Here is a 144,179-nt window from a genome sequence, read left to right as displayed (position 1 = left end):
CAGACACCACAAACAACACAAGATATGAACCTGCAGCCTGCAAAAAGAAGATCTGAAACACAGTAAGATAAGCAAAATGAGAAGACAGAAAAACACACAGCAGATGAAGGAGCAAGATAAAACCCACCAGACCTAACAAATGAAGAGGAAATAGGCAGTCTACCTGAAAAAGAATTCAGAGTAATGATAGTAAAGATATCCAAAATCTTGGAGATAGAATGGAGAAAATACAAGAAACGTTTAACAAGGACCTAGAAGAACTGAAGAGCTAACAAATAATGATGAACAACACAACAAATGAAATTTTAAATTCTCTAGAAGGAATCAATAGCAGAATAACAGAGGCAGAAGAATGGATAAGTGACCTGGAAGATAAAATAGTGGAAATAACTACTGCAGAGCAGAATGAAGAAAAAAGAATGAAAAGAATTGAGGACAGTCTCAGAGACCGCTGGGACAACATTAAATGCACCAACATTCAAATTATAGGGGTCTCAGAAGAAGAAGAGAAAAAGAAAGGGACTGAGAAAATATTTGAAGAGATTATAGTTGAAAAGTTCTCTAATATGAGGAAGGAAATAGTCAATCAAGTCCAGGAAATGCAGAGAGTCCCATACAGGACAAATCCAAGGAGAAACACAAGACACCTATTAATCAAACCATCAAAAATTAAACACAAAGAAAAAATATTAAAAGCAGCAAGGGAAAAACAACAAATAACATACAAGGGAATCCCCATAAGGCTAATAGCAGATCTTTCAGCAAAAACTCTGCAGGCCAGAAGCGTATGGCAGGACATATTTAAAGTGATGAAAGGGAAAAACCTACAACCAAGATTACTCTACCCAGCAAGGATCTCATTCAGATTCCACGGAGAACTTAAAACCTTTACAGACAAGCAAAAGCTAAAAGAATTCAACAGCACCAAACCACCTTTACAACAAATGCTAAAGGAACTATTCTAGGCAGGAAACACAACACAAGGAAAAGACCTACAATAACAAACCCAGAACAATTAAGAAAATGGTATAGGAAGATACATGTCGATAATTACCTTAAATGTAAATGGATTAAATGCTCCAACCAAAAGACATAGACCGGCTGAATGGATACAAAAACAAGACCTGTATATAGGCTGTCTACAAGAGACCCACTTCAGACATAGGGACACATACAGACTGAAAGTGAGGGAATGGAAAAAGATATTCCATGAAAATGGAAATCAAAAGAAAGCTGGAGTAGCAATTCTCATATCAGATAAAATAGACTTTAAAATAAAGACTATTACAAGAGGCAAAGAAGGACACTACATAATGATCAAGAGATCGATCCAAGAAGAAGATATAACAATTGTAAATATTTGTGCACCCAACATAGGAGCACCTCAATACATAAGGGAAATGCTAACAACCATAAAAGGGGAAATTGACAGTAACACAATCATAGTAGGGGACTTTAACACCCCACCCTCACCAATGGACAGATCATCCAAAATGAAAATAAATAAGGAAACACAAGCTTTATATGATACATGAAACAAGATAGACTTAATTGATATTTATAGGACATTCCATCCAAAAACAACAGAATACACTTTCTTCTCAAGTGGTCATGGAACATTCTCCAGGATAGATCATATCTTGGGTCACAAATCAAGCCTTGGTAAATTTAACAAAATTGAAATCATATAAGTATCTTTTCCGACGACAACGCTGTAAGACTAGATATTAATTACAGGAAAAAAACTGTAAAAAAGACAAACACATGGAGGGTAAACAATATGCTACTAAGTAACCAAGAGATCACTGAAGAAATCAAAGAGGAAATCAAAAAATACCTAGAAACAAATGACAATGAAAACATGATGACCCAAAACCTATGGGATGCAGCAAAAGCAGTTCTAAGAGGGAAGTTTATAGCAATACAATCCTACCTCAAGAAACAAGAAACATCTCAAATAAACAACCTAACCTGACACCTAAAGCAATTAGAGAAGAAGAACAAAAAAAAAACCCAAAGTTAGCAGAAGGAAAGAAATCATAACATTCAGATCAGAAATGAAAAAGAAATGAAGGAAATGATAGCAAATATCAATAAAATTAAAAGCTGGTTCTTTGATAAATAAACAAAATTGATAAACCATTGCCAGCCTCATCACAAAAAAAACGGGAAAAGACTCAAATCAATAGAATTAGAAATGGAAAAGGATAACTGACACTGCAGAAATACAAAGGCTCATGAGGGATTAGTACAAGCAACTATATGCCAATAAAATGGACAACCTGGAAGAAATGGACAAATTCTTAGAAAAGCACAACGTTTTGAGAACTGAACCAGGAAGGGATAGAAAATATATATAAACCAATTACAAGCACTGAAATTGAAACTGTGATTAAAAATCTTCCAACAAACAAAAGCCCAGGACCAGGTGGCTTCACAGGCGAATTCTATCAAACTCTTAGAGAAGAGCTAACACCTATCCTTCTCAAACTCTTCCAAAATATAGCAAAGGGAGGAACGCTCCCAAACTCATTCTACGAGGCCACCATCACCCTGATATCAAAACCAGACAAAAATGTCACAAAGAAAGAAAACTACGGGAAAGTATCACTGATGAACATAGATGCAAAAATCCTCAACAAAATACTAGCAAACAGAATCCAACAGCACATTAAAAGGATCATACACCATGATCAAGTGGGGTCTATCCCAGGAATGCAAGGATTCTTCAGTATACGCAAATCAATCAATGTGATACACCATATTAACAAATTGAAGAAGAAAAACCATATGATCATCTCAATAGATGCAGAAAAAGCTTTCAACAAAATTCAACACCAATTTATGATAAAAAACCTCCAGAAAGTAGGCATAGAGGGAACTTACCTCAACATAATAAAGGTCATATATGACAAACCCACAGCCAACATCATTCTCAATGGTGAAAAACTAAAACCATTTCCACTAAGATCAGGAAGAAGACAAGGTTGCACACTCTCACCACTATTATTCAACATAGTTTTGGAAGTTTTAGCCACAGAAATCAGAGAAGAAAAAGAAATAAAAGGAATCCAAATTGGAAAAGAAGAAGTAAAGCTGTCACTGTTTGCAGATGACATGACACTCTATATAGAGAATCCTAAAGATGCTACCAGAAAACTACTAGAGCTAACCAATGAATTTGGTAAAGTAGCAGGATACAAAATTAATGCACAGAAATCTCTGGCATTCCTATACACTAATGATGAAAAATCTGAAAGAGAAATTAAGGAAACACTCCCATTTACCATTGCAACAAAAAGAATAAAATACCTAGGAATAAACCTACCTAGGGAGACAAAAGACCTGTATGCAGGAAACCAAAGACACTGATGAAAGAAATTAAAGATGATACAAACAGATGGAGAGATATTCCATGCTCTTGGACTGGAAGAATGAACATTGTGAAAATGACCATACTACCCAAAGCAATCTACAGATTCAATGCAATCCCTATGAAACTACCAATGGCATTTTTCACAGAACTAGAACAAAAAATTTCACAATTTGTATGGAAACACAAAAGACCCCAAATAGCCAGAGCAATCTTGAGAAAGAAAAATGGAGCTGGAGGAATCAGGCTCCCTGACTTCAGACTATACTACAAAGCTACAGTAATCAAGACAGTATGGTACTGGCACAAAAACAGAAATATAGATCAATGGAACAGGAGAGAAAGCCCAGAGATAAACCCACACACATATGGTCACTTTATTTTTGATAAAGGAGGCAAGAATATACAATGGAGAAAAGACAGACTCTTCAATAAGTGGTGCTGGGAAAACTGGACAGCTACATGTAAAGGAATGAAATTAGAACACTCCCTAACACCATACACAAAAATAAACTCAAAATGGCTTAAAGATCTACATGTAAGGCCAGACACTATCAAATTCTCAGAGGAAAACATAGGTAGAACACACTATGACATAAATCACAGTAAGGTCCTTTTTGACCCACCTCCTAGAGAAAGGAAAATAAAAACAAAAATAAACAAATGGGACCTAATGAAATTTAAAAGCTTTTGCACAGCAAAGGAAACCATAAACAAGACGAAAAGACAACCCTCAGAATGGGAGAAAAGATTTGCAAATGAAGCAACTGACAAAGGATTAATCTCCAAAATATACAAGCAGCTCATGCAGCTCAATATCAAAAAAACAAACAACCCAATTCAAAAATGGGCAAAAGACCTAAATAGACATTTCTCCAAAGAAGATATACAGATTGTCAACAAGCATACGAAAGGATGCTCAACATGACTAATCATTTGAGAAATGCAAATCAAAACTACAATGAGGTATCACCTCACACCGGTCAGAATGGCCATCTACAAAAAGTCTACAAACAGTAAATGCTGGAGAGGGTGTGGAGAAAAGGGAACCCTCTTGCACTGTTGGTGGGAATGTAAATTGATGCAGCCACTATGGAGAACAGTATGGAGATGCCTTAAGAAACTAAAAATAGAATTGCTATATGACCCATCAATCCCGCTACTGGGCATATACCCTGAGAAAACCATAATTCAAAAAGAGTCATGCACCACAATGTTCATTGCAGCACTTTTACAATAGCCAGGATATGGAAGCAACCTAAGTGTCCATCGACAGATGAATGGATAAAGAAGATGTGGCACATATATACAATGGAATATTACTCAGCCATAAAAAGAAATGAAATTGAGTTATTTGTAGTGAGGTGGATGGACCTAGAGTTTGTCATACAGGGCGAAGTAAGTCAGAAAGAGAAAAATAAATACCGTATGTTAACACATATATATGGAGTCTAAAAAAATAAAAATAAAAAGGTTCTGAAGAACGATGGGGCAGGACAGGAATAAAGACGCAGACATAGAGAATGGACTTGAGGACACGGGGAAGGGGAACAGTAAGATGGGACGAAGCGAGAGAGTGGCATGGACATATACACACTAGCAAATGTAAAATAGATAGTTAGTGGGAAGCACCCGCAGAGCACAGGGAGATCAGCTCAGTGCTTTGTGACCACCTAGAGTGGTGAGAGGGGGAGGTGGAAGGGAGACGCAAGAGGGAGGGGATATGGGCATATATGTATATCTGATTCACTTTGTGATACAGCAGAAACTAACACACCATTGTAAAGCAATTATACTCCAATAAAGATGTTAAAAAAAAAAAACTACATGGAGGGAACTTCCCCAGTGGTCCAGTGGGTGGATCCCGCATACTGCATCTAAGATTTCCTATGCCTCAACTAAGACCGGGTGCAGCCAAAATAAATAAATAAATGTTAAAAAAAAAAAAACTACACGGAAATATGACATCACATCCACTAAGATTACTATTGTTGTTATGCTGTCTAACCAAACAATTATAAAACAATTCTTAAACCACTATTTTAGCAAAGAATACAAAATTAGAACTGGTATTTCACTAGGCCAGTAAGCTCTTTTCTGGTTAATAAGACCAACCAGTTTAATAAAGATGTCAGCTCTTTCATTATTAAACATTAAATATCTGAAATATTATAAATATTATATGACAAGTTTGGGATAAGAAAGAAGAAAAGTAAATAAACTATTGAAACATGGTTTCTTCAGTACCTGTTGTGAAATTCCAGTTCTAGATCCAGAAAAAATTGGAAAAAATACCCCTAGCACAGGAATTATATTACACATTATAGAAGAACATGACACAGTATTAAAGAATTACTGGGAGACTACTACTATAACAATAGCAAGGTCCAAAAACTTTCAAAAACTCTGTGACAAAGCTTACTTAAATAACATCAGATTCATCTGAGATTAGCAATGTCCAGGGTGTTTCAATTTTTACGAGGCAAAACACCAAAAACAATCATAATTGCATAATTAAGCCATGTGACTTTTTTAAAAACAGGTTCTCTAGTGCATGAAAGGACTAGAAATGTATATAAAAGAATCATTATTACTAACTGACATTGACATAAATATTACCAGATTTGGTAGTCACCAATATTTTAGGTTTTCCTTTTTCCATATGGATAGTATTTCCCACCCCATTGAAGTTAAACATAACCTTATGACGTTTTTGATAAATAATATTTGAACGTAAGTGGAATATACATAATTTTAAGGTTCCTTTCCTTATGCCAAGGTAACCAGCAACATCCTAGCTGGTGAAACCTCTCAAAGACTGTACCCCTCAGTAAAGACAGCAAGAAAGAGAGATCCCAATCGATCTGTGACTGAGATGGACTAGGTTTATCCATACAAACTTGAAGTATCTCTAGTTCAAAAAAGATAAAATACTGGTAATTTCATGTAATTTAACCTAACAACATGAACACAAAATAAACTCATTATTTTAGGCCACTGAGATTTGGGGGTTGTTTTCACTGTACCATATCTAGCCTATCCTAATTGATTTCCCCAAAGGGCAAGGAAGTCCTTTCTAAAGTATTTGGTTCTGGGCTTCCCTGGTGGCGCAGTGGTTGGGAGTCCGCCACTGAGAAGCCACCACAATGAGAAGCCCGAGCACTGCAACGGAGAGTAGCCCGCGCTCTCCGCAACTAGAGAAAGCCTGCAGGCAGCAACAAAGACCCAACGCAGACAAAAATAAATAAAAGTAAAATAAATTTAAAAAAAATAGGCCTGGAAAGCCCAGAATATGCCAGGACTAGAGATTATAAAATTTGAAGAAAAAAAAAACCAGCAAACCCTCAGCAGCATATTAAAAGGATCATATACCATGATCAAGTGAGACTCACCCTTAGATATAAAGATGATTCAACATACGCTAATCAATAAATGTGATATATTAATAGAATGAAAGATAAAAATCATATGATCATCTCAAGAGATGAAGAAAAAGCATTTGACAAACTTCAACATCCTTGGGGCTTCCCTGATGGCGCAGTGGTTGAGAATCTGCCTGCTAATGCAGGGGACATGGGTTCGAGCCCTGGTCTAGGAGGATCCCACTTGCCACAGAGCAACTAGGCCTGTGAGCCACAACTACTGAGCCTGCGCGTCTGGAGCCTGTGCTCCACATCAAGAGAGGCCGCGATAGTGAGAGGCCCGCGCACCGCGATGAAGAGTGGCCCCCACTTGCCACAACTAGAGAAAGCCCTCGCACAGAAACGAAGACCCAACACAGCAAAAATAAATAAATAAAATTGAGTTGTTCATTTAAAAAAAAAAATTCAACATCCTTTCATGATTAAAAAAAAAAACTCTCAACAAATTTGGCATAGAAGAAATGTAGTACTTCAACATATTGGGCTGGCCAAAAAGTTCATTCAGGGTTTTCTGTAAGACGTTATGGGAAAACCCGAACGAACTTTTTGGCCAAGTCAATAATAAGTCCATATATGACAAGTCCACAGCTAGCATCATACTTAATGGTGAAAACCTGAAAGCTTTTCCTTTAAGATCAGGATTAAGACAAGGATGCCTACTTTCACCAATTTTATTCAACATTAAGACTGGAAGTCATATATATATATATATATATATATATATATATATATATATATATGAACTGTTTGAAAGCATTCTATTTATTGTGCTAGATTTATAACTCTGGAAAACAAGTAAACATTTGAAGAATAAATGGATCAAATTACCTGTACAGTTTCAGCAGAGTTCTCTCTTAAAGAATATGTGGGTTGAACAAAGAGACTGAAAGTTAGGACTTACCGCTCTGACACCAACATAAATCTGTTCTTTTGATTGTAAATTATGACTCATAGCCTAGGACATTATCTTCCTGTCAGAGGTTTTTAAAGGGTGATCCAACAGTGAGAAAAATGCATACAGCAATATAGAAACAACAGTTCTGCTGCTATTCAAGCTTCATCCCCTTGAGGAGCTGCTGAATGCAGAACTCCCGTTTACTTAAGGCTTTAATATTCAGCCCTGCAGAAATCCGAGCTACATCTTGTTTCCATAAATAATTTTGCTAAAGCACTAAAAGTGTCAGAAGATTGCCACTTTAAATAGTCTTCTAGTTTTTACATGTAATCTCTAGGGAAGTCAAATAACAGAGCTAAATAATTTCCCATTAGATCACTTGGGAAAAATTGCGTTCTCTTTTATTTAGCCTTAAATATAATCTCATCCTTATACAATACTTATTAATTATGTAGTGAAAAACAGTTATTTACAGCAGACACAACTTGCAGACACCACCTTAATAATGCTTAGAGTTAGCATCACCGGTAATGCTTCTTGGTTGATGCACTGAGAAGGACACAATAACACTCTGTGGTATCCTCGGCAAAATGTATAACCTGAATCTAATCATGAGGAAATATTAGACAAGTCAAATCGAGGAATAGACTTGCTGTGAATGAACTGGTCTGAATGATTCAAAATGTCAAGATCATGAAAGACAAAAAAAAAAAAAAAAGAACCAAGAAAATACTTCATATTAAAAGAGAGAGAAATGAGACATGACAACTAAAAGCAATGTTTGATCCTCGACTGGATCCTGGAACAGAAATGTTTTTTCTTTTGCTATAATGGAACAACTGGCAAAAATGGTATGAAATGCATACATTATACAATAATATTATATCAATACTAATTTCCTGGTTTTGATAATTACACTGTGGTGATATAAGATAATGTCTTTTGTTTTGTTTTTGTTTTGAAGTGTTTAAGCCTTAGGTCTGCAAGTTACTCTCAGTTTTTTTAAATCTAGCTATTGAAACATATTAACTTAGGAAATCTAGATGAGAATATTAACAATTCTTTGTTCTGTTTTTGTAACTTTTATATAAGTTTAAAATATACATATAACCTCAAACAAAAAAGAATTTAGAAGACAAGTATCATAAAGTACTCCTTCTAGTACGACCACCCTAACTTATGTTGCTCAAAATTATAAAAAACTGGCAAAGAGTCTTTTATGTTATGTGTTTAGAATTTCTCTAAATTGAAAAAGAAAAAATTATGCTGTGCTTTTTGCTGGTAGCTATCTTCCGGGCATGTTTTATGACTGCACAATAACGTTTTCTGCTGGCAAGTTAAGAGGAACAACAAAACATTTGGTACTGGACATGTTACATTCATTTTACGAACATTGATTTAAAACCTGCTATATGCCAGTGACTGTGCTAGGTGCAGGGATAAAGAAAAAAATATACACGGCATGTGACCTAAAGGATCTTACGGATCAGCAGGGGAGACAGAAATATAAGTGAATGATTGCAGTGAAGTAGTATAAGTGGTGTGTGTGTGTGTGTGTGTGTGTGTGTGTGTGTGTGTGTGTGTGTAATCCACCATGGTACACTGGGATTGGCCAATTCCCAGGGAGCCAAGAAAAGAAGAGGGTTAGAACAATCTTCACAAGAGAGGTTGTATTAAAATTGGGTCTTAAAAGATGGATAGTGGTTTAGATGGACAAATAGAGGGAAGAGTATTTGGGACATGAGCAAAGGACATGAAGCTATAATACAGCCTAGAGTATTAGTGAGACAGCAAATAATTCAGAACAGCTGAATCCAAGGTGGGGCGTGGCCACAGTGAGAAAAGATGCTAGAGAGAGGCAGGGGCCAGTTCCTTGAGGGCAGCATGAGCCATTGTGCCAGGAAACTGCACAGTCCTATGGAAGTGGGGTTGTGAGTTCTTGGCATTTGTCTGCATCTGTGAATATCTAACTTGTTGAACTATCACATACAAAGCAAGGTACATTGAAGTAGGTCATTCCATTCCCGTAAGATGATTTGTGTCAATTATAACAAGGGAGTGGAACTGAGAATGGGATGTTCTGCTATCTTTATATCTTACACTATGACATGAGAAAAATTTGCATTCCTTCTCCCTTGCAATATCAATCTCTGTAAGAGATTGGTGGGGATTCACTTTCAATATGCCAAATGAGAAAGTTTAAGTTGTAATTGAAGGTCATCACTGCATCAATTATCTTGACAGAAATAGTGGCTCAGTCAAGATGACAGCGCTTGACCTTGGGTACACCTCTTTTCTGTTTGCTTCTCATAAATCAGGGTGACAAGTGGTCAAAAATCTCTGCTCACATCTTTGATAGAGTTTAACAATGAAGGAGAGAAACTCTGCAATCAGAAAATTAGGGAATGAGTACAGGAAATAGATGTTGGATACTGAAGATTATTTTGAATAAAAATTAAAGGTCTTCAAAGAAAAAATATTTCTAATTTATATCTGTCTCAGGATTTTGAACTTTTATTTACTCCCATATAAAAAAATACATATGAAAAGAATGAGAAGATGAGCCACAGACTGGGAGGAACTATTTACAAAAGACATATCTGATAGGAGACTGTTATCTATTATAAAATGTTAAAAGGACTCTTAGAGCTCAACAAGAAAATGAACAACCCAATTTAAAAACTGAGCAAAAGATCTGAATCGATACCTCACCAAAGGTGATATACAGATGGCAAAAAGGCATATGAAAAGATGCTCAATTTCATTCATCACTAGGGAGCTGCAAATTAAAATAATGAGATACCACTACACACCTATAAGAATGGCAAAAATCAAAACCATCAACAACGCCAGATGTTGACAAGGATGTAAAATAATGGGGACACTCATTCATTGCTGGTGGGAATGCAAAGTGGTGCAGCCACTTTGGAAGACAGTGTGGCTGTTTCTTACAAAACTAAATATACTCTTACCATATGATCCAGCCATCACATTCCTTGGTATTTACCCAAATGAGTTAAAAACTTATGTCCACATAGAAAACTTGCACAAGAATGTTTATAGCAGCTTTATTCATAACTGCCAAAACTTGGAAGCAACCAAGATGATCTTCAATAGGTGACTGAATAAACAAACCGTGGTACATCCAGACAATGAAGTATGACTCAACAGGAAAAAGAAATGAGTTATCAGCTCATGAAAACGGAACCTTAAGTGCATATTGCCAAGTGAAAGAAGCCGATCTGAAAAGGCTACATACAGTATGATTCCAGCTATATGACATTCAGGAAAAGACAAACTGTGGAGACGTTAAAATAAAAATCAGTGGTTGCCAGGGGTTTGGGGCAGGGATAAGCAAGTGAAACACAGGTGATCTTCAGGGCAGTGAAAATACTTTGTATGATACTATATATAATGGTAGACACTTCTCATTATACATTTGTCCAAACCTATAAAATGTACCACACAAACAGTGAATCCTAATACAAACTATGGATTTGGGGTGAAAATTATGTGTCAGTGTAGGTTCACTGATTCCAACAATTGTACTACTCTGGGGGTGGATATTGATGGCGGAGGAGTTTGAGTGTGTTTGTGGAGGAGGGGATATACAGGAACTCTGTCCTTACCACTCGGGTTGGCTGTGAACCTGAAATTGCTCTAAAAATTAATCTATTAATTTAATATACATATGTTAATTAGGTAATGACTATATAGATTATATACATAAAAATTCAGAGACCACCAGGAGGATTAAGGCCGAAAATTCCCCTAAAGCGGTCGCATTCAGGAATTTGGAAATTATAATTTAAGCAAAGGCTTTTACTTGTTAAGTTTTGTGACTTTTTTTTTTTTTTTTTTTTTTTTTGCGGCTCGCGGGCCTGTCACTGTTGTGGCCTCTCCCGTTGCGGAGCACACGCTCCGGACGCGCAGGCCCAGCAGCCATGGCTCACGGGCCCAGTCGCTCCGCGGCACGTGGGATCTTCCCAGACCGGGGCACGAACCCGCGTCCCCTGCATCGGCAGGCGGACTCTCAACCACTGCGCCACCAGGGAAGCCCGGGCTAGTAGACTTTTGAAAGAAAAAATTCTTCCTGATATTATGTAAGAAACCCTTTCAGTCACAGGATCTGGCTAAGAAGAGGGAACCTACCAGGTCTCACTGGGAGCAACCTGGAAAGCTTTATCCCACCAACCCCCCAAAATTCAAAAACACCTGTTAGAGTCATAGAAGATACACATCGGGTACTTACACATTTTGAGATCGTTCTAGAGCAGGGTTCTCAGCCTTGGCACTGTTGCCCTCTGGGGCAAGATGGTTCTTTGTTCTGAGGGCTGTCCTGTGCACAGCAAGATGTTTAGCAGCATCCCTGGCCTCCACCCAGTAGCACAACCCCAGCTGTAACAGTCAAAGATGTCTCCACAACATTGCCAAGTGTCCCCTGGAGGCCAAAATCATCTGTCTGAGAATCACTGCTCTAGAGTCTTGCTACTCAAAGTGTGGTCTGAAACTCAGCAGCATCACCTGGAAGCTTCTAAGAAATGGATTACAAGCTGCCTATTCAGTATGATCTCAGTCATACTGAATTAGAATTTGCATTTTAACAAGATTCCCATTCCCATGTGACTCATACGCACATTCAAGTTTGAAAAGCACTGTCAGATTATACGGATCACATTTATCCAGCAGCAGGAAGGAAGTGAGGAAGAAAGAAGTGTGGGGAGGGGGAGGGAGGCGGGAGGATGTAGAAAGAGAGAGAAAAGGAGTAAAGAAAGAAAAGAGATAAAAGCTAAGAAACTTAGTTAAAACTGAAAACACATAGAACTTTAAAATCAAACATAAAAGTAGGTGGAGCATAGAGGAACTTTAGGGCAGTAAAAATACTCCATATGATACCGTAATGGTGGTTACATGCCATTATACCTTTGTCCAAATCCATAGACTGTACACCACCAAGAGTGAACCCTAAGGTAAGCTATGGACTTTGGGTGGCTATGATGTGTTAATAAGCCTTTTGAAAAATAATAAATATAAATCAAACATAAATCATTTTTCTTTTTGTGAAATTTTTGGCAAAGTCGCCAATGAGAAAGAAAAGGAGAAACTTTCCAAATTGGAATTTTAAATGAGAAAAACTTAAAAAACAAGGAATTTAGGACTATATTCAGTTAACCACAGTTTTAAATTTACTGAGGCCTATATTAGAACGGTGACTATGAAGATCAAAGTGGGTGAATGCCAGAGTATTTACGAAGAAACAAACTGTAAGAACTCACAACCGGCTGGGTGTGAAAGAGGTAACATAGACGTTTATTACGCTGCTTCTCACGTGGTCACTTTCCAAGCTGGGCTGCACGATCCAGAGGAAACCCTTGGGAAATGGCAGGGGTCGTACTGTGAACGCTACCAAATTACTTGCTGAGGCCTCAGGTGACATCGCTTTTATCCCTCCAATTTTACTGATAAAGTCAGAGTTTTGCACATATAAGTATCTTCCCCCACGCCTCAATGCTCTACTTTGAACCCTTGCAGAAAGAAAACTTCCCAAACTATTTTCCCCAAAAATGACAACTCTGTGTCAAGGGGATGACTGTTTTCATGAATGCCCTCCAGTCCTTGTACTACTCATTCTTTTTGATAGCTCAGATCAGAGGTAAGCAAATCTTTTCTGTAAAGGGTCAGATAGTAAATAGTGTAGGCTTTGTGGTCTATTCAGTTTCTGTTGCAACTGTGACCTTGGAGAATAACAGCAGCCACAGACAGCATGTAAACAAATGATCGCGGCTGTGTTCCAATAAAACTTTATTTATGAAAACAGGTGGTGGGCTCGATTTGGCCTTTGAACCATAGTTTTCAACCTCGGGTCTAGATTGTTATTTTCAGCCTGAACTCATCTCCCTAATAAAAATTTAAATAACTAGCACGTATTGAGTACAAACTGTCAGGTACTATTCTAAGTGATTTACATATATTTTTATATTTTATTCTCATCAACGCTCTAGGATAATTTATCACTCAGGGTTCAGGATAGGAAAAATAAATTATTTTAGGTATTTCCAGTATAAAGGAATTTTATATAGGGAAGCACATGCTTATAAATTCATTGGAAGAGTTGGAACAGCAGAAATGGGGGCCTTGCTCTGGAGTTTTGGTGTGAAGGTCATACCCTCATAGCTGTGATCCACTGGGCAGGAAGCTACTGCTGCCGCCACAGCTGCCTCATATTCGAGAAGATGTGTCCAGAGGGCAACGCAGATCCAACCCATGCAAATCTTGTGTCTGTCAGAGCCTGCTTCTCAGCTCTCCCTGCTGCAGGAAGCTTGTTTCTGTCTCCCTTTCAAATCTCATGTGTGTGCAGAACTTACTGCATATCTACAACCCTAGCTGCAAGAGAGTCTGGAAAATGTACTTTCAGCTTTCCAACTTCTCCACACATATAGGCGGGTGAAATGGCGGTTGAGAGGGCCAAAGTAGCCAGCACAGATGGGTACTACTACCATTCCTATTTAAAGCCAAGTTGGAAAGAACTTCCTGCCATTTCTCCTTGATTTCCTTTATTCTACATAGACAAGTTAATATTATGGGGAGTTGCTTATCTGGACACTTCCTTTCTGATACACATAGTTTTAATGATTTCTTATTTTTGAAATATGTATAAATAGAACATTTTAAAGAACAAAACAGCGGTGATGAGTCTCTTCAAGAAACACTGTTCCTTGGATAAAGATGTAGTACATATATACAATGGAATATTACTCAGCCATAAAAAGGAATGAAATTGGATCATTTGTAGAAACTTGGATGGACCTAGAGACTATCATACAGAGTGAAGTCAGAAAGAGAAAAACAAATATCGTATATTAACACATATATGTGGAATCTAGAAAAATGGTATAGATGGTCTTATTTGCAAAGCAGAAATAGAGACACAGACACGGAGAACAAACATATGGATACCGAGGGGGAAGGGGGGGTGGGATGAATTGGGAGATTGGGAGTGACATATATACACTATTGATACTATGTATAAAATAGATAACTAATGATAACATACTGTATAGCACAGGGAACTCTACTCAGTGCTCTGTGGTGACCTAAATGGGAAGGAAATCCAAAAAAGATGGCATATATGTATATGTATAGCTGATTCACTTTGCTGTACAGCAGAAATGAACACAACATTATAAAGCAACTATATACTCCAATAAAAATTAATTTAAAAAAAAGAAATACTATTCTTCATTTCGTATGTTCACATCCTAATTATGCTGAATTTTTAAGCTGAAGATCAAACCTGGACTTTTTTTTCGGCCTCACCTAATGGCTTGCAGGATCCTAGTTCCCTGACCAGGGATCGAACCCGTGCCCCCTGCACTGGAAGCACAGAGTCCTAACCAATGGACCACCAGGGAATTTTCCAAACCTGGCCATTTTTTGTAATCAGATTTGAAAGATGGCTCATCATCTCTGCCAGCAACCTTCTATATCCTCATTGCAAAATTTAAATTTGTTTTCATGGATTAAAAGAGCTTATAAAAGGGGATTAAACGAGTGTCTCCTGAGACCTAAGTAAATAATTTGACAGTGCTACATGACCCATACTTACTGATACTCCCCCAACCCTTCCATCAGGCACAGGTATCACTCCCTCCTTTGTGTACCCGATGTACAATATAAATTCAACAAATGTTGAATAAATACACAAAAAATGCATCATATATAAACCAGGATTTTTAGTTAACGTTATCCTAGGCTGTTTACTCCATTTAAGATTATGAACTTTCGGGCTTCCCTGGTGGCGCAGTGATTGAGAGTCCGCCTGCCAATGCAGGGGACACGGGTTCGTGCCCCGGTCCAGGAAGATCCCACATGCCGCGGAGCGGCTGGGCCCGTGAGCCATGGCCGCTGAGCCTGCGCGTCCGGAGCCTGTGCTCCGCAACGGGAGAGGCCACAGCGGTGAGAGGCCCGCATACCGAAAAAAAAAAAAAAAAGATTATGAACTTCTTGAAAATCAGGATCATATCTTTTACACTTTTATACCTTTCTTTTTACCTCCTATTGAGGACATAGAAAGTGCTCAATAAATATACTGAATCAATAGTTTTGAAATAAAATACACATCTATCGATGATTAACCTCAAATATTAACCAGTAATATTTATATTTTAAAACTATTTTATTAAAGAAAAACTTTAAAAGAGAGAAACAATTAAAGAACAAGTCAGTAATATTCCAACCACCTAAAGACAACCAATACTTGGTTTCTTTTTTTGAGAGGCCACGTTTACATAACTTTTATTACAGTACATTGCAAAAATTATTCTATTTTATTATTATTGTTATTAATCTCTTACTGTGCCTTAATTTGTACATTAAACTTTATCATAGGTATGATGTATAGGAAAAAGCATAGTGTATATAGGATTCGGTACTATGCAGTGGCTCAGGCCTCCACTGCATTCTTGGAACGGATCTCCCGAGCCTAAGGGGATGACTGCTATATTGACTTTAGACCAGGGAACAGTCTGAGCAGATTTGATTTTCAGAAAAATCACACTGGAAAACAATAGGGGGGAATGAATGGAAGGGATGAGTCTGGAGGCAGGAAGGTCAGGCTGGAGGCTACTGGGATACCACAGGGGAGATGTGCTGGTGCCCTAGACCAAGCAGAGTTGATGAGAAGGAAAGAGAGCTCCACAGCTCACACTGTACAGCAGGGCTAGCCACTGACATTGATGCCTGGGGCAGTATGACAAAGCAGCATCCCTTCAAACTAATACTTTTTAAATGGACACATCTATTTAGCGGACATGGAAAGAAACAAAGTATCCATTATTAAAAACTGCATGTCCATTTCTTTACTTTTATTATGTGTATCAAAGATAACATTTCAGGGACTTCCCTGGTGGTGCAGTGGTTAAGAATCTGCCTGCCAACACAGGGGACATGGGTTCAAGCCCTGGTCCAGGAAGATCCCACATGCCGAGGAGCAACTAAGCCTGTGCAACACAACTACTGAGCCCGTGTGCTGCAACTACTAAAGCCCGCGTGCCTAGAGCGCATGATCCGCAAGAAGAGAGGCCACCACAATGAGAAACCCATGCACCGCAACGAAGAGTAGTCCCCGCTTGCCACAACTAGAGAAAGCCCTCACGCAGCAACGAAGACCCAATGCAGCCAAAAATAAATAAATTTATTTTTTAAAAAAAAGATAACTTTTCAGATCCTCTGGAATCAGAACCTCTCACATGGTGACTCACTTTGTTACCCAGCTGTAAGTGATGGAGAAATTGTGCAATACTTGGTTTTTATGCTTTTTTTTTTCCTATTCCTAAGTTTTGGTTTTAAAAATAATTGTACTCATGCATAAAATTTGTGTCCTGCTTTTTTTCACTTATTATATGTGATAACAATTTTGGTATTGTTGTGATGAGTTTTTATTTTTAACACTGTATAATGGTGTGTCCAGAGGATAGCTCCAGCCGCTAGGATACTGTGATGTTAACTTTTTGTGTCAACTAGACTGGGCCAAGGGGTGCCCAGATTAAACATTATTTCTGGGTATGTCTGTGAGGGACAAATGAGATTAGCATGTGAATCAGTGGACTCAGTAAAACAACTCACCGCAATGTGGATAGGCATCATCCAATCCACTGAAAGTCTAAATAGAACAAAGAAGTGGAGGAAGGAGAAATTCGTGCCTTTTGCCTCCTACCTGACTGCTTGAGCTGGGACATCTGTCTTCTCCTGCCCTTGGACAGGGATTTACACCATGCACTCTGGTCCTCAGGCCTTTGGGGATTCAGATTGGACTTCACCACTGGCTTTCCTGGGTCTCCAGCCTTCAGACAGTAGATCTTAGGACTTCTCAGCTTCCATAATCACGTGAGCCAATTCCTCATAATAAACCCTATATATAGGTATATATACATATACACATACAATTAATTGTTTCGCTGGAGAACTCTGACTAATCTAGACAGTTCCTGCCACATAGTGGGCATTCAATAAATTAATAAATGAATGGCAAATATTAAGAATTACACTTCTAAAATATTTACAATTTTTATAGGTGAGAAATGGAAACTTCTCTGATGTTTGACATTTGCATTACTTTACTATGAAGGATGAATATTTTTATGTGTTTATTGATCAACTGTATTTTCTCTTTTGTGATTTTTTTCATACTTTTTGTGCATTTATCCTTTGGACACTTCATTTTAAGGAACTCATCACAACTTTAATTTATTAATAAAAGTTTTGTGACTTTTGTTCCTAAAATAGATGTCATCAAATTAAGGAAACAACTGGCAAAATAAAAGCAAATCTTTGTAATCACAGAAAGAAAAGTACAAGCAGGAATAAATGTTAGTTCAAATATTTGATGACGTCATCTAGTGGAAAAGTGATTTTAATTTCTCTCTCTGAATCAGAGATTCCCAAATTCCAATGCCCCGAATTTGGTATTCATGGGACTTTATTAAAATATATATTCTAGCCTCCCCTCTACCTGGAGATTTCTAACTCACTTAATGTGTATAATAACCCAAGAGTTGTGTTTCAATATTATCCACATTGGAAACTCTAAAAATTCCATGTCACTTAAAATTAAGGTTTCCAGTGGTACATTGTGCTTTCCTTTTTCATCAGAATTTTCTACAGCTTCACCACAATAAGGAATTTTGCTGCTCTGATAACATTCTTTAAATGTGTACTCTGTGCCAGCCCCTAGGCTAACTGCTTTACTTGTATTATTTGATTTAATCCCTTCAACAACTCTAACAAGGTAGGTACTATTATTATACCATTTTACCGATGAGAAGATTGAGGCAGAGAGTTTCCCAAGGTCAGAGCTAATACGGTGTGAGCCCAGAGCTGTGATGGGAAAGATCACAGCCCTGCCAACAGTCAAGAAAGGACTAACGGTTTTACAATTCTACCCTGTCACCTACATTCAGCTTCGTATACTACATGCAGAAATGAGTTAGATTTCTAAATTAGCGAGGGCTGTGTAGGGACATTTTGCAACTTCATGCTTATATGGTTTGGACTAATACTTCACACACTCACATGTTCCTTAAAACTTGGATGTTGATTGGGGTGTTATAAATTTGAAGATATTTTCCATATTTTGCTGTTAGTCTCCATTCTTCCCCAATACTAATATAAATTAAACTGATCTGCTTCAAACCTTCTATGTGGATGCAAACTGAAACTAATTTATTTATAACTTGTTAGAAAACCCAGTTGATACCCATCTATCAGCCAGGTGAGGTGAGATGAAGCTAATGAAGCTTGTCTTAAGCATGGGTGTCTGGCCCTACCCACAGGGGTCCAAGGTTCTGGCCTGCGCAGCCTGGCCTGGGCCCACTCAGTGGCAGCAGAAGTTCAGCTCTGTGTCCCCATCCCCCGCTGAAACTTACCTTTCCTACAGTTCACTCCTTCCCTAGGTATCAACTAACTACACCTGAAAAATTAATTCCTACTACTGCCCTAGTAGGAAATAACGTGAAAGTAACGTAGGAACTTTACAACAGGCCCTCTTGAGGCTACATTCCTGACAACTGCCTATGCTGAAATCTTTTCAGCATTAGTAAACAAAAAGCATCAAATAACGTAGTGGATTTTTTTTTAATAGAGTGAACAAACAAAATAAAAGTTTCTCTACTTTTACACTGCTGAGTGCAAGAGAAATTTGAATATATAACCTTGTATTTGTACCTCTATATTCCTCACTCCCATCCCTATCTCCGAGGAACACAAAGTGTGTAATGATAAAGACCAACGACGCGAGAAAAGGTTCAATATTTAGCGGAACAAAGGGAAAAGAATGATGACTAGCAAAGAATCTCCTAGTATACTGAACTAGGAAGAACAGAGAAAATAAAAGTAGATAACATTAACTGAGCATTAATTTGTCCCAGGCACTTTTCTAAATGCTCTTTGCATGCATTAGCACATTTTAATCCCCAGGAGGGAATTTCATGAGGTAGGTACAATTATTAATCTTATTACACAGATAAGGAAACTGAGTAGTTAGGTCATTTGCTGGAGTTATGGAACTAGTAAACTACGCACCCCAGAGCCCTAGCACTTATTTACTACACTATAATAAAGAGATAAAACGTGCATCATTTTCTTGGAGAGTCAGAGGCAAACCGGGGGCGAAAAACCCATTGAATGGATCACTCATTTAACTAATAGACGCAGTTATTGAGAGTCCTTGCTGTTTCCAAGCTCATTTATAAAAGCAAATTAGGTGTGCTATTATTATTACGCCATCGAGTTCACGATGAGTCCCACAGGGTAAGAATCTACACATCTTAGAGGTAAAGAGAACTAAGTCATTCTTTTCAGGTCCTTAAATGTTTTTAAATGAAAGGAGAAGAAAAAAAAAGAAAAAGTCCAAACGATGCTACAGGAACTGTGGTATAGTAAAGATTTACATAAAACAAAGTAATGTTTTTAACATACCCAACAGGACAGTGTGTTTGAAACCTCATTTTGGTGATAACCACGTAGGTCCAAGTGTAACACTGTGACTCTGAAGTAGGCCACTGGCTTCCTGGCAACCCTGCGATAGGCTCTGGTGAAAACTCAAGACACCCTGCCCCCCTCCCCGCCTTAAGCACCGGTTTTGTTTGAAACGCAAACGCGCAGGAGAAGCTGCACGCCGCGCTCTCAACTACCGAGCGGTGTCGCAGCAAAAGCAGTCGGGTCCGGAGGATCCTCGGAACCAAAGCGCTGGCCTCCACCTGTCGGGGGCAGCGTTTCCGGAGCACCGGGGAGGCGGGGCCTGGCCGCTGGGGCTGGACTCCCGGGCAGCGCCTGCAGCGGCGCGGGTGGTCACGGGCGCGCAGTGGCCCGGTCGCGGGCTGCCAGGCCATGCCGCGCGGAGTTTGCGGCCGGCTCGCCTCAGCGCTGCGGGGGACACGCGCACAGCCGCCCGCGGTCGCCCAGAGGTGTGTGCACGCGTCGGTGTCGCGGCCGTCCCCAGACCAGAGCGAGCGGACGCGGAAACCGCCCCGCGCCTTCGACCCAGCGCTGCTGGAGTTCCTGGTGTGCCCGCTTTCCAAGAAGCCGCTCCGGTGAGGTTCGCCCGCGGCGGGTTTTCCGTCGCGGCCTCCCGTTGCGGGGGCGGGGGGGGGCGGGTGGACCGCCGCCGAGCAGCCCTGGCAGGTCACTCCGGGCATGTTCTTGGCTGCCATTCCTTGGCCCCGGGGTCTCCCGCGGCGTGGGGAGGGGAGGCGGGAGGCCGGCGGCGCGCCGAGCCCCAGGCCTCCCAATCCGAACCGCCGACTCGCCGGCGCGGGCCAGAGCGCGTGTCGGTTCTCCCCTGGCCGCGCCTTAGAATCGCCAGGGCACCTTTTAAAAATGCAGATTTCCAGGCACCCCAGGGCGGGTCGAATCGTTCGGAAGGCCCGCGGGCGGGGCTTGAGCAATGGCGCATTTTCTTAAAAGGACGCGAAGGGTTTGTCACGGAGAGCCGGGTTTATGAGCTCGTAGGACTCAAGACTAGTCCACGGCGTTCCGATTTTTAAGCCAAGGCGATGAAAAATGCAGTGGCCTCCAGAGTCTTGTGAAAACGCCGTGTACGGCCTTAAGCATGTAAGCGAGGGGTGCCGCCTTCTTTTGGCTTTCAGTCCTTGAGTAGATGGCTTTTGTAAAGGCCTTCTTGACCTTTAACGTAGAGTCGTTAGGGTGAACACTCTACCGTGCCAGGCTGCTGACTCGGAACCCTGACACCAGGAAACACCGAAATGGCATCAGCCGTAGTCTTGGGGTGGCAGATTGCTAGTAATCTTTATCTTCATCTTTTAAAATTTCTCTTTCTGGGTTTTTCTCATAACGAACATATGACTCACGAGTTTCCTTAAACCTTGAAATTACCATTTGATCTCCCTTTTAGCTAACTGTGTAAACAGCTCACTTGCAGATAACGCTGCGTTCCGGAGTTTCCTCATTTCTGCACTCTGATCTCTCTCACACTTCTGTGTGTTTCAAGTTTTCAGTGGTTTCCTTTTAATGGATCAATAAGGCTGCTCTATTAAGCATGTACTATAAAATGAAGCTGAAATTTCCTCTAGGGTCTGTTCCAGTAGTAAATGAAGGGGGATTGTTTGGGGGTTGAAAAAGTAATGAAGGAAGATTGGATGGAAAGGGCAAATCTTTTCTGACTGGTATTTTTAAAAACTGAGGCATGGCTTGGGAATAAAGTGAAAATGAGAGAAACTGACTAAAATGGGAACAATTAAGAGATTCATTTTCTAAGAGAAATGGTTCGATGATCTATTACTGCTTTTAGAATGAAAAGCAGTCTAATTCTGCTTTTCTGGGATTAACTCTTATGTTAAGAACTGGATAAACGTTACTGTTTATTGAACATCAAGCTCTTCCAAGCATTTTGTTCTCCACGATTCATTTTGTTTTTCTTTCTCCCCCTCAGATATGAAGCATCGACAAATGAATTGATAAACGAAGAGTTAGGAATAGCCTATCCAATTATTGATGGGATTCCTAATATGATACCACAGGCAGCTAGGATGACACGTCAAAATAAGAAGCAAGAAGAAATGGAGCAGCAGTAGATCATACTTAAAAACGACCACACACACAACTAACTTTTCTAAATACCACCCACCTTCTAAGAAGTCAGAGTGGCGGGTAATAAGTGGAGGAGAAGAATGTTTCTGTCTCTTCCTACGTTGACTGTCCTTATTCCACTGGTCTCGCTAGCAGGGCTGTTATACTCGGCCTCTGTGGAAGACAACTTCCCACAGGGCTGCACTAGCACAGCCAGCCTGTGCTTCTACAGTCTGCTCTTGCCGATCACCATACCCGTTTATGTGTTCTTCCACCTATGGACTTGGATGGGTATTAAACTCTTCAGGCATAATTAATACAACCAGAGCCAAGATGGTGTATCCTCGTGATATGCTTGAGTGTCTGCCTCTGAAAGCCCAGCTACATGGAAATACTGAACACCCACTGAATTTGCACGAAAGATGCTTTGCCTGGCTTCTGTCAGAGGTTTAGGACTGGGGAGGCTTAAGCTGCAGAGGCTTCTTTATTGTACTTTGGTTCTGCCCTTGTTCTTTGAAGGTTCTTATTTATACCTGGAGTATCAGGAGAAACATTTCAGCAAAGTGTCTCGTTGGAAATTAATAGCCCCAGCCGTCATCTGATGACTTTATTTCTTATCCCATTCATAATTAGAAGTTACTAATTTGAAATCTTATACGTTTATTTTACATTCAGAGTCTGGTAAAGTCACATGTTAAGGATGACTGAAATAATTCCAGAGGCGCTCTGTTGGGGCAGCTGTAGAGAAATGCATTTGAACTAATGTGGTATAAAACTGTCATAAAATGGAAACCATGTATTTGCCAAAATTCGGAGTTTGTAAAATGACCTTCATTTCTTTGGCATCACATGCTTACATTAATAATAATATATTGGCATTTCCCATAAAACAATTTGTAGTTTTGTGGGGGTTTTATCCCCTTTGGTCACTAGAGTGTGAGTCTAAGGAAGAGAAAATGTAAAATATTCTAAATTTTAAACTTAGAATTTTAGAGAGACACATAATAGCCAAAATAGAATAATTTCCCAGGAAAGTATGTGCCCCTGGAGGTAGAGGTGGGGTTGAAAGATGTGCAAATAGCTGATTATGTCCTATTGAGTTGAGGGCTACGTTTTGAGGCACATTTCAGTTTATTTTCCTGCCACAGGAGACCTATTTAAATAGCACTACTGAGGGCATGAGTATTTTACACATTAATAGTTCCTGATTTTCCAGAACTTTCAACAAGATTGATTAGTACAATAACTCTTTCAGAAGTGTAACAAATATTTCAGTAGTTACCCTTAAGAAACCTAAGAACTGAATATAACCTTAACTGATTCTTAATAGAACCTTAAAGTAGTTTAACAGAACCTTTAGATAGTGATTCTTCCCCTTCAAAAGACAATTAAAACAAGAGGTTGGATGTGTTTTCTGTTGCATTAATTCAATGTATATACTGTAGTACAAGTCATGTTTTAAAAACTATGGCAAGGACTTCCCTGGTGGCACAGTGGTTAAGAATCTGCCGGCCAATGCAGGGGACACGGGTTCGAGCCCTGGTCCGGGAAGATCCCACATGCCGCGGGGCAACTAAGCCTGTGCACCACAACTACTGAAGCCCACCCACTCTAGGGCCTGTGTGCCACAACTACTGAGCCCATGTGCTGCAACTACTGAAGCCTGCATGCCTAGAGCCCATGCTCCACAAGAGAAGCCACCGCAATGAGAAGCCTACACACCGCAACGAAGTGTAGCCCCCGCTCGCTGCAACTAGAGAAGGCCAGTGTGCAGCAATAAAGACCCAATGCAGCCAAAAAAAAAAAAAAAAAACTCTATGGCAATATACAAATAACACAGAAGACAATAGAGATATCCATCATTTCCTGAAATGGCATTATTTTTCTTTTTAATTTGCCCTAAATCTCACTATGGTCAGTGTAAATGAAAGAATTTTGCTGATAAAACAAGCACTGTATTCTGAAATCGACTGTGGCAATGATTGCACGATTCTGTGACTATACTAAATCCATTGAGTTGTACAATGTACATGGCTGAATTATATGTTATGAGACTTGTATATCAATAAAGCTGTTACCAAAAAAAACCCCAGAGAAACAGTATCTGTATGTTCGGCATAAGGTTCAGTGGTTCCAAGTCACTTGCTGGAGTCAAGTGTTAGTCAGCGACACGGACAATAATGGAATATAGGTCTGCTGAATTTTGTCTACCACATGATGCTGCTTCTAGTGGCCCCCTGAGATATGACACACTTTCTTGGGAATTCTCCAGCAGTTTTCTCACGTTCCTTTCCTAAGTTCCTCACAAGCACATCATCCTCGCTTTCTGTCCGTTATGGGGATTCCTGCACCAGCTTCCCGTTACAGAATGCCACGCACATCACGACACTGACCTCACCACCTACAGCTGTCGCAGTGTAAACCCACCGTGAGAAATACGGCCTGATTCTTTCACTAACTGGGACTTCTCCCCACTCTTCCTCACCAATAATTAGCTGACTCCACAGTGGCAGGGACCTCCTGCCTCCCCAGAGCCTCTCAGCAAGACTACCTTGCCTACTGTCCTCACCGCATCACTGTCGGGGGCCATCTTTAGCCACCTTGTGAATAAACTCCTTCCCACCAGCTTTCTAAGAGCGGTTTTCCACCCTGAGGGAGCAAGAAAGGACTGGTCACGACCTACTTTCCCTCTTCATTTTCTTCCATTCCTGCAGAGTGGGCTTTTAAGGAAGGCTCTTTGAACTTCAGACTCTGCATCTGTGACATGGAAGTTGTCACAGACCTGGTGGGAGTTTTACGTGAGGCAGGAAATAAGAAATTACATGGTACAGCCAAGAGCCACAGTAGAGTCTCACTGTGTGTGGAAAGGGGACGGGCGTTTTGTGCCACTTACTGGAATGCTCCATTTGGAAGTGACTGCTATCTTCTGCACCAGCCACTAGGTGGCAATTCCAGCTAACTCCTGGGACCACGGGCAGCTAAGCTCTGGGAAGGAAACTGAAAGAAGACTGTAGTTGGGGAATTCTGAGCTAGGTAGCCATATTCCACAAACTTATTAATTCACTCTCATGGCATCTACTAGACAGGCCTGACAGCTGCAGCGAATCCTGAGAAACGACTGGGAATAACCCAGACAGAGGAGGAGGTGGAACTGAAGACAGGAGGTGAGGAAGCAGGAGGGGTGCAGGTGGGGTGAGCAGAGGGTTCCAGGCAGAAGAAAAACCATGTGTGAAAACACAGGAAGGAGACTGCAGCCTGTTCAGGAAACTGAGCTGGTTACAAACGACAAGAATGGGGTACACTGTGTATGCAGGGCCGTGGTGGGAGACCAGGAGGCACGTCGGGATGGATTTGGGAACTAGAATAACAGTGTTAATGAGATTGGACGTTATTGCTTGATTTGAAAATTGTTTTGATATATGCAGCTGATATGGCTCTTCTTCCCAGAAAAAGGAAAAAAAAAGAGCACATGCAAACTTGCAGAGGTTTCGTGTGTCATGGACCCCCGGGGTGACACGTGCTCAAATCTGCACCAATACAGTAGCCACCAGTCACACGTAGATACTCAGCACTTGAATCTTCAATCTCATTTTAGCTAAATAGCCATACATTGGACAGCACAGTTCTACACTTTTTCTGCCACTACTACCAACGAAAGTTTTCTCTCTTCAAAATTCTTCAACAGCTAAACCTTAACTACAGCAGGGGTCCATCTTATTCAACGGCGCAGATCTAGATTTCTAGCCTCACGGAAAGTTCTACTGGACAGTGTTGGTCTAGATACAAGGAGACCAGTTGAGAGACAACCGCAGCGATGGGAGAGATGGTGAGAGCCTGAACTAAAGCACTGGCAGTGGGCTTAGAGGGAGATGAGAATTAGAATTGTCAAAACCTGACTGATACTTTTAACGTAGGGAGGGAGGGAGAGGGTGGAAAGGAAGATGGCGGTAGGAGGGATCGGTGGTACCATTCCAAGCTGAGTACAGGAAGATGGCCATCTTCTTCTTGAACATGCTGCGATGAAGGAGCTGAGAGGCATGCAGGTAGACACAGGCCACGCAGAACGATGGCTGCAGTGCTGGACTCTTATCAGTTCCTGTCAGGCAAAGAGAGAGAGAGATCTGGGTACCATCAGCATGGAAGTCATAACTGACTCCATGGCGACGACGAGTACGTGCAGACTGGGAAGAGACGCCCACGCTAGCACTTTAGGTCGAGGGAGTGTAAGAGAAACATGCAAAGGAAATGAGGAAGCAGCGAAGAAAAAAGAAAGCCTAGCAGTTCATGAGAGTTTTGAGGAGAAAGCAGTCAACAGTTTCAAATGCAATAAATACCTTTAAGATGGAAATGGGCAAGTTTCCATTGAAATTTGCAACAAGAAAGTCATTTGTGACTTTTACTAGAGCAGTGTGAGAGGGAGAGCCACCACGTCAGCCCCTGGACGCACCACCCAGACGTTTATGAGGTAAAAAAATCCCTTCCGTCTCACTTGATGCACTGGGTTTCAGGGTCACCTTGTTTTAACAGCCTAATCTGTATCACTACTAATACATCTTACATGCAAAAACAGCCATTCTAAAAAAGCAGGTAAACACACTGAACAGTCAGCAAGACTTTTATGTTCATTTCTGAGTTAACTTTATTTTTGAAAATATCTCCCGAAAGGGGGAAAGAGTGAGAGGTACAGTCAGCCGAACCCTCTGTTGCTGTTGATGGCTACTTGCAGCGCTTCTTCTACTCTTTCCATTGTAGAATATTTAGGGAGGTAGAGGACACTGAAACACGTCTGTGCCCTTATGGGATCTTTCTCATTCAAATCTTCAGGACAGCGAAATGTTATTTTCATGTTCTTTAAGCCTATTAATTGAATTCTGTCCGTTCCTGTAAGAAACGCTACAAAAGAAGAATCAAAATGAGTCATCTGCTTCACAGAGACCAAAATTTACAGAGGGAAAAATGTGTTTGTTCAGAGACACTAATTGAGGGCCCCTGTGCAGAGTCCTACATTGGACTGCATTGGGGACCACTGTTAGCACAAAGTCTGACACAGTCACCGCCCTCAAGGAGCTTACAGTCTGGCTGGGAATATCAGATTCTTGAGCAGGAAAAGACAAACGGCAAGAGAAAAATAAAAGGGTGTAAGACAGCAAACAAGGTGGCATGGAGTTAAGTACCTGCTGAGTGTAAATGCTGTGGTTCAGAGCAGGGAGAGAGAATCAGGCTGGGATGACCGGGAAGGCTTCCGAGAGTTCGGAATGAAGTTGAACCTTTAAAGGAGGGAAAGGTTTAGAGAGGCCACAAGGAGGCAGGTGAAGGTTCAAGGAACGGAAGGAGAAAGCTGGAGGTGGGAGGTGCAGAGTAGGCTCTAGAATGTACAGACAAGGGGACTGTTCGGCTGGAACAAAGATTTCCCATAAGCGTTAAGACTGGAGAGTTAGGTTGGGCTTCTGGAGAAGTCTGAATACTTTCCAACACCCATGTTATCCACAGAAGAAAGAATGAGCAGATAAACGTTTCTCAAAAATAAGCTAAGGAAGTTGAGTAAGAAAATGAGAGAGGAAGTCTTTAGACAGGTCTCAGGAAAAGCACCGAGTAGGCATAAAACTGAGCTCAAAGTCTGAAGCTGAGGTAAAGGAGTGGACACAAATGACGGTACACAGCCTGGCTCATCCCACAGGGCCTGGGTAACTGAACGGAGACTCAACTACAGGAGAAGCCTCCATATTTAGCTCAAAGAAAAGAAGAAAAATTTAGAAGCAAGGCAGAATTGAAAATGACAGGAGAAAGACCTATATTAACATTTGTTTTTCGATGTTGGGACAACCTGGCATAAAGGACCTTCCAGTGGGCTAGGAGTGGCTCTGACAGCATGATTTGTTGCAAATGGTACCCATGACACACAAGATTTCCTTACTTCACAGAAAAGACACGAGATTATAGACCTCCTCCTGATGCAATACTCACCAAGGAATTTTTTCTTTTCCTCCGAAGTCAATTTGTGTAAAGCCTTCCAAAACATCACTATGGTGGGATGTGAACTGTCATATCCTTGTTCGTAACGTGCATTCTAGAGAAAATGCAAAAAAAAAAAAAATTCAGGAAACAAACAAACAAAATTGTAATTCAAACCACTTGGCCTTTATGATGTACCTTTTCAAATGTTTCCCAGTCGTAATCTGTATTTCCAATAATCACATCCTTGAGTTCTTCCGGATGGAAAAATTCAATAATCTCCTTGTCGCACACTTTGTAAAATCCTCTTTGAAACTCTTCATAAACCGCCTTTACAGAGACGTTGAAGATGTAACTGACATACTTAGAAACATAGTCTCTCCTTTAATGCAACAAAAGATGATTTCAGGTTACTGCACTATCCTGAACAAACCTGGGGGAGGGGGTGAAAAGGATGATAGAAATAAAGGAAAAGACAGTGGCCCTGGGGTCCTCCTGGCAGCTGCTGCAAAACCTTCCCCAAACAAGGGGAAGGCGGCCACCTGCGCCATCTTTGCACAGTTGCCGGTGTGCAGCCCCCTGATTCTCGAAGGAGGGTCTGCAGTGCCACGAGGGGGCTTGAGACATCCACCGGCGTGTCAGTCTTGAATAAAGCACGAGAGCTTTGACAGTCCAGCTGGGGCGGTGCCCCTTCACAGAGATTCAGGGCTAGCCTGGTGACTGAAGGCCTAAGGTCTGGAATTCTCCTCTTGGAGAAGCGCTGTTGGGATGGCTGGTGTGCCCGGATAATGGTTCCTGCCACTACAACAACAGGCTGCGACAAGAAGTGGAGAGCAGCGTGCCTTCTACCTGGGTACTCTGAATTTTGCTGACACAAAGGATGTCCTCCATCTGGTGCTGGACAGATCCTAGGAACTTTACATCTTTCCTGCATGAACCCATGTGAGCAGCTGTCAACCTCTGGGGGATGGGGGGAGGGGACTGCCTAGAAATGTGGGGGCCAAGATGAATTAGGCGGCCTTTACTTGGTCTTATCAAAAGGATACCAATAAAATATTCTAAAGCAGAAAAAAAAAAGTAAGAGCTAGAACATCTAATAATGGGGTGCTTACCATGTGCCATGAACTGTTAGAGCTGTTTTTTTCATGTATTGTCTAATTTAATCTTCGTAAAACTCTGCAAGGCAGGTTCTTATGGCATTTTGGTAAAGAGGAAAAGAAACTGAGACACAGTGAAGGTACGAGATTGCTCAAAGTCACACAGTTAAGAGAACTGACAGATAAGAAGAGAAAAATTTTGGAAGAATAAAACCGTCCCTGTTATCTCTGGAGAATGGGCTTGGGAGACAGGGGAAACTTCCTATTTTATACTCTTTTGTATTGTCTGAATTTGTCAGAGTGAGTAATTATTTGTGCTTAAACACAAAGAGGGGATTTATACATCTAGCTATGATGGAGTAGCTTGTAGCAAATGTTCCCAGCGATAAGAACTAGAAAAAACCCAGGTAATATACAAAAGCACATCTAGCTCCAGGTTTCCAAATCTAAGTCAAGATTCAAGAGGGCCTTTGGACTAAGAGACAAGGGAAGCTCCCCGAGGCGAGCCCAGCACTTAGCTTGCAGTTTCTGCCTTTGGGCACATTTGCCAATTCTTTCAGGGAAAGGGGCCAGGCATTCAATAATACTATGGACAAACTGGGGTATCGTCATAAAATACACCACAGAGCTAGAAATGTTCCATTTCTTGATCTGAATGCTTCTAATTTTGAACCTGTCTGTATGTTATAATACCAAGTTTTTTAAAATAAAGAAAGCTCACTAGATATTTCTTTGCCACTCTGGCCAACTATCAGGGGAGCGTTCTATAATCGCAAACTCTATGGCTCTAAATGGCATCCCATAAAGTATTGGGAAGTCAAGATACCACAGTAACATCTAATAATATTAACAAAACTAAGCGCCTGCTGTGGACCAGACACCACTGTGGACAACTCCAGGCACTGGATAAACAACGGTGAGCAAGACAGACCAAGACCCTGCCATCACACAGCTCCTCAGAGCTACGGAAACACTGATAAGGAAACAAGCAAAAATCCTAAAGGTAGGTAACGTGTGACGTGAAAAGGTAAGGGGAATAAAGAGAGAGAGCTCAGTGGTATAATCCTAGACAGGAAGATGAGGGAAGGCCTCTCCAAGAAAGCCATTTCCTTCCCAGCCAGCATACAAACCCTAGGAGACACACACATACATACAACATGAACTGACTCTCTGCCTTTTCGGAAAATGATTGAGAAAGGAAGATAATAATTACAAGGAATTTTTAGAGCCCAGCGAAATAAATGCAGTGTATAAACAAAACAAATACTTCACGTCTTTGTACCTACTTGTTAGCGTGGTCGACAGTTATGTGACTTCCGTTAGGAATTAAGTCTACGTCATGTTTGTCCCAATGCACCTGTAACCACAAACGAACTCAGTATCTCCGAGACAATCCCGAACAATATACTATCAACAAAAACACTCTGGAGCATACCTCTTTTCCTCAAACCAGCAAGGTGGTAAAAAATTACCACCTTTACCATGCAGAACGAAAACTAAGTTTCTAAAAGAACTTGAATGATCTATTTTAACTGATCATATTGAATAAATTAATCGGACAGTTGCCATAGCTCAGCATTCACTTTACACACTACAGACCTAGTATGGTAGATTTGCAAAACGTGGCCAGATTCCTCCCATCCTGCTATTTACGCAACGTGATTCTGCAACACCTCCCATCAAGAGGGCGAGTCTATTTCTTCGGCTCCCGAGTCCGAGCGTGGCCACGTGAAGTACTTTAGCCCACGGGACCTGACAGGAGCAAAAGCTTGAAGAGCAGCTGGTGTGCCGGGGCTCGCCATCTCCTACTCGCCATGACCCTGCGACCACTCGTGAAGAAGCCTCAGCTAGCCTACTGGAGGACAAAAGGCCACTAGAACAGAGACAGCTGTTCCAGCTGACACCCCCTCAGCCATCCGGCCTGCTGGCCACCAGGTGTGTAAGCAAGGCCACTGTGGGCCAGGCAGCCCGCCAGGTCAGCCCAGTCCAGACACCCACAGAATCGTGTCTGCTGCTTTAACCCACTAAGCTTAGGCGTTGTCTATTCCTTGGTAAGATCTAACTGATACACCCAGCTCATGAAAAATGAGGAAGAACACCTTCTGTACTAGCTTAATTCCGTGTGGTTTTTTATTAAAGGTAAGTATAAAAAAGGTTCATCCGATGAAATAGGAGCTGTAATTTGATTTTTACTGTTACTCACATTAAAATGGATGTGGAATACTTCTCCAAGGTCATCGCCTTCATCATCCAGAAGGGTCTGCAAACTCCTGAAGAACAAATGATTTTATTCTTCAGATGTCAATAATCATGATGGCTAGAAACATTAACTAAAACAAATGTCAAGGGCACGCTTATTCCCAAGGTGGGAGGTCAGGTTCAGTTCACCGAACCTGCTTCTGTGTACTGAGACTCTAACTCGGGCCTGACCTCAGCCGAAAGTGTGACATTTGGAGGTTTATTTGCAATTCTGCAGGCTCCTCACACAATTCCCAGCTCTCTTCCCTCCACCCTATCCGGCTCACCCAGTGACAGCAGGTTCCTAATTCAGAGAAGGATCACTAACATGCTTATTGATTCTGAAACTCATTCACACTGGTGTTACCTTTCTTTAAGCTTTTAATAAACATTACTTACAGAATAATAGATTTCCTTTTAATTATCAGGTATCACTTGAAATTTTTAGGAGTGGGTGGGTCAAAGGGCCTTCTCTATACCTCCTGTCCCAATATCTTCAAGCTTAAGACAGACCTGAAATTTGACCACCTTAACTGTGTCAAGGCATCTGTGAGAACAGAGGTTACATCAGAATGGAGAGCAGCCTGTCTTTATATTTCCACCTTTATAAATACTTTTATTTTTCTTAATTTTTTATTTTTTGGCCAGGCCACGCAGCATGCGGGATCTTAGTTTCCCCGACCAGGGATCGAACCTGCGTGCCCTGCACTGGAAGCACGGAGTCTTAGCCACTGGACTGCCAGAGAAGTCCCTATAAATACTTTTAAAGTAATACAAGGCATACTATATTATGTGCTCCCTCACTCATTTATTCATTCAACAAACATTTATTAAGTATCTGGTATGGCAGGGATAAGGGACGTAAAGCTGAGAGTAAGACATTATTATTGATTAAATCCTGAGACTTACAGGTAAGATATGCTGATAAAAATCTTACTACAGTGCTGTCAGCTATGTGCAGCTAGGAACGATGTAAATGGTATAGGTACAACTTGGGAGAGCTTGGTTAACTCCTTCTGAAGGGATGCGTGTCATCGGGGAAGACCTCTGGGAGAAGGTGGAATCCAAGTTGATTCCTTTTCCCTGCTGGATTTTTTATTACCATATTGTGCCAAAATGTTGGATCCTTTTTTCTTTTTTTTTTTGGCCATGCCACGTGCCACATGGCTTGTGAGATCTCAGTTCCCCGACCACGGACTGAACGCAGGCCACGGCGGTGCAAGTGCCAAGTCCTAACCACTGGACCGCCAAGGAATTCTCTAAAATGCTGGATCTTTTATTATGGTATCACGATAAAAACAGACCATGTTTAACTGTGCTTTGGGGGGATTGAGGGAAAGTAATGGGAACCCAGCTGACAAAACTGGATTCATCATAAACTTGGTTCAAGATACTTTGTCTTTATATGTCCCTGTACAGCTCGTTTGCTTATTTATGGGTATGTTTATGAAGAACACCTGTGAACCTGACTCCCCAAACAAGAACTAAAACATTGCCAGGATCTTATACCTACCTACAGGGGGTACCTCCCTTATCCCATTTTTCTACCACCCCCAAAATGTTATACATGTATCTACAGTTTGAAGAGTATCTTTTCTCTTTGCTAAGGTATCTCTTGATGAACAGAGAACTTCTTTCATCTTATTGCACTTAAATTTATCAATCTTTCCTTTAACGTTGGTATTTTTATGTCTTGCTTGAGAAATCCCAGTGGTGAGAAAGATAACTGTCCATATTTTCATCATCGTTGCATTCAGTATTCAAGTCCCTTATCCACACAGAGTTGATTCTATTATGTGATGTACGGTATCTGTTCTCCTTTTTTTCCCAGGTGCATTAATTGAACAGTACTTCTGTTCCCACTGATCTAATATACTACCTCTAACAAACTTCCATGTGTATAGGGTTCTATGCTCTCCTGTACCATTGGAAAGCTTGCACCAATATCATACTGCCCTAATTAATACAGCTTTCTAATGACTCTTGATATCTGCTAGGCCAAGCTCCCCATCCTTATTCACCTTGCAAATTATTTTTGGCTATTCCTGGCCCCTTGTTCATCCATATACATTTTAAATCAGCCTTTTTTTTTTTTTTAAGCCTGCTGGGATTAAAATAGGAGTTTTGTTGAATATAGAGATCAGGGATTCTCAAAGCATAACCAAGACCAACAATTTCTGGGAATCCCTGAGGTCTTTACAGGGGGGTCCACAAGGTCAAAACTAATTTCATAATACTACTAAGACGTTACTTGCCTCCTTCACATTCTGTCATGAGTACAGAACAGAGTTTTCCAGAGGCTATGTGACAGCTAACAGAATGAGCATGTATTCCTGTATTTAAAACATTTATCACTTTTAATTTCTAATATTATAAATACTGACAAATGTAACCGATATAAGTAAAAGCTCTTTGGGGTCCTCTCTTAATTTTTAAGAGAGTCTTAAGACCTAAAAGTTTGAGAAATGCTAATATGGATTTAGTGGTCTTTATTCAGTTTATGTATATTAAGTTATTTAGTTTATTAAATCTTCTTAGGCATAAGCATTATTTATGTCATTTTCAATGTTTTCAGCAAAAAATGACAAACTTATCTACTCCTTTCCAAATTTGGTGCTTTCAATATTTTTGTCCTTATCTTACTAGTATAATAAGTATAACGACTAATAGTTGGATTCCGGAGCCAGTGTCTGTGTTCCAACCATAGTTCTGTCACTATGGGATCTGGGGCAAGTTACCTAACTTTCTTCCCTTTCAGTTTCCTCATCTGTAAAATAGGGATAATAATAATAACAGAATCATACTACTGTTCTCATTCTTTTAGAAATCCCCACAGTATTCCATTGCAAAAATATACCAAAAACATTAATTCCCTCACTGAAGAGCATTTAGGTAGTCTACATATTATAAACTATCTAATACAATGTGCGTTAGGAGACATATCTGCACGATTGCCTATTTCTAAATGTGAAATGTCTAGAGGTAGAATTTTTGGGTCAAAGCAGCAAACATGTTTTTTTTTATTCTAAGCACAGTAGTCCCCTCTTAGCCATGGTTTTGCTCTCCAAAGTTTCAGTTATCTGTGGTCTACTGCAATTTGAAAACATTAAATGGAAAACTGCAGAATAATTCATCAGTTTTAAATTGCAGGCCGTACTGAGTAGTATGATGCAATCTCTCACCATCCCTCTTTGTGCGGTAAATCATCCCTCTGTCCAGCGTATCCCACCTGTTGGGCATTCAGTAGCTGCCTCGTGACCACTGTGGCACCACAGTGCTTGCATCCACGCAACCCTTATTTTACTTAATGACGGCCCCAAAGAGCAAGAGTAGTGATGGTGGCAATTCGGATGGGCCTAAGAGAAGCCGTAAACTGTATGTTTTAAGTGAAAAGGTGAAAGTTCTCAACTTAATAAGGAAAGAAAAAATCAGACGCTGAGGTGGCTAGGACCTACAGTATGAAAGAATCTTCTATCTGGGAAACTGTAAAGAAGAAAAAAGAAATTCATGCTGGTTTGCTCTTGCACCTCCAACTGCAAAAGTTATGGCCACAGTGCATGATAAGTGCTCAGTTAGGATGGAAAAGGCATTAGATTTCCTCAGTAAGACATTTTGAGAGAGGGAAACCACATTCACATAACTTTTATTACAGTATATTATTATAATTGTCCTATTTTATTATTAGTTATTGTTAATCTCATAGTGTGCCAAATTTATAAATAAAGTTTTATCTTAAGTATGTACGTATAGGAGAAGACATGGTATATATAGCATTCGGTACTATCTACGGTTTCAGGCATCCACTGGAGGGCTTGGAACGCATCTCCTGCAGATAAGGGGGAATACTGTACTGCCATACTGCTCTCTGACAAGGAGTTACCAATTTACAATTAATTCCACTCACAATTCTTGATATCAGAGTGAACCTTCTCCCAAATCCTTGCTGACACTACGCAGCATCAGTATTTCCAACCACTGTCAATTTGAAGTCCATATTAGCCTCTCACTTTAATATGCATTCCATGATCACTTAATTTATGATTATCCGTGATCATCTTAATTTACGAACCATTTCTATTGCTTCTTTTGTAGGTTACTTTCTTGTATACTCTGTCAATTTTTCTTATGGATGTGCAGGAACGCTTTATTCAGCAGGGGTATTAACCCTTTCTATTATTTGTTACCAATATGTTTTGTGAGGTGGTGGCTTGTCTTTTAACTTAGAAATAAGTTTTCATTTTAAAGAGGATGACATAAAACAACTTTTAAAATAAACATCAGGACCTCCCTGGTGGCACAGTGGTTAAGAATCCGCCTGCCAATGCAGGGGACACGGGTTCAAGCCCTGTTCTGGGAAGATCCCACATGCCATGGAGCAACTAAGCCTGTGTGCCACAACTACTGAGCCTGCGTGCCTAGAGCCCGTGCTCTGCAACAAGAGAAGCCACCACAGTGAGAAGCCCGCACACCGCAACGAAGAGTAGCGCCCGCTCACTGCAACTAGAGAAAGCCCACGCACAGGGACGAAGACCCAACACAGTCAAAAGTAAATAAATTTTAAAAAAAACAAAACAAAAAAACAACTTTGGAAAACATGTCTCTTTAAAATAAATAAGTAAATAAATAAATAAAACGAAATAAAATAAGCATCACTTGCAGGTTTTGCACCAAGGTGTAACCTGTGCTCTGTCATGACTGTCTCTACTCAAATAAACCAAAGGTTAATGAAAACAGTGAGGACCGACTATACGAAAAACCAACTTTTCTTAATTTTAGAAAGTTCAATTATTATCTAACAATTTGACAAAGTTAGAATCAGTTTAAAACACCCAGAATGCTACTATTGAACACGAAAATACTACTGGAATGTGTGTGTTTAATTATTTATCTAAATATATGTTAGACAGGGTTCTGAAAAAGGAACTACGTTAACTTACTGTCCCAGAACAGGACTGAGTTCTTTCAAGTCTTCTAACGATGGCACTTGGTCCAAAAGTTTCTTAAACAGAGCCAGTGGGAAAGGGATGTTGGCAACATTGCGACTGAACAGGCAGAGTCCACACAGAACCCCAAAGAAGAAATAACTCTTCTTCTCAAATTTAGGCTGAAAAGAGGGAAAAAAAAAACCTTAACGTATTATGAATTTTTACCAGTACAATGGAATATTTACATTAGGTAAACCATTTCTCCCCTTTCACAAAATCAAATCACAAATTAAAACGAAAAATCTTGAGATAAGAATACTTAGGGTTTATATTCAATTATTAAGTCAATTTAAATCCCTGCCACAGTTTTGGTTACTGGAAGCATCAATAGTATGGGGGTGAGGAGACAGGAGAGATGTTGTTCAGGCGGAAAAGCTGCAATGAGTAGCAAATGAATCCTAGCGTTCAAAAGCACAGCACAGTGAGTATGGATAACGATACTGTATTACAATCATCAAACCTGCTATGGTACTAGATCTTAATTATCCACCACTGAAAAGAAATAATTATGAGATGTGATAAAGGTGCTAATTACCACTACAATGGCAATCATACTATAATATAAATATATCAAATCAACATGTGGTACACCTTAAATTTATACAATACTATATGTCAAACATATTTCAATAAAAAATAAAAGTATTAACAGGAATAGAAACACCTTAGGCTCAGTAATCCTTATAAACAAAGTTTTTGCAATTTCTTTTCATAGGCTGTATCTTCAAATTCATTGGGGAAACAGAACAAAGAATGAGTGCCTAAGAAAGGAAGGGTTCATTTTTACCTATACATTCTAGAAATGGTCAATACATATATATTGCTTAAATTCTCTTGTGTGGACTTGGGAACCCAGGGCAAGAGGACCCCCATTTTAGAGAAAATAATCACTTTTTTAGAATTAAAAGTTATCTCCATAATTACATCAATAATTCCTCTCCCATAATACAACAGTCTAGACAACCTAATTTTCTATGGTAAATCCCCATACCTTTTCTCTCAGGAAACACCTACACCAAGAAAAGAGGACTTACCTTGACAGGAAACCACATGTAGGAAGCCTCTTCAGGATATGTGAACATCCCATATTCTGGCCGGGTCATTTCTTCAAAGAGACAACGGAAAAACTCTGCTCTGACTCCTCCAGCGTTATATCCAATTTCTCCACTAAATGAAACCTAAAGAAACAGAGCAAATAATGCATCACTTCCAGAGCTCTGTACTGCTACGCATTAAATCTCATTTAATAACTATTTGTGGACCCCAGTATTTGGGAGGTACTGGGGTAAGCAAATTACTTGTGTTAGCGCACTGAATTTTCTTACGAATTCTAGGAGGCTCATGGGGCTTCAAGAATTTAAATAACTTTCCCAAGGTTATACAGCTGCTAAGACTTTTTTAAAAAATAAATTTATTTATTTTTATTTTTGGCTGTGTTGGGTCTTCGTTGCTGCGCACGGGCTTTCTCTAGTTGCGGCGAGTGGGTGCTACTCTTCGTCGTGCTGCGTGGGCTTCTCATTGCGGTGGCTTCTCTTGTTGCGGAGCACGGGCTCTAGAGCGCAGGCTCAGTAGCTGTGGCTCGCGGGCTTAGTTGCTCCGCGGCATGTGGGATCTTCCTGCACCAGGGCTTGAACCCGTGTCCCCTGCATCGGCAGGCGGATTCTTAACCACTGCACCACCAGGGAAGTCCCCAGCTGCTGAGACTTAATCCTACGGGTGACAAACCTGAGAGCCTGAAGTCTTCACCACTAAACTGACCTCAACTGGCATCATTTTTATAATCATCAGGTACATCAAGTATAATGAAAGTAAACATAAAGAAATCATAAATATCAGAATTTTCAAAAAAACTGAAACACCAGAGCACATGTATTTACTGGCTTGGCTGTTGATTCCATAAGGAGGCAGCAATCCCACCTGCTGACACCAATCCCTCCTCGAGATGATTCTATTATAACCCATCTTTGCTCCTTCAATTACTTGCTCTGTTCTCCTTTCTGCCTTTCCTTCTTGGAATCCTTCACTTCAGTTTACAAATATGTTAAGGTCTCCCTTATCCTTAAAAGAGAAAAAAATCTCAACACCACTGTTTCCAGTACAGACAATACTGGCTTCCTCTAATCTAGGTTGCCTAATTTTGGGGATTAATGTACACCAACTTCTAAACTTGTTTCTCTACTTAAATGCTTCTCTCCAAGAGGACCAAGAATCTGTGAATCCCCAATTCCAAGGACTTGAGTTTCTCACGTCTCATCCTAATTTCACCCACTCATTTTACACTTCTGGCCACTTCCTCTTTCTTCACACTCTTTTCTCCCTTGCTTTCTCTTATGAAGCACTATTCAAGCTTTCATCTCTCTCTTCTTTTTCGTGCTGCGTTAATACCAGAAATTCCTGCGGCTCTATGCTGGTGCTTCTATCCTTCCTCTTACCCTGCCCCTTTATGTGGGCAAGCTCCTTAACCTCACGAAGTGTGTTTTCCCACGAGATCATCAGAAAGATTAAATGGGATAACGCAGGTAAAGTGTCTCACACAGTCTGGAAAATAGTAGCTGCTTATTCAAATGTTACCTAAATTTTTTAAATGGATGAATGAAATATAAAAGTGGAACTAAAATAACTGAGTGGACTGGCTGGCTGACACAGTTTAGAGTCAAAATGAGTTCACCAGATTTTTTTTTTTTTTTTTGCGGTACGCGGGCCTCTCTCTCACTGTTGTGGCCTCTCCCGTTGCGGAGCACAGGCTCCGGACGCGCAGGCTCAGCGGCCATGGCTCACGGGCCCAGCCGCTCCGCGGCTTGTGGGATCCTCCCGGACCAGGGCACGAACCCGCGTCCCCTGCATCGGCAGGCGGACTCTCAACCACTGCGCCACCAGGGAAGTCTGAGTTCACTAGATTTTTAAAAATTGTCTATGTGCAAAAATACACAGAAATGCTAACTCTAACTGCAAACTCTATACTTTTAAAATAGTATCTTGAGTTTGGTCAAGTCAATCATTCTTTAATCTGAGTAGGACAAGTGATAAACTAACGCCTCGAATCAAAAACACTCTAATAAATATTATCAGGAAAATCCTGACTTATCTTGATTAATTGGAGAGTCTAGAGCCTGATGGCTGGGCTGAAATCCTGGCTCTGATACTTATCAGTTGTGTCACCCTGGGATAAGTTACCTCATGGTTCTGCACCTCAGTTTCCCCATGTGTAAAAGGAGGGAAAAACAGAACCTTCTACACAGTGTGGGTCAAAGGGTTACAAAAGTGTAAAGCTTTTACAGTAGTTCCTGGCATAAGGAAAACATTCATTAGATCTTCTAGTCATTATTATTCTGTGTCAAATATCTATTAGTAAGACAATTTATATAGTAGCTAAACCGAAGATCGTTATTAATGAATACTCAGGACATGGTGATATCTACAATTATACCCTCAAAAAACTATGTAGTCAATAAAGAGAATGTTCTCTCTTCAACAAAGCAATCTGGGTTCCTGCAGAAGAGCAGAAACAAACTCTCAATTCTCCTCTGGGTCAACCCCATCTCACTGGAACCTTTAAAAGGTGATGACCAGCCGGCTTGGTCAAGCCTCATGAGGGGATGGACCTCTTAGGGCTAGTACTGGGCTATCTACCTGATCAGGTTGGGGGGAGGACGACCATTTCACCTACTGCTCGTTAGCCAGACTGTACTGACAGCTCTCACCTGGAATGCACAGGTAACTGAGGAAAACTAGGGGAACTCCGATACAGATAACCCCAGCGGAAAAGGGCGATAATTCCCTCTCTGTAAGGCCCCTTATTACATCCTTTTATGTTTTCTGTCTTAGCGGCAAAAACATTAAGTAAGAATTATATTTTACCCATAACTCCCTCCTCAGATCTTCATTCTCAAACTGATTTAGCTGATTCAAAACATCCTCAATCAAGTGACTCCTTCTGACTGTTAGATTAACGGTGGGCAGTAAAGCAAATTCAGAGCTTTCTTGTTCCACAATGCCAGCCAAAGTCGCGCAAGCTCGCCATCTCTTCTCCTGGGAAAAGAAAAATGTTTCACTCCATTTCACCGTTTGCTCTAAGTAGAAATTTACAAAGTAGAATAAACCGCTTCGGTTTACTATCCGCGCGTGCCACAAACATTTATGAAAAGGGCCCTACATACACCCCTGGAGACAGGCTATTTATTCAGTATTCACCCCCAGTGAGCAGAAGATACTTGAGACATAGGAAATGAAAAGCTCTGTGGGGCTGATTTGGGTGAGCAGGAAGGTGACCAACCGCGGGCTCCTCTGGACCACTGTATCCTGTAAACACAGCTGTGAACACTTCAGGGACCGACTAACGATTGTCAACAGGCTAAGAGACTGACTAGTGAGGCCGAAGCAGTGAGCTGAAACCTAGCATTCTCATCAGGAAGAGGAGTTCAGACGTTTAGAAAAGAAGCCTGCTGCAGGAAAAGCGCAGGATGAAAGACCTCTCTAAAGATATCCTTTTCTAGGAGGAAAACTCAGACAAGAGATTTTAGGGGACAGATAATCTACAAAGTTACCATGAGAGAGACAGACCCACAGACTGACAGACAGACACACAGACCGTCCACCTGGAACCAAATGGCAATATGGGATCATTAACGTCTATGTCTCTTAGCAAAACAGAGAGAAATCAAATGCCATTTCTATAAAAAAATTACCGGAAGCTTGTTTAGAATCAAGAGAGAATAGTTACAGGGTTGAAGCAAAATCAAGTTCTCGTATCTTTTTTCTTTCCATTTTCCTTTGTTAAATCTTTCATTAATGGTCTTACTTGGAACTTATAAATCAATTTCCTATTTTGTTTTATTATGGCAACTGCATTAGGTAAAGGTATCTTTTTATGACATAGATTTGAATATTATTCATGCATATAGATATACAGATGCATATATCAGCATAGAAGTGACAACAAGCGCTAACACTTTCGGGCACTTTGGGAGAGGCACTGTTCTAAATGCTTTACCTAGATCAACAAATTTAATCCTTATAATAATGCAGTGAGGTGCATTTTCTGAGGCATTTTCAAGCGTACAGTTTTAAGTTCAAAACCCCTTGCTGATGACAGTAAGTACATCTGCAAGGGAAATACTTTTCACAAACCTTTATTATGGCATGATCACAGCCAGCCGTTTCTTTGAGTCTGAATTTCAAGAATCCTCTGTCACCTCTATTCCCACTACTATGTTTTCCCATTAGATTAGACCTTCTTATGTACTGGTGCTAATCCCAGTCAAGCCCACGTCTGCCATGCGTCTTTGAGTACCGTTCAGAAGACTACCGGCGCCAACCTCAAGGCAAAAGCCCTACAGCTAGGCTCAAGCTCTGACCTTTGCTACTGAGGCCCTAATATGCCTCAAGGCCAACCCAACTCAAATTGTGACAGCCTCTCTAGCCTTCTTTTTTTTTTTTTTTTTTTGTGGTACGCGGGCCTCTCACTGCTGTGGCCTCTCCCGTTGCGGAGCACAGGCTCCGGACGCGCGGGCCCAGCAGCCATGGCTCACGGGCCCAGCCGCTCCACGGCATGTGGGATCTTCCCAGACCGGGGCACGAACCCGCGTCCCCTGCATTGGCAGGCGGACTCTCAACCGCTGCACCACCAGGGAAGCCCATAGCCTTCTTCACTAGAGTATAAGCTTCTTGAATGCTATGACCACCACTGGTTTCACCAGTGGGTGGCTCCCTTACCACTCCTCTATTATACACTGGAAAAGGTACTCATCATTTGATTTGCTAATGAAAACAAAGAAATAGGCATGCATACCTGTATTTTTAAAAGTGAGTCTGCATACAGTAGTTTAACTTTCGACAGAATATTAAAGATAAATGGAAAATGACTGAATATGACAGGATAGTGGATGTCCACTGAAGTGTCCTAAAAATGGAAATGACAACAATTTTGATAAATGAAAGGACAGAGAAATCTTACGCCTTACTTCCTAGCCTTAAAGCCCTGATGGTTTCAGGTCTCAGTACTTATAGCCAAAGCAATCCAAAATGCTGGTCAGTAGGGCTCAGATATATAAAATTCTAAGGAAATGTTTTATATCTATCAGTGAAAGGTATATACACCTAGTGTTTTCAGTACTCATTTAATTTCACCATCAATTATAAACTCTGGACATTTTCCCAAAGAGTCTGTTTTGCTGCCACCTGCACTTCTGAAACGTGAAATTAGTTCAGATGCATTCGGTAAGCAGGGGACTGACAGAATGCAGATGGCTGGTTAGCTCAGACAAGATTCTTCCCAGGCAAAGGATGACGTGCTAGGAGTAGAATTAGAACCTTCAGAGAAAAGGTGAAAAAAATCTCAGATTAGCTGCTGAACTGGCAGCAAGAGCCCTTTAGCTTTATTTTAAGAAAATGAAAAAGGAGTACTTATACCCAGGGAACCCTCCCCAAAGTTACAGCCCTATCCTGCTGGCTCCTGGTGAGTTACCGAGCCTCCTATACCTACCTTAAGAGCAAAGCTCCACTCCCGTAGGTGTTATCTCAGTACCACCGGTCCTCTAATCAGGGTGTGGAGGGATTTCTACCCTTCGGTTTTTGTGCATTTTTCATCTCGCGGCACTGTCCACAGCCGCTTGCCTGGTTGATCTGAGCTATCCCCCCAGGTAGGAAGCACTTTTCTGTCAGTGTTCTGGCTACAAAACTGCATCGGTTTTGAGGGGTCTGCCTTGCTTTTCCCATAAACCCTGCTATTTCTATTGGGCAGCTCTGCAAAGTACAGGAAGTTTTGGAAATTCGTACAAAGTTACAGAACGAGTGCCTGTATTAACTTACCGACGATCAATACCCTCTTTAAATATGCCATACTTACTGCGCCCATTTTCCAGACGGTCCTTCTGTATGCATCTCCATAAAAATCAAGCAAGTGTGTGAGTTCATTTACTTTGAAGATATTTTCAGGCAGCTGACATTTAGTCTGGTTTACCTTAAATAAAACACCACCTGTGAGAAAGTTCTTTATATAAAGACAATTTTGCTTAATGGCTATAAATTAGATTATCAGAATAAACAGCAAGTTAAACATACTTTTAATGACCAGAATTAAGTTCTATCCAATTCCCCCACTGCCAAAGCCCCAAACTTTCAGGAGCATAAAGAATACCTAAGATTTAATAGTAGAAATTGATGGTAGAAAAAAAGTAGAAGAAAAACTTCTACTTTTAATCCATAAAGAAGTTTTAAAGAAACTCAAGTGCAAAGAAAAATACAGTGTAATATGAATCCAAACTACTCTGGGGCCCAATACTTCACGTTCTTTCTTTCTCTTAATTTGCGGGGGGCGGTTGCCGCACTGTGCAGCTTGCAGGATCTTAGTTCCCCGACCAGTGCCACTGCACGGGGATGCTGTTCCATCCCTGTGACTAGGACCCCGCTGATCTCAGCCTTGCACTGTCAAGAGCCTCAGAAGCCTCAGAGTCATGGAGAAAGAGGTGCGTCGTCTTCGTGGATTCTGCTGGAGGTGTGTGTGGGGGGAGCTTGACAAACATTCTGACGCTGCCTGTTAGAGTCCAAGGGCAAAGCAGGATCCCTTCAAGATTTCTTCTGTTGCTGCTTCAGTATTTCTAGGAATTCTCTTTGTAAGTGGCAAGCTCATCACAATACACTTTCCCTGAGCTCTTCAGTAAACTGCTCAATTTTTCAAGACCTGGAATTATTTTTTTGATTGATCTTTCACTTTTATATAAAACCTTTAAAAACAGCCAGGAACAGGCATCACTTTTCAGCAGTAGGGCAGACCTTTTTTTTAAGCAGTTTGATAGATTAGGCACTTTGATTCACTGAAAACAACCATAAATACAGGATAAACTGTAAACCAACATTTTTGGATGGAATAATCAGGTCAAGAACTAAGGGAAGGTGGTACTTCCCTCGAGAGTATCTGCCAAACCTGGTGAACCTGAACTTCAGTTTCAATGGCTGAGGCTGAGAAAAGGAGACAAAGCCTAGACTCTGTTCAAATTAGGGAACCTTGCTTCATAAATCTGGGACCCAAAAGGGCTACCATTAGAGTGAACCAGGGTAACCTAGAAATGAACAAGCTCTTTCCTCCACTCCTGCATCAACCCATCCCCACCCTAACTCCAAGACCATGAGGCAAACTGTAGTTAAAATGGTGCGCGCGCGTACACACACACACACACACACACACAGGCACAAAATACATGATAATGAAGGAGCCGTGAGGAAGATTCAACAGAAACTAAAGACAGCAAAAACTGACCTGCAAAGACTTCAGGTACCCAGAAATTATAAATAATGACCAAGAAAAAAAATTTAAAGAACCAATGAGAACTTCCAGAAGTGAAAAACATACTACTAGAAATCAAACTCAAAAGACAGTTTTTGTTCTTTTTTTTTTTTTTTTTTTGCGGTACGTGGGCCTCTCACTGTTGTGGCCTCTCCCGTTGCTGAGCACAGGCTCCAGATGCGCAGGCTCAGCGGCCATGGCTCACGGGCCCAGCCGCTCCGCGGCATGTGGGATCTTCCCAGACCGGGGCACGAACCCGCGTCCCCTGCATTGGCAGGCGGACTCTCAACCGCTGCGCCACCAGGGAAGCCCAAAAGACAGTTTTAATAGCAGACGAAAATCACTGAAAAGCTAATTCATGAACAGGAAGATAGGGCTGAAGAAATCATCCAGAATGGGGTAAAAAGAGACAAACAGATGGAAATTATGACAGGACGATTAAGAGACATGGATGACAGAGCGAGAAGATCTAACATACAAAATAAGTAGAATTTCAGGAGGAGAGAGTCAATACTTGTTTTGAATTAAAACGTGTAACAACTTAGAAATGGAGGGAACATCCTTTTACCTAGAAAGATTATTTTACAAAACCCCATAGTAAAAATGTTATTTAATAGTGATATTCAGAATTTTCCTTTAAAATCACCAACAAGATTAGGCACCTACTATCACTATGACTTCTATTCAACATTCCTCTTGAACAACTAGGGGTAGGAAGGCCTAGCCAGTGCAACAAGGCAAAGGAAAATAATAAAATGCCTAAGAATTGGGAAGAAAAAAACATTATGTTTTTCAAAGATATGATTGTCTGCACAGAAAACGCAAAAGTATCTACAGTTAAATTACTAGATATAATGCGAGAATTTAGCAAATTCACTGGCTATTAAAAAAATCAAGGGCTTCCCTGGTGGCGCTGTGGTTAAGAGTCCGCCTGCCGATGCAGGGGATGTGGGTTCGTGCTCCGGTCTGGGAAGATCCCACATGCCGCGGAGCGGCTGGGCCCGTGAGCCATGGCCGCTGGGCCTGTGCGTCCGGAGCCTGTGCTCTGCAACGGGAGAGGCCACAACAGTGAGAGGCCCGCGTAACGCAAAAAAAAAAAAAAAAAAATCAACATTCAGGGACTTCCCTGGCGGTCCAGTGGTTTAAGACTCCGAGCTTCCACTGCATGGGGCCTGGGTTCGATCCCTGGGTGGGGAACTAAGATCCCACATGCTGCACAGTACGGCCAAAAAAAAAAAAAAAAAAGGAAAAAGAAAACAAATCAATATCCAAAAATCAATGCATTCTTACAATGCATTCCTATAATCAATGCATTTATCTGCTGTTAAACCAACAACAGATAATATAGTTTTTAAAAGATACCATTTACAAAAACTTAAAAAAAGTTAAATACCCTGGAATAGATTTGACTAAAGATATCCAAGACTTTCATAGTAAAATAACAAAAACTCATTGAAAAACTTAAAAGATAATCTCATAAGTAGAAGAAATAGATACCATGAAGATTCACAACAGTAAAGATATCAATTCTCCCCAAAGTGAAGTACAGATTCAATGCAATTTCAATCAAATTCCCAGTAAGATCTGTGTATGTGTGTGTAGAACCTGAAAAGCCAATTCCAAAATTTATAGGGAAGAACCAAATGCCAAAAATATCCAAGATTCACTTCAAGAACAAGACAGGAGTGTTTCTTTTAGCAAGTAGAAACAATATAGACCCACATAAAATGATTAACAGTAAGAAAAGAGCCTGTACGTGAACCCCGCACACAGAAACTTGTTTTATGACAGTTCACATTACCTATCAGTGCAGAAAGGCCAGAATTTCAGTTAAGCGGTGCTAGGTAATTGTTTTCATATGGAAAATAATAAAAATAAATTTTCAGTTGGATTAAACACCAACGTGTGAAAGGCAAAGCTAACCTCAATACTCCCTTTAGACCTTGGCAGGAGTGACCTCTGCCCTCTGACGTAAAGGTCTTTGCTCTGGGCTTCCTCCAGCCAAGCCCCTTCCCACAAGGGGTCTGCAGGGTCAACGGGGCCTGTCTATATGGAGCCCACTCATCACACATCCCCATCTAGACTGAGCTCCAGAACCCAAGACCCGCAAGTCCCTGCCCAGACGGCTCCAAGCCAGCCCCAGGAGCTCCACAGGTTTCTCCCTCCACTTGCCCTCTGGGGAGTGGAAGTGTCACAGGTGACACACCCCAAGGCTCCAGGGCCCCAGGGTTGGCTAAGGAATGGCTATTGTGGGAGGTGGGATGCAACACAGAGACGTGGGCTGAGGTGTCCACACACGGCCACGTGACAGCCCTGGTGTGGGAGAAAACCAAGGAAGGAAGAGAAGCGCAGAGGACCTGGGGTGGGAGCGGGGAGGGTCCGTCGGAGCCTCCCCTTTCGCTGCAGAACTCTGTAAGGAGCCAAGGTTTCGAAATTCAAACCTGGCTTCCCCTGTCATGAGGAAGGTTTATTTGTCAAGGTGGGAAGATAGAGTAATTTTATTTCATTTAACACGTTGTTAGCTAGATTTCTAACCTTTTAAACATTAGACATATGGTGTATAAGCCTCTGTTTGAACTCCTCCTCTGGTCCCAGCTATCATCTCTGTTAGAAGACTATCTAGACTATCTAGAGCAGCCCTCGAGGCCAAATCAGGCCCCCTGCTTATTCTGTAAAGTCTCACAGATGCCTGAAATATTTACCATCTGGTCCTTTCCAAAAAGAAGCCCTCCAGATCCCTGATCCGGGTAACAATTTAAAACCTTGAGGGAAAAAAAAGTTTAAAACAAAACACATGGAGTAAAGATCATAAAGGAATAGACTGACAAATTTTTTTTTTTTTTTTTTTTTTTGGCCATGCCGTGTGGCATGCGCAATCTTAGTTCCCTGACTGGGGATCGAACCCGTGCCCCCTGCATTGGCAGCGGGGAGTCTTAACCCCTGGACCGCCAGGGAAGTCCCCAAATTTTATCTACATTAAAATTAAGAACCTGAGTTTCGGGCTTCCCTGGCGGTCCAGGGGTTAAGACTCCCCGCTTCCAGTGCAGGGGGCTCAAGTTCAATCCCTGGTCGGGGCACTAAGATCCCACATGCTGAGGGGTGTGGCCAACAAGTTAAAAAAAAAAAGAAGTGAGTTCATCAAAAACCACCAAGACAAGCTATAAACTGGGACTTGATATTTGCAACACATATAATTGACAAAGGACTAGTATCCAAACTAAAAAGTACTCCTATAACCAATAAGAAAAAATTAAATACATTTAAATTGAGCAAAAGGACAGGTATTCTATAGAAGAGGAAACAAGTACTGCAATTATAAACATGAAAATATGCTCTAATGCATTAGAACCAGGGAAATACAATTAAAATCATAATTTGGGGCTTCCCTGGTGGCGCAGTGGTTAAGAATCCGCCTGCCAATTCAGGGGACACGGGTTCGAGCCCTGGTCCGGGAAGATCCCACATGCCGCAGAGCAGCTAAGCCCGTGCGCCACGACTACTGAGCCTGCGCTCCAGAGCCCGTGAGCCACAACTACTGAGCCCACGAGCCACAACTACTGAGCTCGTGTTCCGCAACAAGAGAAGCCACCGCAGTGAGAAGCCCACGCGCCGCGGCGAAGAGTAGCCCCTGCTCGCTGCAACTAGAGGAAGCCCGCGCGCAGCGACAGAGACCCAACTCGGCAATCCATCAATCAATGAAGTCATATCTGGCACGATTTCAATATGGCACTAAAAATATTTTCCCAATTTTAAAGTCAGACATGGGGCAACAGAATTCTCACCATTTCCTGGAGAGGATTTAAATTGGTCCAACCACTTTGGAAGACAGTTTGTCACTACCCATAAAGAACAACACAGGCATATCCTCCAACCTATCAATTCCAGAATTAGGGATGCAAACTAAAAACTAACTCTTGACACACGGACACCGAGAGATAAGTACAAAAATGTTGACAGTAGCATGTTTTCTCATAGAGGAACCCTCCCCCCAAAAAAGAATTGCAAATAGCACATACTGTATATCCATCAATACCGGAATGGATAATTCTGGTAGAGTCACACTATGGTGTGATACAGAAGCGAAAATGAAGTACAGACATAAGTATTAATCTGGATGAGTCTAAAAAAACAGAACGTTGTGTAAGCAGCATGTATTCAATTCATATGAAATTTTGGAAACAGCAAAATTAAAACAGTATCGTGTCAAGAGATACTTATGGCTATAAAAAGATAAAGAAGCGTAAGTGAATGATTAACTGAAAATCCAGGATCCTGGCTACCTCCGCGAGGTGAGGGTGTATAATCTGTGAGAGACACACAGGCATTTCTAAAGCACTAGAAATGTTTTCTTTTTTAACATGGGTGGTAGTTACACTGATGTCTGTGTTACTACTTTTCTTTAAACTGTATACGGATACTAGACACACTCCTTTATATGCATGACTTAATTCACAAAAAACAACGTTTTAAAAATAACAGTACCGACCTCATGTTTCGTAAGAGTCTGCTTAAGTTTCAAGCCAGGTGAAACCAAGGGAATTTTTATTGCAAAATAAAGATATACGGGTTTCTAAAACAGCACTTACACTGTGCAGCTTCTTCAACATTTCTAGGAGAGTTTTAATGTGATAGTTATTCTCAGTAGTTCCAGCCCAATAATTCAGCTGAGCAATGACGGCTGTTTTAAACATCTGCACCAGTCTGATGAAAGCAGCTTCTTGCAGAGATGCCCAATATTCCTCTGAGGGATACGAAGGTAAGTAACTGTCAGCATGTAATATTTCTTGGATTCTTAAAGGTAAAAAGTAGTCAGTATTTTCTGAAACTGGTGGAATATTTTCATATATATTGTAGTCATAAAGACACATTTGTAATAAATTTTTCAGTAAATACAATCGGAATTGAAAGTGTAGAATTTAATGTTCTCAAAAAAATGCCTTGACAGTAAGAGAGCCACAGATTTGATCTAATTAATTTGTTGGGGGAAAAAAAAACTAGACAAAATTAATCAGTCACATTTTTTGCCCAGATGAAATAGCATACGGTATTAAAAACCAGATTAAGAACTACTTGTGATTACACGACTCTATTTTGCCCTCTTAGCACGAGTTTTTAACTCTTAAAAACCATCTTTCCGCATTGTATAAAAGAAAAATGCTTTAAACCAGCTTTTCATCGCTTACAATGTGACAAAACATAAGAAAGAATGGACTTTCTTGGGCTGAATATGCTATTTGTGTCAAAAACCTCATTAGAATATCATCAAGCCCCTAGACCTAATTTCCAGTGTACTGGAAATACAGGGACAGGAGGAAACAATCAGACAAACCTAGATGTGAGACACTGAACAGGACTACTGACCCACGCTCTTTAAAAAAAAAAAAGCCTGTACAATACTTTTCGGGACAAGTGCAGAAATCTGAATATGGCCTAGATGTGAGGTAATGTTATGGAATCACGGCTAATCTTATTAGCTGTGGTAACCATGTTGAGGTAATACAGGATTCCATATCCTTAGGAGATGCATGCTGAATATTATGGGTAAAATGTCCTGATATCTCCAACTCACTTCCAAATAGTTCAGCAAAAACAAAATGTAAAAAAAATAAAAAAAATAAAAATAATAAAAAAAATAAAAAATAAATAAAATAAAATGTAATCCGTACACACACGGCAACATGTTAACTGCTGTTGACTCTCAGGTAGAGAGCATCTGGGATTCACTGTACTAGTCTTTCAACGTCTGTGTATGAAGTTCTTCATAATGAAAAGTAGGGGGCAAAGGACCTCATGACCAAGCCACACAGGTATCATTACAAGAACGCTGAAAAGGGACTAGAACAGTCCACCTTGGATGAACACAGTAATGATTGCAGCATGTTAGAATATGCTAAGACTAGGAACTAAAAACCGTGAATGTGTTCACAATCACCTAAGTTTCGCCGTAACGTCACTAGGCATGTGTTTCCACTGAGAAGACAGTCACATATTTTCAAATGTAAACCATCAATCTTACCCAGGACCTCTGACGACTGGCCACGCATTTTATAAAGAGCCTCTGCGAAAGGAACCACCAGGCTCTCCCAGTTGTTACAGTCATGCATCACAGGACATTCTGGGAGAAGGAAGAAAACTCCTAAAGCTTCTTGATGTGGAGAATGAAATGGAAGATTTTTCAACAGAGTATCCCTGAGACATGTGGTTATCTGTGGTCAAAAAGGACCCAGGAAAAGACACTCAGAACACAGCAGTTACTGTAATAAAATAAAGTGTGGAACCCGGAGTTTCATCCCACCATGAAATTGGAGCAATCACGTGGTCTCTCTAAAACCCATGTTCACAACCCATCTCATCTAGCTTCCCCAATACCTAGGTGTGTAAACGTGTGACAAGCAACCTCTCCGTCCAATTGTTGGGGTTCATGAAGGAGATCAAGAAGAAATCACATGTGCAAGATTATACTGGATGGACTCAGAACTAAAAGGCAGCCCTCCCAATGATGGTCCACATTCTTCCCTCCAGTTCCACTAGCACACCTCATTTTTTAAAGAGGATGTGTCAGAATCTCCCAAAGCAAAACAAAAATAAAAAACAAACGAAAATCCGCATGGTTTCCTGTTACCTTCTCACAGAATCACCTGTCTCATCACAAACTCTCTCCACCAAACTCTAGTTTCTAGCCCTTCCAATCTTCTTAGTTTCCCCAATTCAGAATGCACGTGTCGAAGAAAAATTCAAATGGAATTCTGAATGTTTATGTGTTCTGTGGGCTCAGGTAATGGTAATAATTTGCCTAAAAGCCCGTTAAGAAGATAATCTAGTGTTTACAGGGTTCTTATTATTTGTCTAAGTAATTCACATATATAAGTTCATTTATCCTTGTCGTTTCTCTGTAACATAGATGGTATTATTAACCCCGATTCATAAATGAGAACTCCGCACGTTAGGGAAATTAACCTGCTGAGGGTCACAGAGCTAAGTGAGAATCTCTCCTGGATCTTTCTGACTCCAAAGCTCAAACTCAATCACTAAATTATGAGATACTAGCTAAATGATATCTCTAAATCTACAAAATCTTACAATTATCTATTTTCACATCAAAACATTCTATTGGGCTCCCACCACGAGGTTCAGTCTTCAGAGTCATATGCACAACGGATGGCTGCTCATGCCCCCCTCCTTCCTCTGGGCTCTTCACCATCCACAACCCCAAACCTCCCAGCCCTTTAGAACCACTGTACCGCTCTCAAGCCAGTTATACTGTTTCACAGCTTGTGCCTTGGTGCACACCTTCCTGACTGCCTGGGATGTCCTTCCCCTGTAGGTACCTGGTAAACTCCCCTCCCCCTGGGCACCTTGTTTTGAGCACTCTAAACAGAGCTGACCGTTCACTGCCCAGGTAATGAATCCATTCATTCATCTAAAAATATTTATTAAGCACCCAGTATGTTCTAAGCTGGGAACTAGGGAAGACAACTGACAGCTGCACAGAGGTATCCGTCTCCTTCACTAAACCAGGAGCCTCTAAAGACAGGGGTCTCACCACAGTTCCCTACGCACAGCAGTATTCAAATATTTGCTGAATAAATGAAGGAAGGCCAAGTCTGTGAGTCCATGTCACAGAAATCGCAAAACAGAAACATTACAGGTCTTCTGGTCCGCTGTCCCATCTGAACCACTGGGAGCCCGCTCTGTGATTCTGTCGCTTGCACTGTGTATGATCCTGTCCTGGCACAGCTAAGGATAACTGGCCTTGGTGATGAACTGCTCCAACCTCTTCCCTTCACAGATGCAGACATGGCTTTCTATTCTTGGTGATCTTTCTACTAACTGCTGCAGAGTCCTGATAAAGGTGCCTAATTAAGGATCCATTTTACATCAGACTCCGCATTGGGCAATGGTTCTGCCAAAGTTAACATAGTTAAACTTTCCATCTTCCCTTGAGAAAAGAGTGCGCGAGAGAGAACCTGCAGCTAAGATACAGAATGCTGAGTGTGACAGACAGAGCAAGAGACCAGGTGAGGGAGGTGAGAGCAGGAAGAGAACAAGCACCAGACACAGAGAGGGAAAGAATAAGAGCCACAGAAGCAGAAGGAAAGACCAAGTGGGGGTGGGGGGAGCCAAGAGAAGTGAAGGAGGGGGAGGGAGAGAGGGAGGGAGAGAGAGCGTGCGCAAAAACGAGCCAGAGACCCAGAAAGAAACAGATTGAGAGAACAACATAGACAGTACCACCCCTAGATCAATCAGTACAGTAGAACAGGGAAATAAATTAATCAAAGCTACATTAGGAAAGGCTACGTTCATAAAGGAAGCATGCCTGAAGCATCCCCAAGAGGGAAGCCTAAAGATAGTAGTAACAGTGCTGAAACAAAGAAGCAACAATCCCAGAAAGAACAAGAATATTCTAGAACCTACAGAAAAGGAAGTGCAGACCAGGCAGTCCTTGGTGAGGGGGACATTCATATCAGAAAAAGTGTTTTCATTTCTATACTTATGTTTAAAATAACTGCAAATAAAATGTTGTTCTTATTCTAGTGTACCAGTCTCAACAAATATTTTAATCATCTTCCTAAAGCCCTAAATTGAAAACATTCCCTCTAGGGGAGTGCCTGTACATACACGTGTATGTGTGTGTGGGCACCGATGAACTAGTTAGATTATTTGTAACCTAAGTGCCTCCTCTACCAGCTATTTCACCCTAAGTGGGGAAACTCCTGAATGGCAGCTGAGTTTAACTTAATCTATATATGCCACAGGGTCTCAAAGAGTATCTGAAAACAAGATATTTCTTCTGAAATTTTGAGTTCTTATAAAAATGTTTCAGTGTATTTTCTTTTTCCAAGTAACAATCTGAAGAATACCACCGTGTTAGTAATCCAGTCCTTTTGGGTTAACTCCATAAAGGTGTCCCTTGCTGCATTTAAGTCCAAATGAAGAGACATCGTTTCTTCAGCTATTCTGTGGAAGGAAGGTAAATGAAAAATGGATGAATAAGTAAATGAAAACGGACACTTCAAAATTAAATATTTTATTAGATTATTTATCCACATGAAAAGTTTCTTCTCAAGCTTGCTTCATTTTAATAAAATTACTTTTTTCCCACCTTTTCAATAACTATAAAAATTTGACTGAATACAAACACAACTGAAAATATAGTTGACAAAATGTGATTATTTCTGAAATGTCAAAAAGTATCAAGGCCGCATTAACTATACGTATGCTATCAGACTTTACATCAGATACTGTCTTATCTTAAATGAGTAATCAATAAATATTTATTTTCCAGTACAAAAAAAAAAATAGCCACAGGAAAAAGGTAAAGGTATTTCTTGTTTTCCAGTTACATGAACTACAAGCAGCGACCAAAAAAGGGGTTTCAGAGCAGTAAATTTTTAGTAATCAAACAGAAAATTACTAATGAAATGTCTATCTTAACTCAAGAACTACATTTATACTGGACTGAATATACTGTCTAAAATTAGACCCATTCTTTGTGAAATAATACATATATTTAGTGTCTGAAAAAAGAAAAAGTTCTTTTAAATAAATATTATACCAATATTTAGGAAAAGAAGTACAAAGTCATTCTTTCATAATACTTAAAAATTCAAAGAAACCTTAGTATCTAGTAATAAGGAAGTAATCAAATAAATTAAGGTACGCCCTTCCCATGGAATACCATGCAACCACTAAAATGATGTTATGGGGAAATACTGAATAATATAAAAATGGAATAAAATGGAAAGATGGGCAAATGTATTAAGCATGAAGAAATGTATAAAACAATATAATCCCCTTTTTTGTAAAACTACAGATTTGCATAAAAAATATTTATACAAACACTAGCTATTACGCTTAAGTGGTGAATTTTGGCTGATTTCCATTTTCTTTTTGTTTCATGTCTTTTTTTTGACATTTTCTACAGCAAGCATATATGTGCTTTTGTAGGAAAAAAAAAGGTAATTTTTAAAAAGAGATAAAGACACACATAATTATTTTACCCTCAAACCATTTTCTTTATCATCTATCACAGTTTCTTAAATTGAGACATAATGGACACATAACATTATATTAGCTTCAGGTGTGTACAACGTAATGCACTGACATAGGTACAGCATATGCTGTGAAATGATCACAAGTCTCATTAATATTCATCACCACACACACTTACACATTTTTTTTCTTGTGATGAGAACTTGTAAGATCTATTCTCTCAGCAACTTTCAACCATACAATACAGTATTATTAACATAGTCACCATGCTATCTATACATAGTGTTTTCAACAGAATTTTAAATTTATTATATATATTACCTTTCCCTTAAAAAACTTCCAGCCAGACATGCAGGAGATGAAAATATCTCTCTGATTTCCCTATATTAGGAATAAGATGGTGGTTAAAACAAATCAGAATATGCCTCCTTGTAGCAGGAGACATGACAAATTGTCCTTCAAATTCCTCCCTCCATCTCCAATTTATTTGCATATTGCCATGGGCATCTGAAAGTCTCATCTGCGAAATCTCAAAGTTTCAGAGGCAAACATGGGCAATAAAAAGATATGTACTCAGAGAAGCCAGAAGGGAAGAGGATAAGGCTTGACCTAGGATATTTTCTTGGACAAATAAAACACTCCCAACCCACCCAGCTTTCCAAGCCCTACTTATTTCTATTCCACTGGAGTAGAAACAAAAAAAAAATTACCAGAAATGAAAGGTGGGGATGTATGTTCAGTTGTGTCATAGAAGTACTTGCACAAATAGCTCTTGACCATTTGTGCTCTGCACGATGCAGCTATTTGGTATAACTACTTTCCAGAATTAGGAAGCCATACCTAAAAATGTCTCTAAAAGGAAATGCCTGTATAAATGAGTATAATTTGTACAGATGGTAGGAGTTCTATCATTGAGAGTAAGGTTGCCTAAGCTGTTCAGCTGTGAATAACAGCTCAACAAACAAGAGGCCCTAAAGTCAACGAGGGTTGAGAAACTGTAGACTCTATTTCCTGCTCAGTGTCACAATTAAACATATCAAAGGCCCAGAGAAGTCCTGCAGTAAAGAAAGACGCCCCCGTGGAGCTTACATGCTAAATTGTATGTGTCAACTTGGCTAGGCCATGGTACCCAGAGATTTGATCAGACACCAATCTAGATGTCGCTGTGAAGGTATTTTTTAGATGAGATTAACATTCAAATCAGAAGACTGTGAGAAAAGCAGATTACCTCCATAATGTGGGTGGGCCTCATCCAATCAGTTGAAGGCCTTAAGAGAAAAAGTCTAAGGTCTCCAGAGGAAGAGGGAATTCTGCCTCCAGACTACCTTGGGACTCAAGCTGCAATATCAACTCTTCCCTGGGTCTCCAGCCTGCTGTCCTGCCTCAGAGATTTTGTACTTGCCATCCCCTACAATTGCATGAGCCAATTCCTTAAAATCTCTCCCCACCACCCTCAAACACACCCTATTGGTTCTGTTTCTCTGCATATCTCTGACTAATGGACCACTAGCGGACCACAAAATCTCACATCTCTGTATCGTGCAGAACCAGTTGGGGAAACACTGCTTTAGAGAGGTATATGAGCAGACAGACACTTAGGGTGCACCTTTTTGTATTCTGCCACTGTTTAGTCCCCACATCAGCAATCCATCTCTTTACAGTGCCTTCATTCAAGGTAGGAATTCTCCTCCTCAGACTAACATAGGAATTCTGTAAACAAACAAAATAGTAAAATACAGTAACTTAGACACCACAGAAATAGGTATCCAACTCTTAGGCACGTTCTAGGGATAGAGAGTAATACTAAGCATGGATAACATAGCTCTGCAAAAATCATCAAGTAAGATTCTACCAAGGAACAATCAATCATTTGTCTGGTTGCCAATTTCTTGTCCAAGGGTGCTTAGATCCAAAGTAAGTTTCTCTGAATGCCCCAACACTGAACACTTTATACGGGTATGATCAGATTAAACTGAACATCAGACAGCTTTGAGTGGAGAGATCCTAAAGGACTGGGTACAGAAGTGGCAGGAACTCAGTTTGCCTTGGTGGAGTAGGATATGGAGGTTACAGACTGAGTATTCATGAGACTATAAACCTGGGGTCTTTTTTAGTATTGGCTGGCAAAGTCACTTCAGAATATCAACCTGCTGGTTCACTAGCACCCTGACCAAAATGCTCTTGGCAAGGAGCCCCCCGAAAGGTAAGCAGAGTCTAAGGAAATCACACGTATCTGACATACACTAAGGGCAAATCTGCTGACTTTTGTGAGTAAATACATATGTAGTTTAGACAATAAAGGATCGATAATGTCTAACCATTCCCCAAACTCAGCCTGGTAACCTGATGATTTTGGAATTCACCAAATCTAGATTCTAGAACCTTCTGTTTTGCTTAAAATACCAAGTTATAAAACTTCTAGAGATCTATTTTTACCTCTTTTTCCACCCAAAGCAAAATGCTTTGATCTCCTCCAGCAATCATTATTAACTCCTTTTCTGAAGTATGGCTTTCTGAAAGGGATTTGCAAAAAATAAGACTTTAGAAACTCATCTGATACAAATATACACACTCAGCCTAAATAATTTTAGATTCCTCTTAAACTGAGTCCTTTTATCTTTCTGACAGACAAAGACTCAGTACATTTCCTACTGATAAAGCAGAAATACATATCTACTTCAGAGTGAAGTCTAGTTAGCAAACATAGATGATTCGCAAGGTCGGCAACGTGCTATCAGTTTAATACACATAATTAACATAAATGCTTATATATACAACACAGTCAAACAAATACTTGATTAGTTAACTGTTCCCTGGTTTAATTCAGCGCCTCTTACTAAAAACCCTATTTATTATTCTACAACTCAAGATTTAATCAACGACTACTGGCTGTGAAGGATGTTAAGTACTTCAAAAGCCTATGCAAGTGGTTGTAAGAAATCAGATATAATACTTGATCTGCTTAAGGGAGTAACCCGACTGTTCATTTCCCCAGAAGAACTGAGAGAATTCTGGTACTTCCGGTCACCACTAAGCTTTCAGAAACAAGTGACCCAAGGGCTCCGAGGCACTTCTACAGTGGAACGTCTCAGAGCGAAGGCTCTAGAGTTACACAGGGCACAGTTCACGTGTCCAGCCACAACCCTTCCCGGGCTAACCTTCCGCCCTCCGAGTCTCTGCACCCTCCAGCAGAAGACAACTGAGAGTACACATCTCCTGGAACTGTTTAAGGGCCGGTGAGCTACGCAGTTTACACTGCCTGGCATATGTCAGCTGCTCATCATTCTGAGGGTTTTATACGATTATGAGTCAATTTAATCAGGTAAGAAGAACAATCACTATGGAATTAATAGGTCCCTTGAAAACTGGAATCAGAGGCTGCATAGGCCTCTGAACCCATATAGTCTATTTTATGTTGTATCGTTTTAAATCCACATTAATCTTAACCTGAAGGGCTAAGGGAAAACTAATGGTTATTTCGACTTGATAAATTAGATTGGCTGTGTTACGCTGGTTACAAGTAAACGAATGAAAGCAATGTTTAGAAAACCTCCCTTCACCGTCAGACATTTCTTTTCTTGCCCACATTACACACTTAGAACAATCAGTTTCTCAACCAAGGTATTCGTGCCAAATCCTGTGCTCCTAAAGAACTTACCAAATGTGAGTTCTTCCTTTGATGACAATTTCATGGGACATGGTATCAGCTGATTATGTGTTCCACCGTTCCCCAGTTGTCCTTCTTTTCCAGAACCAAAAGAAAAGACCTTCCCCAAATCAGAAACATAGGCAAGTGTGTGCTGCCTATTAAATGAAAGCACATATGGTCAATTCTCAATTATCCACAATGACTAGAGTATGCAGCAATCCGGTAAACTGAAGAAATTACGCTACTCGGTCAGGGAAACAGCTAACCAACTTCCAATGGATGACATCAGCCACCTAGAAACTAGGAAACCACTCATGTGTGGCTGAGACGATTTTGGAACCCCTAAGCGTGGTGAAGGCCACGAGGCTGCACCCTGGCAAATGACGTTCCCTTCGTCAGAACAAGCACCACCTCTTGCCTTCTACTCCTTCTTTAGGTCTTGGCTTGAGTCACCACCTTCTGGAAGCCATCTCTGACTCCCTCCCCGCCCCATCCTAGAAGCTAGCATTAGGTGATCCTCCCCGAGCTCCCGCTCTATTTCCCAAAGACCTTTATCATGCTGATGTTCTTACTGATTTGCCTGATGGCCTCTCCTACTATACAGATGTATAAGGGAAGAATCTGGCCTTACTCCGAGGTCTGGCTTTTGTCCTCACTTCCTGGGAGGTAATGTCTAAAGCCTTAGAATTTTCCAAGTGACAGGAGTGTCTCTGTTATTCATGGTAGGCCCGCCCCTAAGACCACACCTAATAGTTTATCCAGGTGGCTCATGGAAGCCCCTCCAGCTGTATGTAAGCCCAACCTCTCGATACACAGAGGCTGGAGGCTGAGTTCAACTACATGGGCAAGAATTCAATCAATCATGACTAAGCAATGAAACCCCAATAACAACCCTGGACTTGGGTGAGCGTCCCTGGTTGGCAATATTCTTCAGTCATGCATCAGGCTGGGAGGAGGTAACACGGCCCATGGCTCCAAGGGGAGTGGACACCAGAAGCTCCTCGTTTGGACCCCTTCTAGACTTAGGACCCCTTCTGTCTTAGGCATCTCTTCCTTTGACTGGTTCTAACTTGTATCCTCCTCTTGTAATAAAAGTGATCATCAGTGTAGGAGCTTTCAGTGAGTCTTGTGTCTTTCCAGTGAATTCTCCTGTGTTAGCAGGGGTACTGCCTGGTTTGCAGTAAGACATTTCTAAGGTGAGGACTCCTTCCGTAACACATGCTACTCGGAGGAATGTATGTTACGAAAAATCCAAAGTGGTGACAATGTTCCTTTGGTCGATGCAGAGATGGAGTGATGATATCAATGGATAAACCTTTCTAACTCATGTTTGTTCATTTTTTTCGAAATAAATAACTTTTTTTTAAGATAAAAGTGCATTCGAACATTTACAAAGGTATTTCACTAAAGGACCAACAGAAAGTAAATATATTTACACATTAAAAAAAATCAATGAAAGTAAATATCTATAGTAAAATATTTATTGTCTAATAATGTAAAATTAAGCATCTTCACCTATCTGAAAATGTCTGATACCTTCATTTCAATCAAAGAAACTCGATGGACATTTTATTAAACTACCTATCTAAATTTACCGTGCACATCTTACCAATTTTCACTGACACTTTACAACTCACCTTCCACAGGCTATCTGGGTCACTCTATTCCCCACGAGTCCAGTTACCAAACAGGGTCTTAACTCATTCTGTGTTGAATTGTGACCGAGCTGCCCATACTTTCCAGCACCAAAAGTAAACACCAGCCCACCCTAAAGAAAGGGAACTTCATATCAGATTCTAGAGAAATATGACACAGAAGTAAACACTCACTGATGCAAAGGCGTCAGTGAAAAATCAATAAAATCACCATCAAAGCAAAGCTCCCCAGTGATCAGGACAGTCCTGCGTGTGGGCAGTGGTGACCTTTCTTCCCTGGGAAACGCCAGCTGCCCACATCTCCAGGTTCTAGTGCTTTCTCCACTACCAAGTGCTCTCCTGGAATTACAGTCAGAGAGACAGGGTAACGCACCTTTGTTAGCAGGGCAGTGTGAGAGCCACCACAAGCGAGAAACTCAACTTTCTGATTGTCCGGCATTTCAATACAGGAAGGAGAATCTTTATCTAGGCAAGGGAAAGAAGAGTTCAAGTGACCCAAAGGAAATGGTGAATTTCACACTAGAGTTCCACCTACTGATAAAATACCCAGACCACTTCCTCTAGGCCCATCACAACAGCTCCTAACACACTGACAAGAAAGGCTCTGTGTTGGTACATTTAGGTCTAAAAGCAGAGGTGCGCAGTGGTCAAAGGGCCATAGTCGGGGGCCCTCACCTGTGAAAGTGTCACTTTCACTTCCCAGAGCCCCTTCTTCTCTTTTGAACCTGACCTGATTAGCCTTCACTGAAGCATACCTGATATTTCCAAGTCCCATCTAGCATTACCCTTTTAATGAACATAAAGCTTCTTTTTTTCTTTCAAAGTCTCTACTACACTGTCCTTCTCTTCCACTACCTCTTCTCTCTTTCACGATTATTTTCTCGTCCAAGCACTTAGAGATTCCGCAAAAATAAGTTCAACTGTCCTTTATTCCTTTTCCTCCTCTGAGTATTTTTCTAACACTGACTTACGGGTTCTCCTGAGTAACTAGCATTGGACCATGTGAGGCAGAAATGCAGTTATCTGATCAGTAACTCTGGGGGGAACGTGTACATCACCACAGCTAATGAAGCAGCTGAGTTTGCCACACCTGAAATCTCTAACAAGGTGTTTGGGGTAATCAGAAATACTGCCATCTGCTTTGTAGGGGTAGCTCAATAATGCGAATTCTTGTGTTTTCGTGTGTGTGTACAGATGTAATGAATACCTTATGAGACTGGGACAGGTGAGTTTCTAAATAGAATTTTAGTATCCTTTTGTCCTAATGTAATTGGAATAATAGACATTTAAGTGCACAAGTACCTTGAAGGTCACTTCATCCAAACTCATCACTTTACAGAAAAAGAAAATAAGACCTAGAGAAAAGTAAGTGACTTGGGTAGGTCCTGAAATTAGTTAACTTCAAGTGGGAATCAAAGCCCAGGTATTCTGATCCCCAGTCCAATGCTCTTTCCCTTTTTCCCACTTGGCCCTGACACACGTCTCAATTACAGCCATGACCGGCACACTGCACATGCATGTCATTTAGACCGATTCTGCCCTGAAGACAGAGAGATAACTGGGGAGATCAGTGCTAATGAAAGTGGGGATCTGAATCATTTTTGCCAGGGAAGTCTGTGGTACATTCATCTCTTATATGACAAATATATATTTGTTTAGAATATGAATTTGAAAATATGTTTCCATACTGTCGGTGTGGCCCAGGCCCAGCTGTCCACAATCATTTCTCCCCCATGAGTAAATGTTTCCCGACATGGATAAGGCCATGCTGTGGGCTTCTCCTGCAGAAATCTGAACCAAGGGGACTCCTGAGAGGTGCTCCACGATCTGCGGTGTAGGGACCGAGGCAAATCCTCTTCCAACTCCAAGCTGGCCGTCTGAGTTCTGTCCCCACGCAAAAAGCTCACCACCTTGACGTAAACAGAGAAAACGCTGTCTTAGTTAAGTTTAAAATGCAGCAGACATCACCCTAGGACATTATGTGCTATCCATACTATATACCATCATGATCTCCTCCATTCAAACTGACAAGACTGCCCAGATCCTCTCATGTCTGGGTCAGAAAAACCAGAACCTTCTATTTAGCAATGACAGTTACAATTCCTTACCTCTTACCTCAAAGGGTAGTGCTATGAACTGAATGTCTGTGTCCCCCCAAAACTCCTACGTTGAAATCCTAACCCTCAGTGTGACGGTATTAGGAGATGAGGCCTTTGGGCGGTGACTAGAATTAGATGAGATGGCAAGGTGGGGGGCACTCATGAATGGGGTTAACGCCCTCATAAATGGGTCCCCAGAGAGCTCCCTCATCCTCTCCACCTGTTAGAAAACTGGCCCTCAGTAGACACCGAACCTGCTGGAACCCTGACTTTGGACTTCTACCTCCAGAACCGTGAGAAACAAATTTCTGTTGTTTAAGCCACCCAGTCTATTTTTGTTATAGCAGCCCGAACGGACAAAGAATAAAGCTATCTGAATATATTATAATCAAATTCAAGAAACACTTATGTTAAAAATCCCACAGGATGGGCCCATGAAAGATAGAAACATTCTACATTTGGGAAAATAAAACCTAAAACTACTTTTCTTTCTTTCCCTCTCCCAAGTGCCTTAAGATGCCAAATAAATACCTTAAAAATACATTGAAAACTGCAGCACAGTATTTTGAAAGAGTGAGCATCTTCTTCCATTAATTGAATATATGGAACATATTTTTATTTTACTTATTTATTTTAAAAATTTTTATTGGAGTATAGTTGATTCACAATGTTGTGTTAGTTTCAGGTGCACAGCAACGTGAGTCAGTCATACCTATACACACTGGATCATATTTTTAAAGAAAAGTTCTTAGATATTATCTAATAGAGATGACAGTATCTAATGGAGTCTAAAAAAATATATCGGAGATTTAATGTTTACTGAGCAGGACCTGGTGGGAGACAGAGGTTTTCCTTCAAACGTAATTATCACATGCCTATCAGCCACCAGGAATATTATGATATGACTAAGAACGATCAGTAGTTCCCTTTCTTGCTTTCCCAACTTTCATTCTTCCTAGATTGTGATTTACCAATTACAAACCCTGAACAACCCCTTCGCCCCACATCCCTAGATCCTGGGCTTCTTGAAGGCACAGTGTGTCTGTCTCATCTTCACAACCTCAACATGGTAGATACTCAAACTGAAAGATCTGTTCATAAATGGATGAACTCAAACAACCAGTTTTTTCCAATACAAACCTTAGCAGGGCCTTCAGTACAGGTCAAATACTTGATTACTTACTTCCCTTGAATTCCAGCTTTCATTCAGTTTATGTTTATATCTGTCCTACGTATTTAAAGCATTTCCTTGATCCTGAATTCCCCCCTCTATCGCCTTCCTGTCTTAATTAGGTCAAGTTTCTTCAGGAAATACTCCATATTCACTACTTCCCTTCCCTACCATTATGGTATCTGATAAGAAACAGGAAGTAATAAAGGGCTGGGGAGAATCTCTGAATTCAAAAGGTAATGTTAAAACACGTCAGAGGCCTGCAAACTGGTCATAAAAGCAGACCCAAGGGATTCTGAGCTCCCATCATGGGAGCTAGAAGAGCACTAGGAAAAGGGAAGAAAGTTCTGGAAAAGGGTGGACCATGCCTGGTCCTGCTTCCAGAGAGGAGATTTTGATTATTCAGAATATTTTCACTGTTTCATATTTGAAAAATAAAAAAACATGGAACTTCTGAAATAAAGCTCTAGGCCCAAGAGGTAGCCCAGGTTCCATGTCACCAAACCAAACTTTCATGCCCCTGTAAATGCTCTGCTTGACCAGAAACACAGCATATGCAGTCAGCCAATCCCCAAGCACCAAGTCGACGCTGCGCTCTACACTGATTTCCTTGTTCCTTGATCTTTCTAAATGTCAGCCACGCAACCTTAGCCGATCACGCCCGGTTTCCGCGTTGAGGCTTCTGACACTAAACTCGCCCTTGCCCGAAACCCCTCGGGAAGACTGTTCCACTGCTTGTGAAGCCCTGTACACTCTCAATCCATGGGTTCTTTTCCCTTAAATAAAGGACATCAACCTCGTTACCAAATTGTTTTAGTTTTGTCCTTTGACAGAAGAAAAGGTAGGAATAGTAATTATGAAAACCTGAAGATTTTATAGGTTCAAGAATTCTAATTTTGTATCTCCTTTAGTAGTGCTCTAGACCATATCACATTCAAAACCATACTTCTGTCCTCTTACAAAGTGAAGCACATACATTCTACTAGTTCTATACACACACACATTCGCTCCCTCTAAGAAACAATTAATATTCCAGAAAAGTACCTTTTGAGAGTGCAAGCGAATGATAATCTCCGCATGTGATCTGAATTATATTATTTTTTTCTTGTAAAATGCACTGAAACCTGATGAAAGAAAATGTTTTATATTGATCACATAATGGAAGTCACAACATTGATGTAAGAATTATTAACTGTATTTAATTAGGACTGAAGCTCAAAACATTAAATTTACTGCTTCACATTCAGCACATCTAAAATTATTATAATAATAACATGCTTTAATTAGTGGCTTAAAAAGAAAATAATGTGCATTACAAAACTGTGGTAAGATGATTCTAAGACACTTTTGCAAACAATAATTTTATGATGCAGGAGTAATACAAGATGAAAATAACTTCTAATTCACATGATCTACTAGTAAAAAGTCTCACAAATCATTCCATGATAATTCATTTTTTCCCAAGGTTGAAAACTATTTCTGTAAATATAACTTATAGTATTATTATGAGGGTTAAATGAGTTAATGAATGTGCAAGTCCAGTTTGGGGCTACATAGACTAAGCAATCATTTCCTTTAAATGCCAAAGCAACACATGGTGCATGCAATGGGAGACATAAATTGATTTCTAGTTCATTGATAGAATTCACCATTTACTTAAGATGTCACTGTATAAAGCAGGCGACAAGGATCATATAAAGTAACATCTTCCAGCAAAAATTATGATTGCCTTTTGAGTAAAATTTAAATAATTTTTAATAAAAGAAAAAACCTTCCTTACCTTGCATGTTTTATGCTATAGTTGTACTCAAATGGTTTTCCATCTGAGGAGAGAACCAGCATGTGCTCTGCTCCTTGGTCCATGGAATGTATCTTCATTTTTTTCCCTAACTTAATGCACTCTGCAGAGCAAATCCAACCAGGAGCTGTCACCATTCTGTTACCCACTATTATTATGCATTTCATCATAATACACTTAAAACACCTGGGAAAAGTTTGCTTTTAGATTCCTGTTCAAGAAGTTCAGAAAGAGAAACTAAATTTGAAGAGCTAGAAATGAAAAAGGCTGTTAAGAAAATATACCTTAATTTCTGGACAACACAACTCTTTTTTTTTTGGTACGCGGGCCTCTCACTGTTGTGACCTCTCCCGTTGCGGAGCACAGGCTCCGGACGCGCAGGCTCAGCGGCCATGGCTCACGGGCCCAGCCGCTCCGTGGCATGTGAGATCTTCCCGGACCGGGGCACGAACCCGTGTCCCCTGCATCGGCAGGTGGACTCCCAACCACTGCGCCACCAGGGAAGCCCCCACAACTAATTTAAAAAGTAAATATATTGTGTATTCTTTCCAAAAACAAAACAAATAACAATAATAAACCCCTCCTGACGCTCCATCTAGAAGCCAAGGCCTATATTCTTAAAAGGAGACATTTGGTTTGGGGGGACGATTTTTAAAAAGGATGTTGTTAAAAGAATTGTTATTGGCATTAGTGCATATTTAGCCCTTTATAAAAGTTAAAGATTTAAAACTGTCCACTATGCCATTTACTCTTATTTAATTTGTTCACAAAAAGTAGGATAGATTTGGGACCCTGTTTCAGTTTTCAGTTCTAACGAAAAAAAATGTATTCATGTAAAAATATCAAAGCACAAACGACTTCATAATAAAAATGCTAAGAGAACCAAAACAGTTTGGTAATAAAGAAGAAATCGCCCAACAGACTAAAGTTTTTTAGAGACCCAGCATTTCAAATCAGTTGGAAAAAAGGAGGGTTTATTCAAAAAAAGGTATTGGGACATTCGGCTAGCCAGTTTGGAGAAACAAATCAATCTAGATCCCCCTACTTCATTCCTTAAGTCAAAATAATTTCCAAGTGTATCAAAAATTTTAGGTTTAAAAGTAAAATCTTAAAATTTGTATAAAGATGAGAACATTAAAAAAAGAAATAGGATTGTGAATGGCTTTCTAACATAACACAAAATGCATAAGCCTCCGTAAAATATTGATGAAGTAGACAATAAAATAACCTTAGCTAAAAGCAAGTCGGGGAAAATTTTACAACATATATGACCGACAAAAGGCTCCTCTAACTCAATATTCAAAAACTCTTCGAAAAAGATGACAACTCAATATTTTCTTTTTTTTTTTTTGTGGTACGCGGGCCTCTCACTGCTGTGGCCTCTCCCGTTGCGGAGCACAAGCTCCGGACGCGCAGGCTCAGCGGCCATGGCTCACGGGCCCAGCCGCTCCGCGGCATGTAGGATCCTCCCGGACCGGGGCACGAACCCATGTCCCCTGCATCGGCAGGCGGACTCTCAACCACTGCGCCACCAGGGAAGCCCGACAACTCAATTTTTTAAAAAGCCAGGCAAAGATATAAATGAACAGGCAGTTCACCAAAAAGAAATGCGAATGACCCACAGAAAAAAAAACCTCGACTCCGCTCAAGTTAAAAGTAAAACGAACAAAAGTAAAATATCATGTTCTTCACTCAACAGAAGGGCAAATTTTTCAGTTAAGTGTGTGGCCATTTGCTTTCCCGCCCACCTGTAGAATGGAAGCTACGGACACCGGACCTAATCTCTACAGAGTTTACCACGGAGAAGTGCAACTGAAAGCACTCTTTAAAATGCCTGCAAACATCGTCACTGAGAACAAGATAACGCGAAAGACGTTCTCCAAAGACTCCAAATAGGAGCGGACCGAAAAAGGGGTCAGTGAGAAACACACTTGGAACAGAAACCAACGACAGAGGAGGGCTGGCTGAGATTAAGATGCTGCCGGTACACTCCCTCCGTGCGGTTGGCGGACGCAGCCGACTACTCCTCGCCACCACCCCGCCAAACTCCAGGCCCACCGGGCTCGGGGCGGGGAGAGCGCAGGGATGCTGCACGAGCCAAGCGCGAAAAGCCCCCGGGCCGAAGCGCGTCTGCGGCCTCCGCCGACCGCTGCGGCGTCGGGTCCCCTTCTGAATGTCCTTCGCGGTGAGAGAAGGACTGCACACCCACAAGTCGGGCCACTCTTTAGAGAAGCGTCCCTGCTGGCCCCGACCGCGACTCCGACCCCGGCAGCCCACCGCACTCACACCCCCAGCCCGCGGCGGGAGGGCCGAGCGGGCGCTGCGCCGCCCCACTCACTCGGCTTCCTGGCGCCGTCGCTCCCCGCCGGCAGCTGGTGGACCTCGACGCCGGCGCCGCCGCGCTCCAGCACAGCCAGGCGTTCGCGCGTGCAGCACATTTGGCGCGTCGCCTCGGTCCTCCGGGACAGCGCGCTGCGGAGCGGGTCGGCGCTGGGGAAGAGCCAGAGCTTCGCACCCCGCAGCTCCGCGGGCCGGGACGCGGGGACTAGCCCGGGCGCCAAGCGCGCGCCGCCGCCCCGCGACCTCCTCGATGGCCTCCGCTCCATCACCGTTTTCCCGGGCTCCACGGCAGTGCCTCCGCTCTCCAGACCTTCGTAAGAGACCGAGCTGTGGCGAGGCAAGGAATGGGGGAGACGGCCGCTGCGAGAGCGCCCACGGGCCACGAAGCGTCGCGGTGCGGAGGCGGAACGAGCGCAACGCACGACGGCGTCGAGGACCCGCAGCCTCCCTACCCCGCCCCTGCCCCGACGCCGGGCTTCCAATGTGCTGTTTGGGGGCGGAGCCGGCAGTGTCAGAGAGAATCGAAACTGCCTTTTTTTTTTTTAAGTGGGCGGAATCGAAAAGGAAAAGTTAAAGGGAAACTCTATGACTCACGACTGGCTTGGACGGTGGCCAGAGTAAACAGGAAGCTGGCCGGTGAAGAGGTGGGTGGGCAGGGCTGAGAAGGTGTCCTCGGGCGGGCAGTAGCCACCTGAACTGGACAAGGTGGCCTTCGAAGAAACACTGCAATTCCACTAGGAGGAGCCCTGACACAGACGGATGTGCAGAATTTCCAGAAACTATGGTGGCCCGGAGAGCTGAAAGTTGTTAAGCATTCTGTTGGGGGCTCTGCCGCAGTCTTGTGGTGAAACTAGTGCCGTACCGTACCACGGCCCACGCTGCGATCCCTGCAACCACTGATCTGCTGTCAATAAATCTTTGCCTTTTCTAGAGTTTCTTAGGAATGGACTCAAACTTGTGCAGTCTTTTGTGTCTGACTTTTTTCACTTAGCATAAGGCTTTTGAGATTCATCCTGTAGTGTTTCATCAGTAGTTCCCTCTTTGTTATTGAGTGGTATTCTATTATGTGGATATACCACAATTTCTTTATCCATTTACCAATAGGCAGGCTTTTCAGTCCTTTCCGGTTTGTGCCCACAGAGAATAGAAGTGCTGTGAACACTGTGAACAAGTCTTTGAGTGGATAAATGTTTTCATTTCTTTGGGGTAAATACCTAAAAATGGAATTGCTGTGTCATATGGTAAGTACATGAATATCATTTTAAGAAACTACCAAACTTTTCTAAAGTGCTATACTATTTTGCATTCCATCCAGCAGTTTATGGGAGCTCCAGTCCCTCTGTATCCTTGCCGACATTTGGTTTGGTCAGTCTTTTTAATTTTAGCAATTCAGGTAGTCTAGAATACTATCTTATCGCAGTTTTAATTTCCATTTCCCTAACGATTAATGATATTTAGCATTTTTTCAGGTGCTTATTAGTGCTGATCTCTGTCTCTTATTTGGTGGTCTGTTCATATCTTTTGCCCATTTATTCGATTGCTTATTATCTAAGGGTTTTTTATATGTATAACAGAGTTCTTTTTTAATATTTATTTATTATTTTATTTGGCTGTGCTGGGTCTTAGTTGCTGCACATGGGATCTTCCTTGCAGCTTGCAGGATCTTCAGTTGCAGCATGTGGGATCTAGTTCCCTGACCAGGGATCAAACCAGGGCCCCCTGCATTGGGAGCATGGAGTCTTAACCACTGGACCATCAGGGAAGTCCCTGTAATACAACTCTTTATGTTACATATAAAGTCCTTTATTAGACATACGTTTTGAAATGTTTCCTACCAGTCTGTGGCTTGCCTTTTGATTTTATTAAAAATGTCATTTGAACTAACACAATATTGTAAAGCAACTATACTTCAATTTAAAAAAAGCTATGATAAAACTAAAACAAAAAATAAAATTACATGAAAAAATGTCATTTGAAGAGCTTAAGTTTTAATTTTGATGCAGTTTATTCATTTTTTCTTCTTTATCCATTTTTGTTTTTCTCTTACATAGTTCATGCCTTTTTTGTCTTACTTAAGAAACCTTTGCTTGACCCAAGGTAACAAAGATTTTCTTATATGTTATCTTCTAGAAGTTTTATAGCTTTAGGTCTTTGTTACATTTCAAATGAATTATTCTTTATGATGTGAGGTAAGGGAAGAGGTTCATTTTTTTATTCTTATGGATTTCCAACTGTTCCAGTTTGGAACAGTTCCACTGAATTGCCTTGGCGTCTTTGTCAAAACTGTTGGCTATATGTGATTTGATTTACTTCTGGACTTTTTATTGTGTTCCATTATCTGTATGTTCATTTTTAAAAAAAATAAATTTATTTATTTTTGACAGTGTTGGGTCTTTGTTGCTGCATGCAGCCTTTCTCTAGTTGCGACGAGTGGGGGCTACTCTTCGTTGTGGTGCGTGAGCTTCTCATTGCGGTGGCTTCTCTTATTGAGGAGCATGGGCTCTAGGTGCGAGGGCTTCAGTAGTGGTGGCACACGGGCTTCAGTAGTTGTGGTTTGCGGGCTCTAGAGCGCAGGCTCAGCAGTCGTGGTGCACGGGTTTAGTTGCTCCGTGGCATGTGGGATCTTCCCAGACCAGGGCTCGAACCCATGTACTCCGCATTGGCAGGTGGATTCTTAACCACTGCACCACCAGGGAAGTCCTGTATGTCCATTTTTACTCCAGTACCACACTGCCTTGATTACTGTAGATTCTAATTAAGTCTCAAAATCGGTTCACTCAACTGTTCCACCATGGTCCTTCTTCAATGTTGTTTTGCCTATTTTAGGTCCTTTGCATTTCCATATACACTTTAAGATCAGTTTATCAATTTCTACAAAACAGACTGCAAGGATTTTGAAATTGCACTAAATTAGATCAGTTTCAGAAGAACTGACATGCTGATAATATTGATTCTTCTGTCCATGAGCATGTCTCTCTCCATTAATTTAAAGCTTCTTTAATCTCATTCAGCAATATTTTCAAGTTTTCAGGGAACAGTCGAACATATTTTATTAAATTTATCCTTAGTATTTCTTATTTTTTGATGATATTGCAAATGGTACTTTAAAAAAATTCAGTGTATGATTGTTGTGAGTATATATAAATGCAATTAATTTTTACATTGACCTTGAATCCTGACACCTTTCTATATTTACTTAATAGTTCTAGTAGTTTTTTTGTATGGATCCCTTTGAATAGCCTACGGATACCCATGTAATTTATAAATAAGATAGCTTTACTGTTTCCTTTCTAATCATTATGCCCTTTCTGTTTTTTAGTTTGCCTTATTGTGTGGACTAAGTACATCTAGTACAATGTTGAACAGAAGCGATGACAGACATCTTGGCCTTGTTCCCAATTTTAGTAGGAAAGCATTTGGTCTTTCACCATTAAGTATGAAGTAATCAGGTTGAGGAAGTTCCTAGTTTTCCAAGAGTATTCATCCTGCATGAGTGGCTATTCATCCTGCACGAGTGGCTGTTGAATTTTGTCAGTATTATTCTACCTCTATTGAGGTAATGATGTGATTGTTTTTTCTATTATAGTGAAATATAATGGATTTTCAAATGCATTTCTGGACTAAATCCCAGTTGGTCACAAGGTAGTATCCTTTTTATATTTTATTGGGTGTTTGACACGTTAAAACTTTGTAGAAGATTTTTGTATCTGTTCATATGAGAGATACATGTAGTTTTCTTTGCCTGTAATGTCTTTATCTGGTTTTGGTATTAGGGTAACGCTGGCAACAGAGAATTAATTGGGAAGTGTTCTCACTACCTTTATTTTCCGAAAGAGTATATAAAGAATTGGCACTATCTCTTCTTCATATGTTTAGTACAGTTCACCCATTTGCACAGAAAAAGTAATGTTGGAGTTGAAAGGCCTGAAAAACACAACCCAAAAGTCAGGGGCCTAAGGATCCCTAAGATTTAGAAGTTACCGTTTCCCTTAAAATTCAAATAGAATACATCTGGGCCTTCATTGCATTTATTGTAGAAACTAGATCTATCCAAAATAGCTATGGGGATTTGCCGGGGGCTTATGTTTCTACTAACCACCTTACCTTCTAGTGTCCTTGGTGCAGTCTCTATGTCTGTTCTGTCTGTCCTCAGATGCCTGCCCTCTTTCCACATCAGCACCCCAGTAGGAGCTTCACCCCATAGCTTCCTTTCCCAAAGTACCACTGACACAAGGCTTCTGTGTGTGGTTTGGGATGACAATAGGCATTTATAGAATAGCTTACAGTTTAAAATTTAATATGAGATGGAAATGGCCCACAAAATTCATTTCCACCATACTTATATCTCTCCTTTAATTCATTCTATACCATGATGCTGAAAACATATTTCATGTTCTTCATTTTTGTCCAACTGTAATTAAATGGGAGTTCCTTGTTGGGCTTATTAGCCTTTAACCAAAATAAAGAATGCTTCTTGGAACACAGCAATGAGCATAAGTCATTATTCATTAAATTAATAAATCCCTTAACATTTAGATTTTTCAAATAGATTGTTTGGCTAAAATCAAAACTCTGGAGACATTCCAGAATATAAAAATATATATCTATGTGCCTCAAAAACATGTTGAATTAGTTTATAGTTTTATTTTTTTGAACTTCAGCATGTCTTTCATATTTGCAGACAGTGTTTATTAGATGTACAATTTTTTTTTTTTTTTTAAGGCGGGCCTCTCACTGCTGTGGCCTCTCCCGTTGCGGAGCACAGGCTCCGGACGCGCAGGCTCAGCGGCCGTGGCTCACGGGCCCAGCCGCTCCGCGGCATGTGGGATCTTCCCGGACCGGGGCACGAACCCGTGTCCCCTGCATCGGCAGGCGGACTCTCAACCACTGCGCCACCAGGGAAGCCCCCTAGATGTACAGTTTTTTAAAAATATCTGTTAGCTTTTAACATTTAGTATATTTTTAAATGATAATTATTGTTCAGGAAATAATTCAGTAAAAAGCAAGCATTCTCATAGCAAGTTTAAGGATTAGGAAATGTTGATTCATTAAAAATGTTATCCTTGACTCATCATGTTATTGTTTATCCCAGCATTTGTCAACTTATTCTAACTAAAATCCGTCAACACTTTGTACTAAGAAGAACAGAAGGATCGAAGGGTGAGAGAACCTGAGATCTGAGCCTCTCAAAGGTCACTATCACTCTGTGACCATGGGTGACATAAATCCTTTGTTGCTGTTGATGGCTACTTGAAGTGCTTCCTCCATTCTTTCCATTGTAGAATATTTAGGGAGGTCCACAATATTATGACATGTAAGTGATATTGAGAAATCTCTTTCACTGAAAGTTTCAGGACAGCGAAATAGGATTCCCACCTTCCGTATGCTTTTTACATGCAGCCTTTCATTTCCTGTAAGAAAAACTAAAAAGAAATAAACTTTGGTTAAGAGAGTTCATAGGAAGAGCAAAACTTAAAATGAAAAGGAAGAAATCAGTCACTTCACTCAACAAATATGTATTGGGTCCCCTTGTGCAAAGAGAACTACATGGGACCATGTGGAGTGAAAAAAAATCATGACATTTGGTCTTGGTCCTTGATCTAGTGAGTTCGTGATCTAGTTGAGGGGAAATTATATACCTGAAAATATAACAGCAAGATACAAGGAAGTTTAGTTTAGCTCAGCTAGGAAGTGTGAGGAGCTAACTCAAGGCAGGGAGAGAGGCTGGAGTGACAGGGAAGCTTCAGAGGTCACAGCTGGCTAGTCAGTTCTCAAGGAGATGAGCTGGGTGACCATTCTAGGCAGGGGGAAAAGCCCAAGAAAAAGCCAGGGGTAGGAAAATGTAAGTGAACTCACTGAACGTACAGCCAACAGAACCACTGGACTGGGCTTCCCTGGTAGCGCAGTGGTTAAGAATCCACCTGCCAATGCAGAGGACACAGGTTCGAGCCCTGGTCTGGGAAGATCCCACATGCCACGGAACAACTAAGCCTGTGCACCACAACTACTGATCCTGCACTCTAGAGCCCACGAGCCACAACTACTGAGCCCGTGTGCCACAACTACTGAAGCCCACGTGCCTAGAGCCCATGCTCCACAACAAGAGAAGCCACCGCAATGAGAAGCCCATGCACTGCAATGAAGAGTAGCCCCTGCTCGCCACAACTAGAGAAAGCCCGCGCGCAGCAACGAAGACCCAACACAGCCAAAACTAAATAAATAAAATAAATTAAAAAAAAAAAGAACCACTGGACTGAAGCAAAAGTTTCCCATTAAGAGAGAAGATTGGGGCTTCCCTGGTGGCGCAGTGGTTGAGAGTCCGCCTGCCGATGCGGGGGACACGGGTTCACGCCCCGGTCTGGGAAGATCCCACGTGCCGCGGAGCGACTGGGCCCGTGAGCCATGGCCGTTGGGCCTGCGCGTCCGGAGCCTGTGCTCCGCAACGAGAGAGGCCACAACAGTGAGGGGCCTGTGTACCGCAAAAAACAAAAAAAAACAAAAAAAAATCATTAAACCTAAACTATAATCTGGCTTTCATTAGTACTCACAGAAAAACGTATGCCAAGTACTTCTTTAATGTCATCAGCTTCATCATTTAGAACTTCTTATTTGGTTTAAAACATTATATTTATTATTCTTGTAAAATTTCAAAAGAAATAAATGTTCAATGGAAAAAGTTGTGGACAACTTAGAAATGTATAAAATGCCACGTAAATTTCTTCTCCTCCACCTACTCACTCCCTCTTCCTGGAATTAACCTCTATTTATGGTTTAATTGGTAGACCCACTGCTAACACAGACACTGCTGCGCCGTGGTGGAAATTATAAGAAGGAGCCCCTTCCTCTAGACCAGTCATTCTCAACCAGGGGTGGTTTTGTCCCCCAGGGAACATTTGGCAGAATCTGGAGACATCTTTGGTTGTTACGACTGAAGGGAGTTTTGCGACTGGCATCTAGTGGGTAGCAACCCCATAGGCTGCTAAACATTCCTACGATGTCCAGGTCAGCGCTCCACAACAAAGAATTATCCAGCCCAAAATATCAGTATTGCCAAGGTTGAAAAACCCTGCTCTACACTGTCAGAGCACATGGTGTAAATCTTGCCGGTTTACTCTTCCGCTAACAGTACATGAGAAGGGAATACGTCCCCCCCATCTGCTGCCAACTCTACATTTTATAAGAAACTTTTAACAGTTGTCAATCAGTAAGCAGAAAAATATCTCATTTTCATTTGCATTTTCTTGATTACTAGAGAGGTTGAGCATATTTTCATTTTATTATTATATATACACACACATATAGCCATATCTATATATCTATGTCTATGCATCAGAGATATTAATCCTTTGTCTGTCATATGTGTTGCCAGTATTTTCCTCACAGGATATAGTTTGCCTTTTAACTTAGAACAAGCATTTTTCAAACCTTAAAAAATAAAGTTGATGACACGCTGATTTATTCAAATAAATGAAATGATTAACTAGGATTTATTTAAAACAAATATAGCATGCATGATTCTCATTAAGAATATCATGTACTATCCAAAGCAACTGTTTCCATCTGGATAAATTCAAGAGACCAGGCCAGAGCTCCGTTTATTGTGCTGGTTGATAATTAAGGGGCATTTGGCTTTTCTCCATTTCTAAATGTTTACTTGATTATAAGTCATGCCAAAATTCAAATTCATCTAAAGAGCATGCACAATTATTGAAACTGAAGACCTTGTCTGTGTGTATAACATTATTTATATTTAAACTACTGAGACTGACTCCATATATAGTCCTAGAAAAGCAATTATATTTACTTACTTCCCCAAAAGAGGACTGAGTTCTTCTAAATCTTCTAATGATGGCTCTTGGTCCAGAAGTTTCTTAAACAGACCCAGTGGGAAAGGGAGGTTGACAACGTTAAAATTGTACAATAGAGTCCACACAGCAACCCAAAGAGGAAATATCTCTTCTTCTCAAATTTAGGGGGGAAAAGGAGAAGGAAAAAAATCCTTAATGTATTATAAATAATCAATAATCCAAAGGGATAATTAGATTAGTAAAAAAAGGTTTGCTTCCCTTTTCTAAAAGTCAGAAATTAGAAACAAAATGGGCTTCAGGAAAATCAAAATTTGAGGTTCTTACACAGGCTATAATACAAAGTAAATTCCTTCCATAAGTTAAAATACAAATGTTAACAGTTCAGGACACTGAATAAATGAATTTGCATTTTGTTACTAATAGCACATCTGGAATATGAAAAAACATGCTCAGATAGCCTTATAAACCAAGGTTTTCACTATTTAATTTTACAGTCTTTGTCTTCAAATTCATGTACAAACATGACACCAGGAAGAAAGGGTACACTTTATCTACACCTGCAGTGGGCACCAGGCATGTCAGGTGTGTGTCAGAGGAGTGTTCCCCTGTGATGCAGCCTCGACCTAGACGTGCTTACAGGGATAAGCATATGGGTCAGGGAAGGTGACCGAGGCCGTCGACTCTGAGGGTCTGTGGAAAGGAAGGAAAAAGTCCTGATGAAATCTCTTAAATTTGTATAGTGCCCTAAAGTTTTCATGGTGCTTCACACTTTGATATACCTTGTTTTAATCTCACAACAGCTCTGGAAAGCAGGCAGAACAGAAATTATGACAGCTGTTTTATAGGTGAGGAAACTGAAAACTCAGAGAGGCTAAATTACACAGCCATCAGCACTCAAGACTAGAACTCTGGGCTTCTAATCCCACATGACTGCTTCCTTCCCTATCCTACCGTGTTTCTCAACAACTATTACACTTAAAATCAGCAGCCTATAATTTCAAAAAATTGCTGAAGTTCCTGGTGTTTTAGTCTTATCGTTTCATCTACATATATAAAAAGTTTCAAGAGGAAAGAGACTGTGTTACACACTAACTTGAATCTTCTACAATATTTAATACAATGTGGGAACCTCAAGAAACAGTCAGCGAAAGCTTGTTGATTGATAAAAATCCTACCACCGGCACACCTTGGCCATTCCTATCTTTTAGAGGTTCATTCTTTCTCAGAAAGATACAAAACACGGCTTCCCTGGTGGCGCAGTGGTTGAGAGTCCGCCTGCCGATGCAGGGGACACGGGTTCGTGCCCCGGTCCGGGAAGATCCCTGCATGCCGCGGAGCGGCTGGGCCCGTGAGCCATGGCCGCTGGGCCTGCGCATCCGGAGCCTGTGCTCCGCAATGGGAGAGGCCACAGCAGTGAGAGGCCCGCAAAAAAAAAAAAAGTTCTGATCTGGGCCTGAGATTCTGCTTTTCTAACAGCTCCAGGTAACGCTGGAGTTCTGCACTGTGCAGAGTGTTTTGAGTAGCAAGGCTTTATGTGACCTAATTTCACATTAGTATATGTTGTGTTCGTGTTACAGTATATGGTATATTTTTCTGTTCTGAAAAACCATAAGAAAACAAATAAAAAACTTACATTGACAGGAAACCGCACGTAGGAACCCTCTTCAGGATATATGAACATCCCATATTCTTTCTTGGTCATATCTTCAAATATACGGTGGAAGAACTCGGACTTCACCCCTTCTCCCACAGAACGAATTCCTTTAATAAATTCAACCTGAGGAAAGAGAACACAGTCCCAGGTCCAGATTTAAAATAGAATGCCTTGACCTTTACGGAAAAGTTTCAAACCTGCCATCACCAGGATTCCCAGAATCTGCTCTCCTTACCTGACTGTACTCTGCTCTCCCTCAATCTGCTTCTGAGCAGCAGACGCCATGAACCTATTTACTGTCAGATTACTGTATAGTGAGTGCATGGGTCCCTTCCACGGCTACGTGAACCAAGTGAAGCGGGATTCTAGCGAGGCTCAGCATTCTCCAGTTATGTTGACCAGTGTCTTGAACCAAATTTTGATGTGCTTCAAACCCCTGGGCCACTAAGTTCCTCAATTCTTCTATCTTGTTTATCTTCCTCTCATCATTCAGGCTTTAAAACTTGGGCTCCAGTCAACAATTATTTGGTTTCTCCTGCCTCTCCCCTCATTAGGACTTCAGATAAACAGCCCTCCCCATCAGCCTGGGCATGACACCTTTGTAGGAACCTTCAGAGCTGACTGCCCAGAATGCTCCTGTGGGCGTCAATAAGAACAGGTCCCTCGTTTCTAAAGTCTGCCTCTGGGCTTTGTAGTTGAGTGCTGTCCTGGGTTTCCTACTACCTCTCTAACTACTCCTTCCATCCTTCCCTTTCTGTCTGTTTCTTTTTATCTTTTTAATACAAGTCTCAGCAAGCTTCACTAAGAGTTCTCTTTCTCTTCTGTTTGCCTAGAAGATCTTACTTACTGGCACTGTGATCAACCAACTCCTTGGCCATCATCTCCAAGGGTCTGCCTCACATTCCATCCAGAGATCCCATAATAAATTAAACTTGCTTCTGATTTTCCTATTTCTGCTCATTTACACTAGCAAGTCCGCCTTTGCCACGGTCAGGACCTGCTCATAAAGGGCCTTGACAACCTTGCCTTGTTCAGAGGCTATAGTTTGATTGGATTTGTCTTGAAGTTTGCCTTCTTACCTCTTTGTCATCTCCTGCAGGCAGAATCATTTTCTATTGATTTCCTCATAATGAAGATTTGAAGGAAAATAGGTACAGAGGGAGACAACAACTAGAGAGTCTGGCTTATAAAATAGTTTCTGTGTTTTCCATTAGAGTCCCCTGCTGGGGAGCATACCTCTCCTCTCTGAGGCCCACCCTCAGGTTCTGACTTCTCTGAGAACTTAACTCTTCCCCTCATGGCTGATATTAGGAAAAGTCCCTCCCTTCTAGACAGATTCCAGCCCTCACCTACAAAGTTAGTCATTATTCTGTGGGCAAACGATCTGAGGTACCGCACAGTGAAAACCCTACAGATGCCCACAAAGGGTGAAGTGAAGGATGCCGAGAACTGGAACCAATATACTGGAAAGTCTACGACTAAAACTAGAGCCAAAAGGTAGGATGAGTACCTGTTGCACCTGCTGCTTGCTGATTGCAGTCACAGCCCCAGTTCTTCACCCCTCCTTGACCCAGGTCTCTTGTGTGTGACTTTGCAGTTCCCCTCATTAAAGAGGCTGAGTATATTTTGCCAGCCCTTGACCTGAGTTCAGCCATGTGACTTGCTTTGACTAAAGCAATGTTTGTCATGTGACTGGGCTTCCTGTCTTGTACCTCTGACAATGCTGTGAGAACACGTCTGCGGGTCCCAGGAAGAAGATGGAAGACGTAGGAATGAGGGCCCCGGGCCAAACTGCCGCAGCCGGGCCTAGCCTAGTTCAGCCAATCCGTAGCTAACTCGCAGACATGTACACAAGTATAGACAAAACCTGCAAAGCCACCCGGATGAGCTCAGCTTAGATTAGCAGACCCTCAGCTGAATCGCAGATCTATACAATTATTATTTTAAGTCACTGTGCTTGGGATCGTTCATTAAGCAGCATTTCTGTAGCCATAGGTAACTAATAGTTAACTCATAACCCAGTGTTCAGTTAAACACCCCATAGCTTTTCTCTGAAGGGGAAGCAAGGAATCCTGGAAACCATTAGGCTGATAACTATAGTTGCAAACACAGGCTCTTCCTGTGCTACGTTATATAAACGTTTCCCTCCCACATTGGTAAAAATATCCAAGGAGGCTTTTTACGGCATCACTAATATTTTCCGGAGGTCAGTGACTTCAGCTTGGCTCAACTGACGCAGAGCATCTTCAACTAGGTGACTCTGTCTGACTCCAAGCGTAAATGGAGGGGATTCATCCTTTCCTCGCAGAATTATTTGCCCAAAATCCATGCAGTCTATCCCTTCTGATTCCTAGAAAAAGAAATATTTTAGGAATCCTCATAGGAATACTAGGAATTGTTTAATATTTCAAATAAACATAGTTTATATAGCACACATTTATGCCTACCATTGCCATATACACTCATATTGTAATTATTTAAGGAAAAGAACATCGTATCTATATTATGGGAGATAAAGAGATGGCAGGATCTGTGGCATCTAGGAACTGTATACAGGGGATTACTCAGCTAAGTAGTCTCAGATCACTTATTATAGGAAACATAATCCTTACAGGCAACAGTGGTATTAAACATGCTGAAGCATTCATCCGGTGTCATCCACTTCGCAGTCTTGTCACCATAATCCTCAAAAATATAAGGGCAGTGGAGGAGCTCAGACGTGTCAGCTGTAGCAAGAAGACTAGAGGACAGGCTTTCCCAGAGAAAATCCACTCCTCTACTTCAAATACCTGTGATCCATCTACTGAATTTGCATGGGAACTCCCGAAAAAGATGTCACTGGTGGCCTCATTTTGTAGCTAGCATTCTTCTTGGCCACGCAATACAGTACTTCCATGTAGCTTTTCTGAATTCTCAACATTTCCTTACCAATTTAGTCCCATAATCTTGATTCTGCTGAACTCCCTTGGATTAGAAATCAGGTGCTGGACTTGCTTTGACCTCAACACTCCTCTAGGGCGTCTGCTTTATCCCAAGGACAGTAAAGGAGTATTTAGGATTTATAAACCAATGCAACCCTCTTGGGGCCTGTCCTGCAATAGTGACAGCAAGACAGGTGGATAACAGCTGTGCTATCCCAGGTTTCCAGGCTGAGTGTGGTTGCCCATATAAGCCCTCTACCAGCATCTGAGACAAGTGTGCCTGTGGCTCTAGGCTTGGGAAAGCCCTGTCCCAGACCTCTGCCACCACTAAGTACCGGGAATGTGATATAGGATGCTCCTAGATTCTTCTGCTTGTTCCTTAAGATGTTTGTTGTAAAGAAATTCCAGGTTTGCAGGGAAATGCAAAAGTGCCATTTCTGGTCCTTCCTGGGGGTGGGTCTTCTCTTCCTTTGGTCCAGGAGTCTGCAGCTCTGGGATGCGTCGTGATTCTGACTGCCGAGCAACGTGTCCTGCGGCTCTGAGTGACAGGGAGTGTCCAGCAAAGCCCTCCACTGACTATAGCAGGGAGAGGTGTATGTGGCCTGTTGTAGGCCCCCCTTCTGTCACCTAGCCAAGAACTAGACTGGAAACCTGCAGCTTAACCTATTTTCCAGTTCCTCTACTCCCATTCTCCATGTACTGGTTTCCCCTCTCTACATTTATGCATTTGAATTGGTAATACAGTTCGGAGCTTACAATTCTGACTACATCCATCATCTCTCCCTTGGAAGACAGGATTCTGGCGTATGCTTTCTAACTTCACCCTTGACAACGACAACTAGAGTTTTCTTGTCCTCAAATCTTCCCTAATGCTTCATAATATGCAACCTGCCTGGGTCCACTGTCCACTCAACCCTCATTAACACAGTAGATGTCCACTCAACCCTCATTAACACAGTAGATAGGTTAGATAGAGCGCTGCTGTAGAAGGAAGTACCAAGTAGGGAAGGACTTGTTTAAAGGACACTTACGGGGCAGTTAGGCTTCTCAAGGAAAGACAATCTATTTTCTCTCATTACCAGGGATGTTAGGAAAATTTTTAAAAGGGGTAGCTGGGAAACAAAAGAGGAGATGATTCAGTCAAATCTCCTTGTAAACATGCTGATGACAGACACTAATAACCTCAACTAAAGGAAGAGTCCTTATCTACAGAACGCTTTTAGCAGGATGAACCTTGTCCATCTAGGTTGCTTATTATAAAGCAACATGGAATTTATAGATTTATGGGGCACGGCTCCTGGAAAATGTCATGTAAGCTATATAATTAATAGGGTAAATAAAGGAAACGTTTGATAACTGAAATGGCTCATTTTGTACATGTGATGTCCCAGACCTCTCCATGTCTCACCGTGTGACTCTTTAAAGTACAAATATCATAGATAAACAGATACAAACCTTTCCTGAGGAATGGCCTAGAAAACAAGCCTCAGCAATAAAGAAAATGTTTGGGAAATCTTCAGCATAATGTCTGGGGGTAGGGGCTGGGATGAGGATTATAGATACATAACTGAAAGCTCAGGCTGAGGGCGATAAGAGACACAAAACAGCATGCAAATGTGTCGAACAATACAGCTACGAGAGAAGCAGCAGAAGGGAGAGTAAGCGGAAAGCAGAATAAACTCACTGAATAAAGAAGATGTGGCACATATATACAATGGAATATTACTCAGCCATAAAAAGAAACGAAATTGAGCTACCTGTAATGAGGTGGATGGACCTAGAGTCTGTCATACAGAGTGAAGTAAGTCAGAAAGAGAAAGACAAATACCGTATGCTAACACATATATATGGAATTTAAGAAAAAAAAATGTCATGAAGAACCTAGGGGTAAGACGGGAATAAAGACACAGACCTACTAGAGAACGGACTTGAGGATATGGGGAGGGAGAAGGGTGAGCTGTGACAAAGCAAGAGAGAGGCATGGACATATATACACTACCAAAAGTAAGGTAGATAGCTAGTGGGAAGCAGCCGCATAGCACAGGGAGATCAGCTCAGTGCTTTGTGACCACCTAGAGGTGTGGGATAGGGAGGGTGGGAGGGAGGGAGACGCAAGAGGGAAGAGATATGGGGACATATGTATATGTATAACTGATTCACTTTGTTATAAAGCAGAAACTAACACACCATTGTAAAGCAGTTATACTCCAATAAAGATGTAAAACAAACAAAAGAATAAACTCACTGAATGACTCACAGGCACTATCCGGGAAGAAAAGATACCACTTGCGGCTTACAAATCAAGCTCCAAGACTCTTAAGCAAATACGAAAATCGAAAGACTAACACTAAGAACAGAGTAGTAACTAAAACTAGATTGAGGAAGAGAATGAAGGGAGTGGGAAAGAACAGTTACTAGATAATTTCAGTATTCCTCATAGTAGAAGAACAATGAATATTAGCTAAAGAGTATGAGGATTCAGGGACTTCCCCGGTGGTCCAGCGGTTAAGAATCCACCTTCCAACGCCGGGGACGCGGGTTTGAGCCCTCTTCGGGGAACTGGGATTCCCACATGCCGCGGGGCATCTAAGCCTGCGTGCTGCAACTACTGAGCCCATGCACCACAACTAGAGAGCCCACGTGCTGCAACTACAGAGCCCACGCACTCTGGAGCCCGCACCACAACTACAGAGCCCACCTGCTCTGCAGCCTGCACACCACAACTTGAGAGAAGCCCGCAGGCCACAACTACACAGAAGCCCACGCGCTGCAACGAAGAGCCCACATGCCACAACTAAGACCTGACACGGCCATAACTAAATAAATAAATAAAAAGAGTATAGGATTCAGGCATTATGTAATAATAAGAAACATAATTAAAATTAAACTGAAATGTCATGATTAAGCCATCACATCTGGAAAAGATCACAAAGCTTAGCAACACTGCATCGGGAAGATTGTGTGAAAGAGGCTTTTCATACGTTGCTGGTGGCAACATAAGTTGGTACAACCACTACATACAGTCATTTGGCAACATTTAATTATTAAAGGAAAAAGATTAAGCATCATTCTACCTTCATATATGACTGATATTTTTCAGGGTAACTAAATGGCCCTGATTGACAAGGAAAAGTTCTTTACAGAATTCCAGTTAATAATTTTGGAAGGAATGATAAGATCAGAAATATCACCATTTTTCAAACTTTAACAATGCAATGGATGAAATTATTCATTAAAGGTTGGTGGAATGCATGTATCTTTTCAAATTCAACTATATTCACAGAAGTGGAATTTCTGGGTCATATGGCAATCTCCCAATTCATCCCATCCCCACCTTTCTCCCTTGGTATCCATATGTTTGTTCTCTACCTCTGTGTCTTTTTTTTGCTTTGTAAATAAGATCGTCTATACCACTTTTTTCAGATTCCACATATATGCATTAATATACGGTATTTCTTTTTCTCTTTCTGACTTACTTCACTCTGTATGACAGTCTCTAGGTCCATCCATGTCTCTACAAATGACCCAATTTCAGTCCTTTTTATGGCTGAGTAATACTCCATTGTACATATGTACCACATCTTCATCCATTCCTCTGTTGATGGACATTTACGTTGCTTCCATGCCCTGGCTACTGTGAATAGTGCTGCAATGAACACTGGGGTGCATGTGTCTTTTTGAATTCTGGTTTTCTCTGGATATATGCCCAGTAGTGGGACTGCTGGGTCATATGGTAGTTCTATTTTTAGTTTTTTAAGGAATCTCCATACTGTTCTCCATAGTGGCTGTATCAATTTACACTCCCACCAACAATGCATGAGGGTTCCCTTTTCTCCACAGCCTCTCCAGCATTTACTGTTTGTAGATTTTTTTGATTATGGTCATTCTGACTGGTGTGAGATGATACCTCATTGTAGTTTTGATTTGCATTTCTCTAATAATTAGTGACATTGAGCAGCTTTTCATGTGTTTGTCAGCCATCTGTATGTCTTCTTTGGAGAAATGTCTATTTAGGTCTTCCACCCATTTTTTGATTGGGTTTTCTTTTTTTTGATATTGAGCTGCATGAGCTGTTTGTATATTTTGGAGATTAATCCTTTGTCAGTTGTTTTGTTTGCAAATATTTTCTCCCATTCTGAGGGCTGTCTTTTCATCTTGCTTATGGTTTCCTTTGCTGTGCAAAAGCTTTTAAGTTTAATTAGGTCCCATTTATTTATTTTTGTTTTTATTCTCATTACTCTAGGAGGTGGGTCAAAAAATATCTTGCTGTGATTTATGTCAAAGAGTGTTCTTCCTATGTTTTCCTCTAAGAGTTTTATAGTGTCTGGCCTTACATTTAGGTCTTTAATTCACTTTGCGTTTATTTTTGTGTATGGTGTTAGGGAGTGTTCTAATTTCGTTCTTTTACATATAGTTGTCCAGTTTTCCCAGCACTACTTATTAAAGAGACTGTCTTTTCTCCATTGTATACTCTTGCCTCCTTTGTCATAAATTAACTGACCATAAGTGTGTGAGTTTATTTCTGAGCTCTCTATTTGGTTCCATTGATCTATGTGTCTGTTTTTGTGCCAGTACCATACTGGTTTGATTACTGTAGCTTTGTAGAATAGTCTGAAGTCAGGAAGCATGATTCCTCCAGCTCTGTTCTTCTTTCTCAAGATTGTTTGGGCTATTAGGGGTCTTTTGTGTTTCCATACAAATTTTAAAATTACTTGTTTTAGTTCTGTGGAAAATGCCATTGGTATTTTGATAAGGGTTGCATTAAATCTGTAGATTGCCTTGGTTAGTATGGTCATTTTAACAATACTGATTTTCTTCCAATCCAAGAACACAGTGTATCTTTCCATCTGTTTGTGACATCTTTGATTTCTTTCATCAACGTCTTACACTTTTCAGAGTATAGGTATTTTGCTTCCTTAGGTAGGTTTATTCCTAGCTTTTTATTCTTTTTGATGTAAATGGGATTGTTCCCTTAATTTCTCTTTCTGATAGTTCATTGTTAGTGTATAAAAATGCAACAAATTACTGTATATTAATTTTGTATCCTGCAACCTTACTGAATTCATTGATGAGCTCTAATAGTTTTTTGGTGGCATCTTTAGGATTTTCTATGTATAGCATCATGTCATGCGCGAACAGTGACAGTTTTACTTATTCCTTTCCAAAGGAATTTGGATTCCTTTTACTTCTTTTTCTTCTCTGATGGCTGCTGCTGGGACTTCCAAAACGATATTGAATAAAAGTAGTGAGAGTGGGCATCCTTGCCTTGTTCCTGTTCTTAAAGAGAATGCATTCAGCTTTTCACCACTGGGTATGACGTTAGCTGTCGGTTTTTCATATATGGTCTTTATTAAGTTGAGGTGGGTTCCCTCTATGCCCACTTTCTGGAGAGTTTTTATGATAAATGGATGTCGAATTTTATCAAAAGCTCTTTCTGCATCTATTGAGATGACCAGATGGCTTTTATTCTTCAATTTGTTAATGTGGTATATCACACTGATTAATTTGTGTATACTGAAAAATCCTTGCATCCCTGGGATAAATCCCACTTGATCGTGGTGTATGATCCTTTTAATATATTGTTGGATTTGGTTTGCTAGTATTTTGTTGAGGATTTTTGCATGTATGTTCATCAGTGATATTGGTCTGTAATTTTCTTTTTTTTGTGGTATCTTTGTCTGGTTTTGGTATCAAGGTGATGATGGCTTCATAGAATAAGTTCAGAAGTGTTCCTTACTCTGCAATTTTTTGGAGTAGTTTGAGAAGGACAGGTGTTAACTCTTCTCATAGCAGCATTATTTACAATTGCCAATATATGAAAGCAACCTGTGTCCATCAATGGATGAATGGATAAGAAAGATGTGGTATATATATACAAAGGAATACTACTGAGCCATAAAAAAGAATGAAATCTTGCCATTTGCAGCAACATGGATGGACTTGGAGGGCATTATGCTAAGTGAAGGAAGTCAGACAGAGAAAGACAAATACTGAATGATAGCACTTATATATGGAATCTAAAAAATACAACAAACTAGTGAATAAAACAGAAAAGAAGCAGACTCACAGAGAGAGAGAACAAACTAGTGGTTACCAGTGGGGAGAGGGATGCAGCGAGGGGTAATATAGGGGTAGGGGAGTAAGGGGCACAAATCATTAGGTATAAAATAAGCTACAAGCATATACTGTACAACATGGGGAATATAGCCAATAGTTTATAAGAACTATAAATAAAGTATAACCTTTAAAAATTGTGAATCATTATATTGTAATGATTTACAATCATTACAACTGTGATTTAATTATTTATAAAAAGGTTGATGGGAAATATTACAACTGTGATTTAATTATTTATAAAAAGGTTGATGGGAATTATTTATAAAAAGGTTGATGGGAAATATTACAGTGGAAGAATGTGTTCACTACCTGAACCCACTGATTAATCTCAGCATGAACAAAAGTGAAGCAACCAGAAAAAATGTACTGAAGTATGGCGAGGTGAAAAGAAATTGGGCCTGGGATTTGCTTTAAAATATTGTACTTCAGCAAAAATAGTAACAATTACAAAAATAACAAAAATGATAAATGAAGAAAGTATGGCAAAATGTTAATGATGGCTGAAAATTTGTGCTGTGGTTTAATACAGCATTATCTATATTTTGTATATGTTTGAACATTTTACATAATAAAAAAGTAAGACATACATACCAGCATTTTTATATGGGAATCAGCTTGCAATAATTTAATTTTGGAGAGCAAATTAAAGACAAATGGAGGGCTTCCCTGGTGGCGCAGTGGTTGAGAGTCCATCTGCTGATGCAGGGGACATGGGTTTGTGTCCCGGTCCAGGAAGATCCCACATGCCGCAGAGCGGCTGGGCCCGTGAGCCATGGCTGCTGAGCCTGCCTGTCTGGAGCCTGTGCTCTGCAACAGGAGAGGCCACAACAGTGAGAGGCCCACACACCGCCAAAAACAAAAAACAAAAAACAAAAACAAAAAAAGACAAATGGAAAATCACTGAAAATAATGGGACTGAGGTTTTCTGTAGATAGCTAATAATTAAAAAGAGATAACAGTTTTGATAATCAAAAGAAGAGGAAGACTTCATTCATTCCTTTACCTCACCACCTTAAATTATTTACTTCCACACTTTTTAGAATTTGTAAGAATCTATATTAACTAGAAACAAATTTCTAGGAAAATGCATTTGTTTTGTGACTGAAAGGTGTTTAAGTTTTCCATGATCATCTACTTTAGCAAATTCAGCACTGCAATGAGGAAATTTTCAAATATTAATTTATCAAAAAAGATACCTACCTAGCTACTAATGTGTTCCCCCTTTAAAGTATGAAAAACTTCAGAAAGTAAAAATGATATTCTTACCAGGTTTTTATCCCTACAGATCACTCTTCTTCTCTCTTCATAAAAGCTCAATAGATAGTTCATTTATGTTGAAAGTATTTCTGGTAGTTGACAATTAGCTTTGTTTACCTTAAAGAGAATATGACCTGTGATTTTCATTTTCCATCAATAAGTGATTTCATCTATTTTTATATATGGCTAGCATATAGATAATTAGAATTGAGCTCTATAAACCCAATGCATTGGTCAATGATGAAATAGAGTTCTAGAAAACTTCCATGTTTTGATCCATAATTTCTCCAATTTTTACAAATATTGTAAAAGATGTAAAACTTTGCCAGTGGAGATTAGTAAACCAATTCCCAGGGCACAGGTTCACTAGAAACAGTTTCTAGATATTGAGGATAAAAGCACAAAACAATCTAAGGTACTTTTGACAAATTCATCCCTTTCTCTATGAATTAATGAATATTAATTTAGCACACACTATTTATCAGTCATGAGACAAAACATATGCTAAAAGTTGTCCTGGTTTATACATCACTTACTGTCTAGAAGAGTAGTCAGCAAACTCTTAAATTCAGATAGTAAATATTTTGAGCTTGGGATCATACAGTTTCTGGTGCAACTATTCAACCCTGCCATTTTGTAGCAAGAAACACCCTTAGACAATAAGTAAATAAGTGAGTACGGATGTGCCTCAATAAAATTTTCTTTATAAAAACAGGAGGCAGGCTTCCCTGGTGGCACAGTAGTTGAGAGTCTGCCTGCCAATGCAGGGGACGTGGGTTCGTGCCCCGGTCCGGGAAGATCCCACATGCCGCAGAATGGCTGGGCCTGTGAGCCATAGCCGCTGAGCCTGCACGTCTGGAGCCTGTGCTCCACAACGGGAGAGGCCACAACAGTGAGAGGCCCGCGTACAGAAAAAGAAAAACAAACAAACAGGAGGCTGCTTATGGGCATAGATTGCCAACCCATGATCTAGTAGGTAAAAACAAGTAATCAGGCACCTAGGATACAGTTTTGATTGGAGAAGGACTTAAGGCGCTCAAGAAGGCTTCCCAGAAGAAGCAATGCTAGAAAATCAATGTTATAAATAAGCCTCCATCACATCCAATTAATCCAAATTAATCCAAGAGATAGAAGGCAGGAAGTAAGAAATCTACAAATGTAAATTAAGGAAATAAAAAGCAAATATATAGGAGAGAAGATCAACAAATTAAAAGGTTGGGTCTCACAAAAAACCTTCCTGGTAAGACTGAACCAAAAAGAAAAAAAGATATATATAACTAATATCAAGAATGAAAAATATGATGAAACTACAAATTGTAATGCCCACTTTTTCTAAACAAAAGGAGTCCATTACCAAACATCTTTTTAAGTCTTCATAAAGTTTCTTACTTTTTAAATCTCCAATTATTTTATGTCAAACATTTCCCTTTTACTTTTAAAAATATTTGACTCCTCAGGATTCTTATTTGTCTTCTTAAAACTCTAACTGGCCATTCACAAAAGCATCAAAAACAATGAAATACTCAGGAAAAAATTTAACCAAGGAGGTGAAAGATCTGTACACTGAAAGCCATAAGATTATGATGAAAGAAATTGAAGAAAACACAAATAAATGAAAAGATATCCAATGTTCATGGATTGGGAGAGCATTGTTAAAATGTCCATACTACCTAAAGCCATCTATAAACACAATGCAATCTCTCTCACAATTCTAATGGCATTTTTCACAAAATAGAAAAAAAAATCCTAAAATCTGTATGAGACCACAAAAGACCCTGAATAAACAAATCAATCCTGAAAAGAAGAACAAAGCTGGAAGTATCACATGTCCTGATTTACAGCTATACTACAAAGCTATAATAATCAAAACAGTATGGTACTGGCAGAAAAACAAATAAATAGACCTATGGAACAGAAACAAGAGCCCAGAAATAAACTCTTACATATTTGATTGACTAGTATTTGACAATGGAGCCAAGAATACTCTCTGTGGAAAGAATAATCTCTTCCATAAATGCAACTGGGATAACTGGATAACCACATGCAGAAGAATGAAATTGAACCCCAATCTTACACCACTCAGAAAAATTATCTTGAAATGGATTAAAGACTTAAGCAGAAGACCTAAATCCATAAAACTCCTAGAGGAAAACATCAGGGGAAAGCTCCTTGACATTGGTCTTGGCAATGATTTTTTTGGATATGACACCAAAAGCACAAACAACAAAAACAATAATTAATAAATGAGGCTACATCAAACTGAAAAGTTTCTGCACAGCAAAAGAAACAATCAACAAAATGAAAAGGCAACCTATGGAACGGGAAAAACAATTTGCAAACCATGTATTTGATAAAGGATTGATATCCAAAATATATACAGAAGTCATATAACAGGAAAAAAAATCAAACAATCCAATTAAAAAATGGGCAGAGGAACTGAACAGATACTTTTTCAAAGAAGACATACAGATGGCTAACAAGTACATGAAAAGGTGCTCAACATCACGAATCATCAGGGAAGTGCAAATCAAATCCACAATATGGTATCACCTCATACCTGTTAGAATGGCTATCATTAAAAAGACAAAAGATAAGTGCTGGTGAGGATGTGGAGAAAAGGGAACCTTTGTGCACTGTTAGTGGGAATGTAAATTGGTGCAGCCACTATGGGAAACAGTATGGAGCTTCCTTAAAAAATTAAAACTAGAACTACCATATGATTCAGCAATCCCACTTTTGAGTATATATCCAAAGGAAATGAAATCACAATCTCAAAGAGATATCTACAGCCCATGTTCATTGCAGCATTATTTAGAATAGCCAAGACAGGGAAACAACCTAAGTGTCCATGGACAGATGAATGGACAAAGAAGATATGGTGTATACACACACACTGGAATATTATTCAGCCATGAGAAACAAGGAAATCCTGCCATTTGCAACAACATGGACAGAACGTGAGGACATTATGCTAAGTGAAATAAGTCAAACAGAGAAAGACAAATACAGTAGGTTATCACTTATACATGGAATCTAAAAAAGCTAAACTCAGAGAAACAGAGTAGATTGGTAGTTTCCAGAGTTGGGGGGGTGGGGAAAATGGAGAAATGTTGGTCAAAGGGTACAAACTTCCAGTTATAAGATGAATAAGTTCTGCGGATCTAATGTACAGCATGGTGATTATATTGTAGTTAACAATACTGTACTATATAGTTGAAAGTTGCTAAGAGAGTAGATCTTAAGTGTTCTCACCACAGTAAAAAATGGTAACTATATGAGGTGATGGAGGTATTAGCTAAAGCTATGGTGGTAATCATTTTGTAATGTCTAAGCATTTTATAATACGTAAGTGTATCAAATCAACACGTTGTACACCTTAAACTTACACAATGTTCTATATCAGTTATATCTCAGTAAAGATGGGAATAAATACACTACTTTAGAAATATCAGTGCATTATTACTTCTGAAAAGCACTAACTTTTTTTTTTAATAAATGTATTTATTTATTTGGGGCTGTGTTGGGTCTTCGTTGCTGCGCACGGGCTTTTCTCTAGTTGCAGTGAGCAGGGGCTACTCTTCGTTGTGGTGCATGGGCTTCTCATTGAGGTGGTGTCTCTTGTGGAGCACAGGCTCTAGGCACGTGGGCTTCAGTAGTTGTGGCACGTGGGCTCAGTAGTTGTGGCTCGCGGGCTCTAGAGCCCAGGCTCAATAGTTTTGGCGCATGGGCTTAGTTGCTCCATGGCATGTGGGATCTTCCTGGATCAGGGATCAAACCCGTGTCCCCTGCATTGGCAGGCAGATTCTAAACCACTGCATCACCAGGGAAGTCCCAGCACTAACTTTTGTACATAATATTTTCTCCTATTGAGATTGATATTTTGTGGTGAAATTTGCTTTGATTGCCAATTGAGCAATTTATATTTATAAAAGCATCTTACTTTAGCTAATTGTTTTTTAACTGAACAATATCAATTTAATTATTTTATTTAAAATGCTCTGGCTCCTCCCTAGCCTCCAATAACCATTAGGTTTATTAGTAGCTTTAGGTTACTTCTGGATTATGTTCTATTATGAAAATGCTGAATCATTCTCCTGAGTAATTTGTGCCTCTAATATATTATATATAATATGTAACATATTCCACCAGAGTTTATCCAGTTAGCAAAACAAGCAAAATTCTGAATTATTAAGGGCTAAATAAAATATTTTCGTTCTTGATGTGCAAAATAAAACAAAACAAGCCTCCAAATGACTAACAACTAAGGGATCTTGATTTAGTTAAATGGCATATACATTCCTTTAAATGAACCCTTACCTTAAACACTTCTTTCATCACTTCTAGAAGAGCTTTAACATTGTGGTGACTGAATGGTTTCAGTCCAACAAAACAGGTGAGAGGCGATGGCAGTTTTAAGCATCTGGACCAGTGTGTTGAGAGAGGATGCTTGCAAAGATGCCCAACACTGCTCTGAGGGGTGTAAAATCAGCCATGATAAATATGCACCCCGCCAAAAAACTCCCTCAGCTTCTAAGTTCTTTAATGTAAAAAATAGATCATATTTTCCATTTCTGATAGCATAACCCATAAAATATCTTTGAGAAGGATAACATCCTGGACAACATTTATTACTCACAGATCTGGAGAAAAATTTTTTTTCCCTGATTAAGTATCTTTGGAATTAAAAGCTCAAATCCAGGTTTCTGAAAAAAATCTGTTGATAGTTCATATTTATGCTTGATTACTTGATTGACTTCATGATTTTCAAACTGAAACTTCCATAGTGTATCTATAAAGTCTGAAAACATACATAGGTGAATAAACAAATACAAACACACACACATACACACACACACATACACTCAAGACATATAATGTCATCAAGGACATTTTTAATCTGTAAAAAATAAAATAATATTATCTATGTTTTCAGACTGCATGAGCACCTTGCATAGATGGATATATTTTTAAATTAGCTCAGCAACAATATTTTAATATCACTGAGGTTACAAACTGAATTTTTGTACCTTTAAAAGACAATTCTCAAAAACAAATATATCAAGTGTTAAAATATATTTTCAAACTAATGTAACTAAAATAGTATGACCCAGATGCATGAACGGCAGATTAATTTAGCAGAGACTTCACAAATGGACCCAAATACACATGAGACTTTAGTATATGATGAAGGTGGCATTGCATATGAGTGGGGAATGAAACAGATCATTTAATAAATGTGTGACAACTGGAAACTGATCTGAAAAAAATGAATTTTAATCAAGATAAATTCCATATAGTTCAAAGATTTAAACATAAAAATGAAACAATGTGGGGGAGGGATAAATTGGGAGATTGGGATTGACTTATACACACTACTATATATAAAATAGATAACCAATAAGGACCTACTGGATAGCACAGGGAACTGTACTCAGTACTCTGAATGACCTGTATTGGAAAAGAATCTAAAAAAGAGTGGATATATGTATATATATATGACTGATTCACTTTGCTGTACAGCAGAAACTAACACAACATTATAAATCAGCTATACTCCAATAAAAATCAACTTAAAAAATGAAACAATAAAAATTCTAATAGGAGCATGGGAAATCTTTAAATTTCATCATGAGGTAAACTTTTTGAGGTATGACCCAAATTCAGAAACCATAAGAGAAAAGGTTAATATAGTAGGCTGCATAAAAATGTTTAAAAATAATTATGCATTGCAAAAATACAACAAAATAAAAAAATTTTAGTAACCTAAAGAAAAAAATTGCAACTCATACTATGGATAAAGAATTGTCGTATATGTATAGCTGATTCATTTTTCTGTATAGCAGAAACTAACACAACATTGTAAAGCAACTATACTCCAATAAAAATTAATTAAAAAAATAAAATAAATAAGTGATATGGGAAGATGTGGCCAAAAAAAAAAGAATTGTCTTAGTAGTTTAAAAGCTTCTAAATAAAAAAGAAAGATACTAACAACAAATGGAAAACTAGGTAAGGGGGAGAACTGATAGTTTCTAGAATATGATGTACAAATGGAACTGAATATAGGAAAACCAGCACAACTGCATTCATAATGAGAAAATTCAAATTAAGAGATTCTTGGGGACTTCCCTGGTGGCGTAGTGGTTAAGAATCCACCTGCCAATGCAAGGGACACAGGTTTGATCCCTGGTCTGGGAAGATCCCATATGCTGCGGAGCAACTAAGCCCGTGTGCCACAACTACTGAGCCTGTGCTCTAGAGCCCATGAGCCACAACTACTGAGCCTGCGTGCCACAGCTACTGAAGCCCACACGCCTAGGGCCCGTGCTCCACAACAAGAAAAGCCACTGCAATGAGAAGCCTGTGCACCGCAACAAAGAGTAGCCCCTGCTTGCCGCAACTAGAGAAAGCCCACGGGCAGCAATGAAGACAAAATGCAGCAAAAGAAAATAAATTAAAAAAAAAAAAAAAGAGAGAGAGAGATTCTTGGGAATTCCCTGGCTGTCCAGTGATTAGGACTCCACGCTTCCACTGCAGGGGGCCCAGGTTTGATCCCTGGTCAGGGAACTAAGATCCCACAAGGAGCGTGGCCTGCCCAAAAAAAAAAAGAGAGAGATTCTTCTTTTCAGAATAGTATAGACCAAAGTTTGGTTCACACTGTGAAGTGTGTGGGCTGATGCTCTCATATTTATTGATTAAGTGTAAACTGGTACATCTTCTATCAGAGCTATGTTGCCCAATTCCAAGGGTGACAATGTGAATGGTAACCACTTAAAGTTGGACAACATGGTGGCCCTGACTTCTGTGGAGGGTCATTTGGCAAAATCTCTCAAGATTTAAAACGCACATACAATTTGACCCAGTAATTCTGCTTTCCAGACATTTCCCTGCCCGTGTAAATTTATGTATGTACAAAGAAATGCATGTTAGAACTGTTATAATAGCAAAAATTTATGTATATCCTCCCAATAGAATACTACTCAACCATTAAATGGAATGAGGCAGTCGTATAGGTCCTGTAACATGATGATCTCCAAGATATACGGTTTAGTGAAAAAAGCAAGTTGCCAAAGAATGTATGCTACCATTTTTAAAAAGAATTATTATTTCTATATGTTTTTATATAGAGAGAATATCTTTCAAAGGCTACACAAGAAACTCTACTCTGTAACTGCTTTCTGGGAGGGGAACTAGGTAGCTTATGATTCACCATACATTTCACCTTCACACCTTTTAAGCTTTGGACCTTGAACATTAGCTCAAAGTTGTAAAAGGATATCCCATGGCATTGAATAAAATAAAAAACAAGAACACAAAGTTAAACATTTTTTTCCTCACCTCTGGTCAAAATGTCTAAAGTTTTAAAACAACATAAAGTTTTAAAGTATGGATTTATCTTGACTGGATACTCTATGGTTATTAAATTCTGATGTCAAGGTCATGACCAAGTCTAAGAATTACACATGCTTTGTGATGGTAGAGTAATGATTATAATAGCTTTGAAACCGAGCGGGACCCTGTGGGGCACTCCCAGGTACAAAAGGCTTTCCCGTGCCTCCTGTTTCTTGATTATAGGAAAAAGGCTTCAACCTCCGAGACCTTCCCTGGGTTCCAAAGGGCAGATTCACACTGTTACTAATTAGGAAGTGAGGGAATGCAGAAAGGAAGGAAAGCCAGTCCGGAAGCAATAGTGCAGAGATGGGGCAGGGTCCTGGTTCCTCCTCAAGGGATATACAAGACAGTCTGACACATATCCCTGAGTGCTTCTACAGGAACTAAGACCCCAACCCAGGTGGAAGATGGTAACTTCAGGCTGACCGTAAGCACTGGAACCCCAGACTGGTTACAACCAGAAAGCTGATGACTGAGATTCCCAGAGCACCATCCTGTTACCTCACCACCAACCAGTCAGAAGAAAGTCACACCCTCTGCAGCCCTCCCTGAAAATTTGCCTTTAGAAACTCTTCCCTGAGACCCATCAGGGAGTTCAGGTCTTCTGAGCATAAACTGCCCGTTCTCCTTGTTTGGCACTTGAAATAAACCTTCCTCTGCCCCAAACTCCAGCGCTTCGGTTTGTTTGGCCTCACTGTGCGTCAGGCACACAAACTCGGATTTGACGATAGCTTTAGGTTAATCTTTTCCATAATGCACATACCACATATTCAAACATTTGTGTAGTATTTTGCAGTCTATCTAAACTTTGCTACAACTTCTACTTCAGACAGTGACTCTCTATTGAGAATACACATAAAGTGACATAAAGGTAATCACACTTACTCAGGACTTGTGAAGATTGGCCAGTCATGTTATGAACAGCCTCTGCGAACAGGACCACCAGAGTCATCCAGTGCTTAGGGTCATGCGTGACAGGACACTCTGGGAGCAGAAGGAAGACCGATAAAGCTTCTTGGTGTGGAGAACGATATGGAAGAGCGTTGAGCAGAGGATCCCTGAGACGTGTTGTTATCTGTGGTTGAAACAGGATCAGGGAGAGGCCCAGGATATATTAGACACAGAGTATTACAAGAAAGAAGCTATGGGACCAGAGGTGTCATGTCCACTGTGTTCCAAATGGAATAACCATTTAGTTTTCCCGAAACCTACTATTCAAACTCCATCACTCCTTGTTTCCCAAATGCCCCTGAAGTAGTATGTGAGAACCATCCACCCTATTTTATATTGGGGTGAATGAAAGAAATAAAGTGAAATCACACGCCGGGACATACTGAATGAATCATAACGAACGGTTGCTCAATCAGAAGGGATCCTTATCTAGATCTATCTGACCTAAAATTCTACCGTGGCAGAGAAAATGCCATACGTTCACCTCGCCTATCCTATGTCATCTTCCTCCGGGGCTCACAGGCAGATGTCATTGCCCAGCCTCCCCTGCAGTTAGGTGGGCCCATGCGACCGGGTTCTAGCTAACAGAATGTGAGGGAAGGCGATGTGTGACACTTCCAGGCTTGGCCCCTAAAGCCCCCCATGTGACCTTTCATACCCTCTTTCCCCATCTGCCAACCAACACAAAAGACCTGCTGGAGAATTTCGTGGCCCTGGGGCCTAGAATGACAGGAAGGAGCCGGAGTCACCCCGGAATGAAGCTGGGCAGAGGGGGGGAAGGGTAGTAGAATTTGCCACCCCCAGATATGCCACTCCAACACGAGGGTTATTTTAAGCTGAAGGCAAGTGAGAAAAAGCAGACGTAGAATGAGCTCTCTGGCCTCTCCCATCTACCTGAAAACAGAACATAAATTCCCCTTGTGAAGGTGCCCTCCTGTCCCCAGCTTCCCGTACCAGGAAGGGGATAACAACCTGACTAGCAGAGATGAGCTGGCGCTGAGGAAGACTCTACACCACAAACCTCACTAACTAGCCCTTAGCTACCATTGCTTTCTTCATGTATTTTCCTTCCCACCATTTGCCAACCCAGAAGCTCAAAGTCCGTATCTTTTGTCTTCTCGCTTCTCTACAAAATTACTGTTCTTCACTAAGATGCTTTAGAAGCCCAAGTTCTAACCAGTCCTTAAAGTTACTCATCACTGAGTATTTCCATGTATAAGTGGGATGCACATGTTAATAAACCTGTTTTTCTCTTGTTCTTCTGTCTTTTCTCAGTGTAAGCTGTGAGGCCCCAGCCAATGAAACTAAGGTAAGGAGAGGAAAAGTAATTTTTTTCCTTCCCTACAGGTGCCTCCTATCGCAACCCTCTTTGGACTTTGGTGTGAGAAAAAAAAAAAATCTTCACTGTGTGAATCGGCCATTGAGATTTGGAAGTTGTCTGGAGAAGCTTATGTTTGGAGGAGGTAATCAAGAGGATGTTGACCCTCAAGCTGGACCTGGGCTATCACATGGTCCTCACCCACTCCTGTCTGTTTGGAATGCCTGCTCTGCCCACTGTTCCCATAGTGGGAGCTGTTCCAAGGATGCAGCCTTGAGAGAGTAAGGTGTTGCTGAGACTATGTGGACAGTATATGTGACTGAACCCAGCAGTTAATGCCTCTATATGAACTTCAGGATTCGGGCGGGCGGGTGCAGATCTACTCATCTTGCGGCCACCCAAGACAAGCCTTGTAAGTTCCCTTGCTTATTAAACCTGCTACCTTCCAATCTGGAGGGGATGCCTCTTTCTTCAGTCCTTCCTTGTCCTCTGAGCACAGGGGGTGGTTTCTGAACCAACAGCTATGTATTCTCTCTAACAGATCTTAGATACTCTTAACTGTGAGTATCTGCCTCCACATGTCCTAAGGATTGTTAGATGATACATGCGACGATAAACTGTGAAGTACTGTATACTGGTATTACACTGATGTTCTTACAATTTGTTTCTTCATATATCCAGAAGAACATGACTTCTGCGGAATGCTAGTAGGTGTACATGGGAAAATAGTGTCACAAAGTCAAATAACTTTGAGAAAAATAGGGTCAAAAAAGCTAGATTTCTTTCAGTATATGACATCATAGAGTCTTTGATTTACTTATGTGCATCACGACTCCGTAATAGTATGCGGTGTTCCTAAAGCTGCTTCACTAAGAACCCCTCTTCATAGAGCATTCTGTGAAACTAATGTTTCTTAGAACTCACACTGGGAATAGCACCCCAAGTGATCTCCCACATAACCTAAATATTTATTTTAAAAATATACCTGATCACATTTACTATTCTTACTTTTTCATCTTGAAAATAAAAATAGGGACTTCCCTGGTGGCCCCATGGGTAAGACTAAGCACTCCCAATGCAGGGGGCCCAGGTTTGATCCCTGTTCGGGGAACTGGATCCCACATGCCGCAACTAAGACCCGACGCAGCCAAATAAAATATACATAAATAAATAAATATTTTTAAAAGTAAATAAATAAAAATAGTTTCTACTGCATATTAAGGAACACTCTCTCCCTTTCCCTTCCAAATGTAGGGACCCCAAACGGTATAAAGATGATTTTCAACTGAAGACATCAGAGATACAGCTGTTGTGGAAAGAAGCCTTCAGAGCTTTTCTCATCTAACTAAAGGCAGAGGCTTCGAAGAGTGAAGCAGCTATAAATCCTCTCCTGGGAGGGCAGGCGAGCGAGCTTCACTGCCAGGAAAAAGACCCTGCGCTTGCACTTGGATGAGAAATTGCAGAAACAAACGTTATCACAAGCTATCCTATCTTCCATGTGTCCCCCTAAATGCCCATCTGTCTCCCAATGGAAATTGTTTCATTTATTTCTCCCCCTTCCCTAAAGTTGGTATATAAACCCTCATCCCTAGCTGCTCTTCACAAGTAGAACTTCTCTTTTCTGTTAATCTGTCTATTCTTAATCTGTAGGTCCCAAAACATATGAATCCCAAACTAGTACTCTTTTCATAAGTTATGCCTCTCAAGCACTGTTTTTCTCATATTGAAAATAAAAACACTGTATCTACTGTACATTTAAGCATGCACAGCGCCTAATACAGTGTCTGGCATATAGTAACCTCATAATAAACACTAGCCCCTCCCCTATCACACTTCCATCTCACTCAACTCCTAACAAAAGTAAACTGTAATCATATCGGTTCCTGTAAAGAAATTCTATTGATCTATTTCTCAAGTGAATATTGGTTATTACCAAAGAAGAAATCCATTCTTTTTTTGTTAACTTCTCGCCACTTCTAAGTCCACATCAATGGAAATAGTTTCTCCAGATTCTCTTTGGATGCAAGAAATGCAAAAAAAACCACATAAACAGATGTAAAGGAATATTCCTAACTTCATATAACATTAGGTATCATTTTATTTTACTACATATCATATATTATCTTTTTTCTTAAAGCTTGAATTCTTTCAAAATAATCAATTTACTTGGCACAAAAAATAGTTATAAAATCTATGTTCTCCTAATAGAGAATAGGTAACAATTTATTATCTCAAGTTTGGGCTGCAAGAATAGCAAAAGTTTACATGCTGCGTCTGAGTGCTGAAACCATTTACCCTCACGCTCAGCCTGCGCACTGAGAACTGAAACTCCCTAACCCCGCCTATCTTACCATCTATATTTATATTACTTTGGGATTCCACTGTTTCATTAGCATGACTTTACTATTCCAAGACACCCTTGCCCAAGCAAATGGCTTGATTGTTCATTTTAGGAACTTCCTGAAAAGACCCATTAACTCTACCACGGAAAGCAATCAACAGTTTACGCCCTAAAATTCTTCGCATCTCTTGTCTCAAAATCCTTGCCTTGGGCCTCTCTGGTGGCGCAGTGGTTGAGAGTCCGCCTGCCGATGCAGGGTACACGGGTTCGTGCCCCGGTCCGGGAAGATCCCACATGCCGTGGAACAGCTGGGCCCGTGAGCCATGGCCGCTGAGCCTGCGCGTCCGGAGCCTGTGCTCCGCAACGGGAGAGGCCACAACAGTGAGAGGCCCGCATACCGCAAAAAAAAAAAAAAAAAAATCATCCTTTCCTTGCTGTTTCCAACCGTCCTGGATTGTAGTATCTTTCCTCAATCCTGATGAAGTCCCCAATCCTCCCCTCCCACACTGAAAGACCTGCCTTAATCCAAACTGTTGATTTAAAAAAATTCAGACCTGGCCATTCTCCTCAGAAATACTACCAAGGCTTTCTTTGTCTAGGTGTGGCGTTTCCCTGGGTTGTGTTGGTAATATTTGAGGAGCTTGCACTCTCTAGGACAATTTGTCTTTATAATGTACTATTAAATATTTCATGCTTGCTAGATTAACCAATCAATTGTAACACTAGGCCTAAAACATTTATGCAAGTACCAAAACAGAGTACTGTAAATTTCCCTGTAAAATAAATTCTCCTTTGCAGCCTTTGGCATCTTAAGATCAAACCTTCAGGTTTATCACTCCTGGGAAGGGGACATGGAGACACTTTAGAAAGATAATTTTCTTAGTGTAGAAAAGATTCTCCTCTAGTTAATGAGAATTAGCTTGAGGCTACAGTGGGGAAGAAACAGGATACATTACACGGTAGAGTCCCCTCCTTTCTAGGCTAGAAGGATGGCAAGAAGAGGATGGCAAATGGGAGAGAAAGCCGGCAGAGGGAAGCAGTTGATTTCTCATCTCCTGCCTTTGGCCGGGATGTGTAGAGATGAACAGGGATGCCTCTGGGGACTCTAGAATGATAACTGCCTCGTGAGCTGCGGTGGGCAGGCATGACACTCATCTTCCCTGGGCTTCTCTGGTTCCCAGGTGAAGCTGTTGGACCCAACAGTTCCTCCAGTCTCCCTGAGGAATGGCTGGGAATGCAGCTGGGTTAAGAACCAAAGGGACAATGGCGGGGGGGGCGGGGGGAAAGGGAGGGCAGGTTACTTAGAGGCAAGAAGTACCTGCAACAGGGGTTAAGCGAATAGTGAGTACCGCCTAGCGGCGGATGTGTACAGCTATCTTCTGAGGCCAAGTCAACAAGGGAGGGACAGGACCTGACCTAGCGAAGGAGGACAGAGACGAGTGACACCAGCTGCGGACAGACCTGCAGGGCACCGGCCTCCGGAGAAGACAGGGGGCAGCTTAAGGGCCCCTTTATGCTACTATTCCCCCTCCCCTCCCTCGTTACTGCTAAAGTCATTAAACAAGGAGGCCATTACACTGCAGTGGCTCTAGTGCCATGGTGGCCTATAGAAGCAACCCAAAATCTAAGCCTGTAAGTGCCTCAAAGTTATGAATCAAAAGCTAAGGGCGACCAATCACAAAAAGCCCAGTAGGCTTTAAGTTATAGCCAATCAAATAGCTTCCTTTCTTTGTTTCTGTACCTTCTCTGTATGTCTCTCCCTGAGCTCCTCTCGCTGGTGCACTCTTAGGCAATTCTGAATTGGTCCTGCGTGATTCAAATTGATGTTCGCTCAAACAAACTTACAATTTTTAATATGCCTCACTTTATCCTTCAGTAGTTCCCAGGTACAGTATTGGAGCGCATAGAGGGAGGCGAAGAAACAGAAGACCAAACATTGAGCAATTTAAGAGAGGAATTGTTTAAACTACTGAATCAGACCAAGTGTCAAACCAAGTAGGAGAGAAGTTAGATTCTCCTCTGTGGTAGTAAGACTAGTTAAAGATAAAATAAATAGAATCTGTTTTCCTTACTGATCTCAAAATAAGAGCTTCAGAGCACAGGCCTGGCCTCTAAGTACAAAAGCAATGTTAGAATGAACTGATCGCTCCTAGATGCAAAGATTCTGAAAAAAACACCATTCCTGCCAATCAGACAGCAGAGAAGGGCAGGGCAGAGGCAGTGAGCAATGTAAATTAGAAATTACAACTTGCAGTGGTCCAATAGGAAACTACTTTACAAAAATGGGAGAATTCTGTAACAACCTATGGAGTTTTCAATGTTGGATTCTTTTTTGTTCATAGATAACAAAATGCACATATTAAAATGACTGAGTCGAAACATTTCATTTTAAATATCCCCCAGTGTTTTAAATAAAGTTAAGTCTCTTGTAAGTGTTACCTTTTCTTTAAAAACTTGCAGTCAGACAAGCAGGAGATGAAAATATCACTCTAATTTCCCTGCAAACATAATAAGACAAGGTTAAGTCACAACATACTATAAGCATGTCCCTTTTATCTTACCGAATACTGTATGTAACTGATGACGCGGAACCATTGTTAACGAAAATAACTGCTCTCTTAAGAGTCCTCCAAATTCTGGGTATACTTTGTGCATGTGACTGCTAAATCTCACCAAAACCCTTCATAGTTGATTTGATCAAGTCATCTAGATTTAAATAAAACGCATCCTTCTGAAAACAGAAACTTCTGGAGCTCCAGAGAATAAACTATGAAGCTATAAAAACAGTCTGCCCTGGGGAAGGCTTTGTGGCACAGAAAGCATTTTTGATTCACTCCTGCATCTTCCTCACCTATCAAAGTGCCTGGCATATTGTACATCCTCAATATACCTCTGTTAAAGAAATGATGAATGAATGAATAAAATGACTTCTTCAAACTGAGAGATGGTAGAAGAGAATCATGATTAAAATGCAAATGCCTTCATGACAAAGCCAAATCCTCTCTCTTATGTCTAGGATAAAATGACCAAGGCTTCAGAACCAAATAAAAGTGGTTTCTCCTTTTTTTTTGGGCTGTGCCACACGGCTTGCAGGGTCTTAGTTCCCCAAACAGGGATCGAACCTGGGCCCCCAGCAGTGAAAGCGCAGAGGCCTAACCCCTGGACCGCCAGGAAATTCCCAGTTTCTACTTCGTCAGACAGAGCCACCTCTCAGTCACTTACTTCATGCTCTGCACTTCCTCTTGCCACTGCCATCCATTTTTCTGTCAGCGACTGGTTAATTCGGCTTATTTCTGGCAGGGTTTTCCTGGAAACGCTGGTGGAACTAGTATCCTTCTAGGAAGAAAGAAAAGAATGATCAGGAAAATACACACACATTAAGTAGTGAGTAAAACACAGGTGGGAGATGGGCCCCCATCCTCTCAGACAGTGGGGTTTTGTGGGAGGAGCCAGAGCATCAGACTGGCCTGGCTCTTCCATTTTCTAGCCTTGGCCACTTTGCTTGGTCCAAGCCTTAGCTTTGTTATTTAAAAAATGAGATAACACAAAAGAACTGAAGACAGGGACTCAAACAGATACTGTATGTCAATATTCATTGCAGCATTATCCACAATAGCCAAAAAGATGGGAACAACCCACGTCCAGCAACAGCATCAACAGATGAATATGGTACATCCATACAATGGAATATTACTCGGCCATGAAAAGGAAGGAAGTTCTGACACATGCTGCAACATGGATGAACTGTGAAAACGCTATGCGGAGTGAAATAAGCCTGATACAAAAGGACAAATATTGTACAATTCCACTTATATGAAACAGGCTAATTCATAGACAGAAAGGGTATTAGAGGTTACCTGGGGTTACAGGTAGTGGGGAATGGGGAGTTGTTATTTAATGGTTCAAAGTTTCTGCTTGGGGAGAAAAAAGAGTTTCTGCTTGGGGTAATGAAAACAGTTTTAGAGGTAGATAGCGGTGAAGGTTTTACCACAATTAAAAAATGAGATTAAAAGATATTAGGTATACAAAGCCTTTGGATTATAGTAAGTACTCAGTAAACACTAGTTTCTTTCTGCCCTTTAATCATCCACAGGTTTTTGCTTTTATATCCGTGGTTTTCAAACTGATAACAGAATCACCTAGTGATCTTGTTAAAGCCTAGACTGCTGGGCCCATCTCCACAGTTTTCGATTCAACAGGTCAGGCGTGGAGCTCAACAATCTGCATCTAGCAAATTCCCAGGTGATGCTGAGGCTGCCGATTTGGGGACCACATTTTTGAGAACCATCGTTCTACATAGTATTTGAAACCAAATGGCTCAACCAGAGGTGTCAGAAATCACTGTCTGGAGAGAAAAACCTGTCTTTAATATATTTTTCCAAGGACATTAGCGCTCTGCTCTGTAATATACCTCTGCTTCCACTAACTTATAGTAAATCAGGGAATTCTGCAGCACTTTTGTTTAATGCTTAGCTAAAGACCTTTTGAAAAAGATGTATTACCGTGACTCCCAAAGTTCCCTTCACTGTCTTGATCTGAGTCCTGGGTGTTCCCTGGAGTTCAACCATGAGGAAGCTTTTTTCCCTCCACCATCCCAGGGACCTTAGGACGATGAGGCGCTCCCTACTGGCATTTACAGACCATTTCTTCTACTTTCTTCTTCAAAATCCCGGCTCCTCTGAAGCACATAACAACAGACTGTATCACCTGCCAAAGTCCTAGTCACGACCCTTCAATCACTGGAAACTTTAGCACCTTGCTGCCTGTCTTCCTCAGCACATCCACGCCTGTCATCATTCTTCCTGTCCTTCTTGGCAACTTCGTCCTTCATGAACCCAGTTTATTGCCCCTCTTGATCTCTCAGTTCTTTATCTTGTCTCCACTCTCTTCCTTTGCTCCACTGCAGCCACCCAGGCCCTGGGTCGGGGCTTCTAAACTGCTCCGCCTGGCATTTTGCGTCCGATAATTCTCTGTTGTGAGCGGCTGTCTTGTGCATTGCAGGATGTTTAGCAGCAGCCCTGGCCTCTACCCACCTGATGCCAGTAGCAGCCACCCCGACATACATGCTCCTCCCTCAGGACAACCTCAGCTGAGCACAGACATTGCCAGGTGTTTCCAGGGGCGCAAAACCACTCCTAGTTGAAAACTATTGCCCTAGATAAAGGTGATATTCTGTACTTTATAATCACCAGTCATTGTTCCAGGGACTTCCCTGGTGGTGCAGTGGTTAAGAATCCGCCTGCCAATGCAGGGGACACGGGTTCGAACCCTGGTCCAGGAAGATCCCCCATGCCGCAGAGCGACTAAGCCCGTGTAACACAACTACTGAGCCTGCGCTCTAGAGCTCGTGCTCTGCAACAAGAGAAGCCACCGCAGTGAGAACCCTGTAGAGAAAGCCCACATGCAGCAACAAAGACCCAACACAGCCAAACAAACAGACAAAAATTGTTCCACCTTCTAAATTTCCATTAGAAACATTCTCCTCTCTGATCATCATACACCATCCTTCTAATTCACTGACTTCAGAGTGGAACTCCCAGGCTAACATTCTTTGATGCTGGAATGAGTTAAGACTTGGGGGCTGTTGGGATGAAATGAATGTATTATGCATGCAAGAAGGACATGAATTTGAGGGGGGCAGTGGCAGAACGTTATGGACTGAGTGTTTTCCCCCCAAATTCATATATTGGAATCCTAACCCCCAATGTGATGGTATTAGGAGGTAGGGCCTTTGGAAAGTGATTGGGTCATGAGGGTGGAGCCCTCAGGAATGGAACTAGTGCCCTTTATAACAGACCCCAGAGAGCTCTTTCACCCCTGTTCCTTCTGCCACATGAGGATACAGTGAGAAGACAGCCATCTGTAAACCAGGAAGCAGGCCCTTGCCAGACATCAAATCTGCCATCATCTTTTTTTTTTTTTTTTGGCCACACTGTGCAGCTTGCGGAATCTTAGTTCCCAGACCAGACCAGGGATCGAGCCCCGGGCCACAGCAGTGAAAGTGTCAAGTCCTAACGACTGGACCACCAGGGAATTCCCAAATGTTCTGTCATCTTAATCCCAGACTTCCCAGCCTCCAAAACTGTGAGAAATAAACTTCTGTTTATAAACCACTCAATCTATGGTATTTTGTTATAGCAGCCCGAAGAGACGAAGACACTTTAGAGTGGAATCCACTCCAACATTCTTTGAGGCCACTGGGCTCTCCAATCCATCAACCCTATTGTTTGTTCATTATCTATCCTACCCAGCTTAGGTTCTATGGTCAGCAGCGTAATCAGTCCTTTGCAAATACCTCCAAGTCTTCTGTCCCTTTCCTATTGTACTTACCTAGCAAAAGTCCACCTGTAGTTAACCTCCAATCTGAATTACTCCAAAGGAATCCAAGCAGCTTAACATCAATGGAGAAAAACAAACAACTGTGCCGACTGATTTCACCTTATGCCCCACGACCACAGATTTCAAATGGTTACTCTATACTGTCTCGTAATCTCCCACGATGTTCACTGTCTCACTCTGAGTCACTATTGCACACTTTCCGTTTATTCCTAAACCTGTAGCAATCTTCCTCTGCTTCACTAAGTTTCAAATAAGGACCGTGCCTTGTGCATCACTGAGAAAACTGAAACAATCAGGGAAGAACTAATCACCTTCCCACAAGCAACCTACCCTCACCTCCACTGTTCCTCATCTGAACAGAATAAAAATTTCTGCCCAAAGCCCTACGTGCCACACTGGACCCTTGGCCCTGCTTCCTGGCTCCTATTCTGGGACAGTATTACCTCTACAATTATTCCCTCTTTCTCGTGCATCATCACTTTCTCCTCCTGAACGGGATCATTCTCACTGGCATACAAACATACCTTAATATCACCCATCCAAACAACAACAGAACTTCTCTAAGTGGGAAACACAAGAGAAGAGAAGGACCTACAAAAACAAACCCAAAACAATTAAGAAAATTGTACTAGGAACATACATATCGATAATTACCTTAAACGTGAATGGATTAAATGCTCCAACCAAAAGACACAGGCTTGCTGAATGGATACAAAAACAAGACCCATATATATGCTGTCTACAAGAGACCTACTGCAGACCTAGGGACACATACAGGCTGAAAGTGAGGGGATGGAAAAAGATATTCCATGCAAATGGAAATCAAAAGAAAGCTGGAGTAGCAATACTCATATCAGACAAAATAGACTTTAAAATAAAGAATGCTACAAGAGACAAGGAAGTACACTACATAATCATCAAGGGATCAATCCAAGAAGAAGATATAACAATTATAAATATATATGCACCCAACATAGGAGCACCTCAATATATAAGGCAACTGCTAACAGCTATAAAAGAGGAAATAGACAGTAACACAATAATAGTGGAAGACTTTAACACCTCACTTATGCCAATGGACAGATCATCGAAAATGAAAATAAATAAGGAAACAGAAGCTTTAAATGACACAATAGACCAGATAGATTTAATTGATATTTATGGGACATTCCACCCAAAAACAACAGATTACACATTCTTCTCAAGTGCGCACAGAAATTCTCCAGGATAGATCACAACTTGGGTCACAAATCAAGTCTCAGTAACTTTAAGAAAATTGAAATCATATCAAGCATCTTTTCTGACCCCAACGCTAAGAGATTAGAAATGAATTACAGGGAAAAAAACGTAAAAAACACAAACACGTGGAGGCTAAACAATACGTTACTAAATAACCAAGAGATCACTGAAGAAATCAAAGAGGAAATCAAAAAATACCTAGAGACAAACGACAATGAAACACGATGATCCAAAACCTATGGGATGAAGCAAAAGCAGTTCTAAGAGGGAAGTTTATAGCTATACAAGTCTACCTAAAGAAACAAGAAACATCTCAAATAAACAATCTAACCTTACACCTAAAGGAACTAGAGAAAGAAGAACAAACAAAACCCAAAGTTAGCAGAAGGAAAGAAATCATAAAGATCAGAGCAGAAATCAATGAAATAGCAACAAAGAAAACAATAGCAAAGATCAATAAAACTAAAAGCTGGTTCTTTGAGAAGATAAAAAAATGTAAAAACCATCAGCCAGACTCATCAAGAAAAAGAGGGAGAGGACTCAAATTAATAAAATTAGAAATAAAAAAGGAGAAGTTACAACAGACACTGCTGAAATACAAAGCATCCTAAGAGACTAGTACAAGGAACTCTATGCCAATAAAATGGACAACATGGAAGAAATGGACAAATTCTTAGAAAGGTATAGCCTTCCAAGACTGAACCAGGAAGAAACAGAAAATATGAACAGACCAATCACAAGTAATGAAATTGAAACTGTGATTAAAAATCTTCCAACAAACAAAAGTCCAGGACCACATGGCTTGACAGGTGAATTCTATCAAACATTTAGAGAAGAGCTAACACGCATCCTTCTCAAACTCTTCCAAAAAACTGCGGAGGAAGGAACACTCTCAAACTCATTCTCTGAGGCCACCATCACCCTGATACCAAAACCAGACAAAGATACTACAAAAAAAGAAAGTTACAGAAAAAAATCACTGATGAATATAGATGCAAAAATCCTCAACAAAATACTAGCAAACAGAATGCAACAACACATTAAAAGGATCATACACCATGATCAAGTGGGATTTATCCCAGGAATGGATGTATTCTTCAGTATATGCAAATCAATCAATGTGATACACCATATTAACAAATTGAAGAAAAAAACCATATGATCATCTCAATAGATGCAGAAAAGGCTTTTGACAAAATTCAAGACCCATTTATGATAAAAACTCTTCAGAACGTGGGCATAGATGGAACCTACCTCAACATAATAAAGGCCATATATGACAAACCCACAGCAAACATCATTCTCAATGGTGAAAAGCTGAAAGCATTTCCTCTAAGATCAGGAACAAGACAAGGATGTCCACTCTTGCCACTATTATTCAACATAGTTTTGGAAGTCCTAGCCATGACAATCAGAGAAGAAAAAGAAATAAAAGGAATCCAAATCGGAAAAGAAGAAGTAAAACTGTAACTGTTTGCAGATGACATGACACTATACATAGAAAATCCTAAAGATGCCACCAGAAAACTACTAGAGCTAATCAATGAATTTGGTAAAGCTGCAGGATACAAAATAACGTACAGAAATCTCTTGCATTCCTATACACTAATGATGAGAAATCTGAAAGAGAAATTAAGGAAACACTCCCATTTACCATTGCAACAAAAAGAATAAAATACCTAGGAATAAACCTACCTAGGGAGACAAAAGACCTGTATGCAGAAAACTATAAGACACTGATGAAAGAAATTAAAGATGATACAAACAGATGGAGAGATATACCATGTTCTTGGATTGGAAGAATCAACGTTGTGAAAATGACTACTACCCAAAGCAATCTACAGATTCAATGCAATCCCTATCAAACTACCAATGGCATTTTTCACAGAAGTAGAACAAAAAATTTCACAATTTGTATGGAAACACAAAAGACCCTGAATATCCAAAGCAGTCCTGAGAAAGGAAAATGGAGCTGGAGGAATCAGGCTCCCTGACTTCAGACTATACTACAAAGCTACAGTAATCAAGACAGTATGGTACTGGCACAAAAACAGAAATATAGATCAATGGAACAGGATAGAAAGTCCAGAGATAAATCCACGCACATATGGTCACCTTATCTTTGATAAAGGAGGCAAGAATATACAGTGGAGAAAAGACAGCCTCTTCGAAAAGTGGTGCTGGGAAAACGGGACAGGTACATGTAAAAGTATGAAATTAGAACACTCCCTAACACCATACACAAAAGTAAACTCAAAATGGATTAAAGACCTAATTGTAAGGCCAGACATTATAAAACTCTTAGAGGAAAACATAGGTAGAACACTCTATGACATAAATCACAGCAAGATCCTTTTTGACCCACCTCCTAGAGAAATGGAAATAAAAATAAACAAATGGGACCTAATGAAACTTCAAAGCTTTTGCACAGCAAAGGAAACCATAAACAAGACCAAAAGACAACCCTCAGAATGGGAGAAAATATTTGCAAATGAAGCAACTGCCAAAGCAGTCTTGAGGGAAAAAAACGGAGCTGGAGGAATCAGACTCCCTGACTTCAGACTATACTACAAAGCTACAGTAATCAAGACAATATGGTACTGGCACAAAAACAGAAACATAGCTCAATGGAACAAGATAGAAAGCCCAGAGATAAACCCACGCACCTATGGTCAACTAATCTATGACAAAGGAGGCAAGGATATACAATGGAGAAAGGACAGTCTCTTCAATAAGTGTGCTGGACAGCTACATGTAAAAGAATGAAATTAGAACACTCCCTAACACCATACACAAAAATAAACTCAAAATGGATTAGAGACCTAAATGTATGACCGGACACTATAAAACTCTTATAGAGGAAACCATACATAGGAAGAACACTCTGTGACATAAATCACCACAAGATCTTTTTTGATCCACCTCCTAGAGTAATGGAAATAAAAACAAAAATAAACAAATGGGACCTAATGAAACTTAAAAGCTTTTGCACAGCAAAGGAAACCATAAACAAGACGAAAAGACAACCCTCAGAATGGGAGAAAATATTTGCAAATAAATCAACAGACAAGAGATTAATCCAAAATATATAAACAGCTCATGCAGCTCAATATTAAAAAAACAAACAACTCAATCCAAAAATGGGCAGAAGACCTAATAGACATTTCTCCAAAGAAGACATACAGATGGCCAAGAAGCACATGAAAAGCTGCTCAACATCACTAATTATTAGAGAAATGCAAGTCAAAACTACAATGCGGTATCACCTAACACCAGTTAGAATGGGCACCATCAGAAAATGTACAAACAACAAATGCTGGAGAGGGTGTGGAGAAAAGGGAACCCTCTTGCACTGTTGGTGGGAATGTAAATTGATCCAGCCACTATGGAGAACAGTATGGAGGTTCCTTAAAAAACTAAAAATAGAATTACCATATGATCCAGTAATCCCACTACTGGGCATATACCCAGAGAAAACTATAATTCAAAAAGACACATGCACCCCAATGTTCACTGCAGCACTATTTACAATAGCCAAGTCACAGAAGCAACCTAAATGCCCATCGACAGATGAATGGATAAAGAAGATGTGGTACATATATACAATGGAATATTACTCAGCCATAAAAAGGAACATAATTCGGTCATTTGTTGAGACGTGGATGAATCTAGAGACTGTCATACAGAGTGAAGTAAGTCAGAAAGAGAAAAACAAATATCATATATTAACGCATATATGTGGAACCTAGAAAAATGGTACAGATGAACCGGTTTGCAGGGCAGAAATAGAGACACAGATGTAGAGAAAACGTATGGACACCAAGGGACAAAAGCGGCAGGGGATGGGAGTGGCGGTGTGATGAATTGGGAAACTGGGATTGACATGTATACACTGATGTGTATAAAATGGATGACTAATAAGAACCTGCTGTATAAAAAAAGAATTAAGAGAGATATTAAAAAAAAAGAATGCAAAGAAGCTTTAGGAAAAGCTTTACCAGTTTGGTTGGTGCACATTTTCCTTTTTATGTTTGCAAAAGCCTGATGCATGATAAACATATATGATCAATTAAGTCTAAAAAAAAAAATACAAATAGGGCTTCCCTGGTGGCACAGTGGTTGAGAGTCCGCCTGCCGATGCAGGGGACATGGGTTTGTGCCCCGGTCCGGGAGGATCCCACATGCCGCGGAGCGGCTGGGCCCGTGAGCCATGGCCGCTGAACCTGCGCGTCCGGAGCCTGTGCTCCGCAACGGGAAAGGCCACAGCGGTGAGAGGCCTGCGTACCGCAAAAAAGGAAAAAAAAAAAAAAGTCAAGTTCTTCTGATGCTATTCAGAGAAATGCCAACACATGTCAGATTTCTGTAAGTTATTACATCTAAGTTTTCTTTTTAACTTTAAATGCATTAAAATGAACCCCAGTGCATTAAACTCAACAGGTATCATTCTTTTTTTTTAAATATCTTTATTGGAGTATAATTGCTTTACAGTGGTGTGTTAGTTTCTGCCTTATAAAAAAGTGAATCAGCTATACATATACATATATCCTCTCCTCTCTCTTGTGTCTCCTTCCCATCCTCTCTATCCCACCCCTCTACGTGGTCGCAAAGCACCGAGCTGATCTACCTGTGCTATGCGGCTGCTTCTCACTAGCTATCTATTTTACATTTGGTAGTATATATTACTCCATGTCACTCTCTCACTTCGTCCCAGCTTACCCTTCCCCCTCCCCGGTCCTCAAGTCCATTCTCTACATCTGCGTCTTTATTCCCGTCTTGTCCCTAGGTTCTTCAGAACCTTTTTTTTTTTTCCAGATTCCACATATATATGTATGTTAACATACGGTATTTGTTTTTCTCTTTCTGACTTACTTCACTCTGTATGACAGACTCGAGGAACAGGTATCATTCTTATTCAAAAAATTACTTCCTGATGACACATAGGAGATCCAGGAAGACGTTTTTTACCTTCTGATAATGCCAGGGAGTGGTAGCATCCACGGGAGACTTGTATAGTTTTCATACCAGTCAGAGTTTCTATCTTCCTATAATAAAAATGATACAAAATCTATTAATCCTTCTTCAGATTGGGTCACCAAGTGGACTACAGATATTTTAACTTATTTTCTTGTATTTCTGTACTATTGGGTTGGCCAAAAAGTTCGTTCGGGGGTTTCCATAACATCTTATGGAAAAACCCGAACGAACTTTTTATTCCAAAGCCTTCAAGCTATTTTAACATGTCATCAACATGTACAAAGGTGCAGGGCAGAATCCAGAACAATATATAATTCAAAAGTGAATTGGGCTTTTCACACATTGTATAATGTACTAACTTTTATGCTATACTTATCAACCTAAAAGAAAACTAAATTTCTTCACACACATATAGTCCAGGGCTTTAGAATTTATAGAGCACTGTCACCTACAACACCTATCTCACCCTGTGAGATAAAGATACCACTAGGTTGATTCCTATTAAATTGCCACTTTTGTGGATCAAAAACATAACTATCGGCAATTTCACACGGCTCAACCTAGGAAAACTCAAAGAGGTGAACTGGTATCAGTTGTAGAACAGACTCAAACCTTGGGCTTTTCATTCCAAGTTCAGTGCTCATTCCCCCAAGCCACAGCAATCTCTTTTTTTTTTTTTTTTTTTTTTGGTTTTTTTTTGCGGTACGCGGGCCTCTCACTGTTGTGGCCTCTCCCGTTGCGGAGCACAGGCTCCAGACGCGCAGGCCCAGCAGCCATGGCTCACGGGCCCAGCCGCTCCACGGCATGTGGGATCCTTCCGGACCGGGGCACGAACCTGTGTCCCCTGCATCGGCAGGCGGACTCCCAACCACTGCGCCACCAGGGAAGCCCCTACAGCAATCTCTTATACAATTTAATGAGCAGAGAAAGTAACAAAGGTAACTTCCTAGCATTAAAAAACATGCTTTTGAAAATTTCCAATGCACGTAATTCATGCACACACAGTTCAGACTGCTTGTCATATCATTTGGCCTAGGAAGCTGTGTGTGAGGATGTGATTTTTTACCCCGATTTTACTAAGGAAAATATTAGGATCCAGTGGCTTATGACAAGCCAAAAGGTTATGTTGGGAGGAAAACCTTTCCTCTTCCAACCTGTGTCCCATGATTGGGGACCTACAAATTAACTGAGTATATACAGATTAACAGGAGAAAAGGCAAAGTTTATCTACATGTACAGACAGGAGCTCCCGTAATGGAAAATTTGTACGATAGCCTGAGTAGAGGTGTACATATATTAACTTAGCAAAAGGGATTTATTTAGGGCTTCAGTGGGAGAGGATGGAAGGTTCAATTGGGTTTTTGATGCTGATCGGGCGCTTTGTCTTTACAACAGCTGAATTCATAGGAAACTCCCTCAAAGGACGGTTAATGGCAGCTGTATTTACAACAGGTAAAACTAAATCTTACCTGTTTTAGTCAGGTAAGATGTCTCTCTGTGAACTTTCTGTAGCTCAAAGATTTTCGCTTTAAAATAATCTTTACACCAACTCTGGAGGTCCAAGTGGGTCCCACAGTTATTTCCAGTACCTAAGATTAAAATCACAGGGTCACAGGTTCTCACTTCATGCTGCCCTGCTCTTTCATAGACTCTAATTAAATAACAGCTGGTGTTACACCTTGTCTTCCCCCCTCCTTCCCTCACTACACTGTAACCTGTGAGGTTAGGGACTGTGTTTGTTATAGTTATCTTTGGACCCTGGCATCTTGCATGGTGCCTGTCCCATGAAACTCAAAAATACTGAATGAATAAATGAATGAATTAAAATACATACTTAGGCATAAAATTTATTTCCTTAAATTCTCCAATTCCCAGCTGTCCTTCAGAACCAGATCCCCACGCGAAGACCCTTCCTTTGTGACAGCCAGCCAGGGAATGCTCCTTTCCACAGCTCACCGGACCAACATGTGGAGTCTCCAATGCCGGAATTCGTTCTTTAGGAACAAAATCAAAACCAAACCTCCCATAAGATTGTTCATATAATACCAAGTTTAACAAAGTACTTTTCTTCAAAAGGAAGGGTCACTGGGATTTCCCATCTCTTCCAATGGCTTTTCAATCAAGGCCTAAGGTCCACCTTAAAGGTGTGAAGGAAACAGGCTCCGTGTGTGGCACTGTCCTTATGGGAATACGGCTGCTATTTAAAAGGGTGGGCACGTGGAGGAGGGAACCTGTAAGGACTTGCTGCCCTAACATTTCTCTATGAGGGTGGAGTCAAAACCCAGCCAGATAAAGGAGAGAAGATGGGATCACCCCTCCTCCATTCCTCTGACTTTCCAGCCCTGAAGAGTGAGAACAGTGCATCCTTTGCTAAGGGCAGGGAGCCTGCCTGAGTGTGAGAGGCAGATGCCAGAGGCACTCACAGTGAAGAGTGCAGTAGCATGCCTCCCAATGGGCCAGATGTGCCCACAGATGAAAACCTGAGCACATTTCCCTACAAGACAATCCAAGCTGTTCTCCCAAAGCGTTTGTCTCTGAATTATCGGAGGTTTGAAGTTAAGCACATCATTACCGGTAAAGTTTTTCTTAACACTTAAGTTTTCTTTTTTAATCTTGTGATCTTATCCTTTTCAATGATTTACTTTGCAAACTATGCAACGATAAAAAAATTCCCAAAGATTCATATACTCATGGAGGTGGAAACTGGTACCTTCTTCCTGGAGAAGAATTTGGCTTTAAGTGTCACGTTGTCCCTAATTTCCACCTGAAGGGGATCAGAATATGCCACCCCAAAATACGCCACTTTGGCCTAAGGATGACTTTGAGATGAAGGCAACTGAGAATCAACAGATGCAGAAAGAGTTCTCTGCCTTCCCCTTATCAACTTAAAAGCATAAATTTGTGAAGTTGGCATGAATTTCTCCTGTGAAGGTGCACCCCCCTTCCATACCAGGAAGGAAAGAATGCCTCTTATCACCAGAGCTGGCACTGAGATGAGTCTGCATAAACAGCCCTTAGTAAAGTAACACTTATCTTCCATTAGTTTCCCTCATATACTTCTTTTTTTTTTTTAAGATGTTCATTACTTTTATCTTTTTTTTTTAAGTTGTTTTATTTTTGGCTGCGTTGGGTCTTCATTGCTGCACACGGGCTTTCTCTAGTTGCGGCGAGCAGGGGCTACTCTTCGTTGCAGTGCGCGGGCTTCTCATTGCCGTGCCTTCTCTTGCTGCGGAGCATGGGCTCTAGGTGCGTGGGCTCAGTAGTTGTGGCGCACGGGCTTAGCTGCTCCGCGGCATGTGGGATCTTCCCGGACCAGGACTCGAACCCGTGTCCCCTGCACTGGCAGGTGGACTCTCAACCACTGTGCCACCAGGGAAACCCCTCCCTAATATATTTCAAAGACACTTCTCCACAATTGATCATCCCTCAAAACCCAAACCCCCTGTTCTTTGTTAAATGGCATATAAGCTCCTAAGGCTAACCACTTCTTGAGTTTCACTTTTCTGTGAACTCCTGTGCACATAAAATATTTCTAAAGTTGGAAGGTTTTTTTCTCGTTAATCTGTCTTTGTCAGTTTAGTTCACAGGCCCTCAGTATAAGAACTAAGAGGGTAGAGGAGAAGTTTTTCCTCCAGACACATCTTTTGGAATTTATTTTAAGTAATCAGAAATTTGGTCAAATATTTCCTTACAATAATGTCAATCATACTATTATTTATAAAAGGCCCTGATGAGATAAAAACAAACTTCCACAAGAGGAGAATAACTGAATTGTACTGTCAGAACCTGGAACGTTACACAACAATTTAAAATTTATTTTAAAAAAATATAATAAAAGGGCAATATGTTCATGATATTATGTTTGACGAAAACGCAATTTACAGAGTTAAATTCTGCATATATAAAACTGTATAATGACATGATTTTATAAAGATTAAATGTATAATAGGAAAAAAAGGCCAAAAAATGCATCAAAATATTAGTTGTCTTCGGGTGTTAGAATCATAAGCGATTTCTTTCCCTGTGTCTCTTATTGATATAATAATCAGTAATAGCAAAATGCTATTATACATGTTTTTAATCTGAAGAAAAAAGACGCCCTAGGGTATTTCTGAGGGAGTTTCAGGTGTCCAAACCACAAACCACGTTTGCAAGGTCACTCTGTTCCAGACAGATTCGCAGAGGTAAGGACTGGTGCCAAAAGGCATCTCCGTCCAAGGGAACGCTGCGCAGTTTAGCGCAACTTTCAGTTTCGTTTTGAAGACGGAACAACTGGAAACCGAAACAAAGCCGAGGCGCCTCGGGAAAACGAAACGGGAGGCGTTGCGCTCAGCCTGCGGGAGGCGTTGCGCTTAGGCTGCGCGGGGCTCCGTTCTCCCGTCTCCGGCGGCCCGCGACCCAGCAGAAGTACGGGCCGCTCCCGCGCCCAGCCGCCTGCCCGAATCTGTGCGCTCTGCCAGCTGCGGCACCCAAAGGCTAGGGACGGGTGCGCGCTGACTTCCCAGGAAACGGGAGGCTGGGTGAGCCGCGCCCTCGCTGGCGTCCCCCTGACGTCCAACTCGCCCCCTGCGAACGGCTTTCGGGTGTCGAACCCGAGCGCCAAGTGTTGAGGAGCAGAGGGACCCCGGAGGAAGAGCGCCTCAATGTGCATCCTAGCTAAGCCACTTGAGAGCGCTGTGACTCTGGGCAAGTCACTTCCCGATTCTGTGCCTCGGCTACCACGTCTGTGAAATGTGGACAGTAATACAGCGAATCTAATGATAATAAATTGTGTTAGAATAATGCCTAGAGTACTTAATAAAAGCATCTGCGTGCCAGCCCTTTTTTAGGCGGTTTTTGGCACTGGAAATACAAAATCCTCATGGTGCTTACATTCTCCTATTTATAAACAGATAAATAAATATTTTGTATGATGTCAAGTGGCAACGTGAAGAAAAATAAAACAGTAAAGGAATGGAGGGCGAGGGCAGAAGGAACTAGCATTTTTTTTTTTTTTTTTTTCCGGTACGCGGGCCTCTCACTGTTGTGGCCTCTCCCGTTGCGGAGCACAGGCTCCGGACGCGCAGGCTCAGCGGCCATGGCTCACGGGCCCAGACGCTCCGCGGCACGTGGGATCTTCCCGACCGGGGCACGAACCCGTGTCGCCTGCATTGGCAGGCGGACTCTCAACCACTGTGCCACCAGGGAAGCCCTGTCTTTAATTTTTTTAACTGAAGTATAGTTGATTTACAATGTTTCAGGTGTATGGCAAGATGATTCAGTTATATACACAAGTAATTGATGGCATGGAACAATTAAATTGAAGGGACTTTTAAGTGACTTTTTTTTTTTTTTTTTGCTGTACGCGGGCCTCTCACTGTTGTGGCCTCTCCCGTTGTGGAGCACAGGCTCCGGACGCGCAGGCTCAGCGGCCATGGCTCACGGGCCCAGCCGCTCCGCGGCATGTGGGATCTTCCCAGACCGGGGCACGAACCCGTGTCCCCTGCATCGGCAGGCGGACTCTCAACCACTGTGCCACCAGGGAAGCCCGGAACTAGCATTTTTTGGTAAGATATCAGGGAAGACCTCTCTGATGAAGTGACATTTGAGCAGAGAGCCAATGGGACCCGGGGAATGAGGGAATGAGTCATTCTCGTATCTAAGCGCGCAGGGTGAAGTGGAGCATTTGGAGGCTTTTGAGAAGAGAAGTGATATGATCTGACTTTAGTTTTAAAAGAATTATTCTGGCTGCCATGTAGAAAATAACAGAACAAAGACGGAAGCAGAAAAGCCAGTTAGGGGAAGCTGCTGTCAGAGCCCAGGATAGAAGGATGGCTGAGTCCAGGACTGAGGTGATATCCTAGAGGGGGAGAGAGAAGAAATGATCACATTCAACATGTTGTAAAAGTCAGAGTCCACAGATTGGCTGATGAATTGGAAGTGGGAGGAAAGAAGGAAAGGGATTAGGATTACTCCGAGGTTGGCCTGAGCAACTGGGGTGAAAGGTGGTACCCTTTACTGGAGTGGGAACCCCGAGAGAGCCACCAGTTTGGGGCTGATGGATCAGCAGTCCAGTCTGGTGATAACTGTGAGACGCTTATTATACAAGGAGGCAATAAGATCAATCATTCTGGAGTTGGGGAGAGACACTGAGGCAGTCATCAAACTGGGAATCGTCAGTGTAGAGATGATACTTAAAGCCAGAAGACTGAATGAGATCACCTACGGGGTAAGTGTGTTAAGCATGTAACAGAGGACTGATCTTAGGAGGAAAACCAGGAAGGGCGGTGTGCGTAAGCAAGTGAAGAATAAGGGAATGATTAACTCTTGTCAGTTGCTTGTGGAGCAAGGTTGAGTGTTGATCTTTAGGTTTGGCCAAATGGAGGTTATTGGTGACTGACAGCATTAGCCATCACCAGCATTTTCGTTTTATTTTTCTTATTATAGCATCCATTTATATACTCTCAGCTCACCTCTCCTTACTACTATATTTTAAGTAAAGACAAGAATAAATGTCATTTGCTTTTCTACCTCAAGAGGGTCTAGCTCGTGGTAGAGGCTAATAAGTATGTATTGGACAAATGGGTTGATGAGTGGTGAGTAAATGAGTATCGGTCATACTTCTGGTTCCATTTCATTAGGTACCATAGGTAACCTTTTTCTGAATACTAATTTCCTAAATGTTTTCCACTTTCCTTAGGCATAAGACACCGAGCCCTCACATTAAGTTATTTCTTTAACATGAAATCTGCTGGAGAACTAAACTGTAAATGTACTGCATCATTTTGTGTCCCCACCACCTAGCACAGAGTGTGTCACATAAAAAGAACTCAATAAATGTTAGTGAGATAGTGAATAAATTAAAGAAATTGAGAACATTTGAGAAAAATGTAATCCCCGATTCATCTGTGTTCATGCGCTTGGAAATAGTAGCTCCCAGTTACTGAATGTCTACCATGTGTTGACTATTGTATATAAAATTTCTAATTTAATTCTTTCAACAGCTTTTCTCAGTTAAGGTTCTTTTGGCTGCAAGTGACAGAAAATATGACCTCAGCTCGCTTAAGCAAAAGGGAAATTTACTGGTAGATTGCATTATCATTATTCAGAAATATTTGCTGCCCCTCTCCACCCTATGGCATGAAGCTTGAGTATGTGAATTTGTTCTGGCCAATGGCGTGCAAGCAGGAAGCATCCTCCAGGGAGATGGTTTAGGAGCTAGTACTTATTTTCCCTACTACTCTCTTTTCCCTCTATTACAACTGGTGATTTTCCAAACATAGCTTGCTCCATCATCCTGGGTCCCAGATCAAAAACAACCTAGCAGAGTTGCAGCCATCCTGTGTAACTAAGTGAGAACTAAATCTTTGTTGTTGTAAGCCCCTGAGCTTTGGGGTGTTTGTTATCACACAGCATAACTTAGCCTCTTCGGACAGTCACATAACTGAAAAGTCCATCGTCATGGCTGATTTGGGGAAGTGCTGTCAACAAGGGCTTATACAATGTCCGAGTGACTCCACTTCTCTGTATCTCTTCCTTCTGCCTCTTGCTAACGGGACTTCATCTTCAGGCCCCAAGCAGTGTAACTGCACAATTCCAGAATCTCCTCTGAAGTGGCAAGAGGGTTACAGCAGCTCTAACCTTTATATCCAGCTCTCAGCTTCACAGCCTGCAGACAATCTGCTCACAAACAAAAGCCATGGTGTTTAGCCATGATGCTCTCAATGGCCCAATCTGGGTCACATGTCCACTCCTGAGCCCATCAGATCTGCCTGCAAGAATGTCTCATGAGCACACGTTCTGAGAGTGCGGAGTAAGCAGATTCCCCAGTGAAAGCTGGGCATGTTGCTGGAAGAAGTGGGGGATGGATGCCAAGGAGATAAGCAACAAGGATCCTCTACATCCGTCATGGAAACTAAGCAGTATTATCATTCCCATTTTGTAGGTGAGGAATCAAGGCTCAGAGAGTTTTGCTAACTTGTCTGACGATACGTGCATATAAGTGGCAGGATTTTAACATTGACTAATTGACTAGAAAGCCTATTTAATTTCTACTATAACATACCTGTTGACCTTTAACAAATAGAATGCCATATATTTCTCCAGCAAAGGTGGGTTTGTTTGGGATCAGCGAAGAATTGCAGTCTGGGGTCTGCACTCATGGTGAGCCATGTGCAAATCCCCCCATGGCAAGAGAAGGAGAACACTTTTATAGAGGGAAAAGGAAGTTGGGAGGCCCGTAGTACGCTAAGAGTCCATGGCTTTTCATTGGCTGAGTCCTTGCCAGAGAAGTCCTTTTTCTTCCTGCTGGGCTCTGCTATTGTCCAGGGCTTGAGAGCTCCCCCTTCTGGTATCGCAAGTCCATTTAATTGAGGTTTGTTATAATAATTTTTGCACACTTTTGAGTCCCTGACCTCTCCTCTCGGGCCCCCTTTGGGTTAATGGCGCATCCTCACAACCCTTCCATCTAGATAATTCCAATTCATCGTATATTCTCTCCCCATTGCAAAATCCTCCCCGAATCAATTAGTTGCTGAAGGATGCAGGCTCATATCAGAATCATATTTTCTATGCACCTTATATCTTCAGCACTCCTACCCTGGTTCAGTTCTTCTGCAATAACATCTCACATGTCTGTATCTCTAATATCTGGCATCTCTAATCAATCTTTTACTTTCTCCTAAGAGTTATCTGCAGAAAACACAGTTCTGATCATGTCACTTAACTGTTCTAATCGTTGTTGGCCTATTGCTACAGAAATAGTACACACAAAATCCTTTGTGTATAATTTAAGGCCCTCCATGATCTGCTTGTTTGATGTTTCCAGCTGCATTTCAGCAGCAATTACAGACATATCTTGTTCTCTCTCTCTCTGTGTCTACTGTCACAATGAACAACTTGCCTTTTCCTCCCTGATTTTTTCCAAATCCATCCCTTTGTTCACTTGAGAAGAGGAATTTCCTCCTCTCCATTTGTTTACAGAAATAGTATGTCTTAAATGCTTCATCTCTGTGAAGTTCTTCTTGGACTCCACAACATCAATTACCCCCTTCTGGGCTCCTACAACAAATGATGACCTCAGTACATACACACTCCCATGATTTCACTCTGTATGGCTATGTTATTTCACCTTTGCCCAACCTTTGCCTCCTTCTCCACCCTCTTTCCACCAAACAGCACTGACTCAGAGTGACGTGAGAAGGATGTTAGGAAGGGGATGAGAGAGAGGATGAGCTTACAAAAGGTCATCATGGAACACATGGGGTTGAGGGAAGCAGAATAAACCAGGTAGGAGGAGGGGAAATGGGCCTGAGGTCAATCCTTGAGGATCAGCTGGAAGGACATCTGAGAAGAGGGAAGGGTATAGCATTTCCATTGCTATCCTCTGCCATCGTCTTCCTAGACCCACTTCTGTTTAACCCACAATGCTTCTGAGTTCAAAGCCCATTTCCATGCTACTTAGCCAGGACAGCCCTTAGACGGGACAGATAAATGGAAAATGGACTGCACCCCATGTATTAGCTTGGTTTATGATCACACTCTAGCTGCCATCCCAGCTACCTCCGGAAGGCTCCTTGGAAAATGTCATCCAGTGACTCTTCACAAATGGACAAGACAATTAGGAGAGCCAGTACTAGTCAGTGGGAGAAGAAACCGCCTGCTCAAACCCTAACCTTTCAGGCTCCTTAGAGATAAGAGGTAGTAGTTTTGAATTTTATCTCTAGGTGGCAGTATGAGCCAACCTGATCCTCTACTCTTAGGCAACACGTTCATCTATTTTTTATGGTTGGCAAAGTAATAACGGTTGACATCTCTTTTCTATAGGTAATCTTATAAATATCCACAAGGATGTTTATAATTTTCTTTCCCATGCTCATTGTAAGGTATTGGTATTTAAATTACTTAGGAAAAAAATGACAAAACCCTACTCTCACGTATATCACTGCCATAATGCCTTACATCGTAACACTGCGTTTATCTGGAGTCTACCTGCAATCTCAGAGCTCCGAAACATAGTCCTGAACTGGGAAGAAAGAGGAAAAGTGCCTCTGAATCCTAGAAATCGTTGCCACTCAAGCCAGGGTATTCTAAACATGTTACACAATAACAAATTGAGGACTGCCCCAGGTTTGTCTTTAAAACACTGCTTAACTTAATTGGCTAACCTATGAGAACCAGTGAAGCTTTCCTTGTAAGTTAGGATTAGTTTCGCCTGCATATAATTAAAATGCCAAATAACAGTGATGTAACAAGATACAAGTTTATTTCTCTCACACATAAAAAGTCCTGAGATATGTAGCCAAGGGCTCCTGTGGCACCTCCATGGTTTTTCAGGGACTCAGGCACCTTCTATGCGTTTCATCTGAGAACCCAACTTCCACCTTCAAGGTCGCCTCACGTTCCAAGGTGACTGCTGGAGTTCTAGCTATCACAACTCTATTCTAAGCAGCTGGAAAGTAGAAATGAGACTGCTATCCCCCAAATCCCATGCAAGACTTCTGCAGACATCTGATTAACCAAAACTTGTTTATAAGTAGATGCATAAGATGCTGGAAAATGTAGTTTTTAGCTGAGCATCCTACAACTCCAAATAAAATTGGCATTTTGTTACCAAGGAGGAAGGAGAGGATTATTAGGTGGCAATGAGCAGTCTCTCTACAACCAGCAAGGAATTTGAGATGTTTGGTCCAAACATATACAGCAGACAAGGCAGCTTCATGGGTGTGTGACCAGTGTTGTACACTGAGAGGGTCCTGCTCTCAGAAGGCCCTGCACTTAGTTTAATGTTCTGTCTTAAAATTTTTAACAACTTTACCTTTGAACTTGTGTTTTATAAGTGCAGTCTGATGTAACACTGGAATATGCAAGTGAGCAGGGGAGATACATGCAATATGTCTGCTATTTCTTGCCACCCTGTTCACATATAGTGTTCAAGATGCCCCATGAGCACAAAATCCCATTGGGTCCATGATGTGCAGGAGTTCAATGAGACTCAAAGCTAGTATAAGGTAAGCATGTTACATCTACGACTGAGTAGTAAGTAGGGACACTGATAGCCCCTAGAGGCCACACTTTCTTTTTGAACAAGAACTGGGCTTCCAACACAGAAGGAAGGCAATGGCATTCGAAGAAACACAAAGGAGCAAGAAACCCTACCACACCATTCCTCACTCCCATTAGTTCTCAGTGTTAGGCAACCACTTATGCTGAAAATGCTGATATAGAAAGAAAAGGCGTCACTGTGGAGAACAGTATGGAAGTTCCTTAAAAAACTAAAAATAGAGCTACCATATGATCCTGCAATCCTACTCCTGTGCATATATCTGGAGAAAACCATAATCTGAAAAGGTACATGTATACCCCAGTGTTCACTGCAGCACTGTTTACAATAGCCAAGACATGGAAGCCACCTAAATGTCCATCAACAGAGGAATGGATAAAGAAGATGTTTTATACACACACACACACACACACACAGTGTAATATTACTCAGCCATGAAAAATGAAATAATGCCATTTGCAGCAACATGGATGGATCTAGAGATTATCATATTAAGTGAAGTAAGCCAGACAGAGAAAGACAACTATTATATGATATTGCTTATGTATGGAATCTAAAAAAAAACCATACAAATGAACTTATTTCCAAAACAGAAAGAAACTCACAACATAGACAACAAACTTATGGTTACTAAAGGGGAAAGGGGTGTGAGGAGAGGGATAAATTAGGAGTTTGGGATTAACATATACATACTACTATATATAAAATAGATAACCAACAAGGACCTACTGTATAGCACAGGGAATTATATTCAATATTTTATAATAATCTATAAGGGAAAATGTTCTGAAAAAATATATATGTATGCATATATATATATACACATATATATGTATGTATAACTGAATCGCTGTGCTGTAAACCTGAAATTAACACAGTACTGTAAATCAATTATACTTCAATAACAAATTTTTTTAATTAAAAAAATGTGAAAAGTCCAACAAAATTTGATTTTCCCCATAATGAATACTTTCATACTTTCACTGAAATATCAAATATTATATTCTTTCAAAACTAAAAAAAAAGGTTTCCTGTATAATTTTGAGGGTCACTTTGTTAAGCTGGTTAAGTTGTGAATATGTTAAGCTTCCATCTAGTCTCAAGAGTGGTAGAGGAGGAAGTCTATTATTTTTAGAGATTCTCAGTGACTAATTTTTTCGTTTATAGCCCTAATTTATTTAGATAAACTTCAGCTCATAAAGTCTTTCCTGGGATTTGAGGGTTCACTTGAAAGCTAAGTAACTGGGGAAACTAATAAATTAAGAAAAGAGTCAATGTGGGGAAAGTGAAACTGCATTATTTAATAAAGAGTTTAAATTATGAAAGAAAAGAAAAGATAGGGCAACCCATAATTCCTTTTCCTTCCAGTCCTTCCTTATCATTAGGCCAAAATTAGAGTGTTGGTAGAACACGTGGGAATCAAGAAGTGGAATAAAACAGTTGAGTTAATTTGGGGCAGTGTTTCCACTATTCTGATAAGGATGAAACACACTTATAAATAAGAGCTACAAAATATAAAGTGCATAATTTTTATGATTTTGCATACAAGTTAAATGTTTGTATTTGCATTTAAAACTGGTGTTGCACAATGTAAAGGTGAACGGTAGAATTCATGCTAATAATTTAAAATTATATATATTTTTTTGAATAACATTAAGCAAATAAAAACACCATGACAAATTGAAAAAGATTGTGGAAGATGACCTCACCAACACCAAACAACCAACCAAGCAATAATGTGGAAGACTAATCACCAAGATGTGGATGTTAGAATGTTTACTATTATTCTTCACCAAACAAACAACTACAAAAGGAAAATGTCAGCAAATTTCTTCCAGCAAGCTGAGACACTGGGAGTGTCTGCACAGACCAAGAGAGCAACCTCGTGGGTTTCAGCAAAAATCACTAGGTTTGGGCTTCCCTGGTGGTGCAGTGGTTGAGAGTCCACCTGCCGATGCAGGGGACACGGGTTCGTGCCCCGGTCCGGGAAGATCCCACATGCCGCGGAGCGGCTGGGCCCGTGAGCCATGGCCGCTGAGCCTACGTGTCCGGAGCCTATGCTCCACAATGGGAGAGGCCACAACAGTGAGATGCCCGCGTACCGCAAAAAAAACCCCAAAAAACAAAACCACTAGGTTTCTATTTTTTCCTGCTTCTACTATTTTGGTAATAGGAACTGAAAGAAGTATTAATACCACATGGGAAGACCTCCCCCACCAAAGAAATCTGAAATACATAGTAAATGTTTTTTCTCTCTTTTGTTCATTTTAGATGCTGGTGGTAAACTTCCAAGAGTTGTGATTTTTTTTTCAAAAAAATGTATGCCCTTCTTATTAATTTCTAGGATGAAGGGAGAACAATATTTTGCTTTCTAATGTGACTCTGAAAATGAGCAGTATGAAGTTCCTCAAAAATTAAAATTTTTACCCTTGAAAGGAAAAGATGGGAAAAAAAGAGATTGTAGAAGAAAATTATAAAAAATTATATTTTATACCTTTAATTGACCTTTTTTTCCTAGTCTTTGAACAAGTGGCTCTGAATTTTCATTTTGCACTAGGCCCCACAAATTATGAAGTTGGCACTGATGTCACGGTTTAATAACTCAGACTATTCAAAAACATTTATTTTCTAGAACTTATATAAACTTATTCTCCAGCCTTTGTGCTACAGAGTGGGCAGTGATCTTAAGTTTATCATTTAACTATCTCCATCTCTTCTTGTTTGAAATGTTGCTTTTCAGGTAAATACTCCATTTTCAGACATTTTCTTCCTTCCCACTCCCTCCAGCCCTGTGTCAATAATGAAAGTTTGGAAAGAAAAGATAAAGTAATATAGCCAAGTCAAAATAGAAGGCTGTTCCCATTACAGATTTCATCAGGAGAGCTCATCATTGTGTCATGAAAGTTTTATGAGAATTTTTTCACACTAGTGTCCTTAACTATTACTAGTTTATAATATGCAGGAAAAGTCAAATCAGAATATAGAAATTCAGTAAAATATGATGTCAGAAACAGTAATCATGAGGAAAGGAGAGTAAAAATGAAGAGTTTTTTAAAATTAGAAATTAAGATATCAGCAACTTAAAATAATCACATATAGATAGATTACTAATAATCACAAATATATAAATTACTATATAACCACAAAACAAAAACATCTATAATAGACACACACACACAAAAAGAGAGAGGAATCCAAACATAACACTGAAGAGAATCATCAAATCACAAGGGAAGAGAAAAAAAGAAGAAAGGAGCAAAAAAGAACTACAAAAACAATTAACAAAATGCCAATAAGTACACACATATCAACAATTACTTTAAATGTAAACGGACTAAAGGCTCCAATCAAAAGACACAGAGTGGCTGAATGGATACAAAAACAAGACCCATATTTATGCTGCCCACAAGAGACTCACTTCAGATCTAAAGACACACACAGACTGAGTGTGAGGGGATTGGACAAAAGGTAGTCTATGCAAATGGAAATAAAGAGAAAGCCAGGGTAGCAATACTTACATGAGACAAACAGACGTTAAAATAAGGAATGTTACAAAAGACAAAGAAGGATATTATATAATGATCAAGGAATCAATCCAAGAAGAAGATAAAACAATTGTAAATACATATGGACCCAACATAGGAGCACTTAAATTTATAAAGCAAATACTAACAGACATAAAAGGAAAAATTGACAGTAACACAATAAGAGTAGGGGACTTTAATACCCCAGTTACATCAATGAACATATCATCCAGATATAAAATCAATAATGAAATACAGGCCTTAAATGACACATTAAACCAAATGGACTTAATTGATATATAGAACATTCCATCCAAAAACAGCAGAATACACATTCTTTGTGAGTGCACATGGAACATTCTCCAGGATAGATCACATACTAGGCTATAAAACAAGTCTCGGTAAATTTAAGGAAATTGAAATCATATCAAGCATCTTTTGCGACCACAGATTATGAGACTAGAAATCAACTACTAGGAAAAAACTGAAAAAAACACAAACTCATGGAGTCTAAGCAAGAAGCTACTAAACAACCAATGGATCATTGAAGAAATCGAGGAAAAAACTTAAAAATACCTGGAGACAAAAGGAAACAAGTACACAATGATCCAAAAACTATGGGACGCAGCAAAAGCGGTCCTAAGAGGAAAGTTTAAAGTGATTTAAGCCTACCTCAGGAAACAAGAAAAAAATCTCAAAGAAACAACCTAACCTTACATCTAAAGGAATTAGAAAAAGAAGAACAAACAAAACCCAAAGTTAGTAGAAGGAAAGAAATCATAAATTTCAGAGCAGAGGGACTTCATGGTGATCCAGTGGTTAACACTCCATGCTCCCAATGAAGGGTGCCCAGGGTCGATCCCTGATCAGGGAACTAGATCCCACATGTCACAACTGAAAGATCCTACATGCCACAATTAAAACAACTAAAAGAATAAAATACCTGAGAATAAACCTACCAAAGGAGGCAAAAGACCTGTGCTCAGAAAACTATAAAACACTGATGAAAGAAATCAAAGATGAATCAATATTGTGAAAATGACTATCCTACAGAAAGCAATCCACAGATTTAATGCAATCGCTATCAAATTACCAATGGCATTTTCCATAGAACTAGAAAAAAAAATTACAATTTGTATGGAAACACAAAAAACCCCAAATAGCCAAAGCAGTCCTGAAAAAGAAAAATGGAGCTGGAGCAATCAGGCTTGCAGACTTCAACCTATACTACAAAGCTACAGTAATCAAGGCAGTATGGTACTGGCACAAAAACAGAAATATAGATCATTGGAACAGGATAGAAAACCCAGAGATAAACCCACGCACCTATGGTCACCTAATCTATGACAAAGGAGGCAAAAATACACAATGCAGAAAATACAGACTCTTCAATAAGTGGTGCTGGGAAAACTGAACAGCTACATGTAAAAGAATGAAATTAGAACACTCCCTAACACCATACACAAAAATAAACTCAAAATGGCTTAAAAACCAAAATGTAAGACTAGACACTATAAAACTCTTAGAGGAAAACATAGGAAGAACACTCTTTGACATAAATCACAGCAAGATCTTTTTTGACCCACCTCCTAGAGTAATGGAAATAAAAACAAAAATAAGCAAATGGGTGCTCACTTCAGCAGCACATACACTAAAATTGGAATGATACAGAGAAGATTAGCATGGCCCCTGCACAAGGATGACATGCAAATTCGTGAATCATTCCATATTTTTAAAGCTGGGACAAAGTGAGAGAGTAGCACTGACATATATACACTACCAAATATAAAATAAATAGCTAGTGGGAAGCAGCTGCATCACATAGGGAGATCATCTCAGTGCTCTGTGACCAGCTAGAGGGATGGGATAGGGAGGATGGGAGGGAGACGCAAGAGGGAAGGGATATGGGGATATATGTATACATATAACTGATTCACTTTGTTATACAGCAGAAACTAACACAGCATTGTAAAGCAATTATACTCCAATAAAGGTGTTAAAAAATAAAAAAGATTTTAAAAAATGGTGAGTAAAACTGCTATTGCCTTACCACAAATCAAGGTGATAATACCCAACTGTACTAGTTTTTATCACTATGTTTTTGATGAAGCAATAAAAGTAATTAAGTTTCTATCCTTAAGTAAATTTTAAAAAAAATTCTGTGTCATAAAATGATAAGTACAATTAAAAACATTTCTTGGATACCCAAGTTTGAAGACTGTCTTGAGGAACAGCAATTAAGCAACTGTATGATGTGCAAACTGAATTAACTACTATATTCATGGAATATTTTTACTTGAAAGAAGAACTGACTTACAAACCATGGTTACTCAAAATCAGGCTTGTGGCAGATATTGTTTTGAAAATAAACAAAGTGAGACTGTCACTTCAGGGAAAACCATGGACAGTATTTGTTGTCAGTGATAAAATTAGAGTTTCAAGCAAAAATTAGAATATTAGAAAAACTGTGAGCTTGGTACCTTCTCAATAAAGATTTTTCTGATGAGATAAAAATAAATAAATAAATAAATAAACAAATGGGACCTACTGAAACTTAAAACCTTTTGCACAGCAAAGGAAACCATAAACAAGACAAAAAGACAACCCTCAGAATGGGAGAAAATATTTTCAAATGAAGCAGCTGACAAAGGATTAATCTCCAAAATATACAAGCAGCTCATACAGCTCAATATCAAGAAAACAAACAACCCAATCAAAGAAAGGGTGGAAGACCTACATAGACATTTCTCCAAAGAAGACATACAGATGGTCAACAAACACATGAAAAGATGTTCACCATCACTAATTATTAGAGAAATGAAAATCAAAACTACAATGAGGTATCATTTCACACCAGTCAGAATGGCTATCATCAAAAAATATAAATGTGGGAGAGGGTGTGGAGAAAAGGGAACCCTCATACACTGCTGGTGGGAATGTAAGTTGATTCAGCCACTAAGGAAAACAGTATGGAGGTTCCTTAAAAAACTAAAAATAGAACTACCATATGACCCAACAATCCCACTACTGGGCATATACGCAGAGAAAAGCATAATTCAAAAAAACACATGCACCCCAATGTTCATAGCAGCACTATTTACAATAGCCAGGACATGGAAGCAACCTAAATGTCCATCGACATTTAGGAATGGGTAAAGAAGATTTGATACATATATACAATGGAATATTACTCAGCCGTAAAAAGGAACGAAATTGGATCATTTGTAGAGATGTGGATGGACCTAGAGACTGTCATACAGAGTGAAGTAAGTCAGAAAGAGATAAGCAAATATCATATAATAACGCATATATGTGGAATCCAGAAAAATGGTATAGATGATATTATTTGTAAAGCAGAAATAGAGACACAAATGTAGAGAACAAATGTATGGATACCAAGGGGGAAAGGGGTGGGGTGGGAGGAATTGGGAGACTGGGATTCACACATAAACATTATTGATACTATGTATAAAATAGACAACTGATGGGAACATACTGCATAACACAGGGAACTCTACCTAATGCACTATGGTAACCTAAATGGGAGGGAAGTCCAAAAGGGAGGGGATATCTGTATGTGTATGGCTGATTCATTTTGTTGTGCAGTGGAGGCTAACACAACATTGTAAAGCAACCATATGCCAATAAAAATTAATAAAAAATAAAATAAAAGTTCCCACATGCTGCCATTAAAGATCCCACATGCTGCACCTAAGACCCAGTGCAGCCAAATAAATAAATAAATAAATATTTTTTTAAAAAGGTCAGAGCAGAAATAAATGAAATAGAGACTTAAAAAAATAGAAAAGGTCAATGAAACTAAGAACTAGTTCTTTTAAAAGATAAAAAAAAAATTGTTAAACCTTTAGCCAGAATCCTCAAAAAAAAAGATTTCAATAAAATCAAATGAAAAAGGAGAAGTTACAACCAACATCACAGAAATACAAAGGATCATAAGAGATTATGATGAACAATTATATGCCAATAAAATGGATAACCTAGAAGAAATGGACAAATTCCTAGAAATGTACAGTCTCCCAAGAACTAACCAGGAAGAAATACAAAGTATAAAAAGACCAATTACCAGCAGTGCAATTGAATCAGTAATTTTAAAACTCCGAACAAACAGAAGTCGAGGACCAGATGCCCTCACAGGTGAATTCTACCAAACATTTAGAGAAGAGTTAACACCTACCCTTTTCAAACTATTCCAAAAAATTGCAGAGGAAGGAATACTTCTGAACTCATGCTATGAGGCCAGTAGCACCCTGATATCAAAACCAGACAAAGATATCACAAAAAAAGAAAATTACAGGCCAACATGACTGATGAACCTAGATGCAAAAATCTTCAACAAAAACAATACATTAAAAGGATTATAGGAATTCCCTGGCGGTCCAGTGTTTAGGACTTGGCATTTTCACTGCCGTGGCCCAGGTTCAATCCTTGGTCAGAGAACTAAGATCCTGCAAGCCACATGTCATGGCCAAAATAAAATAAAATAAAAATAAAAGGATTATACACCATGATCAAGTGGGATTTATCCCAGGGATATAAGGATGGTTCAATATCTGCAAATCAATCAATGTGATACATCAAATTAACAAGTTGAAGAATAACAACCATATGATCATCTCCACAGAGCAGAAAAAGCTTATGACAAAATTCAACATCCATTTATGATTAAAAAAAACTCTCAACAAAGAGTTGGGAACTCATCTCATCATAATAAAGGCCATATATGATAAGCCCACAGCTAACAACATACTTAATGGTGAAAAACTGAAAGCTTTTCCTCTAAGATCAGGAACAGAACAAGGATGCCCACTCTCATCACTTTTATTCAGCTTAGTATTGGAAGTCCTAGCCACAGCAATCGGAGAAGAAAAAGAAATAAAAGGAATCCAAAATGAAAAGGAAGAAGTAAAACTGTCACTGCCTGGAGATGATATGATTCTATAGAAAATCCTAATGGCACCACCAAAAAACTACAAAAGCTCATCAATGAATTTGGTAAAGCTTCAGGATACAAAATTAATATACAGAAATCTGTTGCATTTCTACACACTAACAATGAACTATCAGAAAGAGAAATTAAGAAAATAATCCCATTTACCATCACATCAAAAAGAATAAAATACCTAAGAATAAATCTTAACTAAGGAGGTAAAAGACCTGTACTCAGAAAACCATAAGACACTGATGAAACAAATTAAAGACAACACAAACAAATGGAAAGTTATACTGTGTCCATGGATTGGAAGAGTTAATATTGTTAAAACTACTATACTACCCAAGGCAATTTATAGATTAAATACGATCCCTATCAAAATATTAGTGGCATTTTTCACAGAACTAGAATAAATAATTCTAAAATTTGTGTGGAAACAAAAAAGACGTGTAATAGCCAAAGCAATCTTGAGAAAGAAGAACAGAGCTGGAGGAGTCATGCTCCCTGACTTCAGACTGTACTACAAAGCTACAGTAATCAAAACAGCATGGTACTGGGATGAAAACAGATAAATCAATGGAGCAGAATAGAGAGCCCAGAAATAAATCCACACACTTATGGTCAATTAATCTATGACAAAGGAGGCAAGAATATACAACGGAGAAGAGACAGTCTCTTCAATAAGTGGTGCCAGGAAAACTGGACAGCTACATGTACAGGATGAAATTAGAACATTTTCTAACACTATATATATACAAAAATAAACTCAAAATGGATTAAAGACCTAAATGTAAGGCGAGAAACCATAAAAATCCTAGAAGAAAACATAGGAAGAACACTCTTTTTTTTGTAAATTAATTAATTAATGATTGATTGATTGATTTTTGTCTGGGTTGGGTCTTCATTGCTTTGCGTGGGCTTCCTCTAGTTGTGGTGAGTGGGGGCTAGTCCTCGTTGCGGTGCGCGGGCTTCTCATTGTTGTGGCTTCTCTTGTTGTGGATCACGGGCTCTAGGCACGCGGGCTTCAGTAGTTGAGGCACATGGGCTCAGTAGTTGTGGCTCGCAGGCTCTAGAGCACAGGCTCAGTAGTTGTGGCGCATGAGTTTAGTTGCTCCGAGGCATGTGGGATCTTCCGGGGCCAGGGCTCAAACCCGTGTCCCCTGCATTGGCAGGCAGATTCTTAACCACTGCACCACCAGGGAAGTTCCAGATGAACACTCTTTGACATAAATTGTAGCAATATTTTTTTGGATCTGTCTCCTAAGGTAAATAAACAAATGGGACCTATTTGAATTAATAGTTTTTGCACAGCAAAGGAAACCATGAACAAAACAAAAAGACAAGCTACCGAATGGAAGAAGATATTTGTAAATGATATATCTGATATATTTGCAAATGAAAATCTGATAGTATTCAAAATATACAAACACATACAACGCAATATCAAAAAAACAAACAACCTGATTAAAAAATGGGCAGAGGGACTTCCCTGGTGGCGCAGTGGTTAAGAATCCGCCTGCCAATGCAGGGACACAGGTTCGAGCCCTGGTCTGGGAAGATCCCACATGCCACGGGGCAACTAAGCCCATGTGCCACAACTACTGAGCCTGATCTCTGGAGCCCGTGAGCCACAACTACTGAGCCCGTGTGCCACAACTACTGAAGCCCGCGTGCCTAGAGCCCATGCTCCTCAACAAGAGAAGCCACCGCAAGGAGAAGCCCGCGCACCGCAACGAAGAGTAGCCCCCGCTTGCCGCAACTAGAGAAATCCCATGCACAGCAATGAAGACCCAACACAGCCAAAAATAAATAAATAAATAAATAAATTTATTAAAAAACGAATGTGCAGAGGATCTGAACAGATATTTTTCCAAGAAGACATAGAGATGGCTAACACACACACACAAAGATGCTCAAAATCACTAATCATCAGGGGAATGCAAACCAAAACCACAATGAGCTATCACCTCACACTTGTCAGAATGGCCATTATCCAAAGGACAACAAATAGTCAGAGTTGGAGAGAATGTGGAGAAAAGGGATGTCTTGTGCACTGCTGGTGGGAATGTAAATTGGTACAGCCACGATGGAAAACAGTATGGAGATATCTCAAAAAATTAAAAAGCGGGAATTCCCTGGCATTCCAGAGGTTAGGACTCCATGCTTCCACTGCAAGGTGCATGGGCTTGATCCCTGGTGGGGGAACTAAGACTCCATAAGCAAGTGGCACAGCCAAAAAAAATTTAATTAAAATAAATTAAAAATAGAACTACCATATGATCCAACATATCTACTCCTGGATATTTATCCAAATAAAACAAAAGCACTAATTCCAAAAGATATATGTACCCCTATGTTCACTGCAGCATTCTTTATAACAGCCAAGATATGGAATCAAGCACAGTACCCATCAATAGATGAATGGATCAAGAAGATGCGTTACGCTGGAATACAATAGAATATTACTCAACCATTCAAAAGAATGAAATCTTGACATCTGTGACGAGATGCATGGACCTGGAGGATATTATGCTACATGAAATAAGACAGAGAAAGAAAAATGCTGTATGATTTCACTTATATGTGGAATCAAAAAAACAAAACAGATGAACAAACATAACAAAGCAGAAATAGAGATAGATACAGAGAACAAACAGGTGGTTACTAGAGGGGAAGGTGGTTGGAGAAGGAAAGAAATAGGTGAGAGAGATTATGACGTACAAACTTCCAGTTGCAAAATAAATGAGTCTTGGGTACGAAATGTTCAAGGGACTATAGTCAGTAACTATGTAATATCTTTGTACAGGGACATACTACAACTAGTCTTATTGTGGTGATCTGTTTGAAATGTATAGAAACATCAAATCACTATGTTGTATAACAGGAACTAACATAGTAGTGTAGGTCAATTGTACTTCAAAAACAAATAAATAAACAATCTCATAGTAAAAGAGATCAGGGCTTCCCTGGTGGCGCAGGGGTTGGGAGTCCGCCTACCGATGCAGGGGACGCGGGTTCGTGCCCCGGTCCGGGAAGATCCCACATGCCACGGAGTGGCTGGGCCCTTGAGCCATGGCCGCTGAGCCTGTGCTTCCGGAGCCTGTGCTCCGGAACGGGAGAGGCCACAACAGTGAGAGGCCCACGTAGCGCAAAAAAAAAAAAAAAAAAAAAAGATCAGATTTGTGGTTACCAGAGGCAGGGCGTAGTCAGGAAGAACTGGATGAAGGCAGTCAAAAGGTACAAATTTCCAGTTATAAGATAAATAAGTACTAGGAATGTACTTATTTACAACATGTACAACATGATAAATATAATTAACACTGCTGTACATTATACATGAAAATTCTTAAGAGTAAATCCTAAGAGTTCTCAGCACAAGAAAAACAATTTTTTTAATTAAAAAATTATTTTTCTATTTCTTTAATTTGTATCTATATGAGATAATGGTTGTTCTCTAAACTTATTGTGATAATCACTTCATGATGTATGTAAATCAAATCATTATGCTGGGGGATTCCCTGGTGGTGCAGTAGTTAAGAATCCACCTGCCAATGCAGGGGACACGGGTTCGAGCCCTGGTCCGGGAAGATCCCACATGCTGTGGAGCAACTAAGCCCATGCACCACAACTACTGAGCCTGCGCTCTAGAGCCCACGAGCCACAACTACTGAAGCCTGCATGCCTAGAGCCTGTGCTCCGGCACAAGAGGAGCCACCACAATGAGAAGAATAGCCCCTGCTCGCCACAACTAGAGAAAGCCCACATGCAGCAATGAAGACCCAATGCAGCCAAAAATAAATAAATAAATATATTTTAAAAAAATAGTTTAAAAATAGAGATTTAAAAATAATCATTATGCTGTACACCTTAAACGTATACAGTGTTGTATGTCAATGATATCTCAATAAAACTGGAAGAAACAATGCATACATACATTTTTAAAAAAGAGATATGTAACCACTGTTGCCCACCTTGTGATCAGAGCTCAGTTTACTTAAAATATTTTCCCCCATGCCCTTGGCATCAGAAGTAGGTTTGTATCTCCTTAGGTTGCTACATCAGAAGCTGAGGATTATTTCTTCTAAGACCCACAAGTTTGAAGCATGTGCCTAGTTATTATTTACGCATCACTTTCTTCTCTTTTAGGAGTAGTGATATGAATTAAAATATTCTTGTGGTGGATGAGTTGACAATACAATGGTATAACTTTGCTTCCTTATTGCAACACTTCCAGTAATAAACACGTTGACACTTCTCATTTTCTCAACTCCCAAGTAGAACTTTAAAATATTTCCTTCCAAATTTCACATTCCATCGAAAAGAAATTGTTTCCTACCTAATGAAAAAAAAAAAAAACACCCACTCTCTAGTTAAGGAAGTATTCGTTATAAGTGGCTGATAAAGTCCTAAAAGGGGGGCAGACTCCCTACATTGTTCTTGTGTTCACTTTCCATTCATTCATTTAATTTCCATTTACTGAGTACCCCACTTATACAAGGTACCACTTGAGAAACTTCATGGAATTTGTGCCCCAAGATGATTAACTGTCACAGACCAGATGAGACATGTACATTAGTAACTATAATAAAGGGTATATATGAAGAGAATCATGGTTGGGAGCAAACAAAGGGTTATAGGCACTCAGAGAGGGAAAGGATCTTTTTGGCCAAGGAAGTCAGGGTAAGTTTCACGGAGGATGTTGCCACTGCACAGTACCATAAAGAATGTGGAGAATTTCAACTTATAGAAATGGATGCAAAGGAAACTGAAGTGGAGACTTGGCATGAACAAAGAGACACAGGTAAGGCGAAATATGTAGAGTGGTTTCCTAAATAACAGTCAAGTTTTAAAGTCAAAAATGCCAAAGATCTTTAAACCCATCTGTCTGAGCAGTTTGACTAGGCCAATTTGCCTGGGGCCTGGAATGGATATGGAAGTACAGGTAACCAGGTAAAAAGACAGGAGACCACGGCAGGCTTGGGAGGCCAGGCCCTCTAAATGAATTCTACTAAGCAATGGGGAACCCTTGAAAGGAATGGAACACAGGAGCACCAAGATTTCAGCCAAATGTGTGACCTGATTATTTTATATTTAAATCTAGAGAAATTACTCCAATGTCAATTTAGGTCAACAAGAATTTGCCACGCACTGACCACAAATACCAGGTCCTAGGTTACATGCTCTGGAGTTCAGGCGTTTGAATATTTACCTTTCTGATTTCCTACCTTAATGTAATTTGATAAATCATAAAATGAAATACAATGTAGGTATAGATATACAATAGCCATTCAATTTTAAAGTGGCCTGTAGAGGTTGGGGGATAGAAGTAGAAGAGATTTAAGAGAAAGAAAACAGAACACCTTTGGAGTGAGTGTCATGTGTCAGACGCTGCTATGAGCTTTACACATTATCTCATCAATGCAGCATGAATATTAGACAGTTTGGGAGGAGTGAGGGTGGGAAGGTGAGATACAGAGATGAGGCAAGTACAGAAAGAGAGGTGATGCCTCAGTCTTTTTTTTAAATATTTATTTATTTGGTTGCAGCAGGTCTTAGTTGCAGCTCACCGGCTCCTTAGTTGTAGCACGTGGGCTCCTTAGTTGTGGCAGGTGGGCTCCTTAGTTGTGGCAGGCAGTCTCCTTAGTTGTGGCATGCAAACTCTTAGTTGCGGCATGCATGTGGGATCTAGTTGCCTAACCAGAGATTGAACCCGGGGCCCCTGCATTAGGAGCACGGAGTCTTAGCCACTGCGCCACCAGGGAAGTCCCTGATGCCTCAGTCTTACCAATGAGGTTAAACTCCTATAAATTCCTTTCCAGTTACCTCCTGTACGTTTCGTTTTATTTCCACCACTTAGGCTCAGATGAGTTTGTGAACTTTTCTGAAGCTCAGTCCCCTCATCTGAAAATCACAAGAGCCTTATGTAAGATCCCTAGCAGACTGCTTGCTACCTTAGTAGGTGTTTAATCAATGACCATTCCTTTTTCCTCTTCTATTAATGGAAAGAGGTCAAACAGGTCTCTGTTTAACCCGAGGGTTTCTTTTAGTAAATTGATGAATCAGGAAAAAGTAGGGGGTATGACGGAAGTACATGCAAAGGCAGTGGGATAACAATCTTAGCAATCACGTGGCACAAAAATGCCGCTAATCACAGGGTAAAGGAGGCAAGAGAGCATAGATAATCTGTACATCCCATCAAAACGATTACCTCCCTCAGATTCAGGAGGCCCGTCCTAAGAATGTCATCAGGCCTGTTTGACTATCTGAAGGCTGATTGTAAGAGAAGACATACTCATACTAGATAGAGTTAGTCAGTTCCTGAGTATGAAGCTTCCATCGTATTCTCAGCTCTGGACTAGGCACTCGGAAGGATTTACAGAGGATAAGGAATCTCATCTGCAACAGAATACGTACACATATAAAACAGAGAAAAATAAGGAGAAGCTACAATTAAGAACTAAAACGGGTATTACTGACACCTGTGGTAGGAATTCAGAGGAAAAGAGGAGGCCACACCTGGCCAGTGGAGTCAGGAAAGAAGAATGACCTTGCAGGGATGCTGGAGAGAGAAGGTAGGGCAGATTCTAGACAGAAAAAGAAACAAGGTCAAAAGCAGGTAGCGGGCTTCCCTGGTGGCGCAGTGGTTGAGAGTCTGCCTGCTAATGCAGGGGACACGGGTTCGAGCCCTGGTCTGGGAGGATCCCACATGCCGCGGAGCAACTGAGCCCATGAGCCACAGCTACTGAGCCTGCGTGTCTGGAGCCTGTGCTCCGTAACAAGAGAGGCCCGTGCACCCCGATGAAGAGTGGACCCCACTTGCCACAACTAGAGAAAGCCCTCGCACAGAAACGAAGACCCAACACAGCAAAAATTAATTAATTAATTAATAAACTCCTACCCCCAACATCTTAAAAAAAAAAGCAAGTAGCTAACAATGAACCTGGTGTGTTTAGGGGACGGTGAGTCTGTGCGTATTTGTGGGAGGAGAGGAAAACAAGTTTCAGCAGGAAGCGTGGGCCAAACACAGAGGCCCTGAAAGTCTACACTGAAGGTAGTAAACCTGGAGGTGCTTGAGCAACCACAAGAGGTGAGAAAACAGTACTTTTATTTTTTATTTTATTTTACTTTTTTGGCCAAGCCACATCTGGGATCTTAGTTCCCCAACCAGGGATCAAACTCACGCTCCCTGCATTGGAAGCGCAGAGTCTTAACCACTGCACCACCAGGGAAGTCCTGAGAAAACAGTACTTTTAAAAGAGCCTCCTCAGGGCATCGACCCTACAGTTCGAGGCTTCCCAACCTGCTCTGCCCCCTGTTTTTGTACGGCCTGTGAGCTGAGAATGAATTTTACATTTTTAAATGACCGGGGGGGGGGGGAATCTAAGGAAGAATAATATTTTGTGACATATGAAAATTATATGAAATTAAATCAACTATATTTCAATTAAAATTTTTAAAAAATTAAAAATAAGTAAAATAATAATAACTTAAGAAAATTTAACTTAAATCTGATCAAGCTTCTAGATTAAGTAAAACAGATGAGATAAAACACAAAAAAGGAAATTATATGAAATTCAAATTTCAGTGTCTATTAATAAAGTTTTATTGGAACATCATCACTTTCACTTGTTTGCTTATTGTCTATGGCTGCTTTTGTGTTCCAGTGGCAGAGTGTGACAGAGACTGTATAGCTTGAAAAGGCTACGACATTTACTGTCTAGCCATAGCCGAAACTGTTTGCAAACCCCTGGTTTAGACTGACACTGGGGAAACAGGGATAAGAGAGAGCATCAGGGTGGGGACTAGGACAAGGTGCGTGAGGCACTCTCTTTGGCCACAACATTTAAGGGGAAGGGGTGCCGAAAACACTCAGCCAATCAAATATTTTAATGCAGTGTTTTTAAAAATCAAAAATAATGACAAAGACCCATGACGGAGCAGAAGCAAGAATAACTACAATCCGGCAGCCTGTGGAATGAAAACCATTGATAAAGGTTTATCAATTTTGTTTATCTTCCGTGTGCACAGAAATCTCTTTCATTCCTATACACTAACAACGAAAGATCAGAAAGAGAAATTAAGGAAACAATCCCATTCACCACTGGAACAAAAAGAATAAAATACCTAGGAATAAACCTACCAAGGAGGTAAAAGACCTGTACTCAGAAAACTATAGGACACTGAAAAAAAGAAATCAAAGATGACACAAACAGATGGAGAGATAGACCATGTTCTTGGATCGGAAGAATCAATATTGTGAAAATGACTCTTCTACCCAAAGCAATCTACAGATTCAATGCAATCCCTATGAAATTACCAATGGCATTTTTCACAGAAATAGAACAAAAAATTCTTAAAATTTGTATGGAGACACAAAAGACCCCAAATAGACAAGGCAATATTGAGGGAAAAACCAGAGCTGGAGGAATCAGACTCCCTGACTTCAGACTATACTGCAAAGCTACAGTAATCAAGACAACATGGTACTGGCACAAAAAACAGAAATGTAGATCAATGGAACAGGATAGAAAGCCCAGAGATAAACCCACGCACCTATGATCAACTACTCTATGACAAAGGAGGCAAGGATATACAATGGAGAAAAGACAACCTCTTCAGTAAGTGGTGCTGGAAAAACTGGACAGCTACATGTAAAAGAATGAAATTAGAACACTTCCTAACACCATACACAAAAATAAACTCAAAATGGATTACAGACCTAAATGTAAGACCGGACACTATATAACTCTTAGAGGAAAACATAGGAAAACAGTCTTTGACATAAATCACAGCAAGATCTTTTTTGATCCACCTCCCAGAGTAATGGAAATAAAACCAAAAATAAACAAATGGGACCTAATGAAACTTAAAAGCTTTTGCACAGCAAAGGAAACTATAAACAAGAGAAAAAGACAACCCTCAGAATGGGAGAAAATACTTGCAATGAGTCAACGGACAAAGGATTAATCTCTAAAATGTATAAACAGCTCTTGCAGCTCAATGTCAAATAAACAAACAGCCCAATCCAAAAATGGGCAGAAGACCTAAATAGACATTTCTCCAAAGAAGATATACAGATGGCCAAGAGGCACATGAAAAGCTGCTCAACATCACTAATTATTAGAGAAATGCCAATCAAAACTACAATGAGGTATCACCTCACACCTTTTAGAATGGGCATCATCAGAAAATCTACAAACAACAAATGCTGGAGAGGGTGTGGAGAAAAGGGAACCCTCTTGCACTGTTGGTGGGAATGGAAATTGATACGGCCACTATGGAGAACAGTATGGAGGTTCCTTAAAAAACTAAAACTAGAATTACCATATGATCCAGCAATCCCACTACTGGGCAGATACCCTGAGAAAACCATAATTCAAAAAGAGTCATGTACCACAATGTTCATTGCAGCAGTATTTACAATAGCCAGGGCACGGAAGCAACCTAAGTGTCCATTGACAGACGAATGGATAAAGAAAATGTGGTACATATATACAATGGAATATTACTCAGCCATAAAAAGGAACGAAATTGGGTCATTTGTAGAGATGTGGATGGATCTAGAGACTCTCATGCAGAGTGACGTAAGTCAGAAAGAGAAAAACAAATACTGCATGTTAATGCATATATGTGGAATCTAGAAAAATGGTACAGATGAACTGGTTTGCAAGGTAGAAATAGAGACACAGATGTGGAGAACAAACATATGGACACCAAGGGGGGAAAGTGGGGGGGGGTTGAGGGGAGTGGGATGAATTGGGAGATTGGGATTGATGTATATACACCAATATGTATAAAATAGATAACTAATAAAAACCTCTGTATAAAAAATAAAACTCCAAAAAAAAAATGTTAATCTCATCCAAAAACAGCCTCGCAGAAATGCCTAGATTAACGTTTGATCAACGTCTGGGCACCGTGGCCCAGCCAAGTTGACACATAAATTTAAACATCACACAAGATAATAAAATTAATTTACAATCTTAAAAAAGAAAACAAAATGACTCACGACGAACAAAATAACAATATTTATATAAAGATAGGATCAATAACAGAGGTGCATTGTGCCACATCAGAGACTCAGGCAGAAGGAAAATTAGTAAGTATTGAGAGAGCTGGTGCCCCCTTACATTTTACATGGGAAGCAAGTGCTTCCCTCATCCCTAACCTTGGCCCTGGCGTCACGGTGATATTCTGGAGAGGGTCGGGATGGTTAGGGACGAAACAGGGTGGCAGACCGTATGGAGACTTAGGAGTAGATTTCAGATCTTAGGTCTCAGATCTCCACTTTAAAGAAGAGAATTTCACCCATTTCACCCAAAGTTAAAGCCAAAACTTATAAGGCTCCACAATCCGGCCACCAGCCCCTCAACTCTCCAATACTATTCCTAACTGCTTCCTTGCTGGCTTCCCTGAAACCACTGGGATTCCTTACAGTCCCTTCACAATGCCAAGCACGCATCATCTCAGAATCTTTGCAGCCTCGGTCCCTCTGCCTGGAGTCCTTGTCCCTGACATGCACGGGGCTCGTGTCTCGCCTCCTTCGAGACTTTGCTCACGTGTCACCTTCTCAGAGTGGCCTCTCCTGACCACACTTTTTAAGGCTAGACCCACCCTTTCACCCCAACCCCTCCCTGCTTTATTTTTTACATTGCATCTCTCGGCCTCTAAATGTTATAGAATATAATGATTTTCTGGGTTTATGGTGTCCTCGTCTCCCGCGCAATTGCACGCTCCACAAAAGCAGGATTTCTGTCTGCTTTGCTGCTGAGGATGCTCAGTGCTTAGGTGAGAACGGGCACCGCATCCCTACCCAGTGGCTGACTGAACAGATCCAGTAGAATGCACGGTGCAAAGGGAAAGGAGGATTGCTCTCTTTTACGTCTAGGGCATTACTGCTACTAACAGCGAGTAAAGAAACTTCTCCCTTAAACGAAAAGGACACTGTCCAAAAATGTGAAAATTCTCACAGCTGCTCCCCTTGACCTGTTGATTGGTCTTCCTGTACGCTCAGTTTTCCTTCCTCTTGAAATTCTTTATTTCCTGCAAAATCCTAAGTTAACTGCTCTCTTCTTTCAAGGGTAACTTTAATCACAACAGCCAACTCTAGAGACACAGAAAAGGCAATCGGTTATTTGTCTGTTTAGCTGTAAAACTGTCTTTTCTTCTTTGACATTTTCCTTGATTCTGTTATCACGCGTGCCTTTCTGTTCAGGGCTGAGGCAATCCGTCTGCAATCCAGTACCCTCTTGCTGATTCTGCCAAGAATGAGTCATAAGTCAGTCGGCTTGCTCACTTACACCTGATAACCCTCCTTCTCAGAGTCCCTGCTTCTTTTAGCCTGGTATGCAAAGTAGCAGCTAGTCGCCTGGCGATCCCCAGGCAGCTGAAAGCCCTGTGGGTAGGGGAGACACGAAGAAGGAAGGAGTAAGCTGAACTTGACTCGAAGGTTTCCGTCCTTAGTCTTAAAGAAACAAAGGGTTTTTTTCCTAACTGCAACCTGTCCAAAGAACCTATCTTCCCATCACCCCGCATACTATAGCTATGCTGATAGTTATTAAAATTGGAACATCAAATTTATTTTTATACAGAGGGAATAATCAATACATGTACTTTTCTAATACGGCCTTCAATGCTACCCCAAATTTCTTAGCTATTGATTTTTTTCCCTCTCCTACCCTAAAATATATGTATTTTCTAATAGTTACCTGTCCATTTAATAGCAATAAGAGTACATCAATTGCCTAGGTCAGGTGTCAGTAAACGTCTGTGTATTGAGGGGCCAGATAGTAGATGTTTTAGGCCTTGCAGGCCATACAGAGGTCCTATGATGGAAGGAAGTACGGCACCCTTGAGAAAAAACATTAGAGGGACCGAAGAGAGCTAAGACGTGCTAATGAGAGCTAACATTTGTGGAGTACCTATCAGTAAGATCTAAGCACTTTACATTGGTCCGCACAACAGTCCCAAGTGAAAGATACTACCATTATTCCCATTTCAGAGATGAAAAAACTGAGGCACCGAGAAGGAACCAACCCAAGGTTACAGAGTTAGTAAGTGGCAGAGCAGAAATAAGATTAGTTTGGAGAAGTAGGATAGGACCAGGACATGCAGTGATGCACAGGCCTAGTTAAATTTTTTATTTTTATGATAAGAGAAAAAAGAAGTCACTGAAGTGTCATTGAAGGAGGAAAGCTGTGTGTGTGTGTGTGTGTGTGTGTGTGTGTGTGTGTGTGTGTGTGGTAACGTGAATGTATTTGCATTTCAAAACAATCACTTGAACTGTAGCATGAGAACTAGTTGAAAGGATGGCAAGAGTGGCTACTGAGAAACCAGTTAGGACGTAAATGCTGTTGTCGGGGCAAGAGCAAGACGTGATGGTAGCAAGACTGGGGAGATGGCCCTGGAGGAGGACAGAGTGGATGTGTCTGAGATACATGTTGGAGAGAAAGTGGGTGAGAAGTGATAAGAAGGTAAGAGGAGTCACGTGTCAAGGATGATCCACAGGTGCCTGGCTTGTGTAACTGGACGGATGATGGTGCCATTCTCTGACGCAGAGAACACAGGAAGAGGAGCCAACCTGGGCTTGGGAAAGAAGGCCATGAATTTGAGGTATTTTGAGACATCTCCACTTGGCGATGTTAAGAAGTCAGTTGTATTTGTGGGTCTGGAGCTCAGAGAGGTCTGTGCCGGAGATCTGAATTTGGCAGCCGTCTGTGACAAGCAGGAAACATGGAAATGGATGAGAGCAAGTAAGGAAAGTGAGGAGTAGTGAGGAAACCCGAGTTTTCCTTGGCCTGGATTCAGCTCTTCACACCTCT

General features: G+C 40.6%; 3 protein-coding genes, 1 non-coding gene and 2 pseudogenes across 5 annotated transcripts; 4 read left to right on the top strand and 2 right to left on the bottom strand.

The window, feature by feature from the left end:
- Positions 1–20,475: 20,475 nt before the first annotated feature.
- PYURF (PIGY upstream open reading frame) lies at positions 20,476–22,278 on the top strand. Its single transcript, XM_060147560.1, has 2 exons — positions 20,476–20,778; positions 22,137–22,278. The coding sequence occupies exons 1-2, from the start codon at positions 20,576–20,578 to the stop codon at positions 22,276–22,278; spliced, it is 345 nt and encodes a 114-aa protein (XP_060003543.1). The 5' UTR covers positions 20,476–20,575.
- Positions 22,279–22,374: 96 nt separating this feature from the next.
- Positions 22,375–23,082, top strand: PIGY (phosphatidylinositol glycan anchor biosynthesis class Y). Its single transcript, XM_060147561.1, has one exon. It carries the CDS (start codon positions 22,375–22,377, stop codon positions 22,588–22,590), a length of 216 nt encoding a protein of 71 aa, XP_060003544.1. The 3' UTR covers positions 22,591–23,082.
- A 3,790-nt stretch (positions 23,083–26,872) lies between these two features.
- Positions 26,873–67,989, bottom strand: HERC5 (HECT and RLD domain containing E3 ubiquitin protein ligase 5). 2 transcript variants are annotated; one of them, XM_060147571.1, is made up of 23 exons: positions 67,530–67,989; positions 65,174–65,294; positions 64,438–64,517; positions 61,812–62,033; positions 60,497–60,588; positions 60,106–60,236; positions 58,478–58,623; positions 57,256–57,332; positions 56,426–56,529; positions 55,141–55,200; positions 53,691–53,784; positions 50,843–51,032; positions 49,413–49,567; positions 43,390–43,503; positions 42,334–42,444; positions 40,404–40,574; positions 37,580–37,723; positions 36,498–36,664; positions 31,526–31,592; positions 30,609–30,679; positions 28,424–28,607; positions 28,238–28,340; positions 26,873–27,166 (listed from the first exon to the last, which is right to left on the bottom strand). In XM_060147571.1, the coding sequence occupies exons 1-23, from the start codon at positions 67,795–67,797 to the stop codon at positions 26,961–26,963; spliced, it is 3,078 nt and encodes a 1,025-aa protein (XP_060003554.1). In that variant the 5' UTR covers positions 67,798–67,989; the 3' UTR covers positions 26,873–26,960. The 2 variants fall into 2 exon arrangements, with proteins under 2 accessions (XP_060003554.1, XP_060003555.1); XM_060147572.1 differs by lacking the exon at positions 42,334–42,444 and having other exon boundaries at positions 67,530–67,988.
- Positions 67,990–72,416: 4,427 nt separating this feature from the next.
- Positions 72,417–116,050, bottom strand: LOC132519591 (probable E3 ubiquitin-protein ligase HERC6; annotated as a pseudogene).
- An 11,984-nt stretch (positions 116,051–128,034) lies between these two features.
- Positions 128,035–128,141, top strand: LOC132520142 (U6 spliceosomal RNA). The gene has a single exon (XR_009540502.1). It is a non-coding gene; the product is annotated as a U6 spliceosomal RNA (small nuclear RNA).
- A 15,614-nt stretch (positions 128,142–143,755) lies between these two features.
- Positions 143,756–144,179, top strand: part of LOC132519589 (ferritin light chain-like) — a 1,933-nt pseudogene continuing 1,509 nt past the window's right edge.

Source organism: Lagenorhynchus albirostris, chromosome 4, assembly GCF_949774975.1.
Source record: "Lagenorhynchus albirostris chromosome 4, mLagAlb1.1, whole genome shotgun sequence".
In the NCBI taxonomy this organism is placed as follows: domain Eukaryota; kingdom Metazoa; phylum Chordata; class Mammalia; order Artiodactyla; family Delphinidae; genus Lagenorhynchus; species Lagenorhynchus albirostris.
This window is presented reverse-complemented; position numbering and strand designations above follow the sequence as displayed.

What these genes read in the sequence shown, in the direction of transcription:
- PYURF (XM_060147560.1), top strand. Translation starts at nt 20,576, where the DNA reads ATGCCGCGCGGAGTTTGCGGCCGGCTCGCCTCAGCGCTGCGGGGGACA. An exon ending in CTTTCCAAGAAGCCGCTCCG is followed by an intron (nt 20,779 to 22,136) that starts GTGAGGTTCGCC and finishes TCTCCCCCTCAG; the next exon opens with ATATGAAGCATCGACAAATG.
- PIGY (XM_060147561.1), top strand. Translation starts at nt 22,375, where the DNA reads ATGTTTCTGTCTCTTCCTACGTTGACTGTCCTTATTCCACTGGTCTCG.
- HERC5 (XM_060147571.1), bottom strand. Translation starts at nt 67,797, where the DNA reads ATGGAGCGGAGGCCATCGAGGAGGTCGCGGGGCGGCGGCGCGCGCTTG. An exon ending in TGCTTTGGGTGGAAAAAGAG is followed by an intron (nt 56,530 to 57,255) that starts GTAAAAATAGAT and finishes GTTTGTTTACAG; the next exon opens with AATTCCTATGTTAGTCTGAG. An exon ending in TATTCCACATCCATTTTAAT is followed by an intron (nt 30,680 to 31,525) that starts GTGAGTAACAGT and finishes TTGTGGTTACAG; the next exon opens with GTGCATTGGGACAAACATGA.